Raw genomic sequence first — 112262 nt, forward strand, 5'->3', positions numbered from 1 at the left:
AAATGTCCTATAGAGATCTATTAGGTCTAACTGGTCTATTGTATCATTTAAAGTTTGTGTTTCCTTGTTAATTTTCTGTTTAGTTGATCTGTCCATAGGTGTGAGTGGGGTATTAAAGTCTCCCACTATTATTGCATTGTTGTTAATTTCCCCTTTCATACTTGTTAGTAATTGTCTTACATATTGCGGTGCTCCTATGTTGGGTGCATAAATATTTATAAGTGTTATATCTTCTTCTTGGATTGGTCCTTTAACCATTATGTAGTTTCCTTCTTTGTCTCTTTTCACAGCCTTTATTTTAAAGTCTATTTTATCTGATATGAGTATTGCTACTCCTGCTTTCTTTTGGTCTCTATTTGTGTGGAATATCTTTTTCCAGCCCTTCACTTTCAATCTGTATGTGTCCCTTGTTTTGAGGTGGGTCTCTTGTAAACAACATATATGGGGGTCTTGTTTTTGTATCCAATCAGCCAGCCTTTGTCTTTTGGTTGGGGCATTCAACCCATTTACGTTTAAGGAAATTATTGATAAGTATGATCCTGTTGCTATTTTCTTTATTGTTTTGGGTTAGAGTTTATACACCCTTTCTGTGTTTCCTGTCTAGAGAAGATCCTTTAGCATTTGTTGGAGAGCTGGTTTGGTGATGCTGAATTCTCTCAGCTTTTGCTTGTCTGTAAAGCTTTTGATTTCTCCTTCATATTTGAATGAGGTCCTTGCTGGAATCTGTAATCTGGGCTGTAGGTTATTTTCTTTCATCACTTTAAGTATGTCTTGCCATTCCCTCCTGGCCTGAAGAGTTTCTGTTGAAAGATCAGCTGTTATCCTTATGGGAATCCCCTTGTGTGTTATTTGCTGCTTTTCCCTTGTTGCTTTTAATATTTTTTCTTTGTGTTTGATCTTTGTTAATTTGATTAATATGTGTCTTGGAGTATTTTGCCTTGGATTTATCCTGTTAGGGACTCTCTGGGATTCTTGGACTTGGGTGATTATTTCCTTCCCCATTTTAGGGAATTTTTCAACTATTATCTCCTCAAGTATTCTCTCATGGTCTTTCTTTTTGTCTTCTTCTTCTGGGACTCCTATGATTCAAATGTTGGGACGTTTAACATTGTCCCAGAGATCTCTAATATTGTCCTCATTTATTTTAATTCGTTTTTCTTTTTTCCTCTCTGTTTCATTTATTTCTACAATTCTATCTTCTAGCTCGCTTATCCTGTCTTCTGCCTCCATTATTCTACTGTTTGTTCCCTCCAGAGTGTTTCTGATCTCATCTATTGCATTATTCATTGTATATTGACTCTTTTTTATTTCCTCTAAATCCTTATTAAACCTTTCTTGCATCTTCTGAATCCTTTTCTCCAGGTTATTTATCTGTACCTCCATTTTGCTTTCAAGATTTTGAATCATTTTCACCATCAAAATTCTAAATTCTTTATCAGGTAGATTCCCTATATCTTCCTCTTTTGTTTGTGTTGGTGGGCATTTATCCTGTTCCTTTACTTGCTGGCTATTTCTCTGCCTCTTCATCTTGCTTATATTGCTGTGCTTGGGGTGGCCTTTCCATCTTCTGGCAGTTTGTGGAGTTCTCTTTAATATGTAGTTTCCTCGCTGTGTGTGGGGTTGGACGGGTGGCTTGTCAGGGTTCCCTGGTTAGGGAAGCTTGTGTCAGTGTTCTGGTGGGTGGAGCTGGATTTCTTCTCTCTGGAGTGCAACGAAGTGTCCAATAATGAGTTATGAGATGTCAGTGGGTTTGGAGTGACTTTGGGTAGCCTGTATATTGAAACTCAGGGCTATTTTCCTGTGTTGCTGGAGAATTTGCGTAGTATGTCTTGCTCTGGAACTTGTTTACCCTTGGGTGGTGCTTGGTTTTAGTGTAGGTATGGAGGCATTTGATGAGCTCCTATCGATTAATGTTCCCTGGAGTCAGGAGTTCTCTGGTGTTCTCAGGATTCGGCCTTAAGCCTCTTGCCTCTGGTTTTCAGTCTTATTCTTGGAGTAGCCTCTAGACTTCTCTATCTGGCATTTCCAAGGTGGTTCCCTCTGTTTTAGCTTCTGTTTGCTGGTCTCTTCAGTGTCTAATTTCCTCCCTGACTCTAGGGGGCGGTGGTGGACACTTTTTAAGGGTCACGTGTTCAGTCCTGTTCTGGGAAGGGAGGAACGCTGCAGACAAATATGTTTGGCATCTGTGGGAAGTGCTCGCAGTGTCTTGGCCACACTGGGCTTGCCCCCACTCACGGCGCATGTGTTGCCCCAGTCTACACTGCACAGGTTCTAGGTTGCTGTGCTGGGAGCTGTCTGCGGCCGGCGCTGGGTTGCATGCACTTCCCAGGTCTGAGCGGCTCAGGTTCAGGTACTCGGTTATTCCACAAAGGCACAGACTCGGTTGGGCCTGCGTTTTGTGCCTTCCCTGGTCCGAGCAGCTCAGGTGACCAGGCATTTGGCGAGCACGGTCATTGTGAATTATCACCTCCCCAGTCCCTCCCACTTGGTTTTCTGGGTGTACAACCAGCGCACCTTCTCAGGTGGATGTCAACTGGCCAGAAACCCAAAACGTCTTGGTTAGCAACGAAGCCTGCCTGCAGTTGGTATCGGAAGCCTCTCCAGGGCCGTGGTTGCCCCCTTCCAGCTCTGGCTGCCCTCCCCTGCCTGTCACGGTGGGGGATGGGCTGTCCGCAGCCAGGTAGCTCTGCTCAGTCCTTTATTCTGTGAGTGGGGCTGGTGGAGTCTTAGGTTAGGGCTTTTCGCCTTTTCGCAGGGTAGCTACCCCACAGTCTGCTCTGCTATCCCCAGTTGGTTCTCTCAGATTGCTCTCGCGGCATTCAGGCCCAGTCCTTTTTCTAAGCAGTTCTGTCGACTTCTCCCTGCCCAGCCCCCACTTGCTAATGGCAGATGCAGGCGTCTGCACTGCTTCTCCGCTGGGAGTTACCCTTTGGCGGGTAATCTGTGGGTTTTAATTATTTCTTTTTCTTCCCAGTTATGTGGCCCTCTGAGGTTCCAAGGCTTGCCACAGACTCACCAGTGAGAGTGTTTCCTGGTGTTTGGAAACTTCTCTCTTTTTTAAGCCTCCCTTCCCGGGACAGAGCTCCGTCCCTACCTCTTTTGTCTCTCTTTTCATCTTTTATGTTTTTTTCTACCCCCTTTTGAAGACAATGGGCTGCTTTACTGGGTGCCTGAAGTCCTCTGCCAGCATTCAGAAGTTGTTTTGTGGAATTTACTCAGCGTTCAAATGTTCTTTTGATGAATTTGTGGGGGAGAAAGTGGTCTCGCCATCCTATTCCTCCGCCATCTTGCTCCCTCCTCCTCAGCTGTACATTTTAAATATAGCAGTGTGTACATGCCCATCCCCAACTCCCTAACTCTCTCTTCCACCCTAGGTCTTATTATCCTTTTAAAATGTATTTATTTTTAATTGGAGGATAAGTGCTTTACATTACTGTGTCAGTTTCTGCTGTACATCAGCATGATTCAGCCATAGATGTGCATATGTCTTCTCCCTCTCAAACCTCCCTCCCAGCCCATCCCACCCCTCCAGGTTGTCACAGAGCCCTGGTTTGAGTTCTCGCATTCATACAACAATTCCCACTGGCTATCTACTTTATATTTGACTTTTACATACTTTACATATTTGTTTTTCTCTTTCTGACTTACTTCACTATGTATAATAGGCTCTAGGTTCATCCACCTCATTAACATTGACTCAAATGTGTTCCTTTTTATGACTGAGCAATGTCCAAAGAAGACATACAGATGGCTAATAAACACATGAAAACATGCTGAACATTGCTCATTATTAGAGAAATGCAAATCAAACTACAGTGTGATATCACCTCACACTGGTCAGAATAGCCACCATCAAAAAATCTACAAACAATAAATGCTGGAGAGAACATGGAGAAAAGGGAACCCTCTTTCATTGTTGGTGGAAATACAAACTGATACAGCCACTGTAGAAGCCAGTATGGAGTTTCCTTAAAAAACAAGGAGTAAAACTACAATATGACCCAACAATCCCACTACTGGGCTACCTTGAGAAAATCATAATTGTAAAAAACACATGTACCCCAATGTTCCTTGCAGCACTATTTACTGTAGCTAGGACATGAAATAACCTAGAGATCCATTCACAGATGATATTGGGTAAAGAAGCTGTGGTACATATATACAATGGCAATGCTTAACTTTTTATCATCGAAATTTAAGATATACAAAGAGACTAGTATAGGCTCCTCTTCCTCCATTTACATACCTACCATACAGCTTCAGAAATGGTGCTCACATGACCAATCTTGTTTTATCTGTACCTCTATCCACTTCCTGCCCACCCAACTCTTATTGGATTATTTCAAGCAAAATCATAATATTTAATGTACAAATATGAAGTAAAAGATGAATATTTTTAATAAAAACATAACCAGAATACTATCATTTATACCCAAAACATAAATTCTTCAAACACATAAATTATCCAAACATAATTTCTTCATATTAATGTACAAATTTCATTTAGTATTCCATAAGTAATTCCTTTCAAAGTTCATTTGTTTGGGGCAAGACCCATCCATTCCTTTTGACTGACATGTCTTAAGTATCATTTAATTTATAAGCCTTCCCTTTCTCCTTCTTTCTTTTGTTAAAAAAACCAGATCATTTGTCCTTTAGAATTTTTCCATAGTTTAGATTTTTCTGATTGCAATCCCATGGTGCTATTTAACAAAATCCTTTGTCCACTGCATTTTCTATAAACTGGTAGTGAGATCTAGAGACTTAATGGATTTACTGATAATTCAGGCTTAAATACTTTGTAGGTGGTATTGAATACTTCCATTAGGAGGCCTTTAATATTAGGCTGGGTTTTTTTATATCAGCTTGATCATTAGGTATAGCATGAAACATTCACACAACTATTTTTTGTGAATAGTTCCTTCTTCATCTATTGGAAGAATTATTCTAGCATCACCTATTTGATTAAGATACAGCTCCTACAAGAAAGGTAGCTCTATATCCTTTGAATAGGAAAAAGTTTTTAGAGACTACAGCATGTGCAATGGATGCTCATTGTTACTGAGTTACTAGTTGTTTCTAGACCTTTCCAGCAGATGACCTCAGAAATAGATAACATTTTTAAAATAAGCAGATTTTGTCATCAGTCTGCACTGACATTTCCAATTCAAATTTAGGTTTTCCAGGTTGTTACTTAATTTTTTATATTTGTTGTATTTCTTGTCTCCAGTGTTAAAAACCTTTGTCCCTAATAACATCAACGTAATTGGGTTCTGCTTTTGGAAGCTCAGTCTGGAGCCTGATTCTCCAGATGTTCAAATGATTTTTCAAAGTGGCCGATGTAAATTTTTAAATTCCTTTATCTGTAAGCCACTTGAAATGGATTATTTTGTCTGCAACTGAATCTTGAAAGGCAGTGTAATCAGGAGGGATGGACCTGTGCTTTGCTTGTGAATTATACACGCAGTCACTCATAGTGAAACCAATTGATACAACCTATTCCCCATGGGGAGAATAGCTGAATATGTATTAAACAGAGACCTGATTCACTCAGTCCTTTCTATCTAGGTACAAATCCCAATTCTCCAAAATTGTCCTTGTGTTTTTCTACAGCAGTCTTTCTCCCTCTCTTGAAATCAGACAGTAAGGAGCACTTTAGGTTAGGCTCAGAGAAGGTATATAGGCTTTTCTCTTGACTGTGGATCTTGGTCATTTCAGTGTAGTCTCCGAGGGGTCTTCCCATCACCACCTCAGATTGGATGAATCAGAAGACCTTGGAGTGAATGCACGTGGGCAAGAAGAACTGAAAAGCTGGAACTAGTTGTCCACTCCAGAGTCCTCAAGGACTGAACTAAGCTGGGTCTTTGGATCAGAGACAAGTCATATAAGTAGGATATTCCCATAACTTTCCATGGCATCTTCATCTTTAGAGCTGACCTTTCCAGCCGAATCATCTCAGAGCTGTGTCTTCACTTCAGAGTAGACAGTTGAGACCTGCTGGGGTGGAAAGAAGATAGAAGAACTGGAAGGAGAGGGTATGTGGGGTAATGGTAGTAGTGGGAGAGAAAACAGTCAGGAAATGAAACTCACCTGGTCCTCTAGAGATGTTCTGAAGGTATTGGCTGTGGAGAAAAAGAAAACCATAGGGTGATGAATATTTGGATCCACTCCAAACCCAGTCTTCTAGCTTATTCCCCATAATCTGGGAATCACTGGGCCTTCTGCATTGATTGTCATTTTTTCTTCTCTGCCACCTAACACCTCCTACAACACACGTGATCTTGTTTTACCATTTCTTTTTTTATTCTTTTTTTTTCTTCTAACCCCCCTCCCACTTCCCTCCTCCCCATATCCTTCCTCCATGTCATCCCCGTGCACCAACCCCAAGCATCCTGTATCATGCGTCGAACATGAACTGGTCACTTATGATAATATACATGCTACAATGCCGTTTTCCCCAATCATCCCACCTTCACCCTCTCTCACAGAGTCCCAAAGACTGTTCTATATGCCTATGTCTCTTTTGCAGTCTCGTATACAGGGTTCAGGTTACCATCTTTCTAAATTCCATATATATGCATTAGTATACTATACTGGCGTTTTTCTTTCTGGCTTACTTCACTCTGTATAATTGGCTCCAATTTCATCCACCTCATTAACACTGATTCAAATGCATTTTTCATGGCTGAAAAATACTCCATTGTGTATATGTACCAAAGCTTTCTTATCCATTCATCTGCAGATGGACATCCAAGTTGCTTCCATGTCCTGGCTATTATAAACAGTGTTGCAATAAACATTGCAGTACATGTGTCTCTTTCAACTCTGGTTTCCTCGGTGTGTATGCCCAGGAGTGCGATTGCTGGATCATATGGCAGTTCTATTTCCAGTTTTTTGAGGAATCTCCACACTGTTATCCATAGTGGCTGTACTAGTTTGCATTCCCACCAACAGTGTAAGAGGGTTCCCTTCTCTCCACACCCTCTCCAGCATTTATTGCATGTAGACTTTTGGATAGCAGCTATTCTGACTGGTGTTAAGTGGTATCTCATTGTGGTTTTGATTTGCATTTCTCTGATTAAGAGAGTTTCAGAAAAACATCTATTTCTGCTTCATTGACTATGCCAAAGCCTTTGACTGTGTGGATCACAATAAACTGTGGAACATTCTGAAAGAGATGGGAATCCCAGACCACCTGACCTGCCTCTTGAGAAACCTGTATGCAGGTCAGGAAGCAACAGTCAGAACTGGACATGGAACAACAGACTGGTTCCAAATAGGAAAAGGGGTACGTCAAGGTTGTATATTGTCACCTTGCTTATTTAACTTATATGCAGAGTACATCATGAGGAACGCTGGGCTGGAAGAAGCACAAGCTGGAATCAAGATTGCCGGGAGAAATATCAATAACCTCAGATATGCAGATGATACCACCCTTATGGCAGAAAGTGAAGAGGAACTCAAAGGCCTCTTGCTGAAAGTGAAAGAGGAGAGTGAAAAGGTTGGCTTGAAGCTCCACATTCAGAAAACAAAGATCATGGCATCTGGTCCCATCACCTCATGGGAAATAGATGGAAAAACAGTGGAAACAGTGTCAGACTTTGTTTTTTTGGGCTCCAAAATCACTGCAGATGCTGATTGCAGCCATGAAATTAAAAGACGCTTGCTCCTTGGAAGGAAAGTTATGACCAACCTTGATAGTATATTAAAAAGCAGAGACATTACTTTGCCAACCAAGGTCCGTCTAGTCAAGGCAATGGTTTTTCCCGTGGTCATGTATGGATGTAAGAGTTGGACTGTGAAGAAAGCTGATTGCCGAAGAATCGATGCTTTTGAACTGTGGTGTTGGAGAAGACTCTTGAGAGTCCCTTATACTGCAAGGAGATCCAACCAGTCCATTCTAAAGGAGATCAATCCTGGATGTTCATTGGAGGGACTGATGCTAAAGCTGAAACTGCAATACTTTGGCCACCTCATGCGACGAGTTGACTCACTGGAAAAGACTCTGATGCTGGGAAAGGTTGGGGGCGGGAGGAGAAGGGGGCGACAGAGAATGAGATGGCTGGATGGCATCACTGACTCTGTGGACATGAGTTTGAGTGTACTCCGGGAATTGGTGATGGACAGGGAGGCCTGGCGTGCTGTGATTCATGGGGTCGCGGAGAGTCGGACACGACTGAGCGACTGAACTGAACTGAACTGATTATGAGGAATGTTGAGCATTTTTTCATGTGTTTGTTAGCCATCTTTATGTCTTCTTTGGAGAAATGTCTGTTTAGTTCTTTGGCCCATTTTTTGATTGGGTCATTTATTTTTCTGGAATTGAGCTGCAGGAGCTGTTGTATATTTTGGAGATTAATCCTTTATCAGTTGTTTCATTTGCTATTATTTTCTCCCATTCTGCAGGCTGTCTTTTCCCCTTGCTTAGAGTTTCTTTTGCTGTGCAGAAGCTTTTGATTTTAATTAGGTCCCATTTGTTTATTTTTGCTTTTATTTCCAATATTCTGGGAGGTGGGTCTTGGAGGATCCTGTTGTGATTTATGTCAGAGAGTGTTTTGCCTACGTTCTCCTCTAGGAGTTTTATAGTTTCTGGTCTTACATTTAGCTCTCTAATCCATTTTGAGTTTATTTTGGTGTATGGTGTTAGGAAGTGTTCTAATTTCATTCTTTTACAAGTGGCTAACCAGTTTTCCTAGCACCACTTGTTAAAGAGACTGTCTTTTGTCCATTTTATATTCTTGCCTCCTTTGTCGAAGATAAGGTGTCCATAGGTGCATGGGTTTATCTCTGGGCTTTCTATTTTGTTCCATTGATCTATATTTCTGTCTTTATGCCAGTACCATACTGTCTTGATGACTGTGGCTTTGTAGTAGAGCCTGAAGTCTGGCAGGTTAATTCCTCCAGTTCCATTTTTCTTCTTCAAGATTGCTTTGGCTATTCGAGGTTTTTTGTATTTCCATACAAATTGTGAGATTATTTGTTCTAGTTCTGTGAAAAATATCATTGGTAGCTTGATAGGGATTGCATTGAATGTATAAATTACTTTGGGTAGTATACTCATTTTCACAATATTTGTTCTTCCAATCCATGAACACGGTATATTTCTCCATCTATGAGTGTCCTCTTTGATTACTTTCACTAGTGTTTTATAGTTTTCTATGTACAAGTCTTTTGTTTCCTTAGATAGATATATTCCTAAGTATTTAATTCTTTTTGTTGCAACAGTGAATGGAATAGTTTCCTTAATTTCTCTTTCTATTTTCTCATTATTAGTGTATAGGAATGCAAGGGATTTCTGTATTCATTGATTAGCTCTAGTAGTTTTCTGGTAGAGTCCCTAGGGTTTTCTGTGTAGAGGATCATGTCATCAGCGGACAGTGAAAGTTTTACTTCTTCTTTTCCAATTTGTATTCCTTTTATGTCCTTTTCTGCTCTGATTGCTGTAGCCAAAACTTCCAGAACTATGTTGAATAGTAGTGGTGAGAGTGGGCACCCTTGTCTTGTTCCTGACTTTAGGGGAAATGCTTTCAGTTTTTCACCATTGAGGATAATGTTTGCTGTGGGTTTGTCATATATAGCTTTCATTATGTTGAGATATGTCCCTTCTATTCCCACTTTCTGGAGAGTTTTTATCATAAATGGATGTTGTATTTTGTCAAAGGCTTTCTCTGCATCTGTTGAGATAATCATATGATTTTTATTTTTCAGTTTGTTAATGTGGTGTATTATGTTGATTGATTTGTGGATATTGAAGAATCCTTGCATCCCTGGGATAAAGCCCACTTAGTCATGATGTATGACCTTCTTAATGTGTTGTTGGATTCTGATTGCTAGAATTTTGTTAAGGATTTTTGCATCTATGTTCATCAGTGATATTGGCCTGTAGTTTTCTTTTTTTGTGGGATCTTTACCAGGTTTTGGGATTAGGGTGATAGTGGCCTCATAGAATGAGTTTGGAAGTTTTCCTTCCTCAGCAATTTTCTGGAAGAGTTTGAGTAGAATAGGTGTTAGCTCTTCACTAAATTTTTGGTAGAATTCAGCTGTGAAGCCATCTGGACCTGGGCTTTTGTTTGCTGGAAGCTTTCCAATTACTTCCTCTATTTCCGTGCTTGTGATGGGTCTGTTCAGATTTTCTATTTCTTCCTGGTTCAGTTTTGGCAAGGTGTACTTTTCTAGGAATTTGTCCATTTCTTCCAAGTTATTCATTTTATTGCCATATAATTGCTGATAGTATTCTCTAATAATCCTTTGTATTTCTGTGTTGTCAGTTGTGATATCTCCATTTTCATTTCTAATTTTATTGATTTGGTTCTTCTCCCTTTCTTTCTTGATGAGTCTGGATAGTGGTTTGTCAATTTTATTTACCTTCTCAAAGAACCAGCTTTTGGCTTTGCTGATTTTTGCTATGGTCTCTTTTGTTTCTTTTGCATTTATCTCTGCCCTAATTTTTATGATTTCTTTCCTTCTGCTAACCCTGGGGTTCTCCATTTCTTCCTTTTCTAGTTTCTTTAGATGTAGAGTTAGGTTATTTAGTTGACTTTTTTCTTGTTTCTTGAGGTGTGCCTGTATTGCTATGAACTTCCCCCTTAGCACTGCTTTTACAGTGTCCCAGAGGTTTTGGGTTGTTGTGTTTTCATTTTCATTCATTTCTATGCATATTTTAATTTCTCTTTTGATTTATTCTATGATTTGTTCATTATTCAGCAGTGTGTTGTTCAGCCTCCATATGTTGGCATTTTTAATAGTTTTTCTCCCATAATTGAGATCTAATCTTACTGCATTGTGGTCAGAAAAGATGCTTGAAATGATTTCAATTTTTTTGAATTTACCAAGGCTAGATTTATGGCCTAGGATGTGATCTATCCTGGAAAAGATTCTGTGTGCGCTTGAGAAAAAGGTGAAATTCATTGTTTTGGGGTGAAATGTCCTATAGATATCTATTAGGTCTAACTGGTCTGTTGTATCATTTAAAGTTTGTGTTTCCTTGTTAGTTTTCTGTTTAGTTGATCTATCCATAGATGTAAGTGGGGTATTAAAGTCTCCCACTATTATTGTGTTATTGTTAATTTCCCCTTTCATACTTGTTAGTAATTGTCTTACATATTGCGGTGCTCCTATGTTGGGTGCATAGATATTTATAATTGTTATATCTTCTTCTTGGATTGATCCTTTGATCATTATGTAGTTTCCTTCTTTGTCTCTTTTCACAGCCTTTGTTTTAAAATCAATTTTATCTGATATGAGTATTGCTACTCCTGCTTTCTTTTGGTCTCTATTTGCGTGGAATAACTTTTTCCAGCCCTTCACTTTCTGTCTGCATGTGTCCCTCGATTTGAGGTGGGTCTCTTGTAGACAACATATATGGGGGTCTTGTTTTTGTATCCATTCAGCCAGCCTTTGTCTTTTGGTTGGGGCATTCAACCCATTTACATTTAAGGTGATTATTGATAAGTATGATCCCGTTGCCATTTTCATTATTGTTTTGGGTTCAAGTTTATATACCCTTTCTGTGTTTCCAGTCTAGAGAAGATCTTTTAGCATTTGTTGGAGAGCTGGTTTGGTGATGCTGAATTCTCTCAGCTTTTGCTTGTCTGTAAAGCTTTTGATTTCTCCTTCATATTTGAATGAGATCCTTGCTGGGTACAGTAATCTGGGCTGTAGGTTATTTTCTTTCATCATTTTAAGTATGTTTTGCCATTCCCTCCTGGCCTGTAGAGTTTCTGTTGAAAGATCAGCTGTTATCCTTATGGGGATTCCCTTGTGTGTTATTTGTTGTTTTTCCCTTGCTGCTTTTAATATTTTTTCTTTGTGTTTGATCTTTGTTAATTTGATTAATATGTGCCTTGGGGTATTTCACTGTGGATTTATCCTGTTAGGGACTCTCTGGGATTCTTGGACTTGGGTGATTATTTCCTTCCCCATTTTAGGGAAATTTTCAACTATTATCTCCTGAAGTATTCTCTCATGGTCTTTCTTTGTCTTCTTCTTCTGGGACTCCTATGATTCAAATGTTGGGGCGTTTAATATTGTCCTATATGTCTCTAATATTGTCCTCATTTTTTTTATTCTTTTTTCTTTTTCCAACTCTGTTTCATTTATTTCTACAATTCTATCTTCTAGCTCGCTTATCCTGTCTTCTGCCTCCGTTATTCTACTGTTTTTGCCCTCGAGAGTGTTTCTGATCTCATCTATTGTATTATCCATTGTATATTGACTCTTTTTTATTTCCTCTAATTCCTTATTGAACATTTCTTCCATCTTCTCAATCCTTTTCTCCAGTTTATTTATCTGTAACTCCATTTTGCTTTCCAGATTTTGAATCATTTTCACAATTAAAATTCTAAATTCTTTATCGGATAGGTTCCCTATATCTTCCTCTTTTGTTTGTGTTGGTGGGCATTTATCCTGTTCCTTTACTTGTTGGGTATTTCTCTGCCTCTTCATCTTACTTATATTGCTGTGTTCGGGGTGGCCTTTCCGTCTTCTGACAGTTTGTGGAGTTCTCTTTATTATGTATTTACCTCGTTGTGTGTGGGGTTGGATGGGTGACTTGTCAAGGTTCCCTTGACAAGCTTGAGTAGACGTTCTGGTGGGTGGAGCTGGATTTCTTCTCTCTGGAGTGCAATGAAGTGTCCAGTAATGAGTTTGAGATGTCAGTGGGTTTGGGGTGGCTTTGGGCAGCCTGTATATTGAAGCTCAGTGCTATTCTCCTGTGTTGCTAGATAGCTTGCGTAGTATGTCTTTCACTGAAACTTGTTGACCCTTGGGTGGTGCCTGGTTTCAGTGTATGTATGGAGGCCTTTGATGAGTACCTATCAATTAATGTCTCTGGAACCGGAGATCTCTGGTGTTCTCAGGATTTGGCCTTAAGCCTCTGCCTCTGGATTTCAGTCTTATTCTTGCAGGAGGCTCAAGGCTTCTCCCTCTTCTGTTTTCTGGTCTCCTCAGTGCCTAATTCCCGTCCTGACACCAGAATGCGGTGGTGGACATTTTTTTTTTTCCCCAGCTCCCCTATTCAGTCCTGCTATAGGGAGGGAGGAACAGCTAACAAATATCCCTGGTGTCTGTGGGGAGTGCTCGCGGTGTCTCGGCTACACTGGGAATGCTCCCGCTCGGGGCGTGTGTGCTTTCCCTGTTTATGCTGCTTAGGCTTTAGTTTGCTCTGCTGCAAGCTGTGCGCGGGTGGCGCTGGGTTGCATGCACTTCCCAGGTCTGAGCAGCTCAGGTTCAGGTCCTCGTGTACTTGACAAAGGCGCAGACTTGGCTGGGCCTGCGTTTTGTGCCTTCCCCAGTCCTAGCAGCTCAGGTGACCAGGCGTTTGGCGAGCGCGGTCGCTGCGACTTATCGCCTTCCCGGTCCCTGCCGCTGGGTTTTCTGGGGGTACAACCGGCGCAGTTTCTCAGGCGGATATCGACCGGCCCGAACCCAAGAAGTCCTGGCCAGCAAGGAAACCTGCCTGCAGCTTGGCACGGGAAGCCTCTCTGGGGCTGTGGCTGCCCCCGCCCTGGCTCAGGCTGCCCTCCCCGCCCACGTCTGCGGGGGCTGGGGGAAGGGCCGCCTGCTACAGGCTCACTCCGCTCAGCGCCCGGTTCTGTGGGCGGGGCTGGCTTGGGGCTTTTTCACAGGTTTTTTTCCAGCCCTCTCGCCCTTCAGCTGCAACCTCTGCTCTGGTATCCCAAGTTCGAGCCCTCAGTCTGCCCTGGGGCGCCCAAGCCCGGTTCTCCCTCTAAGCGCAGCCGCTGGTTCTCCCTCTAAGCGCAGAGCCATTCTCCCTCTTGTTTTACCATTTCTTAACCCAACCCTCTGGATGTTCTTTGCAAGCTCCATTGACCTATAAAGTTCTCCCTCGATACCACAAAGAGAAACCTCACTACCTTTCTTTACCAGATGTTAAGAGATACTTTCTCTCTTAGTTTCAATTATTGCCTTTCTTAATTTATAGCACCTCCATCTCACCAATCGCAAAGTCCAACCCCTGCTTGTTCTGCAAGTCCCCACTAAAATCCTTTAAATGTATGCCCTGAGGGAAAAACTGTCTTACATTAGCATGTTCTGGTTTTGATTTGATTGCCAAAGTTTCTTAGAGATGGAGCCACAGTAAGAGAAAACTTTAGCAGGTACAATTTCTCACATCTTCCTTATTAGACATAAAGAATCTCAGAGCAGATAGAATCATGAGAACTATATAGTAATTTTATGGTGGGATAGAGCCTGGGAAAAAAGATACATCCTGGGATACTCTATTTTTCATCCTATTTTTTCCATGGATCTTTTGGAGTTACAAATCTTTTTAATGACTGAATAGAAGCTATGTACTCTCTCCCTGGAATAATAGACACATGCAAGGAACTTTGCATGCAATTTCAGGAGCTTCATGCAAACACTGAGGCACTGGTGAAGGAATATTGCTACCGATCATCAACACAGAAAGTGCCTGAAATATAACTCATCCACCAATACAGAGCTCAGCTTCAAGGATGTTTTGACAAATATGTCGAAGACAGAGTGTGAAGAGCAGCAACTGATCAAGGTGACTCTATAAGAAGCACCCAATTAACCCAATCAAATTGGTGGCAATTTTAATTCTGTCATTCAAAAGATCCTGATTAGTGAGGATGGCTGAGAAATCAGTGACAGACAAAGCAGATGTTCAGAGGATATGCATTAGTCAAATATAGCAATAGGCACTATATGCAGCAAATATTATAGTAAAACAGAAGACTTATTCTTCACTGGATTTGGGGCCTTACAGAAGTCCTTAACCTCATTTGTAAACCAAGTTCAGGATCAGGTTACAATTGAAATTTCTACTAGACACAAGGATACTGAAAAGGCAACTTACAAGATGGAAAAAAACACTTGCAAGCCATATTATCAGATAAGAGATTCATATGCAAAATAATAAGGAATTCATACAACTCAACAGCTAAACTAAAAATAATAATAACCCAATTTTAAAATGGACAAAGGATCTGAAGAGATGTTTCTCTAAAGAAGACATGCAAACGGTCAGCAGTTATTGAAAAGGTGCTCAACATCAGTAATCATCAGGGGAATCAAAACCAGACTGAGATATCATACCTGTTAGGATGGCTGTTATTAAAAAGACAAAAGATGATAAGAGTTGGCAAGGATGTGGAGAAAAAGGAATTCTGGAACACTGTCGGTGAGAGTGTAAATTGGTACTGCTAATATGGAAAACTGTATGGAAGTTTCTTAAAAAGTTAAAAATAAAACTATTGTATGATCCAGCAATTCCACTTCTAAGTGCATATCCAAAGAAATTGAAATCAGGATCTTGAATAGATCACAGCAAGATATAGAAACAACTTAAAAGTTTATTAATGGATGAATGAAAATGGAAATATGATACACACACACAGACATACACACACATATACAATGGAATATTATTCCACCTTAAGAAAAACACACATACACAATGGAGTATTATTCCACCTTAAGAAAGAAGGAAATCCTGTCATTTGTGACAACACAGTTGGATCTGGAAGACATTATGCTAAGAAAAATAAGCCAGATACAGAAGGACAAATACTGTATTTTCTCAAACTCATAGAGGCAGAGTAGAATGGTGGTTACGAGCTTGGGGAAAGGAAACTAGAAGTAAGGCTCAAAAGGTACAAAGTTTGAGTTATCAAGGATGAATACATTATGGAGGTATACTGTATAGTAATAAGAGAAGTGGAAGGCAAAGGAGAAAGGAAAAGATATACTAAACTGAATGCAGAGTTACATAGAAGAACAAGGAGAGATAAGAAGGCCTTCTTAAGGAAACAGTGCAAAGAAATAAAGGAAAGCAATAGAATGGGAAAGACTAGAGATATATTCAACAAAATTGGAGATATCAAGGGAATATTTCATGCTAAGATGGGCACAATAAAGGACAGAAACAACAAGGACCTAATAGAAACAGAAGAGATTAAGAAAAGGTAACAAGAATATACAGAAGAACTGTACAAAAAAAGCTCTTAATGACCCAGATAACCATGATGGTGTGGTCACTCACCTAGAGCCAGACATCCTGGAGTGTGAAGTCAAGTGGGCCTTAGGAAGTATTACTACGAACAAAGCTAGTGGAGGTGATGAAATTCCAGCTGAGCTATTTCAAATCCTAAACGATGATGCTGTTAAAGAGCTGCACTCCATATGCCAGCTGCTGCTACTGCTGCTAAGTCACTTCAGTCGTGTCCGACTCTGTGTGACCCCATAGACAGCAGCCCACCAGGATCCACTGTCCCTGGGATTCTCCAGACAAGAACACTGGAGTCTGTTGCCATTTCCTTCTCCAATGCATGAAAGTGAAAAGTGAAAGTGAAGTCGTTCAGTCATGTCCGATTCTTTCTGATCCCATGGACTGCAGCCTACCAGGCTCCTCCATCCATGGGATTTTCCAGGCAAGAGTACTGTAATGGGATGCCATTGCCTTCTCTACAATATGCCAGGAAATATGGAAAATTCAGCAGTAGCCACAGGACTGGGAAAGGTCAGCTTTCATTCCCATCCCAAAAAAGGACAATGCCAAAGAATGTTCAAACTCTTGTACAATTGCCCTCATTTCACATGCTAGCAAGATTATGCTCAAAATCCTTCAAGTTAGGCTTCAGCAGTACATGAACAGAGAACTTCCAGATGTACAAGTTGGATTTAGAAAAGGCAGAGGAACCAGAGATAAAATTTCCAACATCTGCTGGATCAGAAAGTGAAGTCGCTCAGTCGTGTCCGACTCTTCGCGACCCCATGAACCATAGCCTACCAGGTTTCTCCGTCCATGGGATTTTCCAGGCAAGAGTACTGGAGTAGGTTGCCATTTCCTTCTCCAAGAAAAAGCAAAGGAATAAAAAAAAAAATCTTTTTCTGCTTCATTGACTATGCTAAAGGCTTTGACTGTGTGGATCACAAGAAACTGTGGAAAATTCTTAAAAAGATGGGTTTATCAGACCACCTTACCTGTATCCTGAGAAGTCTGTATGTAGGACAAGAAGAAACAGTTAGAACCAGACATGAAATGATAGACTGGTTCAAAATTGGGAAAGGAGTACATCTAGGCTATATATTGTCACTCTGCTTAATTAACTTAAAAGCAGAGTACATCATGTGAAATGCCAAGTTGGATGAAGCACAAGCTGGAATATCAAGATTGCTGGGAGAAATATCTACCTCAGATATGCAGATGACATCACTTTAATGGCAGAAAGCAAAGAGGAACTTAAGAACCTCTTGATGAAGATGAAAGAGAAGAGTGGAGTAAGCTGGCCTAAAACTCAACATTCAAAAAACTAAGATTATGGTATCCAGTCCCATCACTTCATGGCAAATAGAAGGGGGAAAAGCGGAAACAGTGAGAGACTTTATTTTCTGGGGCTCCAAAATCACTGTAATGATGACTGCAGCCATGAAATTAAAAGACACTTACTCCTTGGAAGAAAAGCTATGACACACCTAGACTTCATATTATAAACAGAGATATAACTTTGCCAACAAAGGTACATCTAGTCAAAGCTATAGTTTTTCCAGTAGTCATGTATGTGAGAGTTGCCCCATAAAGAAGGCTGAATGCCAAAGAATCAATACTTTCAAGTTGTGATGCTGAAAAAGACTCTTGAGAGTCCCTTGGACTGCAAGGAGATCAAACCTGTCAATCCTAAAGGATATCAATCCTGAATATTCATTGGAAGGACTGGTGCTGAAGCTCCGATTATTTGGCCATCTAATTTGAAGAAGTGACTCATTGGAAAAGACCCTGATGCTGGGGAAGATTGAAGGCAGGAGGAGAAGAGGGCAACAGAGGGTGAGATGGTTGGATGACATCATTGACTCAGTGCACATGAGTTTGAGGAAACTCCAGGAGATAGATAAGGACAGGGAAGCCTGGCATGTTGTAGTTCATGGGATAGCAAAGAATTGGACAAGACTTAGCAACTGAGCTACATATTGCAATCACTAACTATATTTTATTGTATACTTAAAATTAGCTAAGAAGGTAAATCTTATGTTAAGTGTCCTTAAAACACATCATCATTATCATCATCACAAAGGGTGTGAAAGAAAACTTTGGAAAATGGTGCATATATCTATGGCCTGAATGGTGGTGACAGTTGCCCTGGTGTTGATTCATCCCCAAACTCATCAGCTGTATATATTAAATAGGCATAGCTTTTTACATGTCAAAAAACTAGTGAACTACTTATGCTAGAATGTGGATGAATTTCAAAACATTGTGTTAAGCGAAAGAAGCCCAAAAAAAGGATAGCATTATATAAGAATCTGTTTATGTGAAATTACAGAACAGCAAACTATAGGACAGAAGGCAGATCAGTAATTGTCAAGGGTGAAGCTGGAGGGAGATTAACTGCAAAGGAGTATGAAAGGATTTTCTGGGCTTCTGGAAATGTTCACACATCACACTATGATTGTGGTGGTGGTTCTGTGAATGGATACATTTGTTAAAATAATTTGAATGTGCATTTAAAAGTGGTGAATTATATTTTATATTGTTTATACCTCCATGAAGTTGATTAAAACAATCAATTTGAGTAGAATAGAAAATTGAGTGCATCACTCTAAGTATTATCTCCTAAAACTTTTGGTTTAGGTATGTGTGTGTGTGTGCATATATGTGCACACATTCACATTTCTTAACAGTACAACTTGTATTTCTTTTTCTTTTTTAACACAGTTTGTATTTCTTACTGTAGATTGCAATTAAAAATATTTCAACACCCCTTATCGGGAGCATTGAGAGTTCTAACTCACAACAAGTGGTGGGATCAAAAGAAATCTGCTGGGCCAGCTAGGACCTGAAATGCTCAGGTGTCCCCAAGTACAGATGTGGTCCACATGGGAGACAGAACAAGCAGAAGTGTGGTCACCTTCAGTCCTATTCAATAAGGCCTCCAGGTACCAAGGGACTCCAGCAGCAGGAAGTTGGATGTGACTGATTGGAGGTGAGGCCAGTGAAGAGCAAGAAACAACTCATGGAATTGGAAATGCCTCAGCTGTGCCTAAGGAACTTTAGGAAGGAGGGCTCCACCAGGAAACCTCAAGAGACCATATATATACGTTATAGGAGGGAGTGCCCACTTGAGTGTCTGTCATCCCAGAAAGGCAGAAGCCAGCTTCCACAGTACCAGCTGGAGTAACCTCCTTCCCACTCCTTTCCCCAGGCTAGTTAGGGGAAGTCAACCCAAGAGACAGGGAAGAATCCATCCCTGCCTGGTCCTCCCCCTCACTCACACCACTGCCAGCTTCATTCTGAAACTTGCCTGCGCTAGGGGAGGAGAAAGCTCTGATTAACCATCTCCAAACTTGGCGTTCCATTTACTTACTAAGAGACTACAAGACTATGACATATACTGCCCACCTACTGTCTATCACCGAAGAGAATGGAGAATGTGTTGAAAAGCCTTTGGTTGCCAGAATTTTCAACCCAAGTGCCCAGGAAAATCTCTCACAGAAGGAAGTTTAAAGATACAGTGGGGGACAGAAAATTAAGTAAGTCATGAGTCTTGCTTGCTCAGTATGTGGGTTACATAGGGTTATTATATAAATTAACTAAACATGTATATATTACACATATTTATATTTATATATTATGATGATAATATTCTTATAACATGGTAGGTGCTTGACAATAATTCATTCATTACTTTCAGGTAACCTTTGAACATATACCCTCATGATTACAATGTCTAGAAGAATGTTTAATTTTTGTTCCAATATCAGGAAAGATGCTACATGGCTTTCTGTATCTGTCCTCTTTCTTTGGAATCTAAGCACTACTGTAGGGATTTTTAATCTGTCTTGATCACTGATTTACTCCCTTTACTCAAAGGAGACTCAGCAAACATGTGTCAAACGAATGAATGCAATTTGAAGCCAGAATCTCTCCCCAGTAACATACCTTCCCCTTCTGCCCCAGGCTGAGTAATCTGGATCTCAGAATATACCAAGTCTCTTTCTCTGGGATGCACTGAGAAGGAAAAAAAAAAAACAACAACACTTTGTAAGCAGTCCCAGTCAGTGGGGTATGCTACAGATGCTTCTTCATAGACAGTTGTTTACCATGAATGTCTGGGATACTTAGGGAGACCAGGGCCTTTTGCCAGGCCTCAAAACAAGTGCCTTTCTCTGGCTCAGGCCCAGAACACCTTCCTACCAGGGAGTCCTCACCATTGATGTACAACTGCTGCAGCTCCACAGGGGCAGGGCACATGCTGTTGAGGGGTCCTGGTGGGCCTACGGTCAGGGGTCTCCTGTAAGATATAGAAACACTGATCATCCTTGGAACATTATACTATACATGAAAGTGGGATAGAGAAAAAAAAAAAAAAGAGTGGGGAGACGTCATCAGATCAAGGCCAGAAGAGTCTTTGACGTCATAGAAATGATCATCTCATAAATAGAACAGATACTCTCATTTGGTAAAAAAAAAAAAAAAAACCAAAAACCCAGCCTCATCATCAGGAGGAAGTGTCTTCACAGCATTCTGCCTGGCTAATTCAAGAAGCAATTAGACACAATCCATGATCCAAGACCCTAAGACCGAGACACTGACACAGATAGAAGAACAAGACCATATTTACCAAACCAAACTTAAAAACACAAAATTTGATGAGCAAATAAGCACATTTGGAACAAAAACGAGGATTAGTAGAAGCTGAGACCTCACTGTAAAATCTAGGACTAGCAATCATTTTATACAGTTATAGTAACATATGGTCTAACTATAGGACTATTTGAACCAGAAATATTTTGTGCCAATCTAGAAAATCTATAACCTTTAGTATCTGGAATGGATAAATTTGAAATAAGAAACTGATCTATTTATGTGGGAAAATCCATTGTATACGCTATTAGAAGGATTCTAAGAAGCTGTGATTATGGTCATTTTAAAGAATGTGAAAGTGGGAGCATCAAGCCACAGGGACATAGAGAAATCACTTGGCCTAATCTTGTAGCCCCACAGTTCTGCATATTTTCTTCTTGGGAAACCAGAAGACTGAGGCCTCACCTGCTTGTGTCTCCCTGAAAGCTGTCTCCTGCAAATAAAACAAAGGCAGATTTGTGTCAGCAGAGGGAGCCCGTTCTCAAATATCTCACACATATGTACTACACAAGCTGTGTGCTGTGCTGTGCTGTGCAGTGCTCAGTTGTGTCCAACTCTTTTGACCCCATGGACTGTAGCCCGCCAGGCTCCTCTATCCATGGGGATTCTCCAGGCAAGAATACTAAAGTGGGTTGCCATGCCCTGCTCTAGGGATTCTTCCCAACCCAGGGATCAAACCCAGGTCCCCGGCATTGCAGGCAAATTCTTTCCCATCTGAACCACCAGGGAAGCACAAGAATACTGGAGTGGGCAGCCTAGGTCTCCAGGGAACTTGCCGACCCAGGAATCAAACTGGGGTCACCTGCACTGCAGGTGGATTCTTCACCAGCTGAGCTACCAGGAAGCCCATGTGTTGCCTAAGAGAGTCAATTCAAATGTGGGTGCAGTCTTGGATTCTCGTGAAAAAGAATTGAACCAAGCACATAACTTGCTTGGGTCAGGGCTACACATTGCTATGTTGAATATGCAAACATCTGAGACTTGATTAGGGTTCAAGGCTGTGTTGATATACCTTAGGAAATAGTTCAGTTCAGTTCTGTTCAGTTGCTCAGTCGTGTCCGACTCTCTGCGACCGCATGAATCACAGCACGCCAGGCCTCCCTGTCCATCACCAATTCCCGGAGTTCACTCAAACTCATGTCCATCGAGTCGGTGATGCCATCCAGCCATCTCATTCTCGGTCGTCCCCTTCTCCTCCCACCCACAACCTTTCCCAGCATTAGAGTCTTTTCCAGTGAGTCAACTCGTCGCATGAGGTGGCCAAAGTATTGGAGTTTCAGCTTTAGCATCAGTCCTTCCAATGAACACCCAGGATCGATCTCCCTTAGAATGGACTGGTTGGATCTCCTTGCAGTCCAAGGGACTCTCAAGAGTCTTCTCCAACACCACAGTTCAAAAGCATCAATTCTTCGGCGATCAGCTTTCTTCACAGTCCAACTCTCACATCCATACATGACCACGGGAAAAACCATAGCCTTGACTAGACGGACCTTGGTTGGCAAAATAATGTCTCTGCTTTTTAATATATTATCAAGGTTGGTCATAACTTTCCTTCCAAGGAGTAAGCGTCTTTTAATTTCATGGGTGCAATCAGCATCTGCAGTGATTTTGGAGCCCCCCAAAATAAAGTCTGACACTGTTTCCACTGTTTTTCCATCTATTTCCCATGAAGTGATGGGACCAGATGCCATGATCTTTGTTTTCCGAATGTTGAGCTTCAAGCCAACCTTTTCACTCTCCTCTTTCACTTTCATCAAGAGGCTTTTGAGTTCCTCTTCACTTTCTGCCATAAGGGTGGTATCATCTGCATATCTGAGGTTATTGATATTTCTCCCGGCAATCTTGATTCCAGCTTGTGCTTCTTCCAGCCCAGCGTTCCTCATGATCTACTCTGCGTATAAGTTAAAGAAGCCAGGTGACAATATACAACGCACTTCTTTTCCTATTTGGAACCAGTCTGTTGTTCCATGTCCAGTTCTGACTGTTGCTTCCTGACCTGCATACAGGTTTCTCAAGAGGCAGGTCAGGTGGTCTGGGATTCCCATCTCTTTCAGAATGTTCCACAGTTTATTGTGATCCACACAGTCAAAGGCTTTGGCATAGTCAATGAAGCAGAAATAGATGTTTTTCTGGAACTCTCTTTCTTTCTCCATGATCCAGCGGATGTTGGCAATTTGATCTCTGGTGCCTCTGCCTTTTCTAAAATCTGCTTGAGCATCTGGGAGTTCACAGTTCACATATTGCTGAAGCCTGGCTTGGAGAATTTTGAGCATGACTTTACTAGTGTGTGAGATGAGTGCAATTGTGCAGTAGTTTGAGCATTCTTTGGCATTGCCTTTCTTTGGGATTGGAATGAAGACTGACCTTTTCCAGTCCTGTGGCCACTGCTGAGTTTTCCAAATTTGCTGGCATATTGAGTGCCGCACTTTCACAGCATCATCTTTCAAGATTTGAAATAGCTCAACTGGAATTCCATCACCACCACTAGCTTTGTTCATAGTGATGCTTTCTAAGGCCCACTTGACTTCACATTCCAAGATGTCTGGCTCTAGGTCAGTGATATGAAATAGTAAATACAACAAAATTGTTTTTCTTGCAGAGTAGTGTGGGGCTATAGGTGGACTTCCAGGAGAATCTTTGGTTATGCCCAGAACCTCAGACTTTACCTCAGGTTTGTTAAGGACACCTTGATCAGAGGTCCAAAGCTCCATACATCCAGCCCAGTGCAGGATACACAGGAGGTGCTCAGAAGGATCTGGTGAGTTGAGTTGAATTAAGTTAAAAACACAGAGTTGTGCTTCCCTGGTGACTCAGACAGTAGAGCATCTACCTGCAATGCAGGAGACCTGGATTCGATCCCTGGATAGGGAAGATCCCCTGGAGAAGGGAAGGGCTACCAACTCCAGTGTTCTGGCCTGGAGAATTCCATGGACAGAGGAGGCTGGGGGCTACAGTCCATGGGGTCGCAAAGAGTGGAACATGACTGAGCATACACTCAAAACACAAAGTTAAATCATGTGGGTAACTGCACTAGAGCTGAAAGAGCGTTTGTGTATGTCTTCTACACAAGATTTTCTGACATCTGAAACTAGCCTGACCTGGGCTAAAGCAGGATGGCTTTGGAAGCACAACAGATAGTATGTGGGAGAAACTCTCTCCTCTGGGTGGAGGGGGAGCCAGTAGCCTGACCTGTAGAGAGCGGAGCCATTGGAATAGAAGATGCTGGTCCCAGGCTTTGACTCAAGGACATCTCTGAGGAAGAAGGATAGAGATTAGTCAGCTCCCATTCTCAGTCATTTCTTCGTAGAGCCTTTTAGTTTTATTTGATTGTCCACTTATGGGGGATGTAGGATGGGCTGAAGTATCTAGTGGACCGGTCTGTTTGGACCAAAGAAACTATCCAAGGAAACCATTTGAAGTTCTCGAAACTTTACATTAAAATGTTTATTCCCTCCCCATCTTTCACCTGAGGCTTCATAAATTAGACTACCTGTTAAGAAAACTGCCTTTTGAAGAACGCATGTGAGCCCGTCTATCACCACTGGGATGGTGGAGAATGGTAATGTGGCAGTTTCCAAGGCTGCAATGAATGGGGTGTCTGAGGCAGGGACAGGTTGTGGAGGTTAGCAAAGGGTAAGAGAGAACACAAACCCGGTTTCCTCTGGTGCCAGCAGTAAAACAGCAGGGCCACAGCCAGGAGAATGCTGAGTGATCCCCCAGTGGTTCCTCCCGCAACAAGGCCTCTTTTAATCCCTGGGATGCCTGGACAGAAAAAGTGTGTGTATGAGCCTCAAGGGGAGGGGTCTAGAGCCTGGAGTGCCTTGAAGCCCTGGAAACTTTCCTTGGCCTGGTGGGGTCCCGTGCGCTGGGAAAGGGAGGGCTCTAAAAGATAGGGACCCATGGGGGCCGTTGAGTACTGGAGCAGGACTGTGTGGCACAGGAAGCAGGTTTCCACTGTGGGAAGCACAGTCCTGAGCTTACATATGACAGGAAGCGACTCACCACACAGGGGCAGAAGGCCGGAGTCTGAGGGGACTGTGGCAAAGGGGAGAAAAATAAGCCACTCCCTCCACTGACCCTCTGACTTCACTTCAGACATTGATATTTGGAGGGACATCTATGGTTTTCCAGGTGGCTCACTGGTCAAGAATCTGCCTGCTAATGCAGGAGACACGAGAGATGTGGATTGGATCACTGGGTCAGGAAGATCCCTTCAACAGAAGGCAACCCACTCTAGTATTCTTGCCTGGAAAATTCCCTGGACAGAGGAGCCCGGCAGGCTATATAGTACATGGGGTTGAAAAGAGCTGGACATGACTGAGTGACTGAGCACACACACACTACATCCTCTATCTGCCTAACCCGTTGTCTACCTATTCTGCACTCTTGTAATTTGGCCATTTGGAAATTCCCCCTAGACATCTGAAAAGATGTCATGACAATGACTTGGCAGAATCTAACTTGGAACAGCAACATGCCTGAGAAAGAAAGCAAGTATCTCCACTGATTAGGGCACTAGTTGAACCAACAGTAACTCTGATATTGCTCTCCATTAAAATAACATACCGGGACACCACAATGAAATGACATCAGTTTCCTTCCTCCTAGAAACCTGAGTTTTATGTGCTTTGGAGAGGTGGGGAAAGAAACTGATAGAAGGAATAGACTAAATTGTTGGAGAATTTTGATTTTTTTCATCAGATCCATTTTCCAAGGCCAGGGTGCCCTCTCTCCACTCCTATTCAACATAGTTCTAGAATTCCCAGCCAGAGCAATCAAGCAAGAAAATAATAATAATAATAATAAAAAGCCTCAGAATTGGAAAGGAAGAAGAAAAATTGTCTCTGTTTGAAGATGATGTGACCTTATATAAAGAAAAATCCTAAAGACTCCCCAGAAAATCTGTTAGAACTAATTCATAGAGTTGCAGAATGCAATATCAATACAAAAATCAGTTGTGCTTCTATATAACAACAAGGGATTATCTGAAGAAGAAATAAAGAAAACAATCCTATTTTCAACAGCATCAAAAACAATAAAAGAGTTATTATTGATTGCAAATTTAATCAAAGAGATGAAAGAGCTGTATATTGAAAACTATAAGATATGGTCAAAAAAATGAAGACACAAATATATGGAAAGAAATCCCATGTTGGTGAATTGAAAGAATTAATATTGCTAAAATGTCCATACTGTTCAAAGCTATTGAAGCCAAACAGATTCAATGCAATCTATATCAAAATTCCAGCATCATTTTTTATAGAAATTAAAAAAAAATTGTATGGAACCACAAAAAGATACCAAATAGCTAAAGCAATCCTGCAACAAAAGAACAAAGCCAGAGGCTCTACACTTCCTGATTTCAAACAATATAACAAAGCCTGAACAACCAAAATAAATTGGCATTGGCATAAAAACAGAAACACGAACCAGTGGAATAGAATCAAGAGCCCAGACATAAACCTGTGACTATATCATCAACTAATATTTGTCAAAGGAGTCAAAAATATGCAGTGGAAAAGATAATCTCACACTAATATTTGTCAAAGGAGTCAAAAATAGTCAGTGGAAAAGATAATCTCTTAATAAATGGTGCTGGGGAGACTTGCTAATTCACATGCAAAAGAGTGAAACTGGACCTCCATCTTAAACCACTCACAAAAATTAACTAGAAATGTATTAAAGACTTTAAGAACAGAAACCATAAAACCCCTAGGAGAAAATATAGGGGAAAAGGCCTTGGTAATAATATGAGGAAGTCATACAACTCTATAGCCAAAAAAAAAAAAAACCCTCAAATAATAATTTTAAAATGGACAAAGGATCTGAATAGTCATTTTTACAAAGAAGACATGCAAAAGCCAACAGGCACAGGAAAACGTGTTCAACATCACTAATCATCAAGGAAATGCAAATCAAAACCACAGTGAGGTAGCATCTCACACCTGTTACAATGGCTTTTTTTAAATAAAATTGTTTGAAATCAGAGCATAAGCAAAAGAATAAAAGTAAGTTTCCAAGCCTTAGTTTAATAAAACAGTCTAGGTTATGGTGTTCTTGCCTGGAGAATCCCAGGGACGGGGGAGCCTGGTGGGCTGCAGTCTATGGGGTCGCACAGAGTCGGACACGACTGAAGTGACTTAGCAGCAGCAGCAGCAGATTATGGTGTCCTTGGACTGCAAGGAGCCCAACCAGAGCCAGTCCTAAAGGAAATCAGCCCTGAATATTCACTGGAAGGACTGATGCTGGAGCTTTGGCCACTCGATGCAAACAGCTGACTCATTGGAAAAGACCTTGATGCTGGGAAAGATGGAAGGCAAAATGAGAAGGGGTCAGCAGAGGATGAGATGATTAGACAGCATCACTGACCCAATGGACTTGAATTTGAGCAAACTCTGAGAGATATTGAAGCCTGGCTTGCTACAGTCCATGGGGTCATAAAGTCAGACATGACTTAATGACTGAACAGCAACAAGATTATGGTGATTTAGCAAAACAAAGGAAAGCAAGAAAATGTGTTACACTTATACCAAATTAAGCATGTTGAGTTATGCTACTGATGTACACAACTTTAATTTTGCTTTACACTTTTCATCAAAATTAACTTTATTCCCTATAACTTAAAAAAAAAAAAGGAGACAGGAAATAATGTGTTGGTAAGGACAAGGAGAGAAGAAAACCATTGTACCGTGTTGGTGAAAATGCAAATTGGTGCAGTCACAGTAAAAACCAGTATGTAGACTCCTAGAAAATTAGAAAAAAGAACTATTATATGATCTAGCAATCCCACTTCTGGGTATATATCCAAAGAAGATGGAATTACTATCTCAAAGAGATATCTGCATCCCCATGTTTACTGCAATATTATTTACAATAACCAAGATATGTGCAACCTGAATGTCACTGATGTACGAATAGACAAAGAAAGTGTGGTATGTATGGGGCTTCCCTGGTGGCTCAGTGGTAAAGAATCCCCCTGTCAATGCAGGGCTACAGTCCAAATGGTCACAAAGAGTCAGACACGACTGACTGACAAAGCACAAGCCAATGCTGGAGACACACGTTGGGAAGGATCCCCTACAGAAGGAAATGGCAACCCACTCCAGTATTCTTGCCTGGGAAATCCCATGGGCAGAGGAGTGTGGTATGCTACAGTCCATGGGGTCACAAAAGAGTCAGACATGACTTAGCAACGAAACGACAACAAACACACACTATTCAATCATGACGGAATATGAATGTGATAGACTATTATACAACTATAAAAAAGAAAATTCTGTCATTTGCAACAACATGAATGAAGCCTGAGGGCATTATGCTAAGTGTAACAAGTCAGACAGAGGGAAAGACAAATACGATCTCACTTACATATAGCATCTTTCAAAAAAAAAAAAAACAACTCACAAAAACAGAGAATGAATTGGTGGTTGCCAGGGATAGGGGGTGGAGGGTAGGAGAAATAGGTGAAGGTGGTCAAAGGATACCAACTTCCAGTTATAAAATGAGTAAGTCTGGAGAATGTGACGTATACAAGGGTGATTATAGTTAAGAATATATTGTAAATATATTTGAAAGTTGCTAAGATAGACCAACCTAGACAGCATATTAAAAAGCAGACATTTCTTTGCCAATAAAGGTCCGTCTAGTCAAGGCTATGGTTTTTCCAGTAGTCATGTATGAATGTGAGAGTTGGAGTATAAGAAAGCTGAGTGCTGAAGAATTGATGCTTTTGAACTGTGGTGTTGGAGAAGACTCTTGAGAATCCCTTGGACTGCAAGGAGATCCAACCAGTCCAACCTGAAGGAAATCAGTCCTGAATATTCATTGGAAGGACTGATGTTGAAGCTGAAACTCCAATACTTTGGCCACCTGCTGCGAAGAGCTGACTCATTAGAATAGACCCTGATGCTGGGAAAGATTGAGGGCGGGAGGAGAAGGGGACGACAGAGGATGAGATAGTTGGACAGCATCACTGACTCAATGGACATGAGTTTGAGTAAACTCTGGGAGCTGGTGATGGACAGGGAGGTCTGGCGTGCTGCAGTCCATGGGGTTGCAAAGAGTCGGACACGACTGAGCGACTGAACTGAACTGAACTGAAGATAGTAGAGTATAAAAGTTCTTATCACACATACACTCACAAAATTGCAACTGTGTAAGGTGATGGATGTGTTAACTAACATTTTTGTGGTAATAAATTTGAAATATATGCATGCAGCAAATCACTATATTGTATACTGTAAACTTACATGATGTTATATGTCAATTATATCTCACTATAAGTGGAATAGCAACAAAAAGGAAGGCATAAACTCTAAAATTGGGCTGTCAGGTTAGAACCATTCCTCTTTTTACTACCTGTATGGCCAGCAAACTTTATTTTATCTTCCCTGTTCATCAGTTTTCTTATCTGTAAAATGGAGATAATGGTAACTATAGCAGTACTATTGTTGGTGGATTAAAACGAGTTAATAAAGTGCTTTGAATGGTTCTTAACATATAATAAGTGCTATGTCTATGTAAGTATCATCTCTTATTCTTTGCCCTTACATTATGCCCTCAGTTCAGTTCAGTCACTCAGTCATGTCTGACTCTGCAACCCCATGGACTGCAGCATGCCAGGCTTCCCTGTCCATCACCAACTCCCGGAATTTGCTCAAAATCATGTCCGTCGAGTTGGTGATGCCATCCAATCATCTCATCATCTGTCATCCCCTTCTCCTTCTGCCTTCAATCTTTCCCAGCATCAGGGTTTTTTCTAAAGCCCTGCTGCTGCTGCTGCTAAGTCACTTCAGTCGTGTCCGACTCTATGCGACCCCATAGACGGCAGCCCACCAGGCTCCCCCATCCCTAGGATTCTCCAGGCAAGAACACTGGAGTGGGTTTTCATTTCCTTCTCCAATGCATGAAAGTGAAAAGTGAAAGTGAAGTCGCTCAGTCGTGTCCGACTGTTAGCGACTCCACGGACTGCAGCCTACCAGGCTCCTCCATCCATGGTATTTTCCAGGCAAGAGTACTGGAGTGGGGTGCCTTTGCCTTCTCCTCTAATGCCCTATACCCTCAGAAATTTCATGGCCCTTTGCCCAGTTTCAGGGACACCCTCACACATTAGGCTCACTTTCACACAGCACCAGGTGGCACGATGGAAAGAATCTACCTGTCAACGCAGGAGATGCAAAAGTTCAATCCCTGGGTCGGGAAGATCCCCTGGAGTAGGAAATGGCAACCCACTCCAGTATTCTTTCCTGGACTATTCCCTGGACAGCAGAGCCTAGTGGATTACAGTGCTTGGGGTCACAAAGAGTCAGACACAATTGAGCATGCACACATGTATGCATGCACACAGCACTACCTTAGCAAACTTCAGCCCATTCTATGGACTGAATTGTGTTGCACCAAAATTCATAAATTGAAGTGATTCTAACCCTAGTGTGATGGGTTTGGAGATGGTGCCTTTGAGAGGTAGTGAGGTTTAGATGAGGCCGTGAGAACGGTCTTTGATGATGGGATTCAGTTCAGTTCAGTTCAGTTCAGTCGCTCAGTCGTGTCCGACTCTCTGCGACCCCATGAATCACAGCACGCCAGGCCTCCCTGTCCATGGATTAAGCCCCTTAAAAGAAGAGATTCCAGAGATCTCTCTCACTCTCTCCCCAACTCTGTCACATGAGGACACAGCCAGAGGGCAGCAGTCTGCAAGCGAGGAAGAGGGGTCTCTCCAGAAAGTAACCACGCCAGCATCCTATTTCAGTCCTGATCTCAGACTTCCAGCCTCTGAAACTGTAAGAAATAAATTCCTGCTCTTATAGTCACCCTGTCTACCATATCTTGTTATAGCAATGCTGTACCTTGGCACTAGTGGTCCAGGTTATTTCAGAGTTTCTATCCTGCTATGATATTTGCTATGCTATATGATATTTCTAAGTACAGAGATTTTGCAGGAGGTCCACAAATTAAAAAGAAGACATTCTGGTTCTGTTGCGTATCAACTGAATCCTTGAAATCTGCTTAAACTCTGAGATCATGTTTCCTTGCAGAGCAGTTGTGAGAATAAAGTGAAATTACATGTGTGAAGGAACCAGTTCACTGCCTGTATCAGAGGATGCTGATTCATTCTACTGACCTTAAAAGGAAAGTTAAGAAATTTTACATGTAGGTGTGAATTAACAACAGATTCACAATTATTCTCTTTCAGGGATTGTAAGCAAACTTTTCAGTATAAGAGTCTTCCTGGACTCATATTGAGTGCAGTAAATCAGACAGAGAAAGACAAATATCACATGATATCATTTATATGTGGAGTCTGGGGAAAAAAGAGGGTACAAAGTAACTGATCTACAAAACAGAAATAGTTACAGAAGGGTAAAACAAACTTGGGCTTCCCTGGTGGCTCAGATGGTAACATATCTACCTTCAGTGCAGGAGATCCTGGATTGATCCGAGGGTCTGGGAGATCCCCTTGAGAAGGGAATGGCTACCCACTCCAGTATTCTTGCCTGGAGAATCCCATGGACAGAGGAGCCTTGTGGGCTATGGTCCATGGAATTATGGAGTCGAACATGACTGAGTGACTAAGCACAAGCATACAAAACAAAGTTATGATTACTAGGGGATAAATTAGAAGATTGGGATTGATATATGCACAGTGTGCATGCAGGCTGAGTTGCTTCAGTCATGTCTGACTCTTTGTGACCCTGTGGACTGGAGCCCACCAGGTTCCTCTGTCCATGGAGATTCACCGTTGCCATTCTCTTCTCCAGGGGATCTTCCCAGCACAGAGATCAAACCTGGGTCTTCTGTATTGCAGGTGGATTCTTTACCATTTGGGCCACCAGAAAGTCCTATATAGCACAGGATATAGCTCAATACTCCATATATAGCTCAATACTCCATAATGACCTATATGGGGAAAGAATCTTAAAAAGAATGGATATATGTATATGTATAGCAGATTCATTTTACCGTACACCTGAAACTAACACCACATTGTAAATCAACTATACTACATTAAAATTTAAAAGAAAATCAATTAACAACAACAACAAAAAAGCCTTCTTGGAGAAGCAATGCTCCTACCCTCAGTGTCACTCTGGATTCTAGTGCGTTCAAGACTCTTCAGAGGGTGTCTTTAGGTAGCTTTCAGCTTAGCTAATCTCTTTTTCCCTTCGCCCACCTGATTCTTGAAATGTCATTTTAACAGTATTTCAGGCTTAGTCTCTGCCCTTCTCTGCTGGGAATTACACCCAATATTACTGTTCAAGAAATTTTGAGGGTGAGATGCAGACCCTCCTGTGGTATCTATTTGGGGGAAGACATGTCAGTTCCCCTGACCTGGTAAGGCCCTGCTTTATCACGGGACATGCCTCGAGGGAGTTGAAGGGAAAATTGTAGCGCAGCTGTGCCCTTAGCATAACAGCCCCTTCATACAGCCACTAACCGAATTGTTTAGGTTTGTGGCTCAGTCAAGACTGACTGGTTTTATATAAACAGCACAGTTCTCTGCTTATTTAGCATGGTGCATAGTGGTACTTCAAAAAACTTTGACAATGGTTTCTGTCTCCCTGAGCTAAAAGATTGTATTGAGGTTCAAATCCAGGCTGCTAGGTAGAAGCTTTGTGACCTAATGCAAATCAGCAAACTTTCTTGAGTTTCACTCTCCGTGTCTGTAGAACGGAGATAATGATATCTTTCTATTCTAGGATTATTACTATGATAAGCAAAAGTGATATATGCAAAATACATTCATTCAGCAAATATTTACTGAATGCTTATTATGAGCTGAGCAGTAGAACAGGCACTTGTAATAACAAATGGTCAAAATAGAGATCTACCTTCATGAAGCTACTCTGGGAGGTGTGGAAGTGTTGAAAGTGTCAGTCACTCAGTCATGTCCGACTCTTTGTGACCCCATGAGCTATAGACCGTCAGGCTCTCTGTCCTTGGGGATTCTCAGGCAAGAATACTGGTATGGGTTGCCATTCCCATCTTCAGAAGATCTCCCCAACTCAGGGACTGAACCCAGGTCTCCTGCATTACAGGTGGGTTCTTTACCATCTGAGCTACCCGGGAAGCCCTCATGGGAGGTGTGGAAGGAGACAGCAAAGACTACATGGTATGGGAGTTGGTGACACATGCTGCAGGGAAGAATCAAGAAGGACCAGGAGAGGGAGGGTCTTGGTGAAGAGCTGCTACACTGTATAGTATGGCTGGGAAGGTCTTATTGAGAAGGTGAGTAGAGTTCTGAAGGAGGCACGGGAATGAGCATGAGGATATCAGGGAAGAGCATTGCAAAGGCCCTGTGGTGGAATGTGACTGAAAGGTTTGAAGAAGAGACAGGGGACCCTGGTGGCTCAGGTGGAGAAGGGGAGTGGTGAGCCATTAGGTCACAGTAGTAGGACCAACAGATCACCAGGACCTGGTGGAATGTTGAGAGGACATTGGTTCTCTCTCTGAAGGAGATAGGAAGCCATGGGCAGAAGAGAAACATGATCTGATTTATGGCTTAGAGTTCCTTCTGATGCTGTGTTGAGAACATGCTGCATAGAACCACAGATGAAGCAGAGAACAGTATTATTGCAATCATCCAGGTGGCTTGGATCAGGTGGAAGGAGTGGACACGGTGGGAATTAGTCATATTCTGGTGATATTTTGAAGGCAGAGCTATCGGATTTACAGGTAGATTTGAAGTGGAGGGTCTAGAATGATGCCTGGCTTTTTGGCCTGGACAACTAAGAGAATGGAGCTGTATACACACCAAGTGAAAGCTTAAGCAGGCACATATTTGGGGTAAAAAATCACAAATCTGGTTTTGAATGAATTAAGTTTAACATGCCAATTAGCCAATCCTGTGAAGTAGTTAAGTACTTGAATATATGAGTCTTGGGTTCAGACTAAAGATCTAGGCTGTAGATTGAATTTGGGAGTCACGGGTATATACAAGTTTTAACTGTATTTTAAGTCACAAGATTGGGTGAGATGATCTAGGGAGTGGAATCAGAGAGGAGAAAAAGATAGAGTCTTGGGAGGATTTCCCAAAATATAATCACTAAAAATGTGATATGCCCAGTTGTTCCATCGTGTTTGATTCTGTGCAATCCCATGGACTGTAGCCCACCAAGATCCTCTGCCCATGGGATTTTCCAGGCAAGAATAACAGAACGTGGTGCCATTTCCTAATCCAGGGGAAAATGTGATGAAGGTCCCATAATGAAAACTTAAAAGGAGCATCTGATGAATAGGTATAATAGTGCCTATTGGCGTGAGGAAAGCCTGATAGTGACGGGTCTGAGAGAAAATGGAAGTGAAGACAGTGAGTGGAGAGAAGGGGCTCAAATATAAAGGGAAGCAGGAAAATCTTTGCTTTCCCGTAGTTAGCCCAGGATGCAAGTGAGCCTGAAACAGAGGCTCACTTCTTCATTTCTTCAGTGCCAGAATAGCTGAGTGGGAACCTGGCTTGACTTTATATAACTCCTTGGAGACAGATGAAGGGAGAGAGAGAGATAAGCTAGGACTGTGCAATCCCAAAGGAAGACTTTCTCCTCTATGGACATAAAGGGGCTCTGTATTCACTCTTGGTACTTGTAAGTTTCTTAACTTGCATGCCATTTGGTACTAAGATACTGTTAGACCCTCTGTAACAGAGTGAAATGATGCCTTAGATCTTTGGTCCTGTGGGATGATTTACTGAAAAGAGAGTATAGTTGACACTTAGGACTATGGAGCTATGCCCTACCCGAGATGGCTGGATGGCATCACCGACTCGATGGACATGAGTTTGAGTGAACTCCGGGACTTGGTGATGGACAGGGAGGCCTGGCGTGCTGTGATTCATGGGGTCGCAAAGAGTCGGACACGACTGAGCGACTGAACTGAACTGAACTGAAAACACTACTAATGACATAAGGCTGTTCTTGGAGAGCAGCAAAAAAAATGGATCAGCATAAAGGCACACAAAATCATCCCCAAGGGGTGAAATGGTTCCTGGACAGCATTGGCTCACTGGAGTACCTCCTTACAACCTGAATTATTGATATTTAATGGAAGAAAGTGTCTATCACCTTGGAAGATGGCAAAGTGGAAATGGAATTTTAAAAGGAGAATCATAAAGATAGTGTTGGCTATGTCCACCCCTAATTTGAGAAATATGAGAATAAATAAGTTCAATGGGGATTAACACTTACTTCTCACAGTGACGTTCACTGCCTCGCTCTGGACGAGGCCATAGCCATTGTCAGCTGTGCAGTAGTAGCTCCCGGCATGGCTCTCCCTGATAACAGGGATCTCCAGCTCTGCTCTCTGGGAGCGCTGGCTTTTCTGCCCCAGACTTTCCCTCGTGTCCTCTCTGTGCCAAGAGAATGTGGTGTTCCCAGTGCCTTTGGCCACAGAGCAGATGAGGACCAGCGTCTCCCCTTCAACCACCTGGTCATCTTGGGGCTGGGTCTGCAGGAGGGCTCCAGACACAGGGATTCCTGTGTGAACACAGGATGACAGGTGAGGGCATGATGGGAGGGGGATGGGCTGGGATGTTGGACAGGGGAGCTTTTATGAGACTTGAAGATATACTCTTCTGTGGGTGCTAGCACTGTAGCCTAGAGATTGCAGATTTCATACCTAGAGCATCACTAAATGTATTAACCTTTTCATCCTGATAGACGGGCTCCAGGAGAGAAAAATTGACTCTCCTTGGAAAACTGTTTGGGTTTTATGTCATGTCCTAGCTGTCAGTCTGAACTATTTTGATCCCAGAGAGATAGTACCAATAGTCGCTATCATTACATTGGTTTAGACTACATCCTTTTCCACCAGTCCTGCTTTGGTACTTAAGACAAGCCGACATTTACTGTATTTATCTTTCCATGTATGCATGTCCTCCTCTTCCACTTTACACATCACACTGTTGTTACCAGTTGAGGTCCACCTCTGTGGTTATGTGTTTTCTAAACAGTTTCCCCAAAGACCTGACATCCTAGAATCTGTCGATTCCATAGCGAAGCATTTAGCTTCTTGTTTTCATTTTGTTTTCCCCAACTCTGTATCTACCTCCATGAATCACCTCTGTCATTTCAAGGCACTGGAATTTTAAAGAAAGGCTAAGTTTTTAGAGAAATATAGATGGAAGCAAAATCCTGTATTTATTATAGTACCTCACTTCTCATGAGATCTAAGCCTGGAGCCTCTGTCAGGCTGACAAAATCCATCTGTGCTGGGCAGTCCCTACCCCCATGGGGCCAGACAGAGCAGCCAGGGGAGACATCACAGCCTGGCCCTTCAACACTCACTCTGCACGTCAATCTGAAGTGGGGGGCTGCGTTTGTGGATGCCACCGGTCACTGTTTCAGCACCACACCAGTATGATCCTGAGTCTTCTCTCCAAATGGCTGTGATCTGAAGGTCCGGGGACCTGCTCCAGTTTGAGATCACGACCCCGTAGTCTCTGAGGAACACAAAGTGAAGCCGAGTGTCTTGCCGCTCCAGCGGGAGCCGTGTCCCACAGCTCAGGTTTACAGGGTTCCCCTCGATAGGATGGGAATCTGTGACTTCCAGCTTTGGACGTGAAAATAGTTCTAGAGAGAAGAGGGAAACCAAGCTCTCAGTATGAGGCCAGTTTGGATTCTTGGTTCCAGAAAACTTCAGACATCCAACAAGACAAACTTACTAGCCCCTCTATTACATTTTTCTTTCCCATGACTATTTAAGTTAAATTACTCCACTCTCTCTACCTCTTGGAGGAGGAAATGGCAACCCACTCCGGTGTTCTTGCCTGGAGAATCCCAGGGACGGGGGAGCCTGGTAGGCTGCCGTCTGTGGGGTCGCACAGAGTCGGACACAACTGAAGCGACTGAGCAGCAGCAGCAGCAGCTCTACCTCTCAGAGGACTTTGGTCACAAATTTATCCAACATTTGGTATGGTATCGACTTATATAGGGAATTTCCTGGAGGTCTAGTTGTTAGGACACTGTGTTTTCACTGTTCTAGAGCCCTGTTTCAATCCTGATCAGGGAACTAAGAAGATCCCACAAGCCATGAGGCACACCCAAACAAATCAGTAAACAAACAGAAAAACTATTTACATAGATCCCCACTCAGGTGCCCAGTTTACCCCACCCTGACACTGCTAAGGAAATGTGTATGAAATGAAGGGTTTACCTTGAATTTGAATATTTGTCTGACTTGTTTTAAATACATAAGCATTTTCCAAGAATGCAATGCACTGGTAACAGCCACTGTTATTTAAACTTGCTTTTGGTATCAAAAGATCCAAGCTTTCATCAGAACTAGAAATAATTTTTCGATTCCAAATATACTTCACAGCAACCAGTTTCTCTCTCCCCCTTTGCTGGCATCTCAGAACCAACTCATCACCTTCAAACACAGAATACGGCACCTGGAGGATGAGGGAGGCTGGAAATCACACAGAGATAAGACACTGTCATTCAGGCACTCTTTCCTCCAAGTCTCCTGAATTGCAGAGTTTTTCTTTTCTTCCTTTTCCTTCCCCAGGATTTAGTCTCCTGATCCAAGCTCATTCATCTCCTTCCAAATCAGTGTGACTTGCTTCCGATACAATTCCTAAATAAATCCTAGACACATCTATTTAATCATGCAAGGACAGATTCAAAAATAAAAGGATTCTAACATGGAGAGGAAAAGCTGAGAGACGTGACCAAAATCTCTGACATCGTTGAATACAGCAAAGATCAGCACCAACTTGCTGACTAAATAACAGGAGTTATCAAAGATGTTTTGGAGAAATACACTAGGAAGTGTTACAGGGCATTGAAGTGCACTAAACAGAGGGTTTGTGGTCATAGACACAAATCCAGGGTCCAGAGACAGTAAATGTGGTCCACTCATGAAACTCTCATGCTCTACAGATTCTGATTAGAGGCAAGTTCTACCCTTTCTTTCTGAGATGACAGCACTGAATGCCTGCTCCTACTGACCAATGCCTGGGAAGTGATCAAACCAGGGGTCCCCAACACCCAGACCATGGACAGTGGCCTGTTAGGAACCAGGCTGCACAGCAGGAGGTGAACAGCAGGCAAGCAAGCGAAGCTTCACCTGTATTTACAGCTGCTTCCCATCGCTCAATTACCACCTCAGCTGCACTTCCTGTCAGATCAGCCGCAGCATTAGATTCTCATAGGAGCATGAATCCTACTGCACCTGAATCATCCCAAAACCATCCCCTTACTCCCTCCTCCATGGAAAAGCTATCTTCCACTGAAATGGTCCCTGGTGCCAAAAAGTTTGGGGACCACTGCTCTAAATGAAGATCTTTGGAATAGGAAAAGCTGGACCAAGAGATATGTGTGCCAGTTATAGAGAAAAGTAGTGGAGAAGGGACAAATCCTAAGACAGGTGAGGACACGAGGCTTGAGGCTGGAGATTTCCCACCTCTGAATTCTTGCTTTATGGCACTTTTTACTTTCCATTTTGTGCTCAGCACATTCATGTAGACGCAATTTCTCCCAAAGGCGGCTATAATGTCGTTAAAGACAGGACCCGCGACAGTCTCACTTCTGAATCCCCTAAAACTAACTCCTTCCTTTAATTATGTAAGTGTGCAAGATGTCTTCTGATTAATGTTAGACGTTTAAACTCTGATGTCAATAGTAGTTTGAAAAACACCTATAGACAATGATGGAGGTTGGACGTGAAACTGAAAGATCAAGGTTTAGAATAGAATGAAGACTTTCCTTGGAAAATCCAGGGAGCTAAGATGTACTGAAACCGCGTCCCAAGTTTTCACTAAATCACCTACTTTCTCACCTGAAGAAAAGATCAAGTGCACAGGGTTACTTGGGAGTGAGCCTGGGGCCTGGCACCTGTACTGTCCAGAAGCACGAACCTCAAGGGTATTTCCTGGAGTTTCACGTGGACGTGCTTTCCCAGAGAACCAACGGTAGCCTTGTAATTTCTCTTGTGCATAGACGTGAAATCCATTGCAAGTCAGATTCACTCTCTCTCCACGGAAGACAGTGGTCCACGGAGGCTGGATGGAAATCACGGATTTGTGTATAGCAGCTGGTGAGAAGAGAAATAAGTCTGAGGTGAAGGTGCCTGCATCCCCACCCGGGCGGTTTGTGTGGAATGGACCAGAAGACCTGGCTTTGGAGAATCTCTGAAAGAACCTGTGGCTGGGCTGCTGTTTCCCCGGTTTTCAAATTTGCTGACTGCTTGTCTCAATCAAGAGTGTCAGCAGCTGCTCTACGGTCTACGGGAGAATACTGGCCTTTCAGAGGGCAACCCCAGCAGGACCTACTGAGCCTGGGAGGTCAGTGATGGGAGACTTGCCAACCCCCTTACCTTTTCCAACAGGCCACATCCTCAAGTAGATTCCTCCTGGGCTCCTTCCCACCTGGACTTTTCATGTTACATACACTTCTCTAAGATGAGCATTTGTGTGGCAAGGCCACAAAATGGGGTGAGGGGTTATAGAGGGAGGCAGTGTAGGAATTTGGGGTCAATTCCACAGTTATGAAAAAGGGTCTAAATAGTATTTTTACCAACAAGAAGTAGGTAGGGCTGGTATGAGCAGGCTGTTGTCTGAAGTGGGAATTACCCTGAAATAACTACAAAGGGTATGAGTGCTGGGAACTAGGTGCTTCTAAATTGCCACACCTCAAAGATACTCTTTCATGAAAATAAAATGTGGGCCCTGCATAAAATCAAGCCTTAAGATCTTTGAATTATTGATGGACAGAAGCTGGAGAATGTAAGGGTAAATACAAATTTTTTTAAAAAAGAGGTTTCATTCTCCCTGTTGAAAGTAAGAGGAACAACTCTCTCTCTCTCTCTTTTTTGTTTTTCAGAATTTCTTTCAAATGTATGCGAATCTTTATAATTGCTAAAAAGTCTCTTGCCTGTCTCACAACTCGGAACCATCTTTCTCAAAAAGGAACCATCTTTTGTAAATGCAGTCATGTAGGGGGACAGCTCCTCTGGCTCCTGACTCCCCATTACCATGGAAGGGTAAGAGTTTACCTTTGGTGTGTGCCTTGCTCCAATATGCAATAGTACCTCCAGTCTTACCTAAAGATAAATGCGTGCTAAGTTGCTTCAGTCATGTCTGACTCTGTGTGACCCTATGGACTGTAGCCTGGCAGGCTCCTCTGTCTATGGGATTCTCCAGGCAAGAATACTGGAATGGGTTGCCATGCCCTCCTCCAGGGGATCTTCCTGATCTAGGGATCGAACCCATATCTCCTGCATTGAAGGCGGATACTTTACCCACTGAGCCACTTGGAAAAACCCCTACATAAATATATGAAACAGTTATTTCTCCTCTGGATAAAAGAGAACTAGCCTAATAATTTGGATTTCCCTGGTGGCTCAGAAGGTAAAGAATCCTCCTGAAATACAGGAGATTCGGGTTTGATCCCTGGGTCAGGAAGATCCTCTGGAGAAGGGAATGGATACCCACTCCAGTATCTTTACCTGGAGAATTCCATGGACAGAGGAGCTTGGTGGGCTGCTGTCTATGGGGTCTCAAAGAGTCAGACACAACAGAGCGACTGACACTAAATATGTGGCAAAAGGTGCTGTCAAGGCCTCTGGCTTGAGAACGAATTATTGTTTAATCTTGAAAACATGGATGTAATGGGCTGAATCCTCTTGGCCATGTAAGAGTGAGAGATCCCTTTCTATCTTTGCAATCTCTTGGTGTATTACCTGTGATGGGTGTTGTATTCTGCTTTAATGCTTCAGTTCAGTTCAGTTCAGTTACACAGTCATGTCTGACTGTTTGCAACCGCATGGACTACAGCAACACCAGGACTCCCTGTCCATCACCAACTCCCAGAGGTTACTCAAACTCATGTCCATTGAGTCAGTGATGCCATCCAACCATCTTATCCTCTATCATTCCCTTCTCCTCCCACCTTCAATCTTTCCCAGCACCAGGGTCTTTTCCAATGAGTCAGTTCTTTGCATCAGGTAGCCAAAGTATTGGAGATTCAGCTTCAACATCAGTTCTTCCAATGAATATTCAGGACTGATTTCCTTTAGGATGGACTGGTTGGATCTCCTTGTAGTCCAAGGGACTCTCAAGAGTCTTCTCCAACACCACAGTTCAAAAGCATCAATTCTTCGGTGCTCAGCTTTCCTTATAATCCAACTCTCACATCCATACATGACTACTGGAAAAACCAAAGCTTTGACTAGACCAACCTTTGTTGGCAAATTAATGTCTCTGCTTTTTAATGTGCTGTCTAGGTTGGTCATAATTTTCCTTCCAAGGAGTAAGCGTCTTTTAATTTCATGGCTGCAATCACCATCTGCAGTGATTTTGGAGCCCAGAAAAATAAAGTCTGCCACTGTTTCCCCATCTATTTTCCATGAAGTGATGGGACCAGATGCCATGATCTTAGTTTTCTGAACGTTGAGCTTCAAGCAAACTTTTTCGCTCTCCTCTTTCACGTTTATCAAGAGGCTCTTTAATTCTTCTTCACTTTCTGTTATAAGGGTGGTGTCATCTGCTTATCTGAGGTTATTGATATTTCTCTCAGCAATCTTGATCCCAGCTTGTGCGTCCTCCAGCCCAACGTTTCTCATGATGTACTCTGCATATAAGTTAAATAAGCAGGGTGACAATATACAGCCTTGACGTATTCCTTTTCCTATTTGGAACCAGTCTGTTGTTCCATGTCCAGTTCTAACTGGTGCTTCCCGACCTGCATACAGATTTCTCAAGAGGCAGGCCAGGTGGTCTGATATTCCCATCTCTTTAAGACTTTACCACAATTTCTTGTGATCCACACAGTAAAAGGCTTTGGTGTAGTCAATAAAGCAGAAATAGATGTTTTTCTGGAACTCTCTTGCTTTCTCGATGATCCAACAGATGTTGGCAATTTGATCTCTGGTTCTTCTACCTTTTCTAAAACCAGCTTGAACATTTGGAAGTTGAAATTCATGTATTGTTGAAGTCTGGCTTGGAGAATTTTGAGCATTGCTTTACTAGCGTGTGAGATGAGTGCAATTGTGCAGTAGTTTGAGCATTCTTTGGCATTGCCTTTCTTTGGGATTGGAATGAAAACTGACCTTTTCCAGTCCAGTGGCCACTGCTGAATTTTCCAAATTTGCTGGCATATTGAGTGCAGCACTTTCACAGCATCACATTTCAGGATTTGAAATAGCTCAACTGGAATTCCATCACCTCCACTAGCTTTGTTTGTAGTGATGCTTCCTAAGGTCCACTTGACTTCACATTCCAGGATGTCTGGCTCTAGGTGAGTGATCACACCATTGTGATTATTTGGGTCATGAAGATCTTTTTTGTCTAGTTCTTCTGTGTATTCTTGCCACCTCTTCTTAATATCTTCTGCTTCTGTTAGGTCTATACCATTTCTGTCCTTTATTGTGCCCATCTTTGCATGAAATGTTACCTTAGTATCTCTAATTTTCTTGAAGAGCTCTCTAGTCTTTCCCATTCTATTGTTTTCCTCTGTTTCTTTGCACTGATCACTATTGCTGGTGCTGCTAAGTTGCTTCAGTTGTGTCCGACTCTGTGCGACCCCATAGACGGCAGCCCACCAGGCTCCTCCATCCCTGGGATTCTCCAGGCAAGAACATTGGAGTGGGTTGCCATTTCCTTCTCGAAGGCTTTCTTATCTCTCTTTGCCATTCTTTGGAACTCTGCATTCAAATGGGAATATCTTTCCTTTTCTCCTTTGCTTTTGGATTCTCTTCTTTTCACAGCTATTTGTAAGGCCTCCTCAGACAGCCATTTTGCTTTTTGCATTTTTCCCCCCTTGGGGATGGTCTTGATCCCTGTCTCCTATACAATGTCAAGAACCTCTGTCCGTAGTTCATCAGGCACTCTATCAGATCTAGTCCCTTAAATCTATTTCTCATTTCCACTGTAAGGGATTTGATTTAAGGCTTATTTAGTACTAAAAGCATTTGCTTTCTTTCTTACCTTTGTGGAGAGGATTTCTGGGTCGGTAGATTTTGTTTTAACTTTACTTTCCCACAGTTATTGCTGTGGTTCTTTCTTATCTGAGTGTTTATTTTCTAAGTTTTGTAGTTTCAAGGTTGTGAGAGTAACTGAAGGGTGAAGGTACAACGGTGGCATAAAAATTATTCTGAACTGAGGGCATAAGATAAAAGATTTTATTTATTCATTTTTATTCTGAATTCCCTTATCTGCCTGAAAGCAAAGTCACTGAAAACAGTTCAATTGTCATAAATCAACTCCCCAGGAGCAAACAAATGATCAGCTCTTATCACCAGATACTGAAAGTCAACACCACACCTAAACAGACATTGTGACAACACTAGCTTAGCTCCCATCTATTCTTTTAAGGGCCTATTTATCTTTCCTAAAACTTACTTGTTTTCTAGTATGTGGCCTTCCAGTCAATCCTAAAGGAAATCAACCCTGAATATTCATTGGAAGCGCTGATACTGAAGCTGAAGCTCTGATACTTTGGCCACCTGATGCAAAGAGCTGACTCGCTGGAAAACACCCTGCCTGATGCTGGGAAAGGTTGAGGGCAAGAGGAGAAGGGAGCGACAGAGGATGAGATGGTTGGATGGCATCCCAGGCTCAATGGACATGAGTTTGAGCAAACTCCAGGATATGGTAAAGGGCAGGGAACACTAGTTTGCTGCAGTACATGGGGTCGCAAAGAGTCAGGCCCGACTGAGCAACTGAACAACAAAATAACAAAGTGACTTTCTTGTCCTTCTCCCCTTCTTTCCAATCCAGGTAATACATGATTCCCAAATTCTAATGCATCCTTAGGTTGTATTTTTCTGTGTACTCCTGAAGTTTTTAATAAAAATTTTTCTTTTCTCTTGCCAATCTGTCCTTCATCAGTTTAATTTGCAATCCCCTATTATAAACATAAGAGGATAGTAAAAAAAGTTTTCATCTTTGACATAATAAGAGTAATTGCAAACCAAATTATTCACAAACATCCAAGCAAACTTTCTCACTCCTTTAATGCTACTATCTAGCCAGAACAATGCTTTGATAGGCTAATCTTTCATGGTATGTACAATGAAAATTGACAGTGAAAATGACACTTCAGATTCTGTCAAAGATGCGGTAATTCATAAAGGTGGTAAAAGTTTTGTGAGACCACTGCTCTGACGCCTCCAAAGTCACTGACAAGCATAGTAAAGCAAGATCTGTTAACAACTGAAGAGGGGAAATCAGTGATAGGGATAATACTTGTTTGGCTTCTGAAATTTAGTCCCAGTGCCCATCTGTTGAGCCTGTTGACTGCCAATAAGTTTGAAAAACGGAAGCACTTTCTGCCCAGCCATGTGACACAGTTCTGAGTAAGGAGATGTCAGACGAAGGAAGCTAGGAGTGAACTAAGGGGTGAGGATTCTGGGGAAAGGCTTTTCCTTTATGATGAAGGGAGAGAAGCATAGCAGGGGAGCTCCTCTGCCATTTCAGTTTCCTACTCCTCCCTCCCCCTGCTTTCCTGCCTTGCACACAGTCATGATGCCTGAAGCCGTGACTGGGATCACATACCAAAAATAATCAATATTTGCTTAATGTTTTGTTCTACAAATTGCCTATGGTAATCTAAATTTTGTGATGTAGAAAACAAAGTAAATTATTTCCATTTATATTATCTATTTTTCAAAGATAATATCTCAATGTTGAGGCTATGCAATTTACCGTAAAATTGTAAGTGGGATCACTTAAGTGTGTTTTTATCTTAGTACATTTCATATTCAGACAAGGAGGACTATCTGTACTTAAGGGTGTATAAGCAATTACTTTTTTAAAGCTTGAGACTTTTCATGCATGAGTGCTATGTCGCTTCAGCCGTGTCTGACTCTGTGTGACCCTATGGACCCTATGGACCCACCAGACTCCTCTGTCCATGGGATTCTCTAGGCAAGAATACTGGAGTGGGTTGCCATGTCCTCCTCCAGGGGACTTTCCTGACCCAGGGATTGAACCCACATCTCCTGCAGCTCCTGCATTGCGGGTGGATTTTTTTCCCTGCTGAGCCACCAAGGAAGCCCTGAGACTTTACCTATTCTCAACTTTTTCCATAAGAAGTGCCCAGATACACCTTAGAATTATACCCAAATGTAATGAAAATACTCTGGGGGCAAAAACTGTAGAGTGACCTGAATGCTTGTTTTAAACAAGAAAGCTAAGTGTTCTGTTTGGTTATATACACATTCGTGTGTCTCTGCAGACCTTTTTCCTCTCTCTTTCTTCAGAGGTTTGTACAGATATACTATGTCCCCAGCAGGTATGGGACTGTGTTTCTCTTGAAGAGAATAGGAATCTGCATTATCTATGTTCCTGGGACTGGGGAAATGGATACTTGGGCAGTGGGTCTTGTTCTGGGGAGAAGGGAAAACTTCCTTTGATGGACACAGCTTCACTCCTTGCCACACCAAGTAAGCTGCCCCTGCTACATACAGGTAGCCCTGTGGCTAGGAGGAGACACATCTTGTCAGGGTCTTTCTGAGGTTGGGATGGAGGCAGTGGGTTCTGAGATTACCCACGTCTACTGGCTGACACTCTCTGTATTTTATTTCGCCATCATAGAACTTTAACAAAGCCTTGTCAAGTTATGATCTCCTCCCAGTTATTTGTGGGAAAAAGTCTGTATCCACAGTACTGAGGGGAAGACTCTGCTGGGAAGTTTCATGGGACACTGTGCATCAAGGGGCAGTGGCTCCTGCTGGCTGGAGTTGACTGACCATAATCAGCTCCCTGGATAGAAGAGACTTGAATGAATCCTCAGGGACTGCCAAAATTCCTGAAAACAGCTCCCAAAAGAGGCCTGGACTTTCTGCTAAGTAGTAGGATAGGGGCTCAAAGTCATCATGATCTGAGCTTATTAACAGAGAAATGTCTACAAAGAATGCTGAAGTTTGGGATGAGTTGGTTGCACTTGCTTAGGGGCAAGTGTCAGGGGCTTCCCAGGTGACTCATGGTCAAGAATCTGCCTGCCAATGCAGGAGCCACAGGAGACATGGCTTTGATCCCTGGGTGGGGAAGACCCCCTGGAGGAGGAAATGGCAACCCACTCCAGTATTCTTGCCTGGGAAATCCCATAGACAGAGGAGACGAGCAGTTTGCAGTCCATGGGGTCACAGAGTAGGACGTGACTGAAGCAGCTGAGTAGGAGCATGCAACTGATCTGTCAAACTGGGGAAAATATGGAGAAGCCAGCAAGTTGTTTGCACCTCAACTTCCCCCATTAAGGTAATAGTTTACTTCTATTCTCCACCCCCACCCCACCCCCTCAGGATTCTATGCATGCTGTCAGATCAGCTAGAACCCCATATCAGATGGGGACACACCTTGTCCTTGAATTCGATGACATATATCCCAGGTCCTCCTCCAAGATCATCCAGCACAACAGCAGGTTTGGTCCGGGAGTGTGACACCCAAACTCCTAGGGTCAGAGTACTAAGACATGTTTTCACCTGCCCGTAGTCCTCAAGAAAAGGATGAGGGCACAACAAGGCCCCTTTTGACAAATATTTGAGATACAGGATGGCTGTTAGAACATCCAGAAACGTAAAAGAGAAAGGAAAAGAAGGACTTACCAAGTGGTCCACTAACTGGAGCTGCTGCAAGAGAGTAAAGAGTCAGGTGTCAGCACAAGGTGATGAGTCCCAAACAATTTCACCCAGAGAGCCCACCTGCCATTTTCAACTTCTACCCAAAAGGAGGAAAAAACATGCCCAGATCCACCCACCCTGGAGAAACAAGGTAATGCCATGGCCAGAGTCTCAGGCTGCAGACTCAGGTGGAAACAGGTTTGAATTTTAGCTGTGTGACCCTGGGCAAGCTACATAAAACCTCCAAGGCGCAATTAATTTCTTCATCTGTAAAATGAGGACCATCAAAGTGACCTCATGGCCTTATTTTAAGGAGCTAAATTAGTAAGTCATCAGTTAAGCGTTGCTATAATTATTTTTTAACATAACTGTGGCTGCTGCTGAGGCTTAGCTTTGCTATCTTCTTGCCTGAAGTGTTATTCTCCTCCCTCAGTATGAAGCAAAAGCAAATTACACCCATGCACTAAAGCCCAGATGAAACGCCACCTCTTCCATGAAGCCCTCTGAGATACCTCTATGCCTCAGCACCGTCACTTTTCTTTTGACTTAGAACCCCTCCCATTTGAGTTCACATGAAATCCTCAACTGGACATGCAGTATGGGGGAGTGGTTAAAAGCATAACTACACTGTCAGATTAGAGGTTTGAATCCTGAACCTGCCACTTAACTGCTGTATGAAATTTAAGGCAAGACGTCATCTCTTTGCCTTAGTTTCCTCACCCATAAAACAGGATTTACAGCAGTTCCAGCTCTTTGATTGTTAAAGAATTAGATACATTAATACAATGAGATATTCTTAGAAAACTGTCTGACACGGGTTTATCAGCAATAATTAATTATAATCACATATTATCCTATAACCCATTGTGTAATATTTTTCTTGTATTGCCAGGTCAAATACTCTTTCATACGTCCTTTGATTTCCTTATCAGAGTGTCAGTTCTTGAGGACAGAGGCCATGTCCTCCATGTTCTGCATCCTCTGCATTGCCCAACACTGTGCTATGCCCCATATAGCTGCTCGTTCACTATTTACTGAGTTTCTATAATGCGCCAGTCACACTAATAACTGTTCCCTTCTTAATTAGAGCCTGGAGATACAGCTGAGAACAAGACAAACACGTTTAACAAAATTCATTGTACAAATGACTGACTAGTCTTTATTTCACAAAGCTTGAACTACTAGAGATTCAGTGTCTCATTTGGATAGATATTAGCAAGTAACACAGAAGCAGGGAAGAAAAATCAAAGGAAAACTTCTCATGCTCTTTGCTAACATTAGAACAGATTTTATCTTTTAATACAGAGAAGGAAGTAACTATTCTCAGCAGAAGATCATTCTACATTAGCCCCTGGTCAGAACACAGTCCTTTCACAAGGGAGTCAGTTCATCTTTTACTCTTAGTCTTCATGATCTGTGATTAGAAAGGTAACTAAATCTAACTGCAGTTTTTTTTCTTTTTTAACATGGAAAAATAAGTCCACTTTTTGGAGAGTAAAAGGAATTTTTCAATTAAAAATTTTTAATTAGGCAATTAAAAGCAAATGAGGAACACATTTTTGGAAATAATTTTTCCCTCTCATTCCATTAAATTGGTATTTTTCTTCTTTGTTCATTTTCTGCTTTTTAAATGGGAGTAAAATCTCCTTTTTCAGCAGCCAGCCCAGAGAAGCTGTTTGCCTATGGAGAGACTCAGTTTTCCCAGTGAGCAGAGATGTCCCCCCACCACTTACCAAGGACCAGCAAGGATGCCCACAGCAGCACAGAAGCCTCCTCTAGCATCCTGAAGAGCATCTAATAGGAGACAGGCCAGTTCCCAGCACTGGGGAGTGAGTTCAGCAAGTCTCTTCTCTGAGTATCGTTGCTCAAATTAATGAAGTGAAAAGGGGAAGTGGAGGAATCCTTCTTTAAATACCAAATAGCACATTACCCTGTGTGAGAAAATCTCAATGATGAAAGTCAACATTTGATCAGAATATTTAAGAACTGCTCAGATATTTTGGTATGAATAGCTTCTCAAGGCTTTAGTTGTCTTATTTTCAGAACCCTCCAGACTCTGTCTTCTGAGAAAACTGTAACTTATCCTCTCTGCTACCAGATATCAGGTAAGACTACAGTCCAGTTGAGATCCACATAATCCAAGGATGTGGCTGTATCATTCCAGTGCTGAAAAATTTCCCATTCAATGAAGAAATGACCCTTGACAAACTCTACTGGGCAACCTCCAGATAACCATCTATATAAGACAAAGTATCTGAATCATAAGACAACTTGTACCTTGTCTGACCTTTATGAAAATACCTTGGTTCATTTGTCTCAAATGAAGATATAGACTGATCTGAGAAGGCTGCAAAGAATAAATTATAGCCCCATCATGCTCTTCCTGGAGAATGGACTGTGAAATTTTTGATTTAAGACCCTAGAATCCAAAATTTGCTACAGGAATGTCTCGACCAATACATATTAATTACATAAGTATAGTTAGATTGGTAAAGAATCTGCCTGCAATGCAGGAGACTCTGGTTTGATTCCTGGGTTGGCAAAATCCACTGGAGAAAGCATAGGCTACCCACTTCAGTATTCTTGGGGTTCCCTTGTGGCTCAGTTGGTAAAGAATCCGCGTGCAGTGCGGGAGACTCCGGTTTGATTCCCGGGTTAGGAAGATCCCCTGGAGAAGAGAAAGGCTACCCACTCCAGTATTCTGGTCTGGAGAATTCCATAGACTGTATTCCAGGGGGTTGCAAAGAGTCGAACACGACTGAGCCACTTTCACTTTTGGGCACAGTGCCAGGTGCCAGGAGAATAGTGGGAAGCAAGACTTGATAAGCTTTCACCCTAGTGGGGAGACAGCAAAGCCAACAGGGAGTTAAACAGAATGAAAAGTGCTCTGATAGTCCAGAAGGAGGGAAATCTGACCCAGTTCTGGAGAATCAGGAGAAGTTTCCCATGGAAGAGACATCCAAGTAGACTGAGAGATGAGCGTGATCAAAGGTGGAGGCAGTCACATCACTGTCATCTTCACACTCCTAGTATCTGTGAGTAAACGACCCCTGGCCTTCTTAGGAGGAGGAGGAGATAACAGACATAGAATGAATTAGGTGAGTGGTATGTATTTTTCTCTTATAACCACATTTTCCTGTATATATACAGTAGCTTCTTTCTCTAATTAGGAATTGTATTGGACATCAATTCCAGGCAATGTCCATGACCTTAGAAGTATCACAAAATAAATAAAATACATCTCCTTTAAAGGCTTTGTAAAGTGTGGTAAGGATCAAAGTATTCATAGACACAACTCACCATGGAAATAGAAAGAGTGTCAAGGTGGCACTTATGTCCTTGTCATCTAGCTCTGTGACCTTTCTATTATCTTCCAGCTGTCACTATTTGTCTCCAGAGGGGTGAGACATGGATTCGTGTCTCATCCCCACCTCTTATTAGTTGTATGACTTTGGTCAAGTACTTAACCTTTTTAGGCCTCAGATTCAACACTGGTAAAAACAAGATAAATATAATATTCACTTAAAGGCCTTCCCTGGTGGCTCAGACAGTAAAGAATCTGCCTGCAGTGCAGGAGACCTGGGTTCAATTCTAGGGTCGGGAAGATCCCCTGGAGGAGGAAATGGCTACCCACTACAGGATTCTTGATGGAAAATTCTATGGACAGAGGAACCTGGAAGACTACAGTCTATGGGATTGCAAAGGGTTGGATATGACTGAGTGACAAACACTTTCTTTCAAAGGGGATGTTGCTATTGTTGTGTGTGTGAAAGCGATGATGATGTAGAACTCATGGCCCAGTGCTAGGCACAATGTAAGCATTCAATAAATCACTATTATTATTTTAGGACTATGAACTAGAAAGCACTTTTTATTGATACAGCATTCTACTAAAAGTATTTTACACTAAGTACTTCAATGTTATTGATTCAGGGTAGAGGGGAAGCTGAAATCACATCTTCTGTTTTCTTGGTTTTGGCATCAATTTTGATGAATGAAGGACATTCAATTAGCAAATAAAATTTTATATTTATGACATTATAAAAGATGCCCAAGCACAAAAATCACATTGACAACCACTATGTAAAAGTTTACACAGTTTAAGTCAAATACTATTTTTGTTGTGTTTAATTCACTGCTACAAAGAATATTATTGTTATCAAAACTATAGCTTCATTTCAAAACACCAGCAAATACCACAGTTTATTAAGCAGTTGCTTAAAAAAACAGGAACAACTTTTAGATTTTATATTAATGAGAAATAGTAATATTTATATTTACTGACAATGTAAAAAACTGATCTTTTTCATCTATGAAAAAATAAATATTTAAAACTCTGCAGAATAATCTTAGATCTACAGAAAAATTGCAGAGATAGTACAGAGGGTTCCTATATATCCCTCATCCATTTCAACTTCCCATAATGGTATTGTTTCTTTTTTTTTTTTCCCGTTTTTGCCTTTTACTTTTTTTACAGTTGGATTTAAAGAGTTGCTAATACTCCATGGAAAAGTTTGCAGATTTGTTTTCTTTTTCTTTTCTTTTTTTCCCCACACCTTTTCACATGTATACCCATGGCTGATTCATGTCAATGTATGGCAAAAACCACTACAATACTGTACAGTAATAAGCTTCCAATTAAAATTTTTTTTAAAAATGTAACACAATAAATGCTGGAAAAGGTATTGTCTCGTGTTATTGTGGTATATTTGTCAAAACTAAGAAACCCTGATTGGTATATTACTTTTTTAAAATTTATACTGGAGTATAATTATTTTACAATATTGTGTTAGTTTCTACTGTAAAATGAAGGAATCAGCTGTATGTATACATGTATCCTCTCCATCTGAAAGAGATAGGAATACCAGACCACCTAACCTGCCTCTTGAGAAATCTGTATGCAGGTCAGGAAGCAACAGTTAGAAATAGACATGGAACAGAAGACTGGTTCCAAATAGGAAAAGGAGTACGTCAAGGCTGTATATTGTCACCCTGCCTATTTAACTTATATGCAGAGTACATCATGAAAATCTCTGGGCTGGAAGAAGCACAAGCTGGAATCAAGATTGCTGGGAGAAATATCAATAACCTCAGATATGCAGATGACACCACCCTTATGGCAGAATGTGAAGAGGAACTAAAAAGCCTCTTGATGAAAGTGAAAGAGGAGAGTTAAAAAGTTGGCTTAAAGCTCGACATTCAGAAAACAAAGATCATGGCATCTGGTCCCATCACTTCACGGCAAATAGATGGGGAAACAGTGGAAACAGTGGCGGATTATTTTTCTGGGCTACAAAATCACTGCAGATGCTGATTGCAGCCATGAAATTCAGTTCAGTTCAGTTCAGTTCAGTTCAGTCGCACAGTCGTGTCTGACTCTCTGCGACCCCATGAATCACAGCACGCCAGGCCTCCCTGTCCATCACCAACTCCCGGAGTTCACTCAAACTCATGTCCATTGAGTCGGTGATGCCATCCAGTCAACTCATTCTCTGTCGTCCCCTTCTCCTCCCACCCACAACTTTTCCCAACATCAGAGTCTTTTCCAGTGAGTCAACTCGTCGCATGAGGTGGCCAAAGTATTACAGTTTCAGCTTTAGCATCAGTCCTTCCAATGAACACCCAGGATTGATCTCCTTTAGAATGGACTGGTTGGATGTCCTTGCAGTCCATGGGACTCTCAAGAGTCTTCTCCAGCACCGCAGTTCAAAAGCATCAATTCTTTGGCGCTCAGCTTTCTTCACAGTCCAACTCTCACATCCATACATGACCACAGGAAAAACCATAGCCTTGACTAGACTGACCTTTGTTGGCAAAGTAATGTCTCTGCTTTTTAATATGCTATCTAGGTTGGTCATAACTTTCCTTCCAAGGAGCAAGTGTCTTTTAATTTCATGGCTGCAATCAGCATCTGCGGTGATTTTGGATACCAAAAAATAAAATCTGACACTGTTTCCACTGTTTTTCCATCTATTTCCCATGAAGTGATGGGACCAGATGCCATGATCTTTGTTTTCTGAATGTTGAGCTTCAAGCCAACCTTTTCACTCTCCTCTTTCACATTCATCAAGAGGCTTTTGAGTTCCTCTTCACTTTCTGCCACAAGGGTGGTGTCATCTGCATATCTGAGGTTATTGATATTTCTCCCAGCAATCTTGATTCCAGCTTGTGCTTCTTCCAGCCCAGCGTTCCTCATGATCTACTCTGCATATAAGTTAAATAAGCAGGGTGACAATATACAGCCTTGACGTACTCCTTTTCCTATTTGGAACCAGTCTGTTGTTCCGTGTACAGTTCTGACTGTTGCTTCCTGACCTGCATACAGGTTTCTCAAGAGGCAGGTCAGGTGGTCTGGGATTCCCATCTCTTTCAGAATTTTCCACAGTCTATTGTGATCCACACAGTCAAAGGCTTTGGCATAGTCAATGAAGCAGAAATAGATGTTTTTCTGGAACTCTCTTTCTTTCTCCATGATCCAGCGGATGTTGGCAATTTGATCTCTGGTGCCTCTGCCTTTTCTAAAACCTACTTGAACATCTGGGAATTCACTGTTCACATATCGCTGAAGCCTGACTTGGAGAATTTTGAGCATGACTTTACTAGCGTGTGAGATGAGTGCAATTGTGTGGTAGTTTGAGCATTCTTTGGCATTTCCTTTCTTTGGGATTGGAATGAAGACTGACCTTTTCCAGTCCTGTGGCCACTGCTGAGTTTTCCGTATTTGCTGGCATATTGAGTGCAGCACTTTCACAGTATCATCTTTCAAGATTTGAAACAGCTCAACTGGAATTCCATCACCTCCACTAGCTTTGCTCATAGTGATGCTTCCTAAGGCCCACTTGACTTCACATTTCAAGGTGTCTGGCTCTAGGTCAATGATCATATTATCGTGACTATCTTGGTCATGAAAATCTTTTTTATACAGTTCTTCTGTGTATTCTTGCCACCTCTTCTTAATACCTTCTGCTTCTGTTAGGTCCATACCATGTCTGTCCTTTATCGAGCCCATCTTTGCATGAAATGTTCCCTTGGAATCTCTAATTTTCTTGAAGAGATCTCTTGTATTTCCTATTCCGTTGTTTTCCTCTATTTCTTTGCATTGATTGCTGAGGAAGGCTTTCTTATCTCTCCTTGCTCTTCTTTGGAACTCTGCATTCAGATGCTTATATTTTTCCTTTTCTCCTTTGCTTTTTGCTTCTCTTCTTTCCACAGCTATTTGTAAGGCCTCCTCAGACAGCCATTTTGCTTTTTTGCATTTCTTTTCCATGGGGATGGTCTTGGTCCCTGTCTCCTGTACAATGTCACGAACCTCCATCCAGAGTTCATCAGGCACTCTATCAGATCTAGTCCCTTAAATCTATTTCTCACTTCTACTGTATAGTCATAAGGGATTTGATTTAGGTCATATCTGAATGGTCTAGTGGTTTTCCCTACTTTCTTCAATTTAAGTCTGAATTTGGCAATAAGGAGTTCATGATCTGAGCCACAGTCAGCTCCTGGTCTTGTTTTTGCTAACTGTATACAGCTGCTCCATCTTTGGCTGCAAAGAATATAATCAATCTGATTTCGGTGTTGACCATCTGGTGATATCCATGTGTAGAGTTAAAAGACGCTTACTCCTTGGAAGAAAAGTTATGACCAACTTAGCATAATAAAAAGCAGATATATTAGTTTGTCAACAAAGGTCCGTCTAGTCAAGGCTCTGCTTTTTCCAGTGGTCATGTATGGATGTGAGAGTTGGACTATAGAGAAGAAAGCTGAGCACAGAAGAACTGATGCTTTTGAACTGTGGTGTTGGAGAAGACTCTTGAGAGTCCCTTGGACTGCAAGGAGATCCAACCAGTCCATCCTAAAGGAGATTAGTCCTGGGTGTTCATTGGAAGGACTGATGTTGAGGCTTAAACTCCAATACTTTGGCCGCTTCATGCAAAGAGCTGACTCATTTGAAAAGACCCTGATGCTGGGAAAGATTGAGGGCAGGAGGAGAAGGGGACGACAGAGGATGAGATGGTTGGATGGCATCACCAACTCTTGGACGTGGGTTTGGGTCGACTCTGGCAGTCGGTGATGGATAGGGAGGCCTGGCATGCTGTGGTTCATGTGGTCGCAAAGAGTGGGACATGACTGAGCGACTGGACTGAACTGCCCCCCTCCCTCATGAACCTCACTCCCACCACCACCCCCTCCTGCTCCCCTAGGTCATCACAGAGGACAGGCTGAGCTCCCTCTGCTGTACAGTAGCTGTGTCCCACTAGCTGGCTATTTTACACATGGTAGTGTGTTTATGACCAACCTAGATAGCATATTAAAAAGCAGAGACATTACTTTGCCAACAAAGGTCCGTCTAGTCAAGGTTATGGTTTTTCCCGTGGTCATGTATGGATGTGAAAGTTGGACTGTGAAGAAAGCTGATCGCTGAAGAATTGATGCTTTTGAACTGTAGTGCTGGAGAAGACTCTTGAGAGTCCCTTGGACTGCAGGGAGATCCAACCAGTCCATTCTAAAGGAGATCGATCCTGGGTGTTCATTGGAAGGACTGATGCTGAAGCTTAAACTCCAATACTTGGGCCACCTCATGCATCAAGTTGACTCACTGGAAAAGCGTCTGATGCAAGGAAGAATTGGGGGTGGGAGGAGACGGGGACGACAGAGAATGAGATGGCTGGATGGCATCACCGACTCGATGGACATGAGTTTGAGTGAACTCCGGGAGTTGGTGATGGTCAGGGAGGCCTGGCGTGCTGTGATTCATGGGGTTTCAAAGAGTCGGACACGACTGAGTGACTGAATTGAACTGAACTGAGTGTGTGTATGTCAAGTCCAAATCTGTCCCCCACCGCACTTCCCCACTGTGGCCACATGTCTGTTCTCTACGTCTGCATCTCCATTCTTGCCCTGCAATTAGGTTCACCTGTACCATTTTTCTAGATTCTATATATATGCACTAATTTTAACTTCTCTCTTTACTCAGATTTTAGCATTTTTCCTTTAATATCCTTTTTCTCTTTGTAGTATCCAATCTAAAATACCACATTGCACTTAGATATTTCTGCTTAGTCTACCCTGGTCTCTGACAGCTTCTTAGTCTTTGTTTTTCATGACTTTGACAACATTAGGGATCATTGGCCAGATATTCTATAATGCTGTTTCATCTGCGTTTATCTGATATTTTTCTCGGGATTCAACTGGAGTTATGGGTTTGCAGAAAGAATGCCACAGGGATGGAGTGTGCTTCTCATCACATCATATCAAGGGATACACAACATCAATATGTCTTATTGTAAGTACTGCTTATCTCAGTCGCTTGGTTATGGTGGTGGTTGCCAGTTTTCTTCAATGTAATGTTACTGTTTATCCCTTTCCACCCTTTAGTGTTTGGAAGCGAGTTCCTAAGTCCAACCCACACTCAGGAAGTGGGGTTGAGAGGGTGTTAAGTTCCACTTTTGTAAGGAAGATTTGTCCTTTGGTCCCCATTATTTATTTATTTGTCTGTGTGTGTTCATTCATTCATTCAATCTTTGTTTATAGCGCTGTGAACTCATGTGTAGTTATTTTATACTTTAGGTAATAATCTAATGCTACTTTATCTTATTGCTTAAAATGTTTCTGCTTTGGCCATTGGGAACTCTTGCAATTGAGCTTCTATTTTCCTTTGACACGGATTGTGCTATAGGATGAAGCTGGGGGTGGGAAGAGAAGGAGGAAGCTGCAGGTTTGGGGCCTGCAACCAGAGCTTGAGCTTCTTATGGTGCAGTATTCCAGTATGGAATTTCAAAATTTCAGTTTTCTAATAAAATTTTTTAAAAAAGAAAAAAAAAAGATCCAAGGAGTTTATATTTGAACCTAGACTGGCAGGTCATTGTAAAGGCATATTTGATAAAGTAAAAGGAAAAAACATATTTTAATAGTCCACTAGATTGGTTTATAGCATTTAAACAATATATAACATTTAAACATCATGGGAAATAGATGGGGTAACAGTGGAAACAGTGTCAGACTTTATTTTTTTGGGCTCCAAAATCACTGCAGATGCTGATTGCAGCCATTAAATAAAAAGATGCTTACTCCTTGGAAGGAAAGTTATGACCAACCTAGATAGTATATTAAAAAGCAGAGACATTACTTTGCCAACAAAGGTCCGTCTAGTCAAGGCTATGGTTTTTCCCGTGGTCATGTATGGATGTGAGAGTTGGACTGTGAAGAAAGCTGAGCGCCGAAGAATTGATGCTTTTGAACTGTGGTGTTGGAAAAGACTCTTGAGAGTCCCTTGGACTGCAAGGAGATCCAACCAGTCCATTCTAAAGGAGATCAGTCCTGGGTGTTCATTGAAAGGACCTATGCTAAAACTGAAACTCCAATACTTTGGCCACCTCATGTGACAAGCTGACTCACTGGAAAAGAGTCTGATGCTGGGAAGGATTGGTGGTGGGAGGAGAAGGGGACGACAGAGAATGAGATGGCTGGATGGCATCACCGACTTGATGGACATGAGTTTGAGTGAACTCCGGGAGTTGGTGATGGACAGGGAGGCCTGGCGTGCTGTGATTCATGGGGTTGCAAAGAGTCGGACACGACTGAGCGACTGAACTGAACTGAACTGATACAATGAAGGCCTCCATTTCTACTCTTGTCTTGGATGACACATGTTAGAGGGCCCCTACTTATTTGGAAAAGAAAATGAAAAACTGATCTACTGATTTTGCTTAAATATAGAGATTAATTTTCTTACTACTTCACTTCCATTGGCCAAAACATTTTGAGAAAGAATCAGCAAAATAAAAATTTTAAAGCCATAAATTTTAGTTAGACTTTGTAATTTTCTAAACCAAGCAATTCACTGGCAGATTGTACATTAAAGAATTTAAAAATCTCGATACTAAAATAAGGCCGCCCATCACTGGTAAACAGCATTAAACTATGCACTTGGTTCTAAATTTTGTCTGTAATTGTGCAATTTTAGCTGCAACTGCACATCACAAAAACCTTGACAGAGAGCAGACTGCCTTAGAGAGCCTAAAAAGTTACATTGGAGGATGCCCTCTACTTTGTGGGAGTGGGGCAAATTTATGTTTTACCAATTTACTCTGTTTTAGTTGCTTTTCATAGATTGTTGCTCTTGGCGTCTATTTTAATCTGATTCAGTCTGTTTCAAGGAGTGTAAATTCCAAAGTTATGGAAGTCAGGCAAGCAACACAGGGTGAAGAAAGTCAGGTGTGAAAATCAATTGCCATAATGCATTAAAAGTTTAATTATCTTATTCTGATGAGCTTATTTGCAGGGCAGCAATGGAGATGCAGACGTAGAGAACAGACTTAGGACACGGGAGATGGGGAAAGGAAAGGGTGAGATGGATGGAGAGACTGGCCTGGAAACACATACAGTACCGGGTGTAAAACAGACAGCTGGTGGGAATTTGCTGTATATCCAGCAATCCTGCTCCTGGATACTTACCTGAAGAAAATGAAAATGCTAATTCAAAGGCATATGCACCCCTATGTTCACTGCACTATTATTTTCAGTAGTCAAGATATGGACTTATGCATATGTATATATGTTTATATATATATATAAAATGGCAACCCACTCCAGTGTTCTTGCCTGGAGAATCCCAGGGACGGGGGAGCCTGGTGGGCTTCCATCTATGGGGTCACACAGAGTCGGACACGACTGAAGTGACTTAGCAGCAGCAGCAAACACACAAGGAAATACTACTCAGACATAAAGAAGAATCAAATCTTGCCATTTGTGACAATATGGGTGGATCCAGAGGATATTATGCTTAGTGAAATAAGTCAGACAGAGAAAGATGAATATTGTATGATTCACTTATATGTGAAATCTAAAAAACAAATGAACAAATGTAATTAAACATAATAGTCATAGATAGAACAAAAAGTGGTTGATAGAAGGAAGAGGGGTCGGAGGGAAAGAGAAATAGATGAGGGAGATTAAGAGGCAAACTTCCAGTTTCAAAATAAATGAGTCATGGGTGTGAAATGAACAGTGTGGAGAATATAGTCAATAATTATGTAATATCTTTGTATGGTAACAGACGGTAACTAGATTTATCATGATGATCATTTTGAAATGCATAGAAACATCAAATCACTATGTTCTATGACAGGAACTAATTGTACTGTAGGTCAATTATACTTCAAAAACAAACAAATGCATAGGAATATGATCAGATTTGCACTTAAATCAGATAATAAATGTTTACTAACCTTATGATCATTATTTCTTTAGGTGACCCTATGGACTGTAACCTACAGGCTCCTCTGTCTATGGGATTTCTCAGTCAAGACTATTGGAGTGGATTGCCATTTCTTCCTCCAGGGGATCTTCCCAACCCAGGGGTCAAATCTGCGTATTTGCATTTCCTGCATTGGCAGGGAGATTCTTTACCACTGTGCCACCTGAGAAGCCCTAAACTTATACAGTGCTGCATGTCAGTTATATCTTCATAAAACTGGAAGAAAAAAGACAAATGGTCACAATATTTACTTTTGTTGTTTTATAAGGTTAAAGCAGTTCAGTTCAGTTCAGTCACTCAGTCGTGTCCAACTCTTTGCGACCCCATGAATCAGCACGCCAGGGCTCCCTGTCCATCACCAACTCCCGGAGTTCACTCAAACTCATGTCCATCGAGTTGGTGATGCCATCCAGCCATCTCATTCTCTATCATCCCCTTCTCCTCCTGCCCCCAATCCCTCCCAGCATCAGAGTCTTTTCCAGTGAGTCAACTCTTCGCATGAGGTGGTCAAAGTATTGGAGTTTCAGCTTTAGCATCTCAGATCATGGGTAGAAAGTTTGCACAGTGGTTTTCAGATTCAGGAGAATGACTTAGATGTTTGAAATTCTGGCATTCCTACATTGCCATGTTTGTTTTTCACTGTCACATTGCCTTACTCTTTAGTTATTTCTATTTGAAACTCTTGAGCTCAACTATCATGTTCACTGGAAAAGGCCAATTTAACCATGTTAGTTTATTTCCAGACATTTTTTTTTCTAAATTTATTTTTCAACTCCATAATTAGAGTTATATAGTTTGGGTCATCCCTTTTACTTCTAGAAACTGATTTCAGTGAATGGGATCACAATTTTGGGTAATTATAATACTAATGGGGCTTCCCAGGTGGCTCAGTTGGTAAAGAATCTGCCTGCAATGCAGGAGACCCCAGTTCAATTCCTGGGTCAGGAAGTTCCCCTGGAGAAGAGATAGGCTACCCAGTCCAGTATTCTTGGACTTCCCTGGTGGCTCAGACAGTAGAGAATTTGCCTGCAAGTCAGGAGACCCAAGTTCAGTCCCTGGGTTGTGAATATCCCCTAGAGGAAGGCAACTCCAACATTCTTGCCTGGAGAATCCCCATGGACAGAGGAGGCTGGCAGGCTACATGTAGTCCATGGGGTAGCCAAGAGTTGGACATGACTAAGCAACTAAGCACAGCACAGCACATAATACTAATGAGTGTTTCCCTGAGAAATATTGTTTAAATGTATTGAATCATCCACTAAAAAACCAAATATTTGACCTAATCTTTGGTGGGGAGCCAAGGTCAATGACCTGAATGAGTTTCTTTCAGTTCTCTATGATATCACATCACAAGTAAGTCACCTAAATTCATGTATGAATGACAACTATACTCTGCCTCTTATTCATCAGGTAAAATGGCTAGTCTTTCTGTGATCCTAATCCAAGGAATATATTTGGTTTATGGTTTTAATTATTGAGTTTGAGATGTGCTCTGTTTCAGCATAGAGTGATTTCTTATGAATGGTGCGATGATCAAATTTAGTTCCTTTTCATTGCAAATCGTAAGTTCAGCATTAGCACTGACCAGTGTGAGATCATTTATGTTTATTTTACTAATTTTGTCCAGGCTATATTCAACTTTGGGCTTCCCAGGTGGCTCAGGGGTAAAGAATTCCCCTGTCAATGCAGGAGATGCAGTGGATGCCGGTTCCATCCCTGGGATGGGAAGATCCTCTGGAGAAGATGAGGACAACCCACTCCAGTGTTCTTGCCTGGGAAATCCCACGGACAGAGGAACCTGGTGGACTACAGTCCACAGGGTCACAAAACAGCCGGATACGACTGAGTGACTGAGCACATATTAACTTTTCAAGACTTGCGGTAGATGCAAAAATAGCCACTAACTCTTCCCCAACCTACATCTGTGACCTTATAATGTGACTTGGTAGCTTCTCTTGAATACAGTCTGGCCTAATGTCTTGCTTTGGCCAATAAAAAGTGGCAGAAGCAATGATATGAAAATCATGACCGTCTCAAGAGGTTTTGCATGCTTCTGCCTTCACTGCTTAAACCAGACAGCCCAAACCCAATCATCAGGTGACAGCAGAAATGCATAAGGGAATCCAGCCAATAACTGTCAGGCATTCCCTAGATTGAAACAGCTGTCGAGATAAGCCAAGTAACTGTATTGCCAAATCATAAGATAAATAAATGTATGTTAATTTAAACCATTAGGTTTTAGGGTTATTTGTTACACAGATTTACTATATGTAAATGTTTACACTGAACTGGTGGTTCAGTGGTAAAGAATCTGCCTGCAATGCAGGAGACACAGGAGATATGGGTTTGATCCCTGGGTTGGGAAGATCCCCTGTAAGAGGGCTTAGTGCCACACTCCAATATTCTTGTCTGAAGAATCCCATGAACAGAGTAGCCTGGTGGGCTACAGTCCAGGGGGTCACAGTCAGACACGACGGAATCAACTGAGCATGCGTGCACACACTATCTGATATGATTTATCTCAATACACTATTAGCATCAGGACCAAACCTTTTAGTTCCATCTTAATTCTTAAAAATATTGAAGTAAATAGTTGGTAATATTTATCTTTATACTTTTATAAGCTGCTGTAAAAATGCCATGCATTGGTTAAAAATTTCACACACTTAGCCTTTCAGCTCTTAAATCACATTTTCAACTTCCTGAACATCAGCCAATGTTTAATTCTCTTCAGGAAACACAATATTTTTGCCCTCAAGAAACACTCTTTTATAGATTTACCCTCTGTGAAAGTTCTTGTACTTAGAAAACTTTTTGTTTCTTATTGAGCATATAGCTGCATTTCATAGTGGTAATATTTAATTTATGAACACTAGAAAGAGGCCCTTTTTAAAGTTCAGCCTTCTATTTTTTAGTTCATTAAGTTCTTCAATGTGTATCTTTCTCTAGCCTGTCATAACTCTTGCTATAGTCTGTTTTACAGTAGTAACTTTATTTGTATTTAATCAAAAAAGACACACTTTGGAAGTTCCCTGGTAGTCTAGTGGTTAGGATTTGGCATTTCCACTGCCATGGCCTGGGTTCAATCCCTGATCAGAGAACTAAGATCCTGTAAGTCATCGGGCTTGGCCAAAAAAAGATATACTTTATTTTCATGGATATATAGGACATATATGGGTCAGTTAGTCGTATTTAAGATGACTGAGTTAGTGGCTCTAGCAGACTCTCATCGTTTGCTTTATTTGATGTCTTGAGTGCAACACACCCTTCTTATCATCACTTTGATTTCCTTTTAGGTGGACTCACCTGATGCATGGTCTTGGTGAGGAATAGTGCAGCGTCTCGTTTTAAAAGCCCCGTGAACAAGACTATTCCATCCCCTGTTCCTGTGCTGTCAAGAGACAGAAGTGTGACCCATGCTCAGCCTGTTACTCCTCTGCCCCAGGACTTTGCAGCTTGAGCTGGTGGTACCAGGGTATGGGGTTGCTGCAGTGCAGATCAGTGTGTAGATCACATTTCTGGAGCATGACATCTGCTGTGGTCTCTACTGCTCAGGCCACTTCCTCTCTTGTTCCTATCTGTTTCCTAAGCCTAGTCATTCCCCTTTCTGAGTCGCTAATATACTTTCACTTAAATATCCCCATTTTGAAAAGTGTGCCAGAACTGATTTCTGTTCTCGAACAAAAAACCCTGACTAAAATATTATCTGAAGACTGGAGAAGAGAAGTGGGCTTTCTGTAGTCTACTCCACTGATTAGACTATATGAGCATAGGTAAGGTTCTATGCATTTACCTATGTTTGGAAAAAGGTGGTAGCAGTAACATGGGTAAAACTCACTAAAGACCTCTTGATAAATTGTATTTTGGAATGTCTATAAGGAACAGTCCTTTCCATAACAATGATGATAATAGCAATCCAAACATTAAAATTACCACTTATTATGTGCCTTCTTTACAATAGGCATTTATTTCTTCAGTTCAGTTCAGTCGCTCAGTCGTGTCCAACTCTCCACGACCCCATGAATCACAGCACGCCAGGCCTCCCTGTCCATCACCAACTCCCGCAGTTCACTCAAACTCATGTCCACAGAGTCGGTGATGCCATCCAGCCATCTCATTCTCTGTCGTCCCCTTCTCCTCCCGCCCACAACCTTTCCCAGCATCAGAGTCTTTTCCAGTGAGTCAACTCGTCGCATGAGGTGGCCAAAGTATTGCAGTTTCAGCTTTAGCATCAGTCCTTCCAATGAACACCCAGGATCGATCTCCCTTAGAATGGACTGGTTGGATCTCCTTGCGGTACAAATCTTATAACAGCCTTATAAGAACAATTACTCCCATTTTATAGATAAGATAACTGAGGTTCAGAGAGGAAAATAATTTCCCAAAGTCAGACAAGTGGTAAAAAATCAATCAGCATCCCCATCCAGTCCACATCTTGTCTTTTTGTCCTGCCATGTCACCTCCCTTCCAAAAACAGAGAAGATTCTAGCCCAGAATACCTTGTTAAATCTCTGCAGTTACATTTTTAACCAGTAGAATACTCATAGATATAGCAAAAGGGAGTGACACATGATTGAGAAGACTAAGAAGCCTCATGATCTGCTGTCTGCAAGTTGGAGGCTCAAGGCAGCCAGTACTATTGTCCTAGTTTAAACCTGAAAGCCTGAGGACCAGAGGAGCCAATGGTGTAGCAGTCTGAGTCTGTAGGCCCGAGAACTAGGAGTGCTGATATCTGAAGTCAGGAGAAGATGGATGACCTGCTCAAGCCTCTTCTTCACCTTTCTGTTTTAATCTGGCCCTCAACAGATTAGGCGATGCTCACCTGCATTGAGGTCTTTACTCAGTCTATGATTCAAATGCAATTCTCTTCTACAAACACCTTCACAGATGCACCCGGAAATAATGTTCTACTGGCAACATTGGCATCTCTGAGCCTAGTCCTGTCAACAAAATTTACCATTGTATGCCTCAGCCTAAAGTTGTTCGTCAGGTTCTTGTTTCCATCTGAAGTTGTTTGTCAGATTTTTATTTTTTCTTTTCTTTTTTTCACCTTCCTTTTGTCTATGACATGTTAGTTCTGCAGACACCAGGGGCTGTTTTGACCCTCCATTCCTCTTTTTAGAATTTATTTTCTTCCCTTTATTTTCCTGAAATATATGTCTTGCCTACTTTGCCTAAAGTTTCTGGAAATGTTTCAAAGATTTAATTTTTTTTTAATTTAAACCATTTCAAAGATTCAAATTTTTCCTTCAATAAGCAAGGAGTCTGACGGTGGTATACGGCAGGAAGTGAAGGTGGAGACAAGAAGGACAGGAGAAACTGGTTTTCGGGGGACCGTGGACTCTGAAAATTTTGGTATAAAAGGAGAGAGGCAGATCTGTGCTTTAGGGACAGTGTAATAAACTTTCTGTAATGGCAGCGTTATATTGGTCTCAATTTTCATTTCATAACTATTTAAAATCCCTAGGACTAAGGATTAAATGGATTCTGGAAAGAATATTCCCACTCAAATTGCCTAAGGAAGTCTTTTTTATTCTTTTGAATTTATGTAAAGTTGAAAGTTAATCCATTCATGTCAATGTATGGCAAAACCAACCAATATAATATTGTAAAATAATTAGCCTCCAATAAAAATAAAAATTAAAGAAAAAGAAACAGTATTAAGAATTAATTGGGGTTTTGGTCAGGGAGAATGGAAAATAGAAGGTGCAAAGTGAGGAAGGAAACCCTTTATCTAGGAACTTACTGGCTTTAAGGTAGTTTTTCATATAATTAAGCTACATTAATGTAATACAATGTAGCCTGACTACATACTTGCAGTAGAGGAGATGAATATAAAAATATACCATTGACATAGAGTCCTTGTAACCATTTGTTTTTCACAACTAGTTTCCTTATTCCAATTAGAACTACTTACATCACATTATTATGATTACTTTGTTGATTCATTCTAACCTCATGAAGTAGATGATGATATGATGATCATCAATAATATGATGGTCAAGGCTTGAATGCATGTCAAGAGATCAAAAGTGAAGAAACGGGGTAAACTAGTAAAACAAACCATGAGTGAACATGACAGGCATACCAGGTCTTGCCTGATGGTAAAAGTGCTTGAAAGGTTATCTCCTCCCACTGCTTGCCAAGCTGAGGGCCCTCTGTCACAGTTAACCCTAAGAACTGTGGCAGAGTTTCCCCCAGGGGATCTGTGACTTGCAGCCAATGACCTGGTGCAATGTTTCTGCTCACTCTGTGAGTGCAGGTGCTGACTGCATTCCGCCCTCAGGGGATTTGGGGGCAGCCCCTACTCACGAAGGTTCCCTCTCCCTTGTGTCCTGTCTGTGACCTGGTTCTTCCAGCTGAGGGCCCTAGACTATACTGGCTTCACTGTCGTATGGTATAGTCTGGGTGAGGGGTGAAGAAAACTGGAAAGACGGCTCCACCTGCCAACCCTGGTCCCTGAAGGAAACACAAGGTCTGGGTCATGAGCAGGTCATGAGGACGATATTCCCATAACCTTCTCTAGTATCCTCAGAGGGCACTTCTTAGCCCTGACTTTCCTTGCTGTTGTTCAGTCCCGTAAGTCATGTCAGACTCTTTAAGACCCCAAGGACTGCAGCATGTCAGTCTTCCAAGTCCTTCACTATCTCTTGGAGTTTGCGGAAAATCATATACATTGAGTTGGTGATGCTATCTAATCATCTCATCCCCTGCCACCCCCTTCTCCTTTTGCCTTCAATCTTTCCCAGCATTAGGGTCTTTTCCAATGACTTGGCTTTTTGCATCAGGTGGCCAAAGCATTGGAAAATCAGCTACCTACTTCAGCATCAGTCCTTCCAACAAATATTCAGGGTGGATTTCCTTTAGGATTGACTGGTTTGCCCTCCTTGCAGTCCAAAGGACTCTCAAGAACCTTCTCCAGCACCACAATTTGAAAACATCATTTCTTTGGTGCTCAGCCTTCCTTATGGTCCAACTCTCACATCCATACAGGACTACTGGAAAAACCACATGGACTGTATGGACTTAGTCAGCAAAGTGATGTCTCTGCTTTTTAATACACTGTCTAGGATTGTCATAGTTTTCCTTCCCAAGGAGCAAGCATCTTTTAATTTCATGACTGCAGTCACCATTCTCAGTGATTTTGGAGACCAAGAAAAGAAAATTTGTCACTGCTTCCACTTTTTCCTCTGCTGTTGGCCATGAAGTGATGGGACCAGATGCCATAATTTTAGTTTTTCTTCTGTTGAGTTTTCCTTACTGAGTCCTGACAGATAATTATCCTTATCCTTGAAGCAATGACTGAGGACTTCCAGGAGGAAAGCACATGGGTATCCTGGTGGGTACTTCAAGATACCAAGGATCTGCGTAAAGGTCAAGACATACCTGTTTGACTCACTGCAGGTTCCTCTCAGGCTCCTTTCATGCTCAGACTTGCTCAGTGGGGCTGCTGGGGACTGTCCTTTCTCCACTTCAGAAGAGACAACACAGGAATTTTGAGGAGGAAAAAACTCATAAAGAGAAATGAAGCTAGTGTTTTGTTGAGGGACTACTGTGTCTCATACACTGAACTACATCTTTCATTGAGGGAGAATAAATACTGGGACAAGACAAGCCAGGAACATGGAACCACTTTGCTTTCCAGATGTGTTCCTCAGTGCTCTGCTGGGGAGGAAATTAGAAAATTAAAAAGAGGGTGTGTGTCGGGGTGGGGGGAAGTTCTTCCATCCAGTCCTTAAACTTCATCCCCCAGGATTTCTGTCTCTCTCCCAAGACAGGGAAGAGACACAGAGGCTCTGAAAGATATGGCCATTGAGAGAGACCCACATTCTCTTCCTATGTGCAGAGTGATGGCTGCTATCAGTGTCAAGGTGCAGAAGTTACTGCTCTGGAAATCTCTGCTGTGTCCAGCAGCCCACTTACCCCCTGAGCTATAGCAAAGACAGAAGTACTGCCGCAAAGCTCACCTGCACCCTTTGGTCCCTGCTGGGTGCTCTAGACCTGGGAATGAAACACCCACGGACACATTGGATTCACTGAAAAAAGGGGACAAGGTTAGAGAGGAGGTGGTGGTCAAGGGCTCACAGAGGCACCTTTTCCCAACCACAGGCTTCATACTTCCCTTGACCACTCCAGTTGAGTCTCAGCGGAACCTGGTATGTTAAGGACATCCCTACAAGCCTCACCTCATTGGTCCTTTTCCTATACCTTTCCTTACCTGGAGACCTTACCCATCAGCCCTTACTCATTCACCATTGATATACACAAGCTCCTGGTCCCTGGCTGGGTCAGATGAACTGGAGTAGAGGCATTTCTTCAGACCTGAGCTGAAAGACTTCTGAAAGCACAGAAATAAGTGTCAGTCCTGGGAACAGTCAATTAAGGGGAAAGAAAGGCTGGCAGGGGGTCTAACATGTAGACAGAGTTTCAGAGGATTCAGTACCCAGAAAGGCACAGGGTCTTGAAAGGTTGGGAGACTGCTGCCTGATACACCTGTGCAGAGGCAATGTCATGGAGGCCCAGCAAGGGCAACCCCTGAGGCCAGGTAGAACCAAAACAAGTTTAAGCTGGGGACACCCAAATCAAGTTCAGAGAAAAATAATCAGTTGTTTGGAAATTTTCATCAAAAGTATAACTCATTATTTCCTTCAAAGATACAGATTGTGTAAGTACCTTTCTATTATGTCGGGCTAATATCACAGAAAAGATACTTAACTTTCAATAACACATGATTTAATCAAGGGACAAAAAGAATCTTGGACTTTAAACAAAGTTTTATTGTCTCTGATGTACCTCACAATGACAATGTCACATCTAAAATAAAGATTCCTGTGCATTGCTGTTGACCAAAGCAGTTCAGAAAAAGTTCAAACTCTGAATGCCATGAAGTCTTAGACAAAAAAATGTAGTAATATCCAGGAAGAAAATGGGATGCCATTATGTGAATATATATCAATTACCATCATCATGAAGTTTTAGTTTATATTTAAGCAGTGTTTCTTTTTTGTGTTCCAAAATATGTCATAAAATATTGTCTTAAATCTATAGCATCTTTGTATAGATTCTGGTGCCAGAATTCTAGTTTCAAAACTAGACTTTGTCACTTTTTAGCTGTGTGATATTGACTAACTTACATACCCTCTCTGTGCCTAATTCCCTCATATATAAACAATACTCTATATGATCAATTAACATATGTCAATCATAAGAACAAAGTAAGTGCTATGGTAAGAACTGGCTATTATTATCAGCAGGAGTTACGGTATTTCATTATTGTCTCTGAAAGCAGAGTTGGGAGGAGAGTTAGACTTCTCAGATACACTGACATATGAATTGAAATGTGAAGAAGTAGAAATCAGACAGGGATAGAAGGTGAGGGTAGTAGAAGGGGTTGTTCTGAGGAAATAGTTTGAGCTTAGTCCCAGGAAGGGGGAGGGATGCAGAACATGGCATGTCCAAATTTCCAGTTTTGAATCATTTCCCAAATCGTCCATTTTGAGCTTTGAATAAATCAGAAGGAGAATGACAGCATCTTTAGCACCTGGGACATACACACAAGATATTGAATAAATGAACCAACACATGATTGTGGACTAGACATGGAGGGCTCACCTGTGGGGAATGACACCAGAACCTGTTCCTGTGAGGCAGAGAAAAGCTAGTGTCCTCCAAGGGGAAGCTCTGTCTCAGGTGAATTTGACATAAGGGGAGTCTAGTCATTTCACATATCCATAGATGATGGTCTGGAAGGCCCCGTGCTGCGAAGTTTACACTCAGGATAAGCATCCCACATTCCACATGACTGCTGTATGCATATTCCTTGGCAATAAACTCTTGGCTCTCTCCCACTGTGTTTCTAGCTCCTGGCACAGTGCCTGGGGTCAAAGCAGTGCTTAATATATGTTAGTGGGATGAATGAAAAACATGAAATGGCTGTCTTCCTGGGGCAGATAGTAAATGCTTTACACCTGGAAAATTTAGTGATTTGGCTACCGACTGTGTAACCTAAGTGAATCACTTGCTTCTCGAGACCTTGCTGTGCTCTTTATGAGCATCGTGTAGTGCGTCGTGGTTGGGTCACTTTAGGTAAATTACTCACCATTCCTGTATCTCAGTATTTGTGAAATGAGGAAAACAGTAATAATAATAAAAAGTGAAGATTTAATTAGTCACTGCATGGTAAGTGATTATAACAGTAAGCACATGGTAAGCACTCAAACTTTGTTTCTATTATTTTTATTATCATTTTTTACTAAATAGCCCAAAGTAACCCAACATCGCTATGCATTTGGGTTACTATACAAACACTGTTTCTTGATCCTCATTTCCAGAAATTAGAATCAGTAAGTCTGGGTTGGGATGGGATATTTGTTTATTTTATGGCTGATTCTGTTGTGCAGTCAGATTTATTGGCTCCAGAGCCATGCTCAGTGCTATGGGATGCTGTCTCTATAGACTGCAAAATGAATGACATCCTCATGTGAATACCATGTAGTGACTCTGACCTGGTTTCTTCCAGTCTTAGGTTGTGGTTCTGTTCTGTATCCCAAATAGGCACAGTTCAGAATAACCCTATGACATAAATTCAGGATATATTCGATTTTGAAATTAAAGCAGCCACAATTTTGAATCCTTGACGATTTTTAATTATTTGGCCATAACTGATTTGCTTATACAATCTTGACTGGAAAGTTTAAAAAATGAATACTTAAATTAAATCTGTATGAACTTTAATAGGTACCCTCAGCAGGCACAGTAGTCTTCAACCTGCTGGAGTCTATATTCTCCCTTCCTTCATCCTGCAGGTAAGGCACTTTGAAATTTTCTAGACATCCTTTAGGGACATGAAATCTTCAGCCACTTGTTTGATGTACGCCAGTCTCTCTTTTTCCCTCTGGTTAATATCTTCATGGAGGTCTTCTGCAGTCTCTTGGCAGAGGGCATTTTAACACGTTCCTTTCATGACTGGGGACACACAGTGAGGGCTGGGATCCTTTTCCATCCCTGTGTTAGTTAGGATTTTCCCTAAGTTTATTATTTGTCTTTATGTGAGTTTACTGGGTATCTGGAGGGCTCTTCAGGATGGAAGTGCATCCTTGGCACCAATATGCTGGGCGTCCCTAATGTATCTAGTGAGTGCATTATGGCATAATGTTACAAGAGCCTTTTTATAAAAAGGTAAAAGAACTGGAAAGACTTCTCAAAGAGAAACATCAAAAGCCTCTCTTGGGATGAACAGCTCTTTTCTTGCTTTAAGAATTGAAAAAGGTCATGGAAAGAAGTGAATTGGAAAAGAAATGTGATTATTTTATTGTGGGTAAAGGAACTAGCCTATAGTAATTTTGGAAAACTGACTTCTTGGAGTCAAGGTAGTAATGCCTGATCGTCTCTGTCAAGTTCTTAGCTGACTTAGTGTGCCCAATGAAACCTTCTTTTGATGGGAGGCATGCATGCGTGCCAAGTTGCTCAGTCATGCCTGACTCTTTATATCCCTATGGGCTGTAGGGTTCCGCCAGCCTCCTCTGTCCATGTTATTCTCCAGGCAAGAATACTGGAATGGGTTGCGTGTCTTCCTCTCGGGGATCTTCCTGACCCAGGGATCCAACTCAAGCCCCCTACATTGCAGATGGATTCTTTACCACTAGCGCCACCTGGGAAGCCCTCAGGAGAGGCACCCCTCACCCATTGTATGACAATTGTGCTTGGTTCACAAGGCTTTGGTGAAGCTGACTCCTCCTTCCTCACTCTGGTGAAGGGAGGGATGTGTGCCATTCATGCCCTAGGCCGGCTCAGTCCAAGTTCTTAAGACTTCTGCAGGAGCAATCTGGAGCCTGAGCATTAAACAAGCGGCAGATTTGGAGCAGCCAGAATTCTCCTGCTACCAAGAGAGCAGTCTAGGACTGGACTCTGTGTGATTACAAACTGAGACAAACAAGCTGTAGCTAACCTCCATCTATTTATGTTTTCCATGGACTTGATTCTCCATTTGCACTTCATTCTCCTCTGTGGATAGTTTTTTGTCACAAGCTTTCTCATGAAGTGAATTAGGAATATAGCTAAATGAAAAAATGGAGTTAGAAATTTTATATAGAATGTCTCAGAATGCCTCTGTGAAGGCAAGGAGAGGATGCATGAATATCTCCACTTTCAGAGAAAGAAAATGAAACTCAGATCAAATCATGGTCTTGGTAGGTTTTTGATATATCCCACTCAGCAAATGGTAGAACTGTGGCTAGAACTCATCTCTTTTCTTCAAGCCCAGAGCTCTTTCTGTATTATATTACACATTATCATATATAATTATGCATGGTATAGTATGTTATATTTTAATTAAATATCATTATACTATACTTAGTATATCCATTGTATTATAGTCTATTGTTGCTATTCAGTTGCTAAATCATGTCCAACTCTTTGGGACCCCATGGACTGCACTACACCAGGCTTCCCCATCCTTCACTATCTCCTGGAGTTTGCTTTAACTCATGTCCATTGAGTCAGTGATGCTATCCAACCATTTCATCCTCTGCGGCCCTTTTCTCCTCCTGCCCCATGAACTGTAGCCTAACAGGTTCCTTCGTCCATGAATTTTCAAAGAAAGAATACAGGAGTGTGTTGCCATTTCCTACCCCAGGGATCAAACCCACATCTCTTGTGTCTCCTGCATTGGCAGGCTGATTCTTTACCAACTGTGCCACCTGGGAAGCCCATGATAGTCTATAGTACTTAGACTACTCAGATTATTTCTTTTAAAATCTAGCTCCCTGTTGTTTTTCCCCTGTTTATGCATCTTCATGGAAATTGTTTCTCACTGAGAGTTATTTTGTCAGAGTTCTATTGAAGAAACAAATGTAAATGCGCAATCAATACTTTCTTGGAGGACTGAATTGCTTTAACTGACAGTCTCACCCATGGGATGGCAGCTTCCAGGCTACCTGTGTGCCATCTACTCCACCAAAGCAGCATTTCTGAGAAAGCAATAAAGAATAAAGGCAGAAGTTACAAACCTGACTTCCTCTGGAACCTGAGGTAAAAAAAAAAAACAAACAAAAAACAGAGCAGCAGTTGCCAGTAAACCAACCAGAGATCCCTCAACCTCCACCTCCATCACTGCAGGCAGAAGGTGGCGCTTGTCCTCTGTAAACCCTGAGGACGGAGGCCTGGGACTCGGGCTGGACCTGCGGATATTGGGGGGAGGGGTCCGGGGTGGGGAGGGGTCCGGGGTGGGGATGGGGCAGAGGTCTCAGTGACTTTTGCCTTAGCTAGAAGTGGTGAAGTGGATGCTCAGTTATTTGTCCAATGACCTGAAATATAGTCCACTCTTCTCAGGTTAGTGTGAGGCTGGCTGTTAACTTTCACAATCTCTAGTCTCCACTTCCCGTACAAGTCACTGAGGAATTTCAAACACTTTTTTTTCTTTTTCTGCTGTGCCATGCGGTCTGTGGAATCTCAGTTCCCCAAATAGGGATTGAAAGTGGATCATGGCAGTGAAAACACAGGCCTGGGGCATGAGGGGATTCCCAAGGAACCCTAATCTCCTTCCTTTTTTTTTTTTTACTTATTTTTTTTAATTTAATTTTTAATTGGAGAAAAATTGCTCTACAACGTTGTGTAGGTATCCGCAGTACAACATGAACCAGTCACAATTATACTTATATCCCCTCCCTCTTGAGTCTCCCTCCCTCCCCTCCCGCATCCCAGCCCTCTGCGTCATCACAGACCACCAGGCTGCGCTTCCTGAGTTATATAGCAACTTTTCGCTAGCTCTGTGTTTTGTAAAGATAGCGTATACATGCCAACACTACTTTCCGAGGAATCCCGGTCTTAACCAAATGCCCTTCAGTTCAGTTCAGTTCAGTTCAGTTCAGTCGCTCAGTCGTGTCCGACTCTCCGCGACCCCATGAATCACAGCATGCCAGGCCTCCCTGTCCATCACCAACTCCTGGAGTTCACTCAAACTCATGTCCACAGAGTCGGTGATGCCATCCAGCCATCTAATTCTCGGTCGTCCCCTTCTCCTCCCGCCCCCAACCCTTCCCAGCATCAGAGTCTTTTCCAGTGAGTCAACTCGTCGCATGCCCTTCACTGGTTAAAAAAAAAAAAAAAAAAAAAAACCTGCCTGCCAATGCGAATGCAGGAGATATAAGAGACGCGAGTGCAATCCCTGAGTCAGAAAGATCCTCTGGAGAAGGAAATGGCAACCCACTCCAGTATTCTTGCCTGGAGAATCCCATGGACAGAGGAGCCTGGTGGGTTACAGTCCATGGGGTCGCAAAGAGTCAGACATAACTGAAATTACTTAGTCCACATTGACTGGCACGTTTCTCTTTCCTCTAGAAGGGAATCCCATAGCCCTGGCTCAAGTAACCCACAAATGACATTTAATAGCGGTGCCTCACTCCACCGGGCCCCCAGCCATTGTCAGTCTCAAATAATAGTTTCCAGAATGTTCTGTGGTCAGAAAGGTTGAAGGACACTCCTCCTCCAAAGGGGCCTGAGCTGCCCAGGGCGACATCCTCATGATTAAACTGATATGGGACTGGAGAGAGCCTCTCTGGGTCTCAGAGTGAAGCTCCACCATGTCCCCTCCCCCGACACCGCCTGGGTCCCTGGAGCTTTGAAGGCGAGGACAGGGCAAGACATTGGATCTGAAGGGGAAAATGGGCTGACAGAGGGTGTCTTTTCTGCTTGACATCTCACCACCTACCCCTGCCTCTGTCCCCACTGCTACTGCTGCTGCTGCTAAGTCGCTTCAGTCGTGTCCAATTCTGTGCGACTCTATGGACAGCAGCCCACCAGGCTCCCCTGTCCACAGGATTCTCCAGGCAAGAGTACTGGAGTGGGTTGCCATTGCCTTCTCCACATTCCAGATTTAATCCTTAGAGCAGGGCTGTCCAACAGAACTTCCTGTGATGGTGGAAATGTTCGATATCTGTGCTGCCCAGCAGACTACATACATATGGCTGTTGTGAACTTGAAATGTGACTACTGTGAATAAAAGAAGATACTTTTATTTTAATTAATTTAAATGTGGGGCTTCCCTGATGGCTCAGACAGTAAAGAATCTGCCTGCAATGCAGGAGACCTGGGTTCAATCTCTGGGTCAGGAAGATTCCCCGGAGGAGGAGATGGGAACCCACTCCAATACTCTTGCCTAGGGAATCCCATAGACAGAGGAGCCTAGAAGGCTACAGCTCAGGGGGTTGCAAAGAATCGGACACAACTGAACAACTAATAACAATTTAAATGTAAATAGTCATATGTGACAAGCAGCCCCTGTATTGAACAGCACAGGTGTAGAGGCATTTACCCTAGAGCTATGAGGATGAATTCTAGGAAGCCTTTCTCTGGCTTACTGACTGCAGCAGTGTTCTTTCACTTTACTATCTCTTCCACCTTAAAGTGAAAAGTGAAAGTGAAGCCACTCAGCCGTGTCCAACTCTTTGTGACCCCATGGACTATAGCCTATCAGGTTCCTCGTCCATAGGATTTTCCAGGCAAGAATACTGGAGTGAACTGCCATTTCCTTCTCCAGGAGATCTTCCCAACCCAGGGATTGAACCCGGGTCTCCTGCATTGTAGGCAGACGCTTTACCATCTGAGCCACCAGGGAAGTCTTCCACCTTACTATCTTCTTTTTCTACCAGATTTGTAGCTCCCCAAAGGCAGCTGTTTATTTTGGAAGGCCTGTTTTTGTCAGAAAAGATTTAGCTCTCCATAGCTCTGGTATCTATGACCACCTTAAAGTGTTCTCACGATCCTATAGGATCCCTGAGCCTTATCTGAGAACCTCTGTTTGAACTGTGGGATCTCACCTTTCACAGGGATATTTCCTGCCTCATTCTGGATGAGGCCGTAACTGTCGTCAGCTGTAAAGTAGTACCCTCCAGCCTATTTGCATCCCCCACAACCTGGTGATAACCAGTATTTCCAGCTCTGCTCCCTGGAAATTCCACATTTCCCTCCACAAACTCTCCTTCATGTCCCCTCTGTGCCAGGAAAAGGTGGTTTCCCCTGTGCCTTCAGACTCAGAGCAGACAAGAACCAGGGTCTTCCCTTCAATCACCTGCCTTCTGGGGCAGAGTTTCCATGGAGACGTAAGACACAGGATCCCTGTGAAAACAGGAGACAGCAGATATGACTTGATTCTGGGGCACATCAAGGCTGAAGTGGTTGGTATCACCCTAAACATGACAGCAGATAGAACTGGCAATTTTGAGCAAGATCAGAAAACAGAGATATTTGCAGACAGAATTGAGGATGGGGATTGTCAATTCTGAGTATATTTCTATGGGAGGCAAGTTCCTCACTCCCCAGCCTTCAGTCACATGAGGTTTCTCATCTCATAAGGTGCTCGCTTCAGGAGTCTGACTCCTCTAAGGGGCCAGAGTGGGCAGTTCCAGGGAAAAGTCCTTGGGTTTGCCTTTGGTGACAATGGGTAGAAGTCTTGTGTTGAGAACTAGGAAGGAAATGGAAAATATTAGCCTTCCTTTAAGGTGACATCACACAAGATGATAAATTGCTTTTCTCCCATCTTTTCAGACCTACTTCAAGACCCCTGATTCAGTACCATCTTCTCTAATTGCCCTAATATAATATGAGTCTCTATGTTCTTTCAAATCCTATTGTGTTGGATTTGCTGCTAAGCTATTCTCTGGCTGTCAGCTCCTTTTACAGCCTCTGTAGCATAATTATAGGCATTTTGTATATATCTGCCCAGGAGGAGGAAATGGCAACCTACTCCAGTATTCTTGCCCGGAGAATCCTATGAACAGAGGAGTCTAGAGAGCAACAGTCCATAGGGTTGCAAAGACTCAGACATGACAAAATGACTGAGCACACACACAGTATATATCTGACGATTTTACAAGAGAAATGTGGTATACCTGCCAAGGTTCTGTGGTTCTTCAAATCTCTTGAATACCATTTCAGTTCTAAAGCACTATTATAAATGAGAGGGACGCAAGATAATATCAGTATGTCTCAGCAACAGACCGCCATTCCTACCTTATGGGAAAAGAAGGAACTAAGGTCTGAATAGTGCCCTGCTCTACCTCTCTTTTCCAGACCCAATGTCCCTTTTCACCAAAACTCACTCCACATGTGAATTTGGGATCTATGACTCTGTTTTCAGACCCAGGAAGCCATTCTCTGTGCCTCGTACCAAGAAGACCCTGAGTCTTCTCTTCACCTGGCAGCGATCTGGAACTTTGGGAGGCTGCTCCAGCCTGACACCAGGTCCTAGACTTCTCTGAAGAGATGAAATTGAAGGTGGGTGTCTGACTCTGAAAAGAGCAGAATCTCAGATCAGGGTTACTGGACTCCCTTTGGTGGGTCAGAGGGTTTTAGCTATCAGCACAGGAGTTGGAAACAGTTCTAAAGAGAACAAAATCTCAGGGCAGCAAGGGTCAGAACACCTTGAGAGACTCATCTGTGTCCTCAGTACTATCTAATAGATCTCACAGAATCAAGTCAATAACATTACCACCCATCTCCCTAACACAACTGAATTATCATAACTTCTACCTCTGGCTTTCTAGCAAAATTTGATAAACATACCCTCTCCTTCAGTACTCTTTGATCAGACTTGTTTTCACCCAACTCTGCTATACCTGGAGTATAGTCATTACCTTGAACTATGATCCTTTGGGCTTCCCTTGTGGCTCAGATGGTAAAGAATTTACCTGCAATGCAGCAGACCCAGGTTCCATCCCTGGGTTGGGACGATCTCCTGGAGAAGGGAACGACTACCCACTCCAATATTTTAACCTGCAAAATTCCATGGACAAAGGAGCCTGGCAGGCTATCGTCTCTGAGTTGCACAGAGTTAGACACAGCTGAATGCCTTTCACTTTCACTGCTATACCTGGAGTGTAATCATTACCTTGAACTTTGATCTTTACAAGGTTTGAAATCCTTTCCCATAGAGATACATAACATTCTCCAGAAAACTGTGCAGTTACTAATATATAAGCCACTGTTTCTGGAGACTGGTTTTGGTACCCTAAAATGCTTGATTCCTTGTAAAAGCAGCAAGTTTTTCCCCATCCTTGTAGTAAAACCTTTCATTCAATTCCCCTCCCTCCTTCCCTAGCATCTCAGAATCACTGTGTCTTCTTCAAAGATAGAGTGAGGGACCTGAAAAATCTCCGGCCTGCAGCAGACAGCAGACACTCAATTCACTCCTTGATTTTCCATCGTCCGTGTGCCTGGTGATACCTTGCACTCACTTTCCTCACAAAACCTATGGATTCACAGTCTCTTCAATGACAGTTTTGCTTTTTCCTCATGAATTCCTTTGCTCAGGAGCAGGTGATTTCTGAAGTCTGACCCTCTTCTCCCTCACTTGAAGAGACTACTGGGTGCACAGGGTCACTGGGACTCAAGTTCAGGTTATAGCACTTCTGAAGGAAATCAACTCTGAATATTCATTGGAAGGACTGATGCTGAAGCTGAATCTCTAATACTCTGTCCACCCAATGCAAGAGCTGACTCACTGGAAAAGACCCTGATGTTGGGAAAAATTGAGGGCAGGAGGAGAAGGGGGGTGACAGAGAATGAGATGGTTGGATGGCATCATCGACTTAATGGACATGAATTTGAGCAAACTCTGGGAGATAGTGAAGGACAGGGAAGCCTGACATGCTGCAGTTCATGGGGTTGCAGAGAGTTGGACACGACTTAGCGACTGAACAACAACTGGCGCTTTCCAGCATATGTCTCTTGAATAGTGTTTGAAAGGAAATTACTAGTCCATCTCCGTTCTTAGGCTCGCCACGCTCTCTCTGTTCCAGGATAGACAGATGCTTTGCATGTCATTGTTACCACTGTGATGATCCACGGAGCATGGAAGATAGCACAGCTCCTGACTGGGTGACTGATGGAAGGAACCTGCCATGAATCAAGTTTCCACTAGGCATCAGACACCTGTTACACTCTTTATATGAGGTCATTGAGTCCTCACAAATGCCCACAGGGTCACTATCATCACGTCTACTTTGTAAGCTTGTAAATGAGTGGAGGTTCAGACCGTTTTGCCCACGGTCACAGAACTAGAATGCAGCAAAGGCAGGATCTGAACTTCATTCACTAAATTTTAGGACCATAGTCTCTCTGCTGAACCACACTCTATGCTTGAGAAGGCTGGTAGTTGCCAAGGAACTGATGAGCCCACATTGCTCTGGGGTAGTTCTGGGACTTTCTTTCATGAGTCGTTATGAATATCAGGGTCTGAAATGAATCAGGCAAATGAGAAAGTAGTTTCTTCTCCCACACCCAAAACACTTCTGATTCTTGTTCAGACAAGAAACTAAGAAGCTGAAACAAGGTCAGTATGAAATACTGAGTTTGTAGGTAAAAATGATGGAAAAGACAAGAGTTTGTCCTGAGCCTGGGTCAAAGATTTGAGTGAGAATGTGCCTGTGAATATTTCTTTCAGAGCTGCCTTCCTGCTCCTAACAGGGACTTCCAGCTGCCACCCCCAGCCCCAGGAGCCTTAGTGCACCTGCAGACAAGTGAAGACATTATCTCCTTGCCTGCCTTTCCTTTATCGGGTTTGTCCTCCTCTTCCTGCAGAAGAGATCAGAGAGCAAGCTCCTGAGCAGGGCAGGAAGGTGTCAGGAACAGAGAGGTAGAAGCACTAGAATGACCGGGACTAGAGGGAGGGGGCCACTGCCCTCAGCTGTGGAGAGAAGGACTGGTACAACTTCCCCAGGCTCCTGTGCTGGCCACAACTTCAGGGCCACGAAGAAGAAACAGAGATGAACCTACAGGACTCCTGTCAGCCAGGAACTGCGATAGAGAGAGAGACACATGAAAAATGAGCACAGCACAGGGATCCCTTCCTCAGCTGCACACTCACACTTCCTCTGCCTTTCTGTGCTTTCTCTGTGCCACCCTGTCCCTACCCAAGCAACTGATGGACTCCTCTCAAACTCATTATCAGAGCCTGTTGGCTACTCAGCGGTTCCGTTTTTTGTGGGTTTTTGTTTTTTTAGTCCCAGATGCTGATTTAGAATAGCACAGAGGCAGGAAGGACAGTGGAGAAAGACCTCTAGCCCTTCCCTTTCCTCAGCACTGATCTCCCCTACCTGCTTTCTGGTTTGAATTTGTTGTCCAGAGGAGGGTTTAGCAGAAGTCTGATCTCACCAAGTCCTCATATGAGGGATTGTCCCTCTGTACTCAGTAGAGGCAACTTCCTTCTTCACTCTCTCATTCATTCAACAAGCATTTGGTAAATACTTACTGTGCCAGGGGTGGGTCTAAATGTTAGAGTTACCAAGAATAAAACACTGCCCCTACCTTCAAGATAATTACAGTCTAATGGAGGAGATGCTGAATTGATAAGGAATCACAATACAGTCTGATAGGGCCATGACAGTAGGAAGAGAGAGAATTATTAAGAACACAGAAGTGGGTATAAAACTTCTCTCTTTTACTGAATAAGAAAAGATCATTTAGGTAGTTTTGCAATATTACAGGACTACATCAGAGTAAAAATGCTAAGCCTGTTATCAGAATTGAAACTCATCATTTTTCAAATATTTAGATATTATTTATATTTAAAAATATAAAACAGTCCATCTGTACTTTCAATTCCACAGCTCATTAGGTTTCACTATTTCCTTCCAGAGATTTTTCTTGTATGTATATTTGCTTAACCTAATTTTAGTGCTTGTTCAAATGACACCACCCTTATGGCAGAAAGTGAAGAGGAACTCAAAAGCCTCTTGATGAAAGTGAAAGAGGAGAGTGAAAAGGTTGACTTGAAGCTCCACATTCAGAAAACAAAGATCATGGCATCTGGTCCCATCACTTCATGGGAAATAGATGGAAAAACAGTGGAAACAGTGTCAGACTTTAGTTTTTTGGGCTCCAAAATCACTGCAGATGCTGATTGCAGCCAGGAAATTAAAAGACGCTTACTCCTTGGAAGGAAAGTTATGACCAACCTAGATAGCATATTAAAAAGCAGAGACATTACTTTGCCAACCAAGGTCCGTCTAGTCAAGGCTATGGTTTTTCCAGTGGTCATGTATGGATATGAGAGTTGGACTGTGAAGAAAGCTGATCGCCGAAGAATCTATGCTTTTGAACTGTGGTGTTGGAGAAGACTCTTGAGAGTCCCTTGGACTGCAAGGAGATCCAACCAGTCCATTCTGAAGGAGATCAGTCCTGGGTGTTCACTGGAAGGACTGATGCTAAAGCTGAAACTCCAATACTTTGGCCACCTCATGTGAAGAGTTGACTCACTGGAAAAGACTCTGATGCTGGGAAGGATTGGGGGCAGGAGGAGAAGGGGACGACAGAGAATGAGATGGCTGGATGGCATCACCGACTCGATGGACATGAGTCTGAGTGAACTCTGGGAGTTGGTTATGGACAGGGAGGCCTGGCGTGCTGTGATTCATGGGGTCTCAGAGTCGGACATGACTGAGCAACTGAACTGAACTGACTGAAGCTATATTTTAGAATTTTGCTCTCATTACTTCAATATTATCATATCATAATAAATACAATGAAACCATCATTGTATATATTACCTTCTCCATGCTAACCTGTTTATTTTAGATTCCTGGACCTGGGATTATTAGGTCAACATGGATGCCATTTTTTTAACTGGTTTTCCAAACATGCTTTACCACTTCTGTTGCCAAGAGCAGTGTATGACTACACCTGCTTCTCTCAATCTCCCCACACTGGGAAGTTAGCATTTAGCCTTCTGGGGTTGTTGTTGTTGTTGCAAGTTTAATGACAATAAATTGTACTGCCATGTTTTTAGTCTGTGTTTCCTGAATGGATTTATTCATTCATATAGGTAATATTAACTGAGTGCCAACTATGCCAGGGACTCAGCTAGATTTTAGGGACAGACAATGATTTTTGTGATGCTGATACTGAGGAAGCATTTGCTGGAGGAAGTAATTTTTAGCAGATAATCATGATCTTTATCCATTTACCCAAAACATTTTCAAGACTTCTTGCCAACTTATATGAATACTTTGCATCCTATCTCAACTCCTTGCCTTATTTGCTGTGAATATTTTCCAAAGGCTATACTCACTTTTGTTATAGTTATATTATTATCATAATGCAGAAATATTAAAAGTTTATTTTATAAAATCTTATCAGAATTTTCTACTACTTCAATATTTTATTTTAATTTATTTATTTTAATTGGAGGCTAACTACTTTACATTATTGTATTGGTTTTGCCATACATTGACATGAATCCTCCCTGGGTGTACATGTGTTCCCCATCTTGAACCCCCCTCCCACCTCCCTCCCCATCCCATCCCTCTGGTTTATCCCAGTATACCAGCCCCGAGCATCCTGTATCATGCATCGAACCTGGACTGGCGATTAGTTTCAGGACAACATAATCTGTATAAACATCCAATATAGCCTTAATTCATTTTCTATCATGTTTTTGAGAATTAAAAAGATACACTTATCTCAATTATCTGCTTTATCTTAAAACTTACAGTGGAATCTGTAAATATCTATTGTGTGATGATGTCTCTTTATCATAAATTAAGCTAATATGTAACTAAATGTATTTCTAGATTTCTGCTATTTTCCAGTGACCTGTACTTATATCCTATACCCACAACACCATCTTTCAATATTGTTCTACAATCTATTTTTAAAATATTATGAACTAGATTTCCAGCATTATTCTTTTAAACAAAATCTATTCTTTGATATTCTCACCAATACAGTTTTCCAGATAAATTTTTGAATATTTTATTGAGTTCTAAGGAAAATTCTGCAGGTAGTTTTTTTGAAATTATATAGAATCTAAAAATCAACTTAGGGAGGACTGACATCTTTATAACATTTCTACTTTAGTGTTCCTATCTGGACTAATGACATGTCTTCATTCACTGAAGTTTTCTTTGTACAGTTTTATAGATTTCCTTTTATAAGTCAAAAACCATTTTTATCACTCCTTTCACTTTTATGGCATTTTAGATGGAATTTCTTCACTATAATCTAAAAGTAGTATTTGATAATTTTCAAGGATGTCACTGTTTTAGATGTTTATCTTGAATCCTCCTAATTAATTAATTCATATGCATGTACTTCTAACTATACCACATGGATGATATAATCAAGAGTAGAGGCTGTATAGTTTGTAACGCAAGCAAGTGCCAAATAAGTATGGTGGGAATGTATAAAGAATGAATAATATATTTTAAATCTTGCTTTCCAGTGTGTACGCCTCTTATTTTTGCTACCAATGTTAGTGTATTGGCAGAATTTAAAACTATAACAAATAACAATGATAGCAAGCGTCTTGATTCTAGCTCGAATTTGAATGGCAATTTTAGTGCTGTTCTGTTATGTATAATATTGACTGTCAATCTAGAACAAGCATTCTTTGTTAAGTAAGTAGTCTTCTGAAATACTTATTTTAGGAATAGATATTGATTTTTTATATGGACTTCCCTGGTGGCTCAGACGGTAAAGAATCTGCCTGCAAACCAGGAAACCAAGGTTTGATCCCTGGGGGAAGATCTCCTGGTGTAGGAAATGGCAACCCACTCCAGTATTCTTGCCTGGAGAATTCCATGGACAGAGGAGCCTGGTGGGCTACAGTCCATGGATTGCAAAGAGTTGGAAATGCCTGAGTAACTATCACTTTCACTTCATTGATTTTTAATACCTATTCTAATACCTTTGGCACCTGTTGTCACCATTTATTTTTATTTGGCATTTTGGTGTGGATTAATAGATGGGGAAACAGTGGAAACAGTGGCTGACTTTATTTTGGGGGGCTCCAAAATCACTGAGGATGCTGACTGAAGCCATGAAATTAAAAGATCATTACTCCTTGGAAGGAAAGTTAGGACCAACCTAGATAGCATATTAAAAAGCAGAGACATTACTTTGCCAACGAAGGTCTATCTAGTCAAGGCTATGGTTTTTCCAGTGGTCACATATGGATGTGAGAGTTGGACTGTGAAGAAAGCTGAGCACAGAAGAATTGATGCTTTTGAACTGTGGTGCTGGAGAAGACTCTTGAGAGTCCCTTGGACTGTAAGGACATCCAACCAGTCCATCCTAAAGGAGATCAATCCTGGATGTTCATTGGACGGACTGATGCTGAGGCTGAAACTCCAATACTTTGGCCACCTCATGCGAAGAGTTGACTCATTAGAAAAGACCCTAATGCTGGGAGGGATTGGGGGTGGGAGGAGAAGGGGACAACAGAGAATGAGATGGCTGGATGGCATCACCGACTCGATGGACATGAGTTTGAGTGAACTCCGGGAGTTGGTGATGGACAGGGAGGCCTGGTGTGCTGCGATTCATGGGGTCACAAAGATTCGGACACGACTGAGCGACTGAACTGAACTGAACTGATTATATTAACAATAGATTTACAGATTCTTCAATTCTGACACAAATTCTATTTGGTAGTAGTTAGTGTAAGATGAAAATACTTAACACAAGCAAATTGCTAGTGAGGAGCCCAGGTGGCACAGTGGTAAAGACTCCATCTGCCAATGCAGGAGACACAAGAGATGCAAGTTCAGTCCCCGGGTTGGGAAGATATCCTGGAGTAGAAAATGTCCATTTGCTCCAGTATCCTTGCCTGGAAAATTCCATGGACAGAGGAGCCTGGCAGGCTAGTCCCTAGGGTCACAAAGAGTTGGACTTGACTGAGTGAGTGAGCACACAAGGAGCACACAAATTCCTGGTGAACACTCAATAAACACTAGCACTTCTGTTGTCATCATTTTTATTTTGACATGCTGCTAAATTCTCATTTAAGAAGATAAGGGCCCACATCCCAAGAAAAGCTCGCCCAGTCCCTTCTAACTCTAGAGAATGTCTGAGTGCAAAGCCCGAGGGAAGTTTTTATGGGCATCTGAGCTGAGTGCTCTGAGGAGGCTGAGCAATCCATTCCATCCAGGTTCTGCTCTGTGGTGCCCACTCACCCAGAACCCGCAGCAAGAACCATAGCAGCATGGAGTCCTGTTCCAGGAGACTCTGAGGAAGTTTCTCTGGGAAATTGACAGTTATACTCAGATCTGAGGACAGAGGCTGTCCACAGTGGCACCGAAAAGCATGGCCCAGAAGATTTTAAAAAGGGGAAGCCAAGGACACTGATATTTGCTAATTGCCATTTCCTTTGCCCTGGGTTCTAAGGAAGTGAAATTGTTCTTATGTTTATAGATTTGCTTAAATATAGATCAACAATGTAGCTAAAGTAGTCGAAAGTCATCCAGAAACGTGAGACTTGGTATCTCATTATAATAATATTATATAATATTATAATCTCCCTGCTGCTGCTGCTGCTGCTAATCTCCCTAGTTTCTGTCTTTGGGGAGGTTTCATTTCAACTACTGCTTATTTGGGTTTGCCAGGTGGAGCTAGTGGTAAAGAATCCACCTGCCAATGCAGGAGACATAAGACAAGTGGGTTCAGTCCCTGGGTTGGGAAGATCCCCTGGAGGAGGGCATGGTAACCCACTCCAGTACTCATGCCTGGAGAATCCCCGTGGACAGAGGAGCCTGGTGGGCCACAGTCCATAGTGTCTCAAAGAATTGAACGTGACTGAAATGACTTGGCATGCATTGCTTATGTGCAGTCTCATGGACTGTGTTATATAGGTGAGTCATATATTCCTGGTTGTATTGTGTTGGATGAAGCTGACGTAAAGAATGACATATCTTCTATTTTCCTGGTAAGATGAAAAACTTACTTGATGTCTCTCAACAGAATGCTTCTCAGCTATCACTTGTTTATGCTCCATGTGGTTCCTTATAGGTAGTTTCTACTCTGCCCACAGCCTGCAAACACACTCACATGCTCTAATACTGATCGTCTCTCACCTTGAGCAGAAATATCAACTTCTCCACTAACGTTGCTATGTAAAAACACTTAAGTTAGTACCCAACACATATATGAAATAATGATTGAGAAGGGAATATCTGTCCATCTGTCCCATACTCAGTGTGCACCAAATTGTTTCCATTCACCTCCAGAGTGTATGCATTACCAAACTAGGTCTGGTTGCTCATTGCTCAAAAAATAAAACCTCAAGAAAGAAAGATGTTGATAGAAAGCGAAGTTGCTTTTAATCAAAATGCCAGCAATCTGGGAAGATAGGGGACTCAGTGTCCCCCCAAAACCATCTCTAAAGACTCTGTTGGACCATGAAAGTTTTAAGGGAAAAAAGGGAAGTGATCTCAGTTATTCACTGAGACGGGGGATCAGAGTCATCACCATCCGCCACGGCGTGCAGGCCCATTGACCTCTTGTGATCTTCCTCTAGATGCTAGTTTGGTCACATAGTTGTTTGCAAGATTACTGAAGAGGAAGCTAGGGAAGAAATCTGGTTTTCTATTAATTACTTAGTCTTCATTTCTACTTTTTGATCTAGGAAAGAACCAACAAAATATCGTGTGATCAAATGATTTGAAAGGTGTGCTAAGCCTGGAGATGAGTAGAGCCCAGCGTTAGGGGGTGGAGTGGGAGGTGGGGCCTTGGCTTAAAAGTTAGTTACAATGTAGCTTTGATAAAAATAACAAGAAAAAGGGTTTCTTGCTGAGGGCAGTTTCCTGCAAAGAGTTGCTTTCACATGCACTCCAGCTCCTCCACCCTCCAGGTTTTCTAGTGATTCCATCGGGCTTGCAAGTTTCCTGGGATATGTCCTGTTCAAGTTCCACAGGTAAGTGGTGTTCAGTGCACTGAAGCCCATGGGTGACGATGATATCACTCATGTGGCAGGAGTGCTTCCTTGCAAAGAGTGCCTCTAGGGTGGCTCCTCTGTTTTAGCATCTGTCCATCACTGCTCGTGTCCATCACTGTCCATTTAGCAGTGTCCATCACTGCTGTGTCCACACTTTCAAGATACCCATCCCAGTAGTGGAGCCTATGGCTGATTGATCATGGGATGTCCTGGGACACAGACAGAACCTGGCAGCCGTGTGAGAGAGATACTCAGGAAAGCCATCTGCTCAGGAGCAGGTGATTACCTCTCTCCTTGACCCAAAGCCTCAGTTTCTTTTCCTTCCCCTATTCTCATTCCAAGTTTACCACTGCCTTTGCCTCGTCAACTAAAAAAATATAGTCACATCATCTCAGTAGATCTGAGAAAACTGCTCCAAGGAGGTGGGAGTGGGAATCAAGCTATATACAGTTCAGTACAGTTCAGTTCAGTCTCTCAGTCATGTCTGACTCTTTGCAATCCCATGAACTGCAGCACGCCAGGCCTCCCTGTCCATCACCAACTCCCAGAGTCCACCCAAACCCATGTCCATTGAGTCGGTGATGCCATCCAACCATCTCATCCTCTGTCATCCCCTTCTCCTGCCCTCAATCTTTCCCAGCATCAGGGTCTTTTCAAATGAGTCAGCTCTTCACATCAGGTGGCCGAAGTATTGGAGTTTCAGCTTCAACATCAGTCCTTCCAATGAACACCCAGGACTGATCTCCTTTAGGATGGACTCGTTGGATCTCCTTGCAGTCCAAGGGACTCTCAAGAGTCTTCTCCAACACCACAGTTCAAAAGCATCAATTCTTTGGCGCTCAGCTTTCTTTCCAGTAGTCTTGTATGGGTATGAGAGTTGGACGATAAAGAAAGCTGAGTGCCGAAGAATTGATGCTTTTGAACTGTGATGTTGGAAAAGACTCTTGAGAGTCCCTTGGACTGCAAGGAGATCCAACCAGTCCATCCTAAAGCAGATAAGTCCTGAATATTCATTGGAAGAACTGAAGCTGAAGTTGAAACTCCGATACGTTGGCCACCTGATGTAAAGAACTGACTCATTTGAAAAGACCCTGATGCTGGGAAAGATTGAAGGCGGAAGGAGAAGGGGATGGCAGAGGATGATATGGTTGGATGGCAAAAATAAACAAATGGGACATGAGTTTGAGTAAACTCCGGGAGTTGGTGAAGGACAGGGCAGCCTGGCGTGCTGCAGTCCATGGTGTCACAGTGAGTTGGACACGACTGAGCGACTGAACTGAACTGAACTGATTTCCATTTCACACCTTCTAAACTGAAAGTATTCATTTCTTTTTTTGAAAGTAACCAACTGAATTGTCCATTAAGAAGGACTTAGCCCACAGAAATGCATAAAGTCTTGTTTAATCTTCCTAAAATTATAGAGGGTTTGGTATTTAGGAACCCAAAGGCCTGTTGTATTCCTGGGGGTGGAGGTGGCTGTTCCCCTGTCCATCCCCACACCCTGCCCTGCATACACATTCACCCAAATATACTCAGCAAGTATGGACCAAGGACATATTTCACTTCTTGTCACTTTCTTGCTAAAAAAATAATGGTCTAGGACTTCACTAGAATATAATACATATGAAATGATTTGAACATATAACAGTAGTTTGTAGTATTGACCTGGTATAAATAGGGCACCAGATACTTCCCCAGCAAAGATGGGTTTATTCGGAATCAGGAAAGAATTACAGTTCAGGGTCTGCAACCATGGTGAATCACATGTCAGTCCCCATACAGCAAGGGAAGGAGAATGCTTCTACATATGGAAAGGAAGCTGAGAGGGCTACAGTAAACAGAGTCCAGGGCTTTATCAGCTGCAGAGTCTTGCCAGAAGAGACTTCCTTCTCGTCCTGGTCCGCCTCCGCTACCGTCACAGGGTGTGAGAGCTCCCCCTGCTGGTCTGCTGGCTCTAATTGCAATTCTTGTTCATTAACTTGACAGCCGAGATCTAAGCTGGCTTCTTGAATTTGATAGCTACTCTTTATGAGATATGAATACAATCGTGACTACCTCAGATGTGATCTCTGTTTCTTTCTGACTCTGTTTATTATATTGTGCAGTGGTGAGGAGTGGGAAGAAGGAAAGGTTTTAAAGGTCTGAAAAGGCCTTCACTATGCAGTCTTGCTGAAATTTCAAATATAGTAACAATAATAAACAGAATCACCACCCCCATCATCATAAGAGCTAATACTTGTTAAGCCCCTATTCATCGCCACTCATTGTGCCAAGTAGCTCATGTTCTTCTCCCAAAGCTATAAGTTAGATGATATCATCACACCCATTTCAAGTCATAACCAGAGTCAAAGCCAAATTATTGCAACTTGCACCCCCCTTTATCACCAAAGAAGAGGCAAAATATTTGGTACATTTTAGTTTTTATTTTGGAGACACTGTCTTTCACATTTAAGTATGCTTCTCTGACCCAGTCACTGAGTAGCCCAAACGACTGTCAGTTCTGAGGGAGGCCCAGGGCAAGAGGCCACTCTGCAACAAGTCCAAGTTGCCATGGAAGCTGCTCAGCTGTGTGAGGGGTACGATCCAGAAGATATGATGTTGCCTGAAGTGACTGTGGCAAATAAGAATGCTGCATGGGGCATCTGAAGAGCCAGGAAAGGAGAATTACGACACAGGATCCTAAGAGTTTAGAGCAACACTATATACCCTCTTCTGGAGATAGCTCTTCAGGTAACTCTTCTTCTTTTGAGAAGTAACATCAAAGTTGTTACGTGGCCTTACTGGAAATCAAATGCTTACCTGTGGGACATCAAGTGACCACACAATCTGAACTTGTCCTCATGAACTGAAAGTGAAACTGTTAGTCATTCAGTCATGTCGACTCTTTGTGACCCCACGGACTGTAGCCCAGCAGGCTCCTCTGCCCATGGAATTTTCCAGGGAAGAATACTGGAGTGGGTTGTCATTTCCTACTCCAGGGAATCTTCCTGACCCAGGGATCAAACCTGGATCTCCAGCATTGCAGGAAGTTTCTTTACCATGTGGGCCACCGATGTTGTATAATCATACTGTGTGTCCTTAAGAGGAAAAAAAAAGACTGGATTCAAGCAGACATCAGTAGGTTGCATGAGCAGGTAGCTCAGGTTGCTACTGCAGCAACCTTTGCCTCATTTCCTCCTCTCTCTCAGTCACACATACAGCTTCATGTTGAGTTCCTTAAAACTAATTAACTAAGGAAGAAAAACTAGTGCTTGTTCATGATGACTTTGTACAGAATGCTGAAATTAATTGGAAGTGAACCAGTGTAGCATTACAACCCCAACTAGGATTGTTCTTGAAAGAAAATGATGAAGGGGCTCCTTCCAAGGGGCAGAACTTCAAGCATTATATATTGGTTGTCTTCTCAGTCAGTCTGACTTTAAACCAAATGAATTCTGGTTAATTTATCCTTACAGTTGAGGCTCAAGGAGCTCCCCTTAACAGGGCAGGAAGTGCAGCTTTTAGCTAGGGAGATAGAACCAGCCCTGGAGATGAGACACAGTTACAGTTTCCAGAGTACAGGTCTGGGTAAGAAGCAAGCTGAGAGTTCTCTGCACCAGCAAATGGGGCACACAAGACTACCATTGTCCTTGAGGTTGTAAAGAAGCTTACATACTAGAAGAGAAGGCAGATGTTATACAAATAAATGATTATGTAAATAAGATAATTTCAGACTGTGGGGTTTTCTATGAAAGAAACAAAATAGAAATCAAAATATGTGGTCAAACAGACTGAAAAAAGCAACAAAAATAGCTACTATTTGAACGTTTAGTAAATTTCAGACATAGTTACATGCCCTTTGAATATGTTAACTCATTTAATCATCACAAAATCTTATGAGAAAATATATTAATCTCATTTTAATATGAGGACACTGAAGAATAATAAAGTTGAGTATCTTGTCCAAGGACACATGTTACTGGTGGAGGCATCTGCCTGGTTTCACAGGCAGATTGGAGTTGAGGTTCCCACAGCACCCCAATTTCTGATGCCAGTTTGTTTCTCACCTTCCTGATTAGTTTTCTAAAAGCAATTTTTTTTTTAAATAACAATTCCCCATTTCTATTTAAGGTCACATAAGTTGGTCCATGCTCCCTGATACCAAAAAGTGCTGTCAACATTTTATGAATAAAAGAGCAATTTTCATTTTCAGTAGATTGAAACCTGTGTGGAGAGCAAGGCTCTTCTGTTTACCATATTAGTGTTAGTGTTAGGGGACTTTCTTTCCATCATGTATTGAAGGACAAAAAATTGTCGGTAGAAATATTTAAGGCACTTGCTTAATCTGAAGCTGAAACTAAATGACAGGGTTGGATATTGAAAGCAGAGGTTGATTACAATACTACTTTATTCTGGACATGGATCACAGATTTATCTGTAAGATTCCCTTTGCTTTCAAGATCCATCTCAATTGCTGTACCCCTGGGAGACTGATGGCACAGACGATGTTCCGACAATAGCCCCCTGTATAACCTGGCCTTCTCTTTGAAGAACTCTTAGTCCTCCCTCAGTAGCACTTCTCAGCAGGTAAGGTTACCTTTTAGGGCAGACAGACCCTGGTCGCACAGAATGACAGACAGGCGATTAGAGTACAGATGGTTATAACCATAGCACTCCCTTGGCCTCAAGTGATGGGGGCCACACTCTCGTAGCATTAGAGAGAAGGGGCTTGGATAGATATCTTGGATAGATATCTATCCAATATATTGGGTTGATATTTATGACTCTTCAGGTTTACTGACAAAGAGAGCTAGCCTTACCTGGAAATCATAAAGCAAGAACAGAAGCCGTAGATTTTTTTTCTTCTACTTCTTCCTGGAACTGTCAAAGAAAAGAAACCAGACACTTGCACAAAATTGCTCATTTTCCAGTCTTTTCGATTTGCAAACTTCTGAGAACTTTCTCAGCAACCTACTAACCACTACTTCTTCCTTTTGTGCTTACTTCCCTCTGTTCCTTTTTTACCCCTCACACCATATGTAAAGCAGTCCTGTCCTAGTTTGAAAGGCTGAAGAAATAGCAGTTGTTGAATATTAATTATTCATCAGTAGAGAAGAGGGAACTTCCTTCAATCCAAGGGAGAGAGAGAGAAGAATTCACAATTGTCATGGAGGGTAATTTGCAAATATGTTTTCATCTATTAAAAGGACAGTGCAGGGAGGAAACTAAAATGCCAAAGGGATCTGCGAGAGGCTATTGCATTATAAGTTATAATCCTTGATATAAATGTGTTTTTATTCATGAACAAGTCACTGCTTTTGGTTTGCATATTAAGAGTATATCCCCCTGTCAGTGCATAACACAGGCAAAAGTGGATGCTTGCTTCACCATACCTGCGTTTGAAAAAATTAAGTTGTTCTGTAAATGGAATTACCCAAGGATTATGGTTCTTTTAGGGCTTCCCAGGTGGTGTTAGTGTTAAAAAAAAAAAAAAAAACCCACCTGCCAATGCAGGAGACAAAAGAACTGCAGGTTTGATCCCTCAGTCAGGAAGATCTCCTGGAGGAGGGCATGGCAACCCACTCCAGTATTTTTGCCTGGAGAATCCCATGGACAGAGGAGCCTGGCGGGCTACAGTCTATAGGTTCACAAAGAGTCAGATATGATTGAAGCAACTTAGCATGCCTATGGTTCTTTTAAAGAGTAACCCTTAGTCCATGATTCTGTCATTTTCCCTTGCTGTTAGGTTGTTTGCAGTTAGGAATCCCTGGTTTTAATTATTTCTGTCTGGCATCTAATTTTCAGATTTTTGAGCATCATGACACTACTCTGCTTGAAGAATGCAACTCAAGAAGTGGCTTTCTATTTTGTTCCGTTGATCTATATTTCTGTCTTTATGCCAGTACCATACTGTCTTGATGACTGTGGCTTTGTAGTAGAGCCTGAAGTCTGGCAGGTTAATTCCCCAGTTCCATTCTTCTTCCTCAAGATTGCTTTGGCTACTCAAGATTTTTTGTATTTCCATACAAATTGTGAGATTATTTGTTCTAGTTCTGTGAAAAATATCGTTGGTAACTCGATAGGGATTGCATTGAATGTATAAATGACTTTGGGTAGTATACTCATTTTGAAAATATTTATTCTTCCAGCCCATGAACACAGTATATTTCTCCATCTATTAGTGTCTTCTTTGATTACTTTCACTAGTGTTTTATAGTTTTCTATGTACAAGTCTTTTGTTTCCTTAGGTAGATATATTCCTAAGTGTTTAATTTTTTTCGTTGCAACAGTGAATGGAATAGTTTCCTTAATTTCTCTTTCTATTTCCTCATTATTAGTGTATAGGAATGCAAGGGATTTCTGTGTGTTGATTTTATATCCTGCAACTTTACTGTATTCATTGATTAGCTGTAGCAGTTTTCTGGTAGAGTCTTTAGGGTTTTCTGTGTAGAGGATCATGTCATCAGTGAACAGTGAAAGTTTTACTTCTTCTTTTCCAATTTGTATTCCTTTTATGTCTTTTTCTGCTCTGATTGCTGTAGCCAAGACTTCCAGAACTATGTTGAATAGTAGTGGTGAGAGTGGGCACCCTTGTCTTGTTCCTGACTTTAGGGGAAATGCTTTCAGTTTTTCACCATTGAGGATAATGTTTGCTGTGGGTTTGTCATATATAGCTTTTATTATGTTGGGATATGTCCCTTCTATTCCCACTTTTTGGAGGGTTTTTATCATAAATGGATGTTGAATTTTGCTGAAGGCTTTCTCTGCATCTATTGAGATAATCATATGATTTTTATTTCTCAGTTTGTTAATGTGGTGTATTACGTTGATTGATTTGCAGATATTGAAGAATACTTGCATTCCTGGGATAAAGCCCACTTGGTCATGATGTATGGTCTTCTTAATGTGTTATTGGATTCTGATTGCTAGAATTTTGTTAAGGATTTTTATATCTATATTCATCAGTGATATTGGCCTGTAGTTTTCCTTTTTTGTGGGATCTTTACCAGGTTTTGGGATTAGGGTGATGGTGGCCTCATAGAATGAGTTTGGAAGTTTCCCTTCCTCAGCAATTTTCTGGAAGAGTTTGAGTAGAATAAGTGTTAGCTCTTCTCTAAATTTTTGGTAGAATTCAGCTGTGAAGCCGTCTGGACCTGGGCTTTTGTTTGCTGGAAGATTTCTGATTACAGCCTCTAGTTCCATGCTTGTGATGGGTCTGTTCAGATTTTCTATTTCTTCCTGGTTCAGTTTTGGAAAGTTGTACTTTTCTAGGAAATTGTCCATTTCTTCCAGGTTATTCATTTTATTGCCATATAATTGCTGATAGTATTCTCTAATAATCCTTTGTATCAATGGAACAAAATAGAAAGCCCAGAGATAAATCCACACACCTATGGACACCTTATCTTTGACAAAGGAGGCAAGAATATAAAATGGAGAAAAGACAGTCTCTTTAACAAGTGGTGCTGGGAAAACTGGTCAGTTCATTTCAGTTCAGTTCAATCGCTCAGTCGTGTCTGACTCCCTGCCACCCCATGAATCACAGCACGCCAGGCCTCCCTGTCCATCACCAACTCCCGGAGTTCACTCAAACTCATGTCCACAGAGTCGGTGATGCCATCCAGCCATCTCATTCTCGGTCGTCCCCTTCTCCTCCCACCCCCAACCTTTCCCATCAGCAGAGTCTTTCCCAGTGAGTCAACTCGTCGCATGAGGTGGTCAAAGTATTGGAGTTTCACTGGTCAGCCCCTTGTAAAAGAATGAAACTAGAACACTTCCTAACACCATACACCAAAATAAACTAAAAATGGATTAGAGAGCTAAATGTAAGATCAGAAACTATAAAACTCCTAGAGGAGAATGTAGGCAAAACACTCTCTGACATAAATCACAGCAGGATCCTCCATGACCCACCTCCCAGAATATTGGAAATAAAAGCAAAAATAAACAAATGGGACCTAATTAAAATCAAAAGCTTCTGCACAGCAAAGGAAACTATAAGCAAGGTGAAAAGATAGCCTTCAGAATGGGAGAAAATAATAGGAAATGAAGCAACTGATAAAGGATTAATCTCCAAAATATACAAGCAGCTCCTGCAGCTCAATTCCAGAAAAATAAATGACCCAATCAAAAAATGGGCCAAAGAATTAAACAGACATTTCTCCAAAGAAGACATAAAGATGGCTAACAAACACATGAAAAAAATGCTCAACATCCCTCATAATCAGAGAAATGCAAATCAAAACCACAATGAGATACCATTTCACACCAGTCAGAATGCTATCCAAAAGTCTACATGCAATAAATGCTGGAGAGGGTGTGGAGAGAACGGAACCCTCTTACACTGTTGGTGTGAATGCAAACTAGTACAGCCACTATGGAGAACAGTGTGGAGATTCCTTAAAAACTGGAAATAGAACTGCCATATGATCCAGCAATCGCACTCCTGGGCATACACACTGAGGAAACCAGAATTGAAAGAGACACATGTACTCCAATGTTCATTGCAGCACTGTTTATAATAGCAAGGACATGGAAGCAACCTAGATGTCCATCTGCAGATGAATGGATAAGAAAGCCTTGGTACATATACACAATGGAGTATTACTCAGCCATTAAAAAGAATGCATTTGAACCAGTTCTAATGAGGTGGATGAAACTAGAGCCTATTACACAGAGTGAAGTAAGCCAGAAAGAAAAACACCAAAACAATATACTAATGCATATATATGGAATTTAGAAAGATGCAAATGATCAACCTGTATACGAGACAGCAAAAGAGACACAGATGTATAGAACAGTCTTTGGGTCTCTGTGGGAGAGGGTGAGGGTGGGATGGTTTGGGAGAATGGCATTGAAACATGTATATTATCATATGTGAAATGAATCGCCAGTTCACGGTCGATGCATGATACAGGATGCTCGGGGCTGGTATGCAGGGATGACCCAGAGGGAGGACAAGGGGAAGAAGGAGGTGAGAGGGGGGTTTGGGATGGGGAACTCATGTACACCCGGGGCGGATTCACGTCAATGTATGGCAAAAACAACCAATATAATACTGTAAAATAATTAGCCTCCAGTAAAAAAAAAAAAAAAAAGTGGCTTGTCTTCTGTATTACGCATGGGTATTTCTTCTCCTCAGGCCAAGTTTTGGTTTCATGTTTAGAGAATTTAGAGAAGTTTCAACAGATGTCCTGTCTCTTTATACATGGCTAGAAGAGGCATTTTCATAAATGAATATATCTTTATATTCTACTAGATAACTTTGGCATATTGAAATACCATGGGCAAAATTACAAGGCAAAAGACACACAATGAATATCTACATCATACATAATAAAGGATTACTATATATCATTAGTTCATGGGCCCTCTCGGGGGCTCTAGCGGTAAAGAACCCATCTGAAAGTAATCATGTAGTTCACTAGAAAAAGAAGATTTCAATTTCTAGAAAGAATTATAAAAATATTATCACAAACTAACTATTGGTTTTAAAAAAAATAGAATACCCCAAATATATGAAATGATACTCTACTTTGCTAATGACTAACTAAACTGTAAGCAATCAAATATAACGTCTACTTTCATATATGTTAAAAAAAAATATACCATCCAAAGTCGGAACTCATGTACATTTCTGGAAAAATAAAATATAAATTTGTATTGGGTTAAGAACTTTAATATTCTTTTATACTCCTTTTCTTAATAAGAATTTGTTGTGAAAAAATAATCAGAAATGCAGACAGAAATTGTTACATTAGAAAATTTTTACAAGAGTAGAAAAAAAAATCAAATATTCCAAAATGGAAGAATGGTCATTAGAGTTTACCTACATGGTGCAACATTATATAACCATTAAATTCATGTTTTAGAAGAGCATTTAAGAGCATAAAAAATGTTGAAATAATATTAAATACTGAAGGAAAATGATATCAGAGGGAAACTTGAATCCGGGAAAAGTTAATAATATTGAAATGGCAAATATCTGTAGAAAAATAGATTACAATTTTCTACCTATTTAAAATATGTGTGGCTTCTTAAAACTTAAATTACAGGCATCACTTATGTGATGGTTTTACATGTATGTAAATACAGTACCTGAGACAAATATACTATAAAGAATTCAAAAGCCAGGGATATAAAGATATCTATATGGTTTCAAACTTTCTACATTTTCTATGGAGAAGTAGAAAACTAATTTCAAGTAAATCAGGAAAGATTAAGAATGTGTATTGTAATCTCTAGATCAACCTCCAAAAATAATACAGACATATAGCTAAAAAGATGATAAAATTACCATATTTAACATACTAAAATAAGATACTAAAAATATGCAAATAATTCAAAAGAGGGAAACGGGGAAATAAAGGAACAAAAAACAGCAGAGACAAATTATAAACAAAAATAAAATTAATAAATCCAACTATATCAATAATTGTATGAAATGTTATTGGTCTAAACACTAATGAAAGGAAAGAGATTATCTGAATAATTTAAAAAATGAGGCCCAACTATACATTGCTTACAAGAAACACACTTGGAATATAAAGATACAAATAGATCAAAAGTATACGGATAGAAAAACATATATTATTCAAACAATTAGCATAAGAGAACTGGAGCAGTTACACTAATATTGGATAAAATAGACTTCAAGACAGATTATTATTAGAGATAAGACAGAATTTCATAATGATAAAAGAGATAATTTTAGGAAGCCATAATTATTAATGTGTATACATCTAGTATGAGAACCTGAAATATGTGATGCAAAAATTGATGGTAAAAATGGAAAAATTGGTAATTCCACAATGTAGTAAGAAATTTTAGCATTCTTTTCTCAACTCTTGAAAGAACATTTGACAAAAACTCAATAAAGATGCAGAAAATTTGAATACCACTCTGAACTTCCTCAGCTTAATTGATATTTATAGGAGACTTCAAAGTTGCAGAATATACATTATTTTCAAGTGTACAGGGTATATTCACCTAGATAGACTATCTACTGGGTCATAAAACAAGCCCCAATAGGTCTGAAATGATTCAAATACTAGAATGTTCTCCAATAACAATGCAATTAAATTAGAAATCAGTATCAAAACCATGTACAAACCGCTGTGTCCTTGTCTTTTAAAGTAAAAGGCTGACTCAAGAGTTAATAACCAGGGAAAGGGAAACTGGTAAAAATTAGACTATAAATCCACCAAATAGAATCACTGAACTCCCAGTTCCCTGAAAGATATAGATAAAGGCCTGACAGGCATTCCTAAGTTGTTTTTACAGAAAGCAGATATCCTTCAGATGAAAACTGCTGACCACAAGAACATAGACTGATTGAAACCAGGGGGTTGATGATGCTTGAAACTTCACCTTGATGCCAACCAATCCAAGAATGGGCCACGAGCTGATCATGCCCTGCTCCTTGAACACTGTAAGACTCCTCACTAACCACTATAGGGTGGCTCACACAACCTTGAGGGCATTAGCCTACTCTGGCCCCTTTTGCCTCTCAAAGCAACAAAAGCTACCCTTTTCTACTTCACCCAAAACTCGGTCTCTGTATTTCTGTTTGGCACCAGTGAACAGGGGCCAAGTTTCAGCAACACTAGGACTAGTCAGGCATAAGAAAGAAACAAGATACTTGGCCAAAGGTAAACAAAGGCCCAGAAGGACTGTCCTATATAAAGTGATTTAAATCACCTCTTTACTGCACTCTTCATTCAGGATGCCCACATTACTCTCCAAGCGTGCGTTTCTGCCTAGCTTCTGACTTAAATCCACTGCTTCTCTGAGTGTTTTCCCATGCTTTCTGCTGTGTCTCTAATGAAAAACTTTGTGCCTGTTTTTAAGTTTTCGCCTCCCTGAAACAGTCTCGCTATCAAGTGGGGGAAAGAATCAGAACCACTTTGTCTCTAGCCTCTAGTCCATGGAGGTCTAGTGGTCAGGTTAGTGGTTTTCATCCAGACTACCTAGATTCAATTCCTGGGGAGGGAACTAAGATCTCTCTTCAGGAACACTCACTGTTCTCCCGCCAAGATCACTACTGCACACAAAATAAGCAGAAGAATGAAATAATAGTGAAAGAGTGAGTCAGCGCTATAGAAGGCAGACAAAAGTCAATCAATAGAGAAAATCTGATTCTTTGAAAAGATCAATAAAATTTAGAAACTTCCTGCTAAACAGATCAAGAAAAAAAGAAAACAGATACATCAACAATATTAGGAATGAAAAGCTAGCACTACAAATACTTCAGACAGTAAAAAGACAATAAAATATTATATAAAATGGTATGCTAACAAATTTGACAGTCAAATGAAATGGGCAAATTCCTTGAAAAATACACATTGCCAAAATAGACACCAAAAGAAAAAACAGTGTGAATAGTCCTTTGTGTATTAAGAACTTAAATTTCTTATATATAAAAAAGTTTTTTCACAAAGAAAAGTCCAGATTCAAGCAGCTTCTTCTGATGTATTCTATTAAATATTTTTAAGGAAAAATAATCAGTCTCACACAAACTCTTTCAGATAGGTAGATATATAATAACAAAGAAACAAAGTAGTGCAGAAGCAGACCCATATTTACATGGTCAACTGATTGTTGACAGAGTTGACAAGGTGATTCAATGAGAAAAAGTTAGGTTTTTTCCCTTCAGGAAATGATGGTGAAACAATTGGATATCTGTGTGGGGAAAAAAAAGTAACATCAACTTTCACTTAATTATGCATACAAAAGTTAACCTGAAATGCATCATATTTCTAAACACAAAAGCTAAAACTATTAAATTTCTAAAAAACAATGTAGAAGAAAATCTTCACAACATCCAGTTATGCAAATTGTTTTAAAACAGGATACACAAAACTTGAATCATAAGAGAAAAAACTGATGAATAATTTCACCAAATTTAAGATGATTGCTCTTTGGAAGCTACAGTTAAGAAACTGTAAAGGCAAGTCACATATCAGGAGGAAATATTTGCTAAGCATGTATCTGACAAAGGTGTTCAGTTCAGTTCAGTTCAGTTCAGTCACTCAGTCGTGTCCGACTCTCCACGACCCCATGAATCACAGCACGCCAGGCCTCCCTGTCCATCACGTACATATCCCAAATAAGTAAAGAATTCAGTACCTCAGTAATAAGAAGACAAATAATTCAAATTATAAAGAGGCAAAAAAAGGTTATTCAGAAAATAGAACAACTGGATATTCAAAGGAAGACAATGAACATTTTTTCCTCATACTATACATACAAAAATTTTCACTCTAAATGGCTCCTAGGCTTATATGTAAGAGTTAAAACTATAACATTTCTAAAAGAAGAAATAGGAAGGAATCTTTTTATTTCAGGGTATATGTTCTTATATAAAAACACAAAGTTTGCCAATAAAATTAGAAAGTTGATTAACTGAAATTTATCAAAATAAACAAACAAAAATCTTCTCTTTTTGAAGAGACCATTAAGAAAATGAAGGGTAGGCTGTAGACATGGGGAATACATAAATTAGACTGGGAAATTAAAAAAAAAAAAAAACTCTTTCAACTCAATGATAAGAAAATCCAATAAAGACAAGGTAAAATATATGAATAGATACTTCACAAAAGATCTACAAACTGTTAATAGAGAATTGAGAAGACAGTCAATATCATTGATTATTGGGGAAATCAAATCACAGTGAAATAACACTATACCACACGACACACTCTTTCAGTTCAGTTCATTACAGTCGCTCAGTCATGTCAGACTTTTTGCGACCCCATGGACTGCAGCACGCCAGGCCTTCCTGTCCATCACCAACTCATACTCAGGTCCACTGAGTCAGTGGTGCCATCCAACCATCTCATTCTCTGTCATTGCCTTCTCCTCCTGCTCTCAATCTTTCCCAGCATCAGGATCTTTTCAAATGAGTCAGTTCCTTGATCAGGTGGCCCAAGTATTGGAGTTTCAGTTTCGACCTCAGTCCTTCCAAAGAACACTCAGGACTGATTTCCTTCAGGATGAACTGGTTGGATCTCCTTGCAGTCCAAGGGAATCTCAAGTTCTTACCCAACACCACAGTTCAAAAGCATCCATTCTTCAGTGCTCAGCTTTCCTTGTAGTCCAACTCTCACATCCATACATGACCACTGGAAAAACCACAGCCTTGACTAGATGGACCTTTGTTGGCAAAGTAATGTCTCTGCTTTTTAATATGCTATCTAGGTTGGTCATAGTTTTTCTTCCAAGGAGTAAGCATCTTTTAATTTCATGGCAGCAATCACCAACTACAGTGATTTTGAAGCCCCAAAAACTAAAGTCTGACACTGTTTCCACTGTTTCCCCATCTATTTCCCATGAACTGATGGGACCAGATGCCATGATCTTCGTTTTCTGAGTGTTGAGCTTTAAGCCAACTATTTCACTCTCCTCTTTCACTTTCATCAAGAGGCTTTTGAGTTCCTCTTCACTTTCTGCCATAAGGGTGGTGTCATCTGCATATCTGAGGTTTTTGATATTTCTCCCAGCAATCTTGATCCCAGCTTGTGCTTCATCCAGCCCAGCGTTCCTCATGATGTACTCTGCATATAAGTTAAATAAGCAGGGTGACAATATACAGCCTCGACGTACTCCTTTTCCTATTTGGAACCAGTCTGTTGTTGCATGTCCAGTTCTAACTGGTGCTTCCTGACCTGCATACAGGCTTCTCAAGAGGCAGGTCAGGTGGTCTGGTATTCCCATCTCTTTCAGAATTTTCCACAGTTTCTTGTGATCCACACAGTCAAAGGCTTTGGCATAGTCAATGAAGCAGAAATAGATGTTTTTCTGAAACTCTCTTGCTTTCTCCATGATCCAGCGGATGTTGGCAATTTGATCTCTGGTGCCTCTGCCTTTTCTAAAACCAGCTTGAATATCTGGAAGTTCACAGTTCATGTATTGTTGAAGTCTGGCTTGTAGAATTTTGAGCATGACTTTACTAGCGTGTGAGATGAGTGCAATTGTGCGGTAGTTTGAGCATTCTTTGGCATTGCCTTTCTTTGGGATTGGAATGAAAACTGACCTTTTCCAGTCCTGTGGCCACTGCTGAGTTTTCCAAATTTGCTGGCATATTGAGTGCAGCACTTTCAGAGCATCATCTTTTAGGATTGGAAATAGCTCACCTAGAATTCCATCACCTCCACTAGTTTTGTTCGTAGGGATGCTTCCTAAGGCCCACTTGACTTCACATTCCAGGATGTCTGGCTCTAGGTGAGTGATCACACCATTGCGATTATCTGGGTCATGAAGATCTTTTTTGTATGATTCTTCTGTGTATTCTTGTCACCTCTTCTTAATATATTCTGCTTCTTTTAGGTCCATACCATTTCTGTCCTTTATTGAGACCATCTTTGCATGAAATGTTCCCTTGGTATCTCTAATTTTCTTGAAGAGATCTCTAGTCTTTCCAATTCTGTTATTTTCCCCTATTTCTTTGCACTGATCACTGAGGAAGTCTTTCTTCTCTCCTTGCTATTCTTTGGAACTCTGCATTCAAATATGTGTATCTTTCCTTTTCTCCTTTGCTTCTCTTCTTTTCACAGCTATTTTTAAGGCATCCTCTGACTTTTTTGCATTTTTTGGATTTCTTTTTCTTAGGGATGGTTTTGATTCCTGTTTCCTGTTAATGTCATATACCTCTGTCCATACTTCATCAGGCACTCTATCAGATCTAACCCCTTAAATCTATTTCTCACTTCCACTATATAATTTAAGGTATTTGATTTAGGTCATACCTGAATGGGATAGTGATTTTTCTTACTTTCTTCAATTTAAGTCTGATTTTGGCAGTTAGGAGTTCATGATCTGAGCCACAGGCAGCTCCTGGTCTTGTTTTTGCTGACTGTATAGCGCGTCTCCATTTTTGGCTACAAAGAATATAATCAATCTGATTTCAGTGTTGACCATCTCGTGATGTCCATATGTAGAGTCTTCTCTTGTGTTGTTGGAAGAGGGTGTTTGCTATGACCAGTGTGTTCTCTTGGCAAAACTCTATCATCCTTTCCCCTGCTTCATTCCATACTCCAAGGCCAAATTTGGCTGTTACTCCAGGTGTTTCTTGACTTCCTACTTTTGCATTCCAGTCCTCTATAATGAAAAGGACATCTTTTTGGGGTGTTAGTTCTAGAAGATCTCGTAGGTCTTCACAGAACTGTTCAACTTCAGCTTCTACAGCATTACTGGTCAGGGCATATATTTGGATTACCGTGATATTGAATGGTTTGCCTTGGAAATGAACAGAGATCATTCTGTCGTTTTTGAGATTGCATCCAAATACTGCATTTTGGACTCTTCTGTTGACTATGATGGCTACTCCATTCCTTCTAAGGGATTCTTGCCCAAAGTAGTAGATATAATGGTCATCTGAGTTAAATTCACCCCTTGCAGTCCATTTTAGTTCGCCAATTCCTAAAATATCTATGTTCACTCTTGCCATCTCCTGTTTGACCACTTTCAAGTTGCCTTGATTCATGGACCTAATATCCCAGGTTCCTATGCAATATTGTTCTTTACAGCATCAGATTTTACTTCCATCACCAGTCACATCCACAACTGAGTGTTGTTTTTGCTTTGATTCTGTCTATTCATTCTTTCTGGAGTTATTTCTCTGCTGATATCCAGTAGCATATTGAGCACCTACTGACCTGGGGAGTTCATCTTTCAGTGTCCTATCTTTTTCTGCCTTTTCATAGTGTTCATGGGGTTCTCAAGGCAAGAATACTGAAGTGGTTTGCCTTTCCCTTCTCCAGTGCACCACATTTTGTCAAAATTCTCCACCATGACCCTTTTGTCTTGGGTGGCCCTACACATCATGGCTCATAGTTTCATTGAGTTAGACAAGGCTGTGGTCCATGTGATTATATTGGTTAGTTTTCTGTGATTGTGCCTTTCAGTCTGTCTGCCCTCTGATAGAGAAGGATAAAAGGCTTATGGAAGCTTCCAGGTGGAAGAGACTGAGGGGGAGTTCAGTTCAGTAGCTCAGTCGTGTCCGACTCTCCGCGACCCCATGAATCAGAGCACGCCAGGCCTCCCTGTCCATCACCAACTCCCGGAGTTCACTCAAACCCATGTCCATTGAGTCGGTGGTGCCATCCAGCCATTATCATTCTCTGTCGTCCCCTTCTCCTCCCACCCCCGACCTTTCCTAGCATCAGAGTCTTTTCCAGTGAGTCAACTCGTAGCATGAGGTGGCCAAAGTATTGGAGTTTCAGCTTTAGCATCAGTCCTTCCAATGAACACCCAGGATTGATCTCCTCTAGAATGGACTGGTTGGATCTCCTTGCAGTCCAAGGGACTCTCAAGAGTCTTCTCCAACACCACAGTTCAAAAGCATCAATTCTTCTGTGCTCAGCTTTCTTCACAGTCCAACTCTCACATCCATACATGACCACGGGAAAAACCATAGCCTTGACTAGACGGACCTTTGTTGGCAAAGTAATGTCTCTGCTTTTTAATATACTATCAAGGTTGGTCATAACTTTCCTTCCAAGGAGTAAGCGTCTTGAGTGGAAAATTGGGTCTTATTCTGATGGGCGGGGCCGTGCTCAGTAAATCTTTAATTCAATTTTCTGTTTATGGGTGGAGCTGTGTTCCCTCCCTGCTATTTACTTGGGGCCAAACAGAAATGGTATGGACCTAACAGAAGCAGAAGAGATTAAGAAGAGGTGGCAAGAATACACAGAAGAACTATACAAAAAAGATCTTCACAATGAAGATAATCACGATGGCATGATCACTCACCTGGAACCAGACATCTTCGAATGTGAAGTCAAGTGGGCCTTAGAGAGCATTACTACAAACAAAGCTATTGGAGGTGATGGAATTCAAATTGAGCTATCTCAAATCCTGAAAGATGATGCTGTGAAAGTGCTGCACTCAATATGCCAGCAAATTTGGAAAACTCAGCAGTGGCCACAGGACTGGAAAAGGTCAGTCTTCATTCCAATCCCAAAGAAAGGCAATGCCAAAGAATGCTCAAACTACCGCACAATTGCACTCATCTCACACGCTAGTAAAGTCATGCTCAAAATTCTCCAAGCTAGGCTTCAGCAATATGTGAATTGTGAACTTCCAGATGTTCAAGCTGGTTTTAGAAAAGGCAGAGGCACCAGAGATCAAATTGCCAACATCCACTGGATCATGGAGAAAACAAGAGAGTTCCAGAAAAACATCTATTTCTGCTTCATTGACTATGCCAAGGCCTTTGTGTGGATCACAAGAAACTGTGGAAAATTCTGAAAGAGATGGGAATACCAGACCACCTGACCTGCCTCTTGAGAAACCTGTATGCAGGTCAGGAAGCAACAGTTAGAACTGGACATGGAACAACAGACTGGTTCCAAATAGGGAAAGGAGTACATCAAGGTTGTATATTGTCACCCTGCTTATTTAACTTATATGCAGAGTACATCATGAGGAACGCTGGGCTGGAAGAAGCACAAGCTGGAATCAAGATTGCCGGGAGAAATATCAATAACCTCAGATATGCAGATGACACCACCCTTATGGCAGAAAGTGAAGAGGAACTCAAAGGCCTCTTGATGAAAGTGAAAGAAGAGAGTGAAAAGTTTGGCTTGAAGCTCAATATTCAGAAAACGAAGATCATGGCATCTGGTCCCATCACTTCATGGGAAATAGATGGGGAAACAGTGGAAACAGTGTCAGACTTTATATTTTTTGGCTTCAAAATCACTGCGGATGGTGATTGCAGCCATGAAATTAAAAGACGCTTACTCCTTGTAAGGAAAGTTATGACCAGCCTGGATAGTATATTACTATATATACTATCCAGGAGAGACATTACTTTGCCAACAAAGGTCCGTCTAGTCAAGGCTATGGTTTTTCCAGTGGTCATGTATGGATGTGAGAGTTGGAATGTGAAGAAAGCTGATCGCCGAAGAATTGATGCTTTTGAACTGTGGTGCTGGAGAAGACTCTTGAGAGTCCCTTGTACAGCAAGGAGATCCAACCAGTCCATTCTAGAGGAGATCAATCCTGGGTGTTCATTGGAAGGACTTATGCTAAAGCTGAAATTCCAATACTTTGGCCACCTCATGCAACGAGTTGACTCATTGGAAAAGACTCTGATTTGGGGAGCAATTGGGGGTAGGAGGAGACGGGGACGACAGAGAATGAGGTGTCTGGATTTCATCACCGACTCAATGGACATGGGTTTGAGTGAACTCCGGGAGTTGGTGATGGACAGGGAGGCCTGGCGTGCTGTGGTTCATGGGGTCGTGGAGAGTCGGACATGACTGAGCAACTGAACTGAACTGAACTGAACTGAAACTATGGTGGAGGTAATGAAGATAATGGTGACCTCCTTCAAAAGATCTTATGCATGCACTGCTACACTCACTGCCCCCAACCCTGCAGCAGGCCACAACTGACTCATACCTCCACTGAAGACTCCTGGACACTCACAGGCGAGTCTGGATCAGTCTCTTGTGGGGTCACTGCTCTTTTCTCCTGGGTCCTGGTGCACACAAGGTTCTGTTTGTGCCCTCCAGGAGTCTATTTCCCGGTCTCGTGTAAGGTCTGGCAGCTCTATGGTGGGGTTAATGACGACCTCCTCCAAGAGGGCTTATGCCATACCCAGGTCTGCTGCACCCAGAGCCCCCGTCCCTGTGGCAGTCCACTGTTGACCTGTACGTCCTCAAGAGATGCTCAAACACAGTTCTGTCTTAGTCTCTGTGGGGTCCTTAGAGCACACTCCTTAGAGCAACTGAAATTAAAGATGGAAAATGCCAAGTATTGGCAAGGATGTCAAGCAACTGTAACTATCAAACACTGCTTATGGGGGTGTAAAATGGTACAGCCATTTTGGAAAAGAGTGTTGCACCCTCCAAAAATGTTAAACATCAATCTACTATGTGACCCAGCAATTACACTCCAAAGTGTTTACAAAGAAGCAGTGGAAACATATGTCCATACAAAGAACTGTACATAAATTTTCACAGCAAAGGAAACAATCCAAATGTCCATTAAGAGCTAAATGGATAATCAAAAATGGCATATCTGGATAATGGAATATTTACGCAGCAGTAAAACATATATGCTGTCAATACATGAATCAATGTGAATGAATCTCAAAATCTTTCTGCTTGGTAAAGGAAACCAGGCACAAAAGAGTATGTACTCTATGATTCTGTCTGTAAAAACCTTAGTAGACTGCATCTACAGTGACAGAAAGCATATCAGTGATTATATAAGATAAAGGTGGAGGGAAAGAACTATTGCTTAGGAGATAAGGAAACTCTGGAGGTGATGGAGATATTTGGGATCTTGATTGTGGTAGTGGTTTCACCAATGTGCATATTTATCAAAATTCATCAAATTGTATGCTTTAAATAGGTGCAACTTACTGGGCATAAATTATTCAATTATATATAAACAAATAAAATAAATGTAAAGAAAGAAATTATAATAACATCTTTAATCCTAATGCTTCAACTGTTACCTTCTGACCGAAAGTGAAACTATTAGTTACTCAGTGGTGTCCTACTCTTTGTAACCCCATAGACTGTAGCCCGCCAGACCCCTCTGTCCATGGGATTCTCTGGGCAAGAATACTAGAGTGGATAGCCATTCCCTTCTCCAGAAGACCTTCCCAACCCACGCTTTGAAATTGGATCTCCTGCATTGCAAGCAGTTTCTTTACCGACCAGTTGGAAACAAAATTTTCTCATGAATCTTCTCCCAAATATTCCTTAGACTCTCCCTGACTACTTGCAGATACTCTATCTGCCTTCCATTTGAAAACTTGCATAAGGGGAGGAAGGTCTTCCATACACTTGGAACTATTCTATGGGCTTAGGTACTGTCTGGTGTCCCTCTTTCTTGTTGTCATTTCCTGATTCTCTTCATCTTAGATATTGCTGTCCTTGGTGATGTTTGCACTTCTGGCTTCCACTCTTGTAGAATGACACTCACTATGCATGGGAAGCTACTTCAACCCTGTCTTTCTCCCTCAGGGATTTTTTTCCCTATTAAATCAATAGAGAAAATCTGCCTTTTGTCACCACTCTTAGATGGGCTTCCACAGCTGGATCTAGTGGCATGTTCCCTTCTCCCTGTATACTTTTATTCATTCTGGAACTCAGAATGGAGACATTTGGAGCAAAATTTAGGCTCAGACACAGACCTGGATTCCCTGCTCTCACTAAAGGCCAGGCATACATTATTATGGATTGCATATTGTACCTATTAACAAAGAACAAGACACGTTAAGTCCCTCTTTCATAATAAAAATATTTATTTCCTCTTTAAGAAGGTGGTCATTTTTTCCCTCAGCAAATGACTTTGCTCAGTCAGTCAGTTTAGTTGTTCAGTTGCGTCCAACTCTTTGAGACCCCATGGACTACAGGACTCCAGGCTTTCCTGTCCATCACCTACTCTTGGAGCTTACTCAAACTCATGTCCATCAAGTCGGTTATGCCATCCAACCATCTCATCCTCTGTCGTCCCCTTCTCTTCCCTCTCTCAATCTTTCCCAGCATCAGGATCTTTTCAAATGAGTCAACACCGTCACATCAGGTGGCCCATGTATGGGAGTTTCAGCTTCATCATCAGTCCTTCCAATGAGTATTCAGAACTGATTTCCTTTAGGATGGACTTGTTGGACCTCCTTGCAGTCCAAGGGACTCTCAAGAGTCTTCTCCAACACCACACTTCAGAAGCATCAATTCTTTGATGCTCAGCTTTCTTTATGGTCCAACTCTCACATCCAAACATGACTACTGGAAAAACCATAGCTTTGACTAGACAGACCTTTGTCAGCAAAGTAATGTCTCTGTTTTTTAATATGCTATCTAGTTGGTCATAGCTTTTCTTCCAAGAAACAAGCGTCTTTTAATTTCATGGCTGCAGTCACAATCTGCAGTGATGACCATTTTTTGGAGTCCCCCAAAATGAAGTCTCTCACCGTTTCCATTGTTTCCCCATCTATTTGTCCTTAAGTGATAGAACTGGATGCAATGATCTTAGTTTTCTGAATGTTGAGTTTTAAGCCAGGTTTTCACTCTCCTCTTTCACTTTCATCAAGAGGCTCTTTAGTTCCTCTTTACTTTCTGCCATAAGGGTGGAGTCATCTGCATATCTGAGGTTATTGATATTTCTCCTGGCAATCTTGATTCCAGCTTGTGCTTCATCCAGCTGGGCATTTCATATGATGTACTCTGCATATGTTAAATAAGCAGGGTGACAATATACAGCCTTGACATACTCCTTTCCCAATTTTTAACCAGTCTGTTGTTCCATGTCTATTTCTAACTGTTGTTTCTTGACCTGCATACAGATTTCTCTGGAGGTAGGTCAGGTGGTCTGGTATTCCCATCTCTTTAAGAATTTTCTACAGTTTGTTGTGATCCACTCTGTCAAAGGCTTTGGCATAGTCAATAAAGCAAAAATATATACTTTCTGGAACTCTTTTGCTTTTTCAATGATCCAACGGATGTTGGCAATTTGATCTCTGGCTCCTCTGCCTTGCCTTAATCCAGCTTGAACATCTGGAAGTTAACAGTTCACATATTGTTGAAACCTGGCTTGGATAATTTTGAGCATTACTTAACTAGCGTGTGAAATGAGTGCAATTGTGTGGTAGTTTGATCATTCTTTGGCATTGCCTTTCTTTGGGACTGGAATGAAAACTGATCTTTTTCCAGTCCTGTGGCCACTGCTGAGTTTTCCAAATTTGCTGGCATATTGAGTGCAGCACTTTAGGAGCAACGTCTTTTAGGATTTGAAATAGCTCAGCTGGAATTCCATCACCTCCACTACTTTTGTTCATAGTGATGCTTCCTAAGGCCCACTTGACTTCAGTTTCCAGGATGAATGCAAAGATCCCTTTCTCCAGGGGGCTCTTCCCAACCCAGGGATCAAATCCAGGTCTTCCGAATTACAGGTGGATTCTTTACCAGCTGAGCCACAAGGGAATCCCAATGATCCTGCTAGTTGAAATCATTAGTTGAGGATAAAAGCCTCAAGTCAGATTGTATTTTGAATTATTTTATATTTTCTGATGTCTAAGCTTCTGACACCCAGGCCGGGGGAGAGGAGGGGCATATAAAATTTGAAATACACAACACTTTTATGCTTGAGTTGTTTTCAAGTTTACAAAGTGTAGTTGCTTTATTTATTTACAGTTATCAACAATGGCTGGTGTAAAATCAACAATGCCCATAAATTGTATCAGTTGAGGTGCATCAGTCCTAAATGACCTTTTAGCTTCTTTTCTTAAGTTCTGATTTTTTGTTTTCAGAGATAAAAAAATTTCAGTATCAGTTCAGTTCAGTTCAGTCGCTCAGTCGTGTCCGACTCTCCGCGACCCCATGAATCACAGCACGCCAGGCCTCCCTGTCCATCACCAACTCCCGGAGTACACTCAAGCTCATGTCCACAGAGTCGATGATGCCATCCAGCCATCTCATTCTCTGTCGTCCCCTTCTCCTCCCGCCCCCAACCCTTCCCAGCATCAGAGTCTTTTCCAGTGAGTCAACCCGTCGCATGAGGTGGCCAAAGTATTGCAGTTTCAGCTTTAGCATCAGTCCCTCCAATGAACATCCAGGATTGATCTCCTTTAGAATGGACTGGTTGGATCTCCTTGCAGTATAAGGGACTCTCAAGAGTCTTCTCCAACACCACAGTTCAAAAGCATCGATTCTTCGGCGATCAGCTTTCTTCACAGTCCAACTCTCACATCCATACATGACCACGGGAAAAACCATTGCCTTGACTAGACGGACCTTGGTTGGCAAAGTAATGTCTCTGCTTTTTAATATGCTGTCTAGGTTGGTCATAACTTTCCTTCCAAGGAGCAAGCGTCTTTTAATTTCATGGCTGCAATCAGCATCCGCAGTGATTTTGGAGCCCAAAAATATAAAGTCTGACACTGTTTCCACTGTCCCCATCTATTTCCCATGAAGAGATGGGACCAGATGCCATGATCTTTGTTTTCTGAATGTTGAGCTTCAATCCAACCTTTTCACTCTCCTCTTTCACTGTCATCAAGAGGCTTTTGAGTTCCTCTTCACTTTCTGCCATAAGGGTAGTGTCATCTGCATATCTGAGGTTATTGATATTTCTCCCAGCAATCTTGATTCCAGCTTGTGCTTCTTCCAGCCCAGCGTTCCTCATGATGTACTCTGCATATAAGTTAAATAAGCAAGGTGACAATATACAACCTTGACGTACACCTTTTCCTATTTGGAACCAGTCTGTTGTTCCATGTCCAGTTCTAACTGTTGCTTCCTGACCTGCATACAGGTTTCTCAAGAGGCAGGTCAGGTGGTCTGGGATTCCCATCTCTTTCAGAATGTTCCACAGTTTACTGTGATCCACACAGTCAAAGGATTTGGCATAGTCAATGAAGCAGAAATAGATGTTTTTCTGGAACTCTCTTTCTTTCTCCATGATCCAGCGGATGTTGGCAATTTGATCTCTGGTGCCTCTGCCTTTTCTAAAACCTGCTTGAACATCTGGGAGTTCACGGTTTACATACTGCTGAAGCCTGGCTTGGAGAATTTTGAGCATGACTTTACTAGCGTGTGAGATGAGTGCAATTGTGCGGTAGTTTGAGCATTCTTTGGCATTGCCTTTCTTTGGGACTGGAATGAAGACTGACCTCTTCCAGTCCTGTGGCCACTGCTGAGTTTTCCATATCTGCTGGCATATTGAGTGCAGCACTTTCACAGCATCATCTTTCAAGACTTGAAATAGCTCAACTGGAATTCCATACCTCCACTAGCTTTGTTAGTAGTGATGCTTTCTAAGGCCCACTTGACTTCACATTCCAAGATGTCTGGTTCTAGGTCAGTGATCATGTTATCATGACTATCTTGGTCGTGAAGATCTTTTTTGTACAGTTCTTCTGTGTATTCCTGCCACCTCTTCTTAATATCTTCTGCTTCTGTTAGGTCCATACCATTTCTGTCCTTTATCGAGCCCATCTTTGCATGAAATGTTCCCTTGCAATCTCTAATTTTCTTGAAGAGGTCTCTTGTTTTTCCCATTCTGTTGTTTTCCTCTATTTCTTTGCATTGATCACTGAGGAAGTCTTTCTTTTCTCTCCTTGCTATTCTTTGGAACTCTGCATTCAGATGCTTATATCTTTCCTTTTCTCCTTTGCTTTTCGCCTCTCTTCTTTTCACAGCTATTTGTAAGGCCTCCTCAGACAGCCATTTCGCTCTTTTGCATTTCTTTTCCATGGGGATGGTCTTGGTCCCTGTCTCCTGTACAATGTCACGAACCTCCGTCCAGAGTTCATCAGGCACTCTATCTATCAGATCTAGTCCCTTAAATCTATTTCTCACTTCCACTGTATAATCATAAGGGATTTGATTGAGGTCATATCTGAATGGTCTAGTGGTTTTCCCTACTTTCTTCAATTTAAGTCTGAATTTGGCAATAAGGAGTTCATGATCTGAGCCACAGTCAGCTCCTGGTCTTGTTTTTGCTAACTGTATACAGCTTCTCCATCTTTGGTTGCAAAGAATATAATCAATCTGATTTCTGTGTTGACCATCTGGTGACGTTCATGTGTAGAGTCTTCTCTTGTGTTGTTGGAAGAGGGTGTTTGCTATGACCAGTGCATTCTCTTGACAAAACTCTATTAGCCTTTGCCCTGCTTCATTCCGTGCTCCAAGGCCAAATTTGCCAGTTACTCCAGGTGTTTCTTAACTTCCTACTTTTGCATTCCAGTCCCCTATAATGAAAAGGATATCTTTTTTGGGTGTTAGTTCTAAAAGGTCTTGTAGATCTTCATAGAACCGATTAACTTCGGCTTCTTCAGCATTACTGGTTGGGGCATAGGCCTGGATTACTGTAATATTGAATGGTTTGCCTTGGAAACGAACAGAAATCATTCTATCATTTTTAAGATTGCATCCAAGTACTGCATTTCGGACTCTTTTGTTGACCATGATGGCTACTCCATTTCTTCTAAGGGATTCCTGCCCACAGTAGTAGATATAATGGTCATCCGAGTTAAATTCACCCATTCCAGTCCATTTTAGTTCACTGATTCCTAGAATGTCGACATTCACTCTTGCCATCTCCTGTTTAACCACTTCCAATTTGCACTAGGTAATAGAGGCTAACAATTTCATTCATCCCTTTTCTGCCTCAGCAGGACTCATGATAAAAGTGCTTCTGCCATTTTTTTTTCTGACATACTTAAAATGATGTTTTATTCTTCACTGGTTGACATCCAAAACCTGTCAGTCAACTGAGGAATTGATTAGGAGTCACTGAGCAATGCAAAGGCTGCCCTCCTTTGAGCCTGCTAATTACCTTCCATCTCTACATACACTGCCAGCTCAGCTCAAGAGGGCTCCTGATTGACACTAAGCTTTTTCATCTGAGTCATGTGAATCACTGGCTCTAATGATTTTCCAAGACTAGTGTTGATGCTTCTGTAGACATCAAATAGTGGATGTTGAATAATTAAACAGTAAAATTGAGCTGCTACTGGTAGGAGGAATATTTGGTCTTATGAGAGAGGAAGTATCTTGAAGACTACAAATTCTGTGTGGGCTGGGATGTACAAACACTGTCACACACCAGCAACTATCTTATCTATGTATCTGACTAACTATTATCTATCTATCTATCATGATTATCATCCTCAATCATTTATCATCTATCTGTGTATAAATCTGTGCTAGTCTGCTCTGACTGTCACAACAGAATACCACAGACTTGGTGGCTTAAACATCAAAAATCTATTTTAACATAGTTCTAGAAGCCCAAGATCAAGGTGCTGGCAAACTTGGCTTCTGCTGAGATCTGTCTTCCTGCCACCTCTGGCTTTATAGATTCCTGTCTTCTTCTTTGTCTCCACATGGCCTTTCCTCTGTGTGCATGAAGAAAGACAGAGAGGGCTTTGTTGTCTCCTCTTCTTGCAAAGACACCTGTCCACTTCAATTAGGGGCCACCCTTACAATCTCATTTAACTGTAATTACCTCCTAAAAGGTCCTATCTCCAAAAATGGTCACACTGAACTTTGAGAGAATACAATTGGTCCATAATACTGTGTAGTCAGACAGTTTGGAAGCTCTTGCCCATTAAACTGGAGAAAAGTGAAAGTGAAGTCGCTCAGTCGTGTCTGACTCTTCGCGACCCCATGGACTACAGCCTACCA

At 41.7% G+C, this 112262-nt stretch overlaps 1 protein-coding gene across 5 annotated transcripts; it reads right to left on the minus strand.

Moving 5' to 3' along the window:
• Positions 1-3561: 3561 nt before the first annotated feature.
• On the minus strand, positions 3562-48040 carry FCRL4 (Fc receptor like 4). Of its 5 annotated transcripts, none has more exons than XM_088835915.1 (13): positions 47911-48040; positions 46163-46186; positions 38396-38650; positions 36770-37024; positions 35902-36186; positions 34804-35091; positions 24278-24388; positions 23816-23878; positions 21032-21059; positions 20191-20273; positions 19922-19990; positions 6091-6122; positions 3562-6022 (listed from the first exon to the last, which is right to left on the minus strand). In XM_088835915.1, exons 1-13 carry the CDS (start codon positions 47969-47971, stop codon positions 5975-5977), a joined length of 1602 nt encoding a protein of 533 aa, XP_088692041.1. In that variant the 5' UTR covers positions 47972-48040; the 3' UTR covers positions 3562-5974. The 5 variants fall into 5 exon arrangements, 3 of the variants coding, with proteins under 3 accessions (XP_088692041.1, XP_088692042.1, XP_055259614.2); XM_088835916.1 differs by having other exon boundaries at positions 3563-5994; XM_055403639.2 differs by having other exon boundaries at positions 3563-5997.
• Between the last annotated feature and the right edge of the window lie 64222 nt (positions 48041-112262).

The sequence above is a fragment of the Moschus berezovskii genome, chromosome 4 (genome assembly GCF_049115385.1).
Source record: "Moschus berezovskii isolate FMDL1 chromosome 4, NW_MosBer_1.0, whole genome shotgun sequence".
NCBI classification, from domain to species: domain Eukaryota; kingdom Metazoa; phylum Chordata; class Mammalia; order Artiodactyla; family Moschidae; genus Moschus; species Moschus berezovskii.

Coding starts and splice junctions, on each gene's coding strand:
- FCRL4 (XM_088835915.1), bottom strand. CDS start 47,971: ATGCTCTTCAGGATGCTAGAGGAGGCTTCTGTGCTGCTGTGGGCATCC. Junction 24,389..34,803: donor AGTGAACGTCACTGTGAGAA/GTAAGTGTTAAT, acceptor TTTTCTGTCCAG/GCATCCCAGGGATTAAAAGA. Junction 23,879..24,277: donor CTGGCACCAGAGGAAACCGG/GTTTGTGTTCTC, acceptor CTTCTTCCTCAG/AGATGTCCTTGAGTCAAAGC.